The following is a 130,964-nucleotide window of genomic DNA, read 5'->3' as shown; positions in this document are numbered from 1 at the left end:
TAATACTGACAAAATGATTATTTTTGAACAAACAGGTACTTTTGAAGGATATAAATGCCAGTGCCGTGCACATGGGTGGGGGATCGAGGACAAGGCATCCCCTAAGTGCACCCTTAGTGTCCCTCTGGTCATCTTAAATGTCTCTCTGATTAGTTCAGGTCCTGCTCTAGTGTGACCTTTGGGCAAAAATGAAACCATACATCAGTTTCAAACCAAATGATTAAGCAAGCATAGTGTGTGCAAGGTGCAGTGTGAATGTAGGGTAAGCATTATGAAAACCACTACTACATGCTGCAGAGTAATGGAAGTTAAACAATTACAACATTCATTTTCTAGTCAGGAGTAAGCTTCACAAACGCAGCGTGCAGGCGTTGCTTACAAGCAAGAGACTGTCACTTGCAAATTACAAATTCATTTGCGAGAGGGCTCTCACATACTCATTCACAAGTCGCAAGTGCATTATTTGCTTTGGGCAGTGAAGCATGTCAAATTAAACAAGGGGGGAAATTATGTTATGTTGCAAATCGCAGCTTGTCCCGTGTATCTCCATCCTCTCTGAAGTCCTGCTAAAATCAAGTCTTCATATTTGGAGTTAAAGTTCAACTTGGTTTCAAGATGTGGGGGAAAAACGAAGCAGTGAAAGAAAGTGTGATCAGTCAATCCTATTTAAGACCTAAAACTGAGAAAAAGTCCAAATTTAAGTTGTATCATAATATTACAATACCCATAATCCCATCAATGAGGTCCCTTATCCTCCTACACTGACACATGACTCAGCTCTGTACAGCAACAGATACCAGATGAGCAGCCAAATCAGAGCATTGTTAGTATTAAGCCATCCATATAAAGCAACATGGCATAGAATCAGTGCGTATGAATATTGCTTATGTGTTCATAGGCTCTGATGTGACTAAATATAGATCAGTGCAAGATGCAACTATTGTGGCCTTGAAGGACTCCTCATGTGAAATGGTGTATGAACAGCAGCAAACCAGCGTCAGTTTCACTTGTTTTCTATCAGCTCGTGATGAGAGAGGGGCAGCAGCAGTGACAGTGGAGATGCAGCATGTCACCAGTATGACCGCAGCAAAGGGAGGGAGGAGGAGGAAAGGGAAGGAGGGAGGATGGCTGATGAAGAGCAGGGAGGTTTTTCAGCATTCACTTTCAGCACTGCCGGAAACCACAACTTATGTTCCATGCAAATATGTGAAAATATGGAGAGGATAACAGAGCAAGGATGGAGGACAGAGGGTGTAAGAAGAAATTAGAGAGTTACTATGTGTGTCAGGAAAACTACTGCAGGTGAGACAGAGAGGATGAAGAATAGGATTGTTACCTGATAAATGAGACACGAGGGAGGCAGAAGATTTACTGTTGCATCTCAAACTCCTCCAAAGTAAGCCTAATGCATCTGTTTGACACTGCACTTCAGCACGCATGACTGTAATACTTGGGGGGGGGGGGTGATTGAGCACATTTTTACCATATTGTTAAATTAAAGGGTATGTGTGCGTAAGTGCCAACTGTCACAGAAAATAGTAGCATTCTATTTTTAAGATGTCCCTCCTGAAAAAAAGAGAAGAGAAAGCTGAATTACAACAGCACAAAGGAGAACACAAGTGCAGGTTCAAAAATGAGGATAACACGCACAAAAATAACTTTCCTCTAAGCACAAACTGAAAGGTCTTCTGTAAAGGTCAAATGAATCAATCAGAATCCAGACTGTCCTTTGCAGAATAACTTAGGAATTTGTTGAGGCTAGAAAACCTGCAAAAAATGCATTTGAATTTCTGGTGGGAATTGAATCCCTTAACTCGATATTAGTGGCAAGCTCTATAGTGCCTATTCATCTACACCAGATTACATCATTATAACTGGTGTTGTTAAAATAATTAATGTGCAGTACACGCATGTAGACACAAAGTGGCAGCATAATTGTTAATAGATTCCCAGCAACACCATCACGTGAGCTATAAAACCTGCCATTTAAGGGTCAGGCTCATTCAGAGCACTGTAACAGCGAACTGTACAGAGCTGCAGGGCTGCTAAACTGAGCTTCACTCATTTAAAATGCTGACTTGTGTGTTCATCCCCAACATGGGTAGAGTAGTGTGTGTGTATATGTCTGCATTTAAATGTTCAGAGGGTTGGGAGCAATTCCCTTGTGTAGCTAGGGAAACTCGAAATATGGTTGACTGAACAGAAAACCATATGAGGCATGAATATCTGCCAAATGAATGCAACACACACACACACACACACACACACACACAGTTCATATTGTCAGCTGTTTGAGAAAGCATTTGTCTTTTCCCCTTCATTTGACTGTATGAATTATCAGTTTTAATGAACAGGTCATTAAAGAAAGATTTGAAGTTATAAAGTAGTAAATACTTGAGGCGAGAGAGAGAGAGAGAGAGAGAGAGAGAGAGAAAAAAAAAATCACATAATGATAAATGACCATATGACCAGAGTGGGACATTTTATATTCAAAAAATAAACTTGTGCTGTCTGGTGGACAAACAATGTATTGTCCCGGTTTCTGAATGACTTCAAAACATAGCATTTCTGTGCTGCAATTTCACTTTACTTATTGGGAAATATACACAAATATTTATGATAATTTGAAATTGTTGCGCTAATAAATTGGTCACACTCTTATAAAATCAAAGAATATATAAAAACAAAAATGGGTTGTTCGTAGGCATGGGATGATAACCGTGTTAAAGGTATACCGCGATTTGAAAAAGCCACGATAACCGAAACCGCCAAATTTTCTGTCATTCCGTTCCTAAGGTATGAGCTGTTTTTTGTCTGGTCAAAGACAGAAAGTGCTGGTCAGAAATCCCTCAGGTGGTGCAGCTGCAGCGTAGAGTATCACAACCCCTCACACTGTCTTTCCAGTGTATATTCAGTTTAAATTAACATGTCTGTTTTTATTTTTCTTCCTTTTAGGAACATTCTAGAGCTGTAATCGAAATACCGCCATACCGTGAAACCGAGATATTTTTGCTTATGGTTATCATACCGCCAGAATCTCATACCAGCCCATGCCTGTATGTTCGTCATAAATCTGTGACGCCTCGCTTTGCATAGAAGCCTCTGACACAGATTTGTTAGCTCATTAAAAGATGCGTCTTTGCAGAAGGTGATAAGTTTATTCATGCACCTCCCACCAACCTTATATCTGCAACACACAGATCCAATCCAATCCAATGACTGTCTGCAAACAGTGTACAGCAATGTTATGAACACTGTCTATGTGTATCTGAGTGTGTCAATGTGCTTAAATGTTAAAAAAATGTAAATTAAAAATCTCTGTGAGCCTGAGTAGGGAAGAACACAAACTTCAATACAAGTCAAGGTGACCTGCTTCTGGTGAGAGATATAGGAGTTGAAGATTATCACTGATGAGTTAAACAAAAAGGGATTTGGAATTCCTCCCCTGCACCCTTTCCTCCCCACCTGTACCTCTCAATTATTGCCACTCACTAAATCTTCCACATTTCCACTGCTTCAATTAATCCAGGTTAAATACCTGCCTCCATTCTTCCTACTCTGCCTCATGCACTTTCTTGCAGGCCACCACTCTAAATTTACTTTGCCACCCACCCTGACATCACTCTCATTTTCCATCTCTACTTCAATTCAATTTCCCTCCCTCCCCTCCCTCTTTTGGTTAGCCTCATTCAGAAGAAGGCTTTTGTGATTGGCTAGTATTTATATCAACTAGGTCCCAGTGCCACCTGGGACAATGGTCTCCAGTCAGATCCAGGTCACAGCAAGCAGAACCATTCTTCAGCTCTGCACAGATCAGTCCAGTCCAGTTTGGTCCAGTCCATCTGCCACGCAAGCCAGCTTCACAGACAGACTTACTGCACCGACTCACCCACTGGCATCACACACATACACACACACACAGGTAGACCCACACACATACATCAGCAGGTGCTGCATCACTGCTTTCATTACCTCTCTCACACACACACATGCACACACACATGCACACAGGTAGATAGTGGGATATATGGCAGACCACACTAACCTGCATCATGCATACAGGTGAATATTCACACAAAGCCCAGGATAGTCTCTGGCAGGGTGATCAGTTTTCCCAGCAGCCAGCGGTGATGCAGAAAGACAGGTAAAGGTAAGTGGATGTAGCTATAACCTGCATGTTCGATAGAAGCCTAAGATAGCCAAAAATACCAATTATATGTCACTTATAGTGGGTTTTATGATGTCAGAATATTAATTACTGTCCACTATGGGGAAACACAGTAAAAGCAGTATTTGTTACAACAGATGACATTGCTGAGTCTAACACTATAGTTTAGTAAACACTTTATACAAATAGTCACTTCACACAATGGCAGTGCTGTAATGCAGCAGAAGTAATAATTGAAAAGAGGAAATAGTCCTTAATGTAAATTCACAATAGGGCTCATATGTAGCAATTAGCCTTTCATGTAGGCTAGCATGCCCCAGTGTTGGTACTCACTCACCGTCAGTGTTTCAGCTACTGGAGTAGTTTACACAGGATTACCGGAGGCTAATCCATTTACAGTATTTAGAGACATGAGTCGCCATCTGTCTGTATTTATCACAGCGAGAGAGCCGTCAGGACCGGCTGACTCCACACAGACAACACTTCTACGGTAAGACTACTAAACTATCATGCTATGTTTATTAAATACTGTTTAATTATTCAGCTCAGTTGACAATTGGTCGACGCTGGAAGTGACCTAGAGTCTGTCACAACCTTTAAACTGCGCGCGCCCCAACCAAATCGAGGAGATTTGCTACCTTCAAATGCCGTCGTAAACTTCTGCTTCTGCGCACAGTTTCGTGTATTCTACTCAGAATTAGGTACACATCAATTCAGTATGATTTTATAAACTAAGAACGGTTTACAGAGAAGACTAAATACAGAAGGCATCAAATTGAGGTTCAGTAAATTACACTACCAAACTTAACAAGTGGAATAAACAAAACAGAAAACTAATATGTGCCTAATATTGGCTTTCGTTTGTTCCTTCTTACCTGATGTGCACTGTATATAATGCCAAAACATTAAGAGCAGTAGAAACTAAACCACACTCACTCTGATTTCAAATGGGTGGTTAAGAATGAGTATTTTCCATTTTGCGTGTGTTCTCAATGCATTTAATGTCTTACAGCACGTGAAAGCAGCAGAGGAGTTAATTGTAAAATACCTGCGTGGACTCGGTGTGTAACGAAGACGCCAAGTGTCTACGTTTTTTGGGGGAGCCGAAAATCGCTTATCTTCCAATTGATCAGTGAGTACTTAGCCTGAAAATTGTGTTTTAAAGTCATGAGTAACCGACTTGATAGTTTGTCTCAGGCGTTATTGCTTTAATGATGTCCTGGATTGTGCCAGTTTCTCTCAATTAACGTGGCCTAATATTGTACCTTTTTTTCGAAACAGGAGACTTTTACCGTGGGGATGGAGAATGCGTTTTAGAAGGCTAACTGAAGACTGGTTTACAGACCAAGAACCTGCCTTTATCAGTCTCCTGTCACCAACAAATGCAGTAGTAACCTCTTAAAACACCAGCTCTACTTTCCAGCATATCCCTTGCCTTATTTCTGCTACCATTCCACTGTACCAGTAAATCCTCAACATTAAGCCTTGATATATCTACTTGCTCATCACTTGACCAGGTGCTTTCATTACCTGTAATAAGGTTCTCCCTCAGTTCCTCTACAGTTTTTTCTCACTTTGGAGAACTTCCATTCCCAAATGATGCGGACGGACAACAAAGGCAGGAGTGCCTCTCCTCACAGGATAACCTACAAGAGTGATTTCCATGCTATCAAATGCTCATTTGACACCGGGACCAGTCTTCAACCAGGGACTAAATGTGCTGGGGCCCAGTGCTCTGCTGTGAAACATGCCAGGCTGCAATCTAGCTTGTCAGATCCCATGATGTCCCACACCACCACCAGCAGCACAGGCAGCAGAGGGAGAGTCCACAGCACCAGAGGGACCAAAATCAGAGACAACATCTTCCTCCAAATGGACAGCCAGCAGCAGAAACAAGACAGTTGTCCAGTGGTCCAGACTTCTGGATCCACACCCCTGGTTTCTTCTCAACTTCCTAGCCTGCAGCTCCAAACTTCACCTTTCTCTAGATCCAAACATTCGGCCACAAGTTCCTCATCTGTTCTGAACACTGTGGCCAGCATGTCCACCCCAGAATCCTCTCTGCAAGATAAACTGTCCAGATCAGAGGAGATTACAGATATTGACAGAGCTGCACTGGCTCAAAAGTTCTCTGTGACCCGCAGGTTGTTTGAGACCAAGGTGATGGAGGTTGGAGGTGGTGAAGGGCAGGTTTCAAAAGGTATAGCTTGCAAAGGAAGCAAGGAAATAGCAGATGAAAACGAGGAAGAGTTAGGTGGAGAAGGGAGGCACACAGTGGAGGGTGGCTTAGATGAAGACAAATCCATAAACCCACCCCTCATAAATATGTCCTCTCCAAAGCCTCCTGCACAGGCCTCACTGACAAGGCATCCTAAATCTCTTGTATCAGATGGCCCCAGTGGAGCATCCAACAAATCTTCCTATATTGATGAACATGGTCAAACCACAGTATTACGAGGTGAGGAAGTAACACAAACAGAGGAAGAGAGAGCTTCTCCTGGCCCCTGCTTGACCCCTGAGGAACCAGTGAGGGCAGAGCTAGTGGACGTGAAGAACGAGTCATCGGAAAGCGATGAGAATGAAGAAGAAAAGGAGCACAAAGGAGAGCAAAACTGGCCTAAGGATGAGGGGGTGAAGCGCATGGACAAAAACACAGCAGAAAGAATGCCGGACCTTGTGGATGAAGTTTTTGAAGAAGTCAGTGTGGAAACAGTACCAGGATATGAAGTGCCTCTTCATCCTTGCATGGTGGAAAACAACAGAGTGGAGCAAAAAGCAGGAGAAAAAAGACCTGTTGTTCCCCGAGAAGAACACCAGAAGGAGTTAATCAACAGCATGCCATGTGAAGTGGTGAGTAAAGATGACGAGGAAGAAGAAAGAGACAAGTATCAGCAGGTGAATGAACAGTGGGAGCACGAAAGGGAGGAGCAGAAAAGACAGTTCATCACATGGGCTGAGGAGTCAAGAGAGGACGGGGGAAACAGAAAGGATAAGATGGATGAAGTGGTGGAAGAAAGCACTGGAAAGAGAGAGAGAGGTATTACTCAAGAAGAGGATGTTGATAAAGAACTTGAGTCAAACTGTGAGGGGAAAGGTGGGGAAACAGGGTGCAGACAAAGTCAAGAGGGGAAAGAAGCAGGTCCTACATCTGAGTTTCAGACAGAACATGCCAGTGTGGCTAAGGGGAAAGATGATGAAAACGGGAATAAAGAGGGCCAAAATGAATCTGTAGTTATCTCTGGGGATGAGGACGACCAGGAGGCCCGATCTCATCCAGAACATCCAACATCACAAAGACAGGACATGGAAAACAGTCTGCATAGAGGGAATCAGCTTTTCTGCAAATACGAGGAAATTCCCGGTATTCCTGAACTAGCTGATCAGGATGAAGATGAAGATACAGGAAAAGCTCGGAACAGAAAGGTCAGGTTCACCTCGGCACCGATCAAGGTAAGGAAATCTTTAAGAGAAATAACACACAATTTTGAATTTGTGTATCTGTCAGTTCCAGCTGGTGTGTGAATGTATATGTTAGCCCGGGGGCCATGTTTCTGATCCATTAGAGGAGAATAGGCAAGATCCCACATGCTTCATTCTGTCAGCACTCCCTTCAGAGCTGCCTTTTTAAAATACAAACACTCCTGTGGTATGTATAGTATTAATGTGGCTCAAGCCTTAACAAAACTATTCTTGTGGTCAGCGTAGAAACACTAATTGATGTGGATTTTGTGAGTTTACATTCAGATTTTTTTTTTTCCAAGCCTGTGATTATGCTTGCACAGTTTGTTCAAGTGTTGCAAAGCCCCCTCTGCACTTCTTGAATCTCTCCCTCTCTCTCTGACTCTCACACACTGTCACTGACAGATTTGCCAACATAAACAGCATCTTGTTGTGTCAATAGCTGCAGATAGCTCTCTTTACAGTCTGCAATATGGTGAACATATGTACCAATGATCAATAAGAATTAAAACAGTATGAGGCTGTTTAAATGTATGTTGACTGTTGTCTTTCAGGTGTTCAACACCTATTCTAATGCAGAGTACGACAGACACAATGACAGTATTGACCCTGTGTCCGCCTCGGCTGAGTATGAGCTGGAGAAGAGGGTGGACAGGATGAATGTTTTTTCAGTGGAAATAGAAAAGGGTACGTATCTACATCTGTCTGTCTGCTTCTTTTGTGTGTTTGGTATCTATTTGCATGTCAGAGTAAATTTCCTAAAGCCAAAAAGAAAATAAACTATGTAACTGACCTAATAGATTCATAGGAAATCTATTAGGTCAGTTATGTCACCACATCCATTTAATTAAGTTTATAAAATGTATTTGCCAGGGAACATGTACATAATTTAACATTATTTAAAAAAAAACAAGGACAAGAGCTACTAGGTAATTTCCATCTGCAGTCCCTGGTCAGATAGACACAAAACACGAATGCAATTAATACAAATACCATTTTAAAATGCAACAAACACTCAATTGAAACTTGGATATCTTAAAATACTTTGTCTGATAACTGCCTGATACTGTGTCTTTGTCAAATTTGTATTGTTAAGACAGCCTTAAAATCTAAACCAGACAATTCAGTGGGTCTAAATGTCAAGATGTAATACAAGCATGACACATAATAACTTAAAGAACAGCATTATCATCATGTTGTCATTGTTGTTAATGTGAATTTGAATTCCTATTGTTTCTTCCTTTCTAGAGGAGGAAGGTCTGGGCATCAGTATCATAGGAATGGGTGTAGGGGCTGACCAGGGCCTGGAAAAACTGGGAATCTTCGTTAAGACAGTTACTGAAGGAGGAGCAACACAGAAGGATGGAAGGTACATCAGTTCAACATGGACTTTATGTTAAAGAGACTTAGTGTGGTTTCAAAGTCAGAAAGGTCTGTTTTGTCTTTTTGTGTTAGGATTCAGGTGAATGACCAGATCGTGGAGGTAGATGGGGTGAGTTTGGTTGGAGTGTCCCAGCTGTTTGCAGCCACAGTCCTCAAGAATACATCGGGCCTCGTCAAGTAAGTCACCATGTTTCAGTTCTGTTTGGGTGTACTGCTTTGTCTTTCTCACTATGTATGTGTTGCTACGGAGATGGAGGTGTATGTAGTTCTTCACCACTGGTGATTTGGAGGCAAAGTATTATATTGCATTTTTGGCCTGGTATTTGATATTTCAGGTTTGTTTCAAAACTGAAGTTATAAGATGGATTAAGATGTGAAATTAATGTATTTTTCACCCCCAGATGTTGTTTTTGAAAGGACCAAAACTGTGGATTTGCATGTTTTTAGCCTACACATTATGTATGCTTCAAATGACCTTCAGATAGTTATTATATCCCATTTATTTTTCCGTGGTAAATAATTTAACATACGACATTTGAGATTTGGATGTTAATCAGCCACTTTTTAATGCTAGAAATGACAACATATACATCCATTTCATGACATCCACATGAGCTTTTTCTGCCTTGGTAATAGGCATTCTAGCAAATGAATGTGAATGTGATGCTTCTCATCAGCACTTCAAAATTTTTGACTATCAGGAATGTCTGTGGGGAGTTTTCAAAACAGCCCATTCTTGCAACTCCATTGATATGCAATCATTATAATATATTCCAACAACAAAATCTGTGCATATTTCATGGGAGGTGATGATTGCTTTGAGTAGTTTTTAGTGATTTCTCTCCTTTGCCGCAGGTTTTTAGTTGGACGAGAGAAGGAGGGGGTGGAGAGTGAGGTGGCGCGACTAATCAATGAAAGCCTGGAAATGGATAAAACATCCAGAAAGGTGTGTTTTCTAAAACAAGAGTTAGTCCTGTTAAGAATTCTACACGGTTTGATTGCACTGCACTGTTATTGTGTGTATTTCTGAATGTGACAGCGAGAGAGGATGAGTGGAGATGAAGACACTGACTGTAGCATGTCAGAGAGAGGCTCAATAGATGAAATAGATGAAGAAGAGGAAGAAGATGAAGAGGAGGATGTGTCCATACTTTCCAGTCTGGACAACTACCAGATCTGCCTCAGATACCAGCAGGTACTTTACATACAGCACACACGAAAAATACTGTCAAATATCAGGCCAGTATTAAATTAAATGGAGCACTGCATCAGAAAAATATCTCTACATTATGTCTGCTTTTCCATTCTTTCTGTCTTTATAGCTCCAGTCGAAACTACGAAGCAGAGGAGCGCAGCTTCAACGCACTAGAGAAAAGGTAGGTCACTTAGCTGAGATTGAAATCTCACTCACACATATATGCGAACCAATAACTGCGATGCTCACTTTAATACACTGGCTTTGCATCCACATTTGGAACAGTCTGACCCATTTAACTGTGTATGAGATGGCTTGGTGTGGAGTTATTAGGACATGGGCCTTGTTCCAACACTTCTCCACGTCAGCCTTGCTCACTGCCTTTGCCTTGAAGTAATCACCGCTGTGACATAACTGGGTTGGCGAAAGCCTTTCAGTCGACAATCTGGCTTTCTTCTATCCAACTGTGTTGGATCTGTGAATACTTTGTTTGATGTATCAACACTCCTAGAAGAGAGAGGATTTAAGAAGTATATAGTTTCAGCAATGCTAAGAATAGTTTTTACAGTTTCTCCAAATCTAAGAATAGTTTTTGACATCTATGATGTAACAACATGAGAGCATTTCTTCCCCCCTGTGTGTATGACATACCATGTGATTCAGATATGCATCCACACAAGAAACAACATTATATATTGCTCTGTGTTTCACAGTTAAAGGCATGGGAGGAGCATCAAGCATGTTGGGAGACCCTGAAGGTGGAGCTGGAGCAAAGAGTGGAGGATGGAGAAGACAAAGCTGATAAACTTGACAAGTACGATACTATATAGACTGTGTGTTTATCATTTTTCAGCGGCATACATCATAGAACACAATGTACCATGTAGATACAGATCTTGCATAAGGAGTCTAACACTTGCAAATGGATAATAATTCTGACATTTACTCTGAAGATGATAATGCTGGTTAAGACGGTGTTAATGACCCCCCCTCCGTTAATCAGGTATTGGCAGGAGGCCCAGACGCTTTGCAGGGTTGTGAGCCAGCGACTGGCTGATGCCCAGAGCCAATCAGAAAGCCTGGAGATCAAATACAGCAAGGCCAAGAGACTGGTCAGAGAATACCAGAGCAGGTATTTATTGAACCCATCCCAAAACTCTATTAAGAGTGGGGAAAAAAATTACTGAGTCTATTTTGAATGCAGTTAAAGGACTTAAAATTAATTGTGAATTGTGAATGTGCAAGAGTACCTCTTTTCCCCTCAAGGTTTGAATTAAACGTTTCAAATATGTGCTTGGTTTCTTCAGAGAGGAGGAGAGGGTGAAAAGAGAAGCAGAACTGAGGAGAGAAATGGAGGAGAGAGATAAGGAGCACAGAGAGACTGTTGAAAGACTGCAAATCCAGGTGAGACGTCACTTCTCTCAAACCTGCTTGGATGTACTTCAGTGAACCTGCCATTTCTCTGTAGTCACTATTTCACACTATTCATGACAGCTAGCACAGTTTGAGAGAAATGTGCCAGAACCTGAGAGCAAGAACCACTCTGTGGACACTCCGGTCACAGGTAAGCAGCTATGTTACCGTAAAGGATACTGTTGTATGGCATTGTGTCTCTCCTTGAATATGTGTTGCCGCAGGCCAGTTAAAAGTATATTTTTACACCAAATTATATTTTATAGAGCCAGCACTTTCTGTTGTTTTAACTTTTTTCAAACTTCTTGAGCAAAAATATGCTTTTTGACTGAGCAAAATGAATTGCATGTGCACTTGTCCAGAATGGAATATTCCAGTTCCTGATACAGGACGTCTAGACTCCAGTGCTCACATAGCCAGAGCTCAGCTGGCCCAGAAATCCAAGCGCCACCCGCCCTCACGAGACAAACTCAGAGAGAGCTTTAGAAGACAGGTCAGTGGCAGAGAGGAAAATCACAATTTTACTCACAATAGTTAATTTGAGCTGTTTTTGACTGTGCAACCTTACACATACATGTCCTCTGTTGCTTCAGGATGATGAAGTCCAGAAACTACAGGGGAGTCAAACATTTTCTGCCTCTGCAGTGGTAGGGATGTTACGAAGGAGCAGCAAAAGTGACCACTGTAGTAGCTCCTCTATCTCAGCCCTCAGTCCTCATGCTCCCACCTCCTTCATCTTTACACCTCCGAACAACATCACTGACACTGTCACTCCCTCGCCATGCAAGTCGTCAGCATCCAGAAAATCCAGAAGGAAATTTCCAGACTTCAGGTGCAGCGTCTCTGGCTCTTCCTTTTGCTTTGGATTTTGAAACATTTGTCAGTCTTATTCCTTGTGAGCCATAATACTTTGTTGGTTTCCTGCCCAAGTGACTGGTTTAGGGGGGGGGGATGGTCTGACAACTTTACTTGTGGCATCTTTTTTATCCTGATTTGTTTAATGACAATAATCTGTTACTCTTCCAGTGGCCTTCGCAAGTCTCTCAACAAAAGGAGAAGCCAGAAACACAGCAGAAGGTCCACTAATAACAGGTGTGATAAAGTAACATTTACACAAAAACAAAAAACTTAACCTTTCTCCAGTGTTCAGATCAAATCTGACTGATTTACAACTTTCATACATCATAAATATTGTGTCTTTCATCCACACATTTTGAACATATAAAATTACTGATCATCACTTTCATAGAATTTTGAGTGGTTTAATAAACATTGTTAGACCTTTTTTAGGGTTTCCAGTCAAATATTAGGGCCATAAGAAAAGAATGGGTAAGATAATATAAAATGTTCATCCATCAAATGGAAAACATCCCCATAAAGACACCCACACTATGTTATTTCTTATTAGTGCTATATCAATGGAATTCATCAGTTCCCTGAGGTGTTAACTTGCACACTATCACACCTCATAATATTTAATCTCATCGTTTCCCAGGGGATCTTGTGGTGATCTGGTGCATGAGCCAGCTGGAGTTTCTCCATCAGGTTCAATCAACTCCATGCCTTCTTGCTTGCCGTTTCCCTGGTTTGGAGAGCGAAGTAGGGAAAAAGAAGAGGAAGGGGAGAGAGGCAGAGAGAGGCTTCGGTCTGTGTCCAGCAGCAGTTTGCCATACCTGACCACTACAGGTAGACGAGATCAGGTAAAAAAAAAAAGTTTCTGTACTGCAATCATATGCACACATGGCATGTCATCCTTCTCTTCTATCCCCAACCCCCTGATATAATATTCTGTTCTACATATGGCATACAAACAGAAATCATATTTAAAAGTAACACACATGCATGGTTGAGGAACAGATGTGAAGTACATAGGCAGCAAGTTTTATTTCTGTTGGTTCCAGAGTATTGGCTCTCCAATGGAAAGCTCCAGCATGGTGGGTCTTGTCTCTGATCACTCCCTCTCTGGGCATTCCCACAATTTCACCTTTTCTTCCACTGAGGTGAGTCTGTCCTTCCCTTCCTTTTTTCCTGCCTTCCTTTCCCATGGAGCACTTCATGTCCAATATTTTTTTATCCCTAGCCTACTCTCTTCTTTAATCACAGTTTCTTCCCATTTCTTTCCTACTTTTCTCTCCACGCCACTACTCTCCACTGTCTCTGGTGTACTGGTAGACCTTGGATGATGACCCAGTTCCCACTAATAACAACAACCAATGGCAAAGTCGACCTGCCTTGGAGTGGACCAACCAGCAGGTGTGTCTGTGGCTGATTGCCATGAACATGGATCAATACACGGCTGAGTTTGCCGCTAAAGGTGTGGATGGGACACAGCTGCTAAACATGGACAGTGAGAAACTCAAGGTGAGCAAACTTAACTTTTAAAGATGGTTCTTTTAAGGACTGTGACCAATTCTTGAGCAGGACATTTTTCATTTAAACTTGTCAGTGCTCTCTAAACTACAGTTACCAACAGTATTTAATCAAGTGTAATGAAAATGCACAAAAAGAGGGCCATTAACCTGAAACATTACAGCATCCATCTATCCTGTCTTTATATGCATATTCCTCTATTTCTCTTTCCTCTCTGTTGTCAGGCTCTCGGGGTGTGCAATCAAAGTGACCGGTCTGCCCTCAAGAAGAAGCTGAAGGAGATGAAGAAAAGGGAGGAAAAAGAACAGAGGGGGAGAGAGAAGAGACTGAAGGAGGAAAAGGAGAAAGAAAAGAACGCATTTTCGGACAAGGAGAGTGAAGGAAAGGAGAAAGCGAGGATGATGGTGATGATGGAAGAGAAAATGGGAAAGGAGTCCGGGCGTAGTGGCAAAACTGTAAGGACTGAGTCACTCCTATAGAAGTGACGTCAGAGACACAACTTGACATTTCACCTCTGTTAGTCGTCTTATTGCCACCAGCATGACTGTGTGTTTGCAGTCCAACACACACAAAATACACTTGAACCCATTTCTAGTTAGCAAGATATACTGCACACATCCTAAAAACATCCACATCTGGAAAAACGCTGGTCCGTTAAATTGATAGATGGATCCTCAGAGCAGAGCAGAGGTTGACTCCACCACTAAAGTTCACACTCACAGCAATTATGTATCTCTCTCTGTATATTTAAGTTTTAAAGTATGTGACAATTCACTACTGTTTTACAGTGATGTTTTTTTTTATTATGAACTTTAAATTATCTTAAGAATGATTTGCTGATTTAAGCAATCAAGTATTTGCTGTAAATGCTTTTTTTATGTATTAATAAATAATGTTTTAAACTTTCTGCTGTTGCCTTTAACGCTCATTCAACTTGGGATGAAAATGTCACAAACAGAACACATGGAGAACATTTAGAAGTTTTATTAAAGAAACTCTCTGTTCACTTTCACTATTTTACAGCCAGTGAATAACACATAAAATCTGCAGAGGATTCGTATTTACAAACTCAGTGCTCGACAACTGTAATTAAAGTTGCAGTTCCACCATATTATAGAACCAGGAGCACCATGAGCTTGAAAGATACAAACTGATTTAGATTTTTTTAAAAATAAAAAATGAAGGCAGATGCATTTTAGAAATTATGAAAATTTGACTTTCAAATTGGGGAAATTGAATAAATTTTAGTTTAAAAAGTCACCCGTGTCAGCATTGCATGACTCTTTGGCCTGTAGAGCACGTAACAGAAAGTACTCCAAACAATGAATAAATACAAACAGTTCTGCAAAACATTAAAAAAATGTACAAAAACGTAGAAACCCTCCCATACTCCCACCCTCCCTCACCCAATCAACACTGAACGTAGTAAATGTACAAAACAAGCTCCAAACATCTGACAGACAGTAGTTGCGCCGGACCCTCTCCCATACTGCAACTCTCCTTCCAGTGATTCATACAGTCTTTAAAATCAGCCCCTGAAGCAGTATGTCCAATCAAGTATTTAGTATGGCAAAAAAAAATTTTAACAACTGATTTTCTTTGTGTTGTGCATAAAGAGGGCAGTAAAACCAGTGAGGAGTTGGTCAGTGACAGGAATCTGTATGGAGTCAGATTTTGTTGGCTGTTAAGAATAATGTTCATTGTCATGCCAGGTTGTCATCCATGGCTTCTTTTCCAGATTTTCCCATTTACCATTCCCAGGGTTTACAGCTCTCTCTTCACGTTTGATCCGAACAGCATTGTAACTGGGAACCTTCTCTTCATATTTGGCACGCTTAAAAAAGCCACACTGCGAAAGAGACAGGGAAAACAAAATCAATATTTTCTTGCAGAAAGGAGCTATTTAAAGGCACTCAGAGAAAGCAAAGAGGTCGATGAGACATCGAATGCCATCGTCCTCTTTCACAGGCGAGAACCAAGATGCAGTGAATCCATTAAAAGATGTAGAAAGCCATCTGCGTTCCTCTATACAGTAAGGAAACATGTTTTAACACCAGTTTATTAATGTAGAGAAAAAGAAACCTTTAGACTAAGTGACTATATGTGCAATAGCAACAAGAAATGGAAACAAGAGCAGACAGATGCAGAACAGCCCCCATGTTGTAGTTCACAGCATTAAATGACAGTCATTGCTTCATAGGCATCACCTCCCCTTGGCCATGCACTGTAACAATCCACACATAATCATGTGTGAAAATATCTTTGCAAAAAATAACCAGTCAGCTTAAATAACGGCATTCATGTCACAGTGTGAGTTTCCCACTTTGTGCCCAATACCAGAAAGCAGTGCCTCTGTAGCAAAAGAGAGTGAGAGAGAAAAAAGATTTTGCCGCTTTTACACTCGTTCATAGCAGGCCGGGTAAATTTACCCTCTCTCTTTTTTACGCATTTGTTGTCAGCCTCTCTTTTTCTGAAGGGTCCTCTTTATTCTTTTTCCCAAAGACTCCACACTGAGGAGAGGCAATTTGTTAGAAAATGTTTGCAATTGTTTTTTATGTGTAACTGCAGAGTTTGTTTTTTTCTTTTCTTTTCTTTTCTTCAGTTACAATCAGGTGCATTTTTTAACAGTTGGGACAGGGTCATATTCCTTTATTCTTACCTTCCAGAGAAGGAAAGCCAGCAGGCCCAGCAACAGCAGCCCTAACAGGATGGACAACACAATGATCCACCATGGCACTCCTCCATACTGGGCTGCACGCCTCTCTGGGAACACAGTCAGTCTCACCTGGAGAAAATGACAGAGTGGCATTCATTCAGTACTCATAAAACTGCCTGTTCAGTGAGACAAAATCTCAATCAGAGTATCAACTACAATTTTTATATATTATTCATTGTCTCTACGTATATATTAAACACACACAGATTTTTAGTTGTTTGTGACTGATAATCACCTCCTCTTATACTGTGGGTTCCAGTACCATCACAGAGTATTTTGTCTGTTTGTGTTTCATTACCTGTGTCTCAGCATTTTCCAGCACTGTGTTCTTTGATGTGCCATCAACGTGCAAAGAGGCCTTCACTATCACCTCCAAATGATGAAAACTGGAGAAATCCTATTAAAAAAAAAAAATCAGATCAGAAGATGAAATATTTGCTTTTCCTGCTCCTCAAATAAATGCATACCTTCCTGCAATGATCTTTGACATGGTAATTTATGGATGTGATTTTTTTATATATAAAGCTGGTTCAAACTTAAAACCTCTTCAAATTACAGTATATTATCATTTCAGCCTGTCAACAAGTATTGTAAATTGTGTTCTCTTTTCCCATCCAGAATAGTGAAGCTAAATCTCAATCCCAATCCCACACTGTAATCCTATCTCAAATACTGATATAACATTTGAAAAACTAAAGAATTTCCAGCAATCTGCTCTGTTACCTCTATGAAGGTGCTGTTCCAGAGGCGAGAGTTGAGAGTGAAGACTGCATTACTGTCGAGGCCCTGCAGGGGGCACCTTATCTTCACACACTTTGCCCCATTATCACATGACTGTCCACAAAGAAGAGAGCACATAGTCACTACTGGATTCTCTCACATGTGTCAAATGCATATAAAATATAATAAAACAGAATATAATAGAATTTGGTAGAGTGGTGTTACCAGAGTTTTAGATGTCCTCTTGTCAAGTAAACGTGAAATAGAGCCCTCCTCATTTCCCTTGGTGTCTTCTGTGGATCTTCTCGTCCTGGTGTTACTTGCTTCCTGAAAAGAAAAGAAAAAACCCCCATAAAACTATTATATCTCCCCCACAGCTTTCATCTGTCAAAATTAATTTAAAAAAAAAACAGACATAAAATTGGCTTTTTTCCACTTCAAGTCAAAAGGTACACCTGCAGGGAAAGGCACCACTACACCTTAATGTGTTGCATCAATGTTTCATCCCTGACCTTATTGAGAGGGTTGATCTCGGCCTTAGGAGTGCACTCGTTCTGATGCACGCCTGTGGAGCTGATCTTCATCAGGTAGAGCATCCACTTTCCATCCGTTGTCTCCTTTGGCCACTCAATGTCAAGGGTGGCGGTGCCTAAACCTGTCAATTTCCTTCCCAGGTTGATTATCTGTGAATCAAGACAGAGTTGATATGGGTTTGATTATCCACTGTATCTAAAACATTTTCAAGGAACAGGCATAGAGAGATAATTTTCAAACTACTGAAAAGAGCTAGCACTCATGGGGCCTGATTTACTAAAGGTCTGCGTGTGTATAAATGTGTGTAAAGTTGACAATACAGGGAGGAGAAAATGCAAATATGTTATTTAGCCCACGCATTGTGATTTACCAAACCTGAAGGTATTATTTCTGACGCTAACTGCGCTCAGATGACTTCTGTTACTGTGGAGGGGAGGAGAAGGAGGCACAATGACAGAATACGTACAGGACGGAGTTTTTCCACCTGTTTTAATAATTTTGGTTTTACTAACAGCATTGACTTCCTCACAAATAATCTCCCATATATCGTTTTTTCTGGTAATATTTGTTTTTGTTATAACTCAATATATTTGTTAACCTCTTCCACTAGAACCTGATCACATTTCATTTTGCGCTTGCAGCTTTCTGCTCGAAACCCTCATTTAAATACTGCTGTCTCCACCCTGTTGCACCTGTTTTCATTTACAAAGTTATTCTTAGTAGATCACCAACAAAAAGTACGCAAACAAAACATGCAATCTATTGTACCGTACACACAATTTAGTACCCACTATTTGGGATCTTAGTAAATCAGGCCCATGGTAAGAATGTTTTCTGATTGAGTTTTTCTCTACTCACTCTGAACTGGTGTGTAATGGCACTGCCAATGTCACTTTCAGTCTTCATGGCATCCATTCCTTTGACCTTCCCTGTAAAGTAGACCTGAGATGGCTGGGCTATTCTGCAAGGACAGAAATTAACAGTTAGTATTATAAATCTGTGGATAGCTTTTTGTTTTTTGCATGTGTGTCGGTTTGTGTGTGCGTGTGTGTGTGTTAGTGTATGTGTGTGTGTGTGTGTGTGTGTGTGTGCGTTTCGTACCCTGATACAGACAGCTGCAACACAATGGCCACCTTTGCCTTTGCTTTGATAGGGAGTATTTTCTGATCACTGGTCCTGTCAGATGAGATTTTACACACAGGTCAACTCAGATACTGCTAGGAAACTATAAATGTTAATACATAATTAAGATAAGTTCATTATGGTCAAGAGATTATCTGCTGTATCTGTAGTATGCTCAGCTATTAATCAGAAGCAAGAGGAAAGAACACATTAGTCCAGTTTTAGCTGCTTTGCACTGGCTTCATGTAACTTTAAGGTCCTCCTCCTTACTTACAAAGCCATTAACGGGTTAGGACCAAGCTAACTCCTTTGTTAATTATTTGCCTTCAAGAACACACAATAATCTGCCACTGGTTTATTGGAGATTCACAGCAATAGCTGAAAGATGGAACAAACTACCCATAGATATCAGACAGATTGCTTATCAGTCATCTTCACACTGATGCACTACTGCAATTCTTTAAAAAAAAAATCTATAAAATGATTGTTTTGTTCTTATTTACCATTGCTTTATGCTTTTTTAGGCCCTTTTAATGTGAAGCACTTGATGTATGGAATTAATTTTGTTGTAAAGCTCTTTGAGCTGCATTTCCTGTATGAAAGGTGCTTTACAAAGTTATCATTATTGTTATTGCCACCATTCTTCATGTAAACATTGATCACCTAACACCTAAAAGTGTCAATAAATATTAATGAATGAGTAATAGTAAAATGATTCACTTACGTTAATAGCTGAAGATCAATCTCCAGTTCAGTAGTGTTAAGAGAGATACGTGACGTACCCAGAATAATGTAGAAGGTTGCCTATATACACACAAACACACAATGTTTAAATATTATTGATGACACTTGTTATGTGGTGGAGGTAGCCAGAGTCAAACTGTTGTTTTTTTTCCTGACCTCTGAGCCGCGTTTGAAGGGGTTTCCAAGATCACACATGGCAGATGAACCATCTTTATTGGCACTGCAAGTTACCTCCTAGAATAAATAACAAGAATAATAATAAACAATTAGAATAAACATCAGATCCACAAACTGGTATCTGATTGTGAGAGTGAGAGAGAAACTTACTTCTGTTGGACTGCGATACGCGGAGTACGTGAGGGAAGATGGGAAGGAAGCGTTCACTTTTGCTTCATGTGCATCATCTCCAATCAGATTGGTTACTGTCACCTCCAAAGCAATGTCCTTCTGGTCGCTGAGTGAGATCACAGGCACGCCGTTCTCCCTTTAAACAGACAGATGTTATGAGCCTGAGTGCTGATAACCATGTGTATGTTTCTCAGTGAGAGAAGCAATGTAGTAATGGTAACATAAGGAATGAAGAGAAATAAACCATAACAAAAATTATTAACATTTATTTTTTTAAAGGAGTGTTTGTCCTCTTACAATCCTAATGGAGAGAAGACTTTTTCAGGTGATCTGTAGCCGTAGCGATATTTCACCTGCAAGTTACTCTGACAAACATTGTCCTTGCCACAACCCTCCTTCACGAAATTCACCTACGATCATATAAAGACATAAGAAATTACATAGAGACAGTGGGCACAAACGTCAATTGCATGTCTACAAAATATATCCTTTAATGTGTTCATGCATTAGGCTTCATTTGTACGTACTAGCTCTCGTTTTGGCTCAATTTCATCGAGGACAGGTTCCAGTTGAGCAGTTGAACTCTGTCTGCGTTTACGTGTGGCGCCCTGGATTTCCACAGATGCATCGATAGCGATTCCACGCAGCTTGTCTCGAATATTATCCTGTAGAATGACATCATCACATACGGTTAGCTGTGTCCCAATTCTTATAACCACAATGCACTTCAACAAAAATGTGTGTCCTCAAAATCAAGAGAGAAGGGAGAAATATCCCCGAAGGAGTAACTACCTGTACAGCAAGCTTACGGATGACACACTTTTCCGTTCCTTTGGTGTCCAAAGTTATGGTCCCTTTGGACATGTAGCTATTATCTGAGGTGAAGGTCGCCCTGGGATTAAGACCATTCTTCCTGTGATCAGCGTCCACCTCAAGGTTGTACGCCACAGCTGGATGGAACAGAGATAGAGACATTAAAGACCAGAGGATAAAAAAACATTTCACAAGGCTATAACCTCTTCATTACAGTGTTTCATTATTATTATCACATTATTCCTATATTATAAGTATCTCTGTATCAAAAGACAAACCATGATAAAGAACTGAGACATGCACTTTATCTCCAAAAGCACTTTAATGCACTCGGCTGCTAACTGTTCGTTCACGTTTTAATCAACTTTTAATGGAAATTTAGATTATTATCCTTTATGTTGTAATGCACTGCTGTGGGCTGGAAGAAATGAGCAAGTACACAAGAAAATGACAATATATTAAATCTTGAATTCTAAAGAAGTTTTGGTTTATTAAAGAAAAAGATAGCTTGGCTGTAACTTACTCAGTCTGGGAGAGTAGCTCTTGGGGTTGGCAGTGTAGGAAAAGCATGCCTTCACTTCCAAGCTGGGGACACAATGCAGTATATTCACAATCAGACAGTACTGGCATAGTTTTGAATTTGAGTTTTTCAACAAATGAAAAATGCTCAAAAATCGAATAAATGATGGTTCTGCTTAATGATTAAATATTTGAATACCTTTACAGACTGTATCTTTTATCAGCTTGTCCTATAAATAAAATTATCCATATTTAATAAAACCAGTAATACCAAAGACACACTTACCAGAAGTTTTTTCCACAGTTTTTCTTCGTCAGGTCAATCTCTTTTGGTGTGAACTGGATAACCTTCTCGATGCTGATAACTGGACGGGCTCTGGGAGGACAGATTTTGATGAGTATCTCAATAAAAATGTTGATAAATATAGAGTGAGTAAAATGGACCAGTACACTCACCTGTAGACAAAGACAGAGTCGGAGAGGGATCCGACAGCCAGGTCGGGGTAAAGGTTCTTATCCAGGTCCATGTTGCCTGCCAGAGAGTAACCAAACAGCTTCACTCCTAAAGGCTTGCCGGATAATTCCTAAAGGAAAAAAGGAACATATATTTAGTATTTGTAGAAAAGCAATAAGGACTGAAATAATTATAAAAATGATAACCCAAATTGAAAATAAAGACTGATTTAGCTGAAGCTGTTAATAGTTTGAGCACAGCGGTCAAACGTCTTGCTACATTTTTTAATTTTTTTTATTGAAAGGACAAGGTTATTTGAATTTCAGTTTCTTAGATGTACACATTGTTCAGAGAAAAAAACACACTAATTTTCCACACCTTTCTCACCAATTCTACCAGTTTATCCACGTACCTGTGCAGCTTTTGTAGACTTGAGTCCTTCCTGTGATCCATGGTAGATGAACACAGTTCCTGCACCATCCTCGTCATAAGGAGCTCCAACTGCAAAATCTGTCACAAAAAAGAATAGTGACTTCCAGTGTTGTTGTACAATATTGAGAATGACTAGCAGACAGTAATACATTTTGTAACATATATGCACACGTAACAAGTCCTGCAGCCTCACCCTCAAAACCATCCTGATTGATGTCACCCAGGTTTTCCACAGCCTGGCCAAACATGGAGTCCTGAGGTCCTACTAGTTTGATGGGTGCCACTTTCTTCCAGTTTCCAGCTTTGTTAACATAGACGTAGACAGCTCCTCCAATTACTCCATCCTTCTCAAAGTACTGAGGTGCTCCCACCACGATGTCCTGCCATCTAAAAAATAACAACGTGACATGACATTATGACATGACAGTATGACAATCGTGATCATAATAATTTCAATAAATATATCATTTTTCAAAGCAGCAGTTTCAAGTTGTGTGTAACACTCTCTGCCTCACCCACCCATCCGCATTGAGATCCAGAACAGCCACATCATAGCCAAAAGATGATGCAAGTCCCTCCCCTTCCAAGGTGTGCTCTTCCAGTAGAATTTTGCTTGACTCCAGGCCTTTCTTCAGCAGCACCACTGCTCCACTGTGGTTTGCTCTTGGAGCTCCCGCCACCACTGTCAGCTGTCCTTTCTTGGTCAGACTCATCCCTGAGTCCAGAGAGAAGCCTATGAGAAATAAATAAAGGGATCATTCTTCATGTAGTCAGAAGATGGACATGTAGTGGAACATGCCCCTTCATGACAACCAGAGCAAAGCTGAGGAATGAGCTTTATACCCAGGTAGCTGTTGGGAGGAGCAGGAACCAGGTCGGGGTTCTTATCACTTTCATCTCCCACCTCAAAAGGACCGTCATCATAATGTCCCATCTCCACCAAGGTGTCGTTATTTTGTTCCAAGCGTACCACACCTGAAAAGGAGAAGAAAAGCTTAGATGGGAGAAATCTGGCTTGTAATTAAAGAATCCAAAACTCATAACACAATAATCCTAATTGACAAGTAATGTCAAACACATGACTGAAATCACTGGCAAATTACCCAACAATAAAAGATGAGCAACATAAATACCATAGAGTAGATTGATTTCACCAATAACAGGGAACCTGACTCACACAAACACACATATGAACTACCTTTCCAATTGTATGCTCCAGGGGCTCCAAAGATGAAGTAGTGGTAGTCCTTGTCAAATGTGGCTGAGAGGCCTTGCTGGCAGGAGCCAAACATCTCATGGCCTCTGTGCCGCCCCTTACAGAAATGCCAGTTACCACCGTCTTCTTTTACATCGGGATAGATTTTCAAATCCTGACTCAGCACATAGCAACGGCCAATAATGTCACGGGATTCGATGGGTGTGTTCACGTTGGCTCTGTGCTGGTACCGGTGGGCACAGGTCTACCAGGGGAACAGAAACACACAACGGAGGTATTTGAGGTTATGATTTTAGTTGTCTTAATAAATACTGAATGACTTGAACTTCAATGTTCCCTATAAATTTCAACTTTAGTAGCTTAAAAGCAAGATTAATATGTTTCCTTATGTTTGACCTCATATACGGTGTAGTCTACTGTGCTAAAACAATTAAATGAGTACTGATTAACTGAACAACAGAAAGTTAACAATACTTTTGATAATCAATTAATTGTTGCAGTCATTTATCAAGCAAAAAGTCCAACTCTTTTCCCAGTACTAGGATTTTGTGTGTGTGAGAAAATGTTGCTTTTCTGCTTGGATGGGCAAAACAAGCTATCAACATTTTCAACATATTAGAGACTAAACAATTAATTGAAAAATAAAACAGATTAATCAACAATAAACCTATTCATTAGCTGCAGTTCTTATAGTCTGTATTTGCTTGATTGAAGGCTGCATTGTGTAGTTATTTAACTGAACTGTTCACATCTGAGAAACTGGGACATGAACAATTTTCAAATTCTGTTGAACATTCCTCTGTAATCAAGCATGAAATATTCAATATTCTTGGAAACGTTGGGATCTTGACAGAAATTTAATAATACATTTCTGTAGGTTTAAAGGTAGACGGTTAAGTTTGTAATTACGAGTTGAAGTTCACATTCAAGGTCACAGTCAGACACAAAGACACACAGTCTTACCACAATCTTGCCTCCTGGCCCCTGACTGTTGACTGTCACTCCCATCCACTGGTTCTCTTTGCTTTCTCTTGTTAAATCCTCTACATAGAGACAGATGCCAGGGATAGAAATAGACACAATGAGGTTATTGTGACCTAAATTTTGGACAAAAACTGTCTGAAATAGCCAAAAAGAAGGAGGCATATGCGGATATCTCACCGTCATTGTCAAAGTCAATTCTGGTGCACCCAGTGGATGTGGAGCTCATATCACAGCTGTAGAGTCCTCCTGTCACTTTAGCTTTCTGACCGTTCAAGGCCTTTGCTCTCGGGGCACCAACCAGCAGCCTGCAAGAGACACACACATGAATCTATTGAGCCAAACATCATATGCAGCTCAATCAAATGCACATCGCTCAAACTGTAACATTCTTCTGTCATCTAGGACTCCGAATAAGAAGTGTTCTGGCAGTTCCTCTTGCACATTATGTTACACATTCCAGTCTACTGTGTTACACAGCAGCCAAACTCTCTCTCTCTCACTCACACACACACACACACACACACACTCACAAATGCCACCACTAAACTGATGTTCCATGTCCTCACGGTCCAACTGAATCAAAGACCCCTTTCAACCGCCTGCTGTGGTTGATTGAGCCAGGCTTTCTATCTCACATACACAGAAGCTGCCTTTGTGAACAAGGGCAAATGCCACACCCAGTCTTGATGATGGGCATCCAGTTCCCAGAGTTTCCTACATTGTAAATCACACAAGTCAAGGATGTCATCTTTTAAATGGATGCTGTGGAGGTTTCCAGCAGAGATACACACTGTTAATACATCCTTCTCTCTCTCTCAACATGTTCCTTGATCGCTCTCTGGTTTGTTTTGTTCGTTTGATGACCTCCAGAATTAATGTCGTACAGCACACAGTCTTAACCAGATAAGATTAAGCAAAGTCATTTTTAGCTGGAACACAAAGCATTCTTAGATATCCACATCATCTGGGAGGGAATTTACGGAGGCATACTGACAAAGAGAGGAGGCCTAATGTGATCAGCATGTTATACAGTATGTTGGCCTCAACAGTTAACACTGGAAACACTAATTGTACAGAGGAGATGATTTAAGACTTTAAAAGCTGTTGAAACAGTGTAAATCATCATGAATATTGACTTCACATGTGATGAAGATTAGCAAGGAGGAGCATTAAATCAATTTATATGACATACCCAAAATTAAAAAATGTTGCCCATTCATAGTCTTGTAATGATGCTGTTATGGCCTTGTTTCAACAACCAGAGCACTTTAATTTCCTCCGTTATCCCACACATTAAGTGTCCAATCTGGTCTTTCTCCTAATACGAGGGGAGTGAATGACACTTAAGATACTGGAGACTCAAATCAACTCTCCACCTCTACATGCACTGAAGAGAAAATGTATTTCAAGTTGGAGCCTGTACATCCATCAGCAATGAGTCTAAATCAAATGAGTCATCAGTGCATAGGGAGGTTTTTATAACAAACAGCTGATCCCAGATGGGAACATCTCCACTCTCATCATGCTCGGAGACACAGGAAGTCAAAGGAATGGATAGAAAGAGCTCTGCCAAGACACACCAGTTGGCCTTGGGGAAATGGATACATTTGTTTTGGGGTGCATTCATAGAAAATGGATAGTTCCTCCTTCTACATAATCATATTGTGATACTCTGCCTTATTCAGCTGTTAACTTTGGGGTGAATGCAACCAACACTAGTGCTCAAACAGAACAAACACCAACTATATAACAAGGAACACATCTTATTAGGAGTATATTACTTATTATTGATTAAATATGTAACTATTCAGACAGCAGTAAGGTAGACTAGTTGCTTACGTATGATCCAAACAATAACAACTTTTTAAAATGGGAATTGGAAACTAATGTCAATGGACAAGAGTTATCTTTATAGCTACACATCATTATTATTATCATCATTATTATAACACATAAACTGGCAGAGACAGTGGGACAGACAGGCAGAATAACAGAGCAATCAGCGCACACTGACCATTAGGGAATGATCCTATAGAGAGAGGTGTGTTGTGGTTTGTTTTGTTTTTTTTGCAGCAGTGAACCGACTGCCTGCCTGCTAGGGCAGAGCCCGTTGCTTGGCAACAGCCAGTGGCACCCTATCAACTGGAGTTATTCACCTCCAAATGGTTACTTCTCCAGAACTACTGCTGTCATGTGTTACCCAACTTCTCTCTCTCTCTCTCTGACTGTCTGCCAGGATCAAGCCCGCAGAGTCTGACTGATTGAATAATGGCTCATGTTTGGTGCCCAGATGTAAAAATGATTTATGTTTCTCTCAGCATTCTTTCAGCCATCACCTATTTTCTTTTTTCCAGTTCTTTTCTTTGCTCTTTGATGTGGGAAACCTTAAGTAACTGAGGGGAAGAGAGGTAAGAAAGGACTATGTCTGACCAGTTAAACTCAAGCACAAAGCTGACTTCAATGCTAAACTCCACACGCTTCCTATCTCCCCAAGTGTTCCTGGAGAACTTGACGCAGCATGACACTGAAATTTCAATCTAACATGCTCTCTTTCTCTCATAGTTTCTCTATATCTCTATATCTGTTTTCTCCAGAGCCATTTTGTTTCTCAGAAACACAGACTCATGCCTTTACTTTCTCCCACACATTTCTCAAACTCGATCAAAGAGCTTAAACTTCCTAAATTCTCACATGGTCTCCTCCTCTCCTCCCTCGTCTCCCTATTTGTGCATTTTGCACTTTTCCCTTTAGATTTTATTATACAGACAGCTCCATCAGGCAGGGAATGCCACACACAAACACTAATGCAAAAACACACAGGCACACATGCACACACACGTTTCCATCAGCTCCTGCACTCACCTGCCATTACATGTAAAACTCATGCCTTCAGAGCATGAAAGACACAGTAAAGACTGCACACAAACTGGCATGCAATGCTGGCAAAGGACTATGACTCACTGTGAAAATCCAGCTGTGGGGAGACACACAGGGGGTAACACTTACTTCAGTATTTGTGTGTTGTTGCAATGTACGTTAAAAGAAAGTCTGTTCTATTCTATCTACTTTTTGCCTTAGGTTAGGAATATATCAAGTAGTACATTCAGCTGGATGACACTCTTCCAAATGACTGACAACAAGGCAACGCCTCAGTGCTCCACCACAGCATGCATCAGCACCATTAAAACACACCTAACAGACATCCATGAATGCATATGCTTTAATGAGAGACACAGGCAAGTCCATTCCACCTCTGTTACAGCTGTATGTACGAAATCGCTCACAAAACAAACATGGCCTCCTGCTCAAACATGCAAGCACACATTCAAACGTGTATTATAATGGAACACACATATATGCTCCCGATGGTTTGAGTGTTATCTATGATAAATTATAAGATTTAGGAAAAACATTCAACAGATTGATGTTGTTGTTCTGTTATAGAGGACAAAGAAAACCAGTATATTTCACATTTAGAAAGCAGGAAACAGCTGATTTTTGGCGCTTTTGCTCAAAATATTATTCTGACAATGACTCAATTAACAAAATGGCTGCCAATACATTTTGTAATTGCTTTATTCACTAATTGTTTTGACATCTACAGTAACAACTACACTTTATCTACACTGGTATCTCTTTCAGTTAACAGAATCCAACTACCTTCTGTTTGCTTCTATTTAATTTAACAACCTGGAGTAGGGGGAACTTGCGGTGGCTTCAGTCTCGTGCTGATCACCATGTGTCTTTCATTAAGACACAGCCTTAAAGTAGGACACAAACTGACACTGAGTGTGTGTGTGTTTGTGTGTGTTTGTGTGTGTAGCAGCAGTAGGAGTGTGTAAATAAGTTTAAGAGCAATGTTTAACCTCTGTGGGGAACCCAGTGACGCTTACCACTCTGGGCCTTTACGATTCACAGTGTGGTAAACACAATGTGGTGACCTTTAGGTATTAGTTGTATAAATACAAGAGAGAAAAGCTTCTGTATTGATCATTCCTGTGTAGAAAAACTTAGAAGAACTTAACAGCAGCAAAGGTAGGAATTGATTTTTATACCTGCTACACACAACTGGGGTACTGTAGGGTACTTTGAATGAATTAGTCCACAAAGCTGCACTTTATTCTATATTATGCTTTGAAACATAACTATGTACATTTGCTCAAGTACTGTACATCAATATTTGAGGTACTTGTACTTTACTTGTGTATTCCATTTTATTCTACTTTACATTTTCACTACTCTACAGTTCAGAGGGAAATATTGCACTTTTTACCAGAGCCTAACTAATCAATCAGCTGATATTATTAGCCAATGTTTGCCTATCACATATTAGTGTTATATATATATATGTGTGTGTGTGTGTGTGTGTGTGTGTGTGTGTGTGTGTGTGTGTGTGTGTGTGTGTGTTTTTATCTTTTTTTGTTAATAGTTGATAAAATTATAGATAAAATGATTTAATTTTACTGATGTAAATGTATATGATAACGTTTTGTGTTAAATGGTAAAATATCATGCCTTATCATTATTCTAACTTTTACTTGAGAAACATTTTGAATGCATAAAGGGGTATTTTTAGTGTATTTATCCACCACTGACTATGAATCTACACAAGTACATCCAACTTTATAAACCCGAGTGGGCCAAAGTCAGCAAAACAAGAAAAAGAAAAAAGGAATGTGAGCGCGCAGTGGAGCGTGCACGAGTACAAAACCTTTCCAGTAAAAGCTTACAAATAAGTAACCTGGAAGGAAATACTTATTAAACATTAACAAGGAAACAGGCCCTGAGTTTTATTCGCGGCAGGTGTATAAAGACATTGTATTATATTATGAGGTTGAGGGTTTGACTGGCTGAGATTTTGTGAAAGTACCTGCGACATACCTGAGCTCAAATGATTACGTAAGTCTGCACTGTCGTCACTGTGGTCCTCAAAAGTAGCTTTTAAATGTTTTTTTCCTATTCATTCTCATCTCTAACAATCCACTTACAGTCGTCTCTATTGCTGTGACATTTTAATCACATGGTTGGTGAAGTTACTTTAAATACATGAAAACCCATGTTTCCAAGCCAAGGGCGACGCAGAAGTAATTTAACAGTATCCAAACATTATTTTGAGAGAAAAGCTCTTACATTTTTTTATCCACCGGATCAAGCTGCCGGTGCATGGCGAGAGAGAAGCCGAATAAGCTGTCAGGGTCCCCGTTCTTCCGCAGGACATTGTCGGTGTCCAGGTTAAAAGCCGACAGTCGTCCGCATCCACAGAGAAAGACAAGCAGCCACAGTCCACAGGTGATCCTGCCCTCCATGAGGTACAACCTGGTACAAAAGTTCCCTTAAAGTGTTGAAAGGTGAGTCCTCCGTGTAAGAGGAGCTGAGTGCTACTGACTGAATGCTAGAGGGTTGAATGTTGTCCACTTTACTTGGAGCAGCCCCTCCCACCGGCCTCTCTTGACAAACTCACCATCCCACCACCACACCTCACATTATCTGGAATTCCAGTTTATAGAACATATAAATTAACCAAATGAATGCCTTGTTAGTCAGCTGTTTGTTCTCCACAAAACAGTAGTAGTAATCTTTCTGGGCCACTGATGCTTGATGCTGTGTCAAAACACATTTGCAGCCAAAGAAAAAGAGAGCTTCAGGCTACACTGGCAGCTCCTGACAGCAGATCTCTAAGTAAAAACACTATAATAAAGGCTTCAGTTAAACTCCCTTGGAAACAGGCGTAAACAGAACATATTCGAAGTCCCACAAGAGGGAAAATGTTGGCAAAACACCCAATGACATGAGGGTGCAATCTGTACACTTGTCCCATGCTCTCACAGTAAATTGTGTTTGCCGACATCAAACATCCTAGCAGTTAACAAGGGTGAGGGAGAAGAAGAAGGAGACACATGCCTATGTAGTCAATACAGTGACTCTGTAATATTACTTTCTGGAACTGGCTATCCAGTCCAGGCAATAGTAGCTGTGTAATGATGGAAAGTGGGGAAAAAGACATAGATTGAAATGTAAATAAAGGAAATAGACATATGCAGTAACCAGTGTGTTTGATATACAGTAGCTGGCTTTTACAAACCACAGTTATACAAGCCAAAGCTATAAAATTAGTCCCCTTTTTAGGATTATAGCCCTTAAGGCATTCTTGCTCAGATCACCACATGCAATCACCGCAGGGCCAATGTCTTCTGTAATGACTCATTAGATGAGTCACACACAGCCAGGAGGAGCAAGAGACAGGACCGGGCACAGGCCTGCAAATTAACGCAACTCTCTCTCTAGACAGTTTTCAAGGCATTCCATGAGACGCTGACCCAAAGCTTGTCCTCGCAACGCAGCATTTCAGCAGACAACACAGGCTTTGTCTGCGCACAGAGAAAGAGGGCAGACAGAGAGGGGCAGGAAGAAAGAAACTACCCACATACAGTATAAAAGGCACAAATAATGTGCCGAAACAGAGGAAGGGCAGGGGAAGAATGTGGTTCTTACACAGTCTGTTACCTACTCCAAACTTCAGGAATATGCATTTGGAAAGTTCTACCAAAAGGATCAACTGGCAAAAATATGGTGCTTTTTATGTCTTTGAAACCACCTAACTCAATCACACCTCCAAAAACCTTTTTTTCTAATCCTGGTCAGTCACATGTTTGACAGCTGTCTTGATGATATCACTGTATTGGTCAAATCTAAACCTAAATCATGTGACTGTTGACTCTCATTTTTTACCTAATTAGTTGCATTTTTAGGTTTTTTTTTTCTTTCTTTCTTATTTGGGGCGAGTGTTGATTCAATTCCAGGTGAGGCAGTCAGTGGGGAAAACACCAGTAATATATAACTCCATTTGCAGAACGTCAGCAACAGGAATCACAGGCCTTTTATTGCTGATAAGAACAGCAATGTGTAATGTGAGCTGAGGTGTGCTGGCTCGCCCTTGACTTATGTCCTCTATTTCCTCCGCATCAAACTTCAGTGCGCCGTAATGTGTGTATGTTTGTGTAACGTATGTGTGGAGACATATTGACACATTGCCTATAGAGACGGATCCCAATTAATTAACAGACATATAACACTTCCTCTTTCAATCACATCTCTCCTCTATTTTCACCCGAAAAACATTTGTACTCATTCATTTCTCCATTCTCCACCTCTTGTTATCCCCTCCTTTTCTTCTCTCCTCTGTCATTCTCTGGGGAAATAAATGTCACACATCTTGTCTACACACATTTACAGCCAGACCAGTAACAGCTGAGCATGAGTATCAGTTTATTGACACTCAGTCTTGATTTTTTTTCCTGGAAGATTTTATAATGAGACAGACAATGTCTTCCATAGTTACGAAGGAACAAATCAGTCAATAACTGTCAATTAAGAAGTTCCTCTTTCTAAATAAATGGCAACCTGAGAACATACTGTAGTTAACCAGAGTTAAATAGTTAGTTACATGCATATCTTTGACATGGTATACTAATAATTTCTTCATGAATCATTCATGATTAACTCTGAATCAGGAGCTCAATGGCACATACCCAACCCTTAATCATTACATCTATACTGCTTATTTTAAAGTGTTTAAGTGAATTTACTCTTATACTGATTTTATGTGGACCATCTTTAAAATCTCTAAAAATGTTGCATGACATGTGCACACTGACTATTATTTAAATTAATTCTACCCAGCACTGAGAATGGAGTGTATTTTCTCCATATACAACATGTTCAGTATTACAACAGCAGAGGAGCAAAAACCTTGCCTCGGGTACTTATTGGGTGGAATGACAGTGAAAGCAATGTTCTCTGACACACGCATACACGTCAAAAAGGCAGTGCTCAGACTAGCCCAAGCCACAGCCCTGTATTAGCTGTTTAAACTGCACCTCCAGGTTCACTTGGGGAAAGCAAGAGCACACTCACCTATGGGTGTGGCGCAGTGAATTTCAGTGGTAGGGTGTGTATGTCTGTCTTTATGACACTGTATAAACCCATAGCCTCAGGGTAATGATAAACACAACACACACACACACACACACACACACACACACACACACACACACACACACACACACACACACAAACACAAACACCAAACCCGAAGGTCTTTCACAACTGCTGGACACAACTTTCCATCTACATAGATTATGTAAACTCAGGATTAATTTACAACTTCATTCCTGACCGGAGATATTGATGAAACATTTGTCAGCAGCAAATCATGAATACCTTGATCAACAGCACAGGACTGCTTACACAACACTTCTCAAGTAACAGCAGGCCTTCACATGGTGTACAGTAGCCTGAAGAGAAAACTATGTGTCATTGCAGACTCCTGATTTGTCATATGGTGCTTTCTTATTGTTTCTGTTCTCACAGCTGACAGAGAAATGGCTCACCTGATGATAAGAAAACAGAGATTTATTGATCTATTGTCCAATACCTGTAAAAAAAAAATATACTTATAGAAAAGCTGTCTATTACAAAACAATAGGTTCTCAGCTCAGAAGATGTTTCTGACATGAACATTAACAACATATAAGTGTCTTAAGGATAGTATGTGTATGTTCTGTAAATCAGAAAGAATGCAGGGCTATTAGTTAGCAGCCAGTTGACGCTGTGGGGGCATACGTCTAATTTACATTCCCCTCTGTGGTATCTGCTATTCACAGTACTGATCCTATTTCTTAGTAGGCTTTATAGTTTCATGATTAAAACATAAAGAGGCACACACACACACACACACACACACAATGCAGGCTGTAACAGATCCTCTACCCATCTTGATGAGTGTATTGATTACAGTCAATAAGGAGTAATCAATGTCTTCTCTTGTCCAGCAGTGCTGTAACACCCTCGGGATAACTGCAACCCCCCTCTTTTGTACATCTAATGTCTAAATGAGCAGGGGGTGTACATGTACTTGTGTGTGTCCCAGCCCTGCCATCTCATGTAACATGAGATGGCAGTAGTTGTGGGAGGGGCTCCAGGGTCCAGGTGTACTTCAAAATGATGTTAGCTGGCCTGAGGGAGGTGCAGAGTGAGAAAAGTTATTCTGTTCAGTTTTCCCCTGACTGATTTAGGTCGGCTGCTTGTCTCTGCTTAAAAATCAACGTCCTAGTTACTGTCTCTCCAAAGGCATAATGTGTCAGATCCCAGGAAAGTCAATAATACTCTTCTCCCATCTCATTTAACTAGTTAAACAATCCCACCACACATAACTTCTCTCTGACTGTGATGTCGAGCAGAAAATAATAACAAAAAGGCACAATTCCTGGACTGGCTGGGAAAATGTTGATACCTCATGAATATGACTCTCTTCCCACCCTTTTAAAAAAGAAAGAAAAGTCCAAATTACTCCAAAAAACAATAAAAACTGCAACCGTACTGCTGCAAAAACATTGGAACTCCTCAGTGAATACAAGGTTCTCATAATGGCAGGTGATGATTTTTGACACAAATAAAAAACAAACCTGAACCTCGACTTTTATCTGTTCCAGCTGGTCTCAACAACTAGGCTATTTAATGTATTGACAGGAATTTTTTAACAGTGTTTCATAGTGCCCAAATGATGTATCCTAGTAACTTTGGTGGACACCATACATTTCCTGAGGATGACGCATGTGGTTTCAAGGACATTCATCCAACTTCCATATAGGGCCATCATCAGATCAATTATTTTATTTGTCCAATATTTTGGTTTATTACCAAATACCTGCAAAATTAATGACATTTCCATCAGCCTCAGTTATGTTTTGTGTTGAGTGGAAATGATAAAATGCTACCATACTAACATGCTAAACTAAAATGGTGAACATGGTCAAATTCAACTTGCTAAACATCAGCATGTTACCATTGCCACTGTGAGCATGTTTATGATGCTGATAGCATTTAGCTCAAAAGCACTGCTGTGCATGAGTGCAGCCTCACAGAACTGCTAGCAGGGCTACGTCTCTGTCTTATTGATTTAATATTATAAAACTGTATCTTATGTTTCCCACATGGTTTCTACTTTGAGAAATGACTCATTTTGAAAATGCAATAGAAATGAAACATCTTTTTATTACTATTATCAAAGCACAGTTTAAAAGTAAGTGTCAAGTGAAATAATCATATTAAATATACTATTCTGTCTGGTAGCTTGTGTATTTAAAGTAGATGTAAAATATTTTTGTTATGTCATGAAAAAATATAGTGAATGTGATTGTTAAATTAAGAATAATAAATCGTATTATAAATCGTATTATAGTTTCTATTGTGCGACAAGGTGAAAATTCCCAGCGGTAAATCTCCCTGAGGGAATGCACCCCACCCCACCCCCACCCCCCCGACACACACACATACTCACACAACCACACACACACACACAGTGCATGTGAATTGCCCATAACTCAAAGCTAGCAGCACAACAAAACAAATTCTCCCACAATGCCTTGCTGTGGCAGCCGGACAGGACTATACATTCCTGGGTAGAGCTAATTGTTCATTCAAAACACACACATACAAATACAAAAACTCTTTGAGGATTCTGGCATGGACCTTTGAACTTGTGAGGATTGTCTTAGAAATTCCTCCACCACGGAAAGAACTTCCTTCCCTGTGTTTTTGTCTACTGCCCTGTATTATACAGTACTCACACACATACTCACACACAGAAAGAGCTCAGCTGCTAGTATGGAAACTATCTATGTCCTATAAGAAGGAGCATAGTCAAAGCAGGAAAGCTGAATGATCTTCTCTTTCTTTGTCCTCTCATTGAGGTTGGACACTAATATAAATATCACATATATCTTATCATAGTGTTGAATATCACTGACAATGGTATCAGTATTATTGGTGCTGTGTGGGCTCAAGTCTTTATTTCTGTGAAACTTTCTTAAAATAGAAACTCTGGTGATTTGTGCAGGGAATTTTCTGAGGAGTAAAGAAATAAAACACTTGTTCTCCTTGCAGGCTTATCTGATCGTACCCCTGTGTCTGCACACACACACACACACACACACACACACGCACACACACACACACACACACACACACACACAAGGGTATCGCTTTGAGCAGTCTTGTGTGTGTTTTTGTGAATGTGTGCATGAGTGTGAATCTCAAATGACAACAGAAGCAGACAGACATTGACTAGAGACCTTTTAGAATAGCCTCAGGCAATACATACCATCTACGCACACACATAAAGACACAGCAAGGGTGTATAAAGGACAAAATACACAGAATCCAAAGAAACACACCCAGGATTTCAGCCACACACACAGATGCATGAATAGCTACAGTTGCTTATCTGGAAGCATAAGATCACTCCTCTAAAATATTTCCACTGTGTTAAAAAGAAGGTGGAAAAAGCATTCCTGGCAACAAATCAGGCAAGAGAGGCAAGAGGTCAAAAAAAGGCATTTTTCCACCTTGTAAGTGTCAATCAAGAGGGAACCCTCCCTGCACCAGTCTGGTGACTCGAGTTTATAACAGTTGTCTTCTGGCACACGCACATGCATTCTTGCAGATTAAATGTAACTTGTGACACACATATACTCGATCCATGTGGCCTAGTTTGACCCCAAAACATCACTCATAGCAATGTGTTTAGCTTCACAGACTCATTATGGATTCATTCTAGTAATTATTTCTGTTTATCACATTGTCTCATTTTACTATTTGAGGTATAAATTAGAACAAATAAAGTCAATGTATTTAAAAATAGACAACAAAGACATCAAATAACAGTCTCAATACATCGATGTGAGTTGTCAGTGTGAATATAATGAGATGTTGTGCAAGAGAAGGTGTGACTTTATGAATTTAACAATTTCAAGTTGTGTGCAGACAATGATTTCAACTTAACCAAATGAGATTTTGTGTGTTAGTCTACTAGTTAAATGAGCTATTTTCTGTTGTTGCTCATTTCTGCTTTCCTACAGTCTCAATATGCTGAAGATGTCCTCACTCGTCATCAGCTTGTAGCTACATGTCAAGTGAGTGTTCATTTCCAAGTAACAAAACAGTTTTCTGTTTGGTCTTCGGGTGCTTTGACTAAGTCCCTTTAGTGAAGGTTACTGAGTCAGATTCACACGCCATCTGTGCATGTGTTTAAGCCAAATGTGCTCCTACAGGTCTGAAGATGACACTTCACTTTGTCAGTGCCACAGTTACAGAGGTAAACAAGCAAACCAAGAATTCCTGTGATGCTCCTTAGTAAAATCCCAGGTCAGTGTGATATATCACACACTCTCAGACACATGCAGCGATGTAGGTATGTACACCTGGAATGCACATAGCACATGAATCTGCTATAGTTCAACAACATACGCCATAGTAAATAAGTTAACGCACAGGCATCCTCACACATGGCGAGTTTTATTAGAAATGAAGATTGTATCTATGAACTCTCATGTGACCATATCTTCAGCATCAGTGTGTCTGCAAAAATCTATGTGCTGAGATGTTGGAAAGAAAACACCCTCAAGTCACAGTAATGTTCACTGTGTTTCATGGATTAATGGCTGAGCACCATCCACCACATGAGAAAAAAAGCTTTATATAAATCGAGTAGATAAAGCAGTCATGTGTGCTATCAGGTAATAAGTTGAAAAAACAAATTGAAAACACTAAAACAATACAAACTTGTGCCAAGACTGCGAAAAATGTCAACAACAGCAAAGCAGACAACTGCATAAAACTAGATTTGAAGGAGGTGTAAATCAACAGTCTTTCAAGGCCAAAGCAGAAAACATATTAAAAAGGAATAGGAAACACGAGGATTCATACAAGGTTCTAACAACAACACCACTTTTTCCAGTAGAGAGTGTTGTTTAGAAATGGTTCAACTGCATGTGAAGCCACAATGTGCATTAAAAATAGTCAGAATGAGAGACAATCGTAATGATTAACTGATGGTTGCTATTTTTGAGAATGGGCTTTGTATAAGGATGAACTTAGACACATTTGAGAGACTGTCACACCCTTTAATTTATCATGTTGCTGTCTTAATAAGGCCATAATAAGAGGATCAAAATTAAGGTTTAGGGTGTGACATAATATAATATTGTAATATAACACATTTTCTAATTTACACAATTAGGTGAAAACACTGTGTGTTGTTGTAGATGTTTAAATGTTCCAGTTTTTCATACGCTCCTTTACTTGTATTGATGACATCATGAACTGTAGTTCTCAGACAGTTTTTGACCAAGACATTTCATTTTTTATAGTAAACATGCAAAGCTACAGCTGCAACCTAGAGGCCCAAACTCATTAAAGCATGAGTCAATATTTGCATGTTTAATATAAGTTTCATTACAATTGCATTATAGTCATGGCAGTATATGTAAAATAAGCCATTTATGCAAGAACTCTCACAAAAATTAAAGAAAACAATACACTGTGTGAATGAGATAAAACCATTTTCAACAGTTTCAACCAAGCCTAACAACCAAACAGGAACAAAAATCCTCCTTGACATAAGTCATTTTGATCCACCCTCTATTTAGAAATAGCTGCTGTGTTAATCACTTCAAGACTGAATACCAATCCAACAAGGATCTTCTACATAAACAGGCTGAGAGCTGCAGTGTGAAAGCAGAGCACAGGAATGAGTCCCAACATGCAGGAAAAGAATGAGAGGAAAGAGAGAGAGAAAATTCATGACCACAATCCAACACCTCACCCTGCCACTCCCTGCTCCTCCCTCCAGTAAATCCTACCCTTTTATCCCACCTCCACCACTTCTAATATCTACCCTCTGCTCTTTCCTCTGTTGTTCCGCTTCCCTAATTTCACTTTCTCTCATTGTTGCTGACAAATCTTGTTTTTTCAGGTTTGTTTCTATGCTGATGGGAGATAAATCGTAATTGTTTACATCACTTGTGTCCTAATTCACAGGAAGCTCCCACTGATTCAACTACACACACACACACACACACACACACACACACACCACACCCTGCCCTAATATTAAATGAAGGGCTGTATTGTTTCAACAAATAAACCTAACACTCAGAGCTATAATAAAGAAAGTGCACTTAAGTAATATCTTTCTTTACTTTTTTTCATATTATGTCCCTCAAGGCAAATAAATAGACTCCTTATCATCATATTTCATGCATCTAATATAATTATGATATGTGAATCATTTCCTGGCTGGATATGACCAGACTCCAGATTAGCTGACCCACCTTTATTTGTCTAATCCTTCCTGCCCCACCCACAAACTGGCACCAGCATGAGCACAGGAACACATACATGCGCATGCACACACGCACCCACACACACACACACACACCTCAGAGTACATTGGCAGGGAGAGAAAACACACCCTCCAGTGGGCTGAAATCCAATTTCTCCAGTTTTATTTTTCTCTGAAGCATCTTCACTTTACCACAATCTTCTTAATGTCACTTTAAAACATATTATTACAAAGTCATCCAATTTTTATCAACATCCCACTGTCAAATATACTTTTCAGGAAGGGTGTGGGTGAAGTTGTTAATATTTCACATAATGCACACTGCAGTTCTACTTAAATGAACAGATTTGTAATTTGTGCTCTAATCAGGGATAAATGTCCAATGTCAGTTTTTAAATACTGTATAAAAGCTTAAATACAAACATGCAGAGGTGAGGTAAAGAGACTTGTGTGATCTGCTGTGATCTCAAGTATTCATAACTTTCTTTATTAAATCCACCTGTGGTCAAAAGATAAAAGGCAGTAGAGAAGAATTGGAAAAACAGAGCAGAACGATGTTGCTATGCTGGGAATTTACCCCCCCACTAAAATGGATTTTTGGCCTCTTGTGCAGATTTTTTCCTTCACCATGTTTGCTGGTAAAGTGATCGATGCCTTTATATTGTCAACATATTATGAAAACCCACGTCATGATAATCTAGTCTTATGCCCTGGGGGAAGATTTTTAGAAGGAATGAATAACTGACACTTGGTTGAAGCTTGACTTAGTCATGCAAAGACTTAAAGTTGTGTGATTTCTCCTTCTTCTAGTTAAGGGCCACAAAGTAAATACAGGGAGGATGAGAGGCCTTTGCTAGCCACAGCACAACATGAAATTGGTACAATTTAGTACAGTGTGCTGCCATCTAGTGGCTACACTTGCCTAAACAGCATGTCACTTGTCAAAAGGACAGATTTCCACTAAGTTTGTATTTCATGATTCCTCTGTAATATTGTTGGACATTTTCGATTTTAGTGATACAAAGAGACTTATATTTTAAAGCTAATTAAACATCATACAGGTTGGTTTCTTTTTTGGCACAGGCGCCTTTATTTAACAGTAGACAGGAAACAGGAGAGAGAGGGGGGTGTGATATGTAGCAAAGGACCTCCGGCCGGGATTCCAACCGAGATTGGCTGCGTATGAGGCATACACTCTAACCACTCGACCACCTGCGTGCCCAGGTTGATTTCTTAAGGATAGTTTACATATTATTTGGCTAAATATTTTACTGTTTAAGGCAAAAAGGGAGTGCAAATTAAGAGTTACTATTCATTGAAATACCTGGAAGTGAAAAGAGGGCTTTGAAGCGTCCTTTAGATGTGGTTGTGATCAATTTTACAAAAAGATAATGAGTCAAATAAATAAAATGTAAAATATTATGATTTTATTAAATACTCATAGTACAAATAGTTTTAGTGTTACAGTGGTTGAAGTTGTGCAGAGGGATATTGACTCATAACCTCAGTGCATCTAGAATCCTGGCTACAACCCTGCTTGTACGAATGCTATTTAACTGTTTCAAGGGGGGAGGGGTCTTTTATACTGACTTGTACTCAGTATAAACAAAGTGAATATAGATTAGACCCTCTTTGATGTAAACAGATTTGTAAAAGCTTGGTGTAGAAGTCTGCAGGTAGATCACGTCAGGTCACAGATTGCTCTCTTCTGGGAGTTTCGTGAGAATATCCACTCCGTCAGATGTGATGACAACCGTGTGTTCAAACTGAGCCGACCTGCATGAATGCAAGTAAAAAAAACAGAGCTGCATGTTAAATTTTTATGACCTTCTACTCAGGAAAAAGTGTATTTTTGGCTGCCCATCATCATTTCGTACCTTTTATCATCTGCAGATACTGCTGTCCACTTGTCCTTCAGGATTCTAAACTCTGCAGATCCCTCCATCAGTATGGGTTCTGCAAATGAACAGACATCAGCCCCACTCTCACACACTGTGGCAACCTAACATTTACATGAAATTGTAACATGTGACTCACCTATTGTGAAAGCCATTCCTTCATCCATGGTCATGTCATTGTCATTTGCTGAACATAAGAGAATAAGAGTTTTATGGCATACTTATTGTATTTATTTTTATTTTCCCATCTCAGTTTTCGATATCCATGCCCTACAAACTAAACATGTCTTGAGTCTCTTCTCTTCTGATTTCAAGGCTATCAATATTAGTGGTGATTGACATATCTTGACACTGAACTGAAAAAAACTGTTATATTTTTATTTTAGTGTATTTTTCAAGTCAAACAAGTGAGAAACTATCTGAGAAATTAGAAGTATGAAAAAGTTAATGAATGCCACAAATCTGAACATTTTCTTGGAATAAATCTATCAATCAATCAATTTCTTTGAACCTTGGTCATCCGAGTGGTTCTTGCATCACACACAGACTTACCATGGTGCCAGATCTCAGGATGGCAGTGAAAGCGGGAGCCTATTCCATGTCCAATGAAATATGGACACACTTTGAAGCCATTGGCATGGGCTACTTCACTGCCAGTACACATAATCACATATTAGTTATCAAAAAAGAATAATGAATGTGATTAAATGGAATGATGTATTCATTGTGTGTGTGTGTACCTTATAGTGTTCCCTATAACACAGAGCTGTGCGCCCGGCTTGCAGGCAGCAATGGCCTCATCTCGGCAACGCCTGGCAGTTTCCACCAATCGTTGGCCAACCTCATCCACCTGGCCAATCAGGAAGGTTTCCGAGGTGTCACCGTGGTAACCATCTAAATACACCTTTGGTGAATAGGCAAAGGTCAGTGATGGAAGCACTGTTGTTTTAACTGATCATGTTTGCAGTGATGTCTATGAGTTTGCGTGTGTGTGTGTGTGTGTGTGTGTGTGTGTGTGTGTGTGTGTTTCGGCATCAACGTACAGTGACATCAATGTTGATAATATCACCATCTTGGAGTTGCCGACTGTAGAACACAGAAATATTAAAAGATGAACAATGTATACAGTTTATTCCTTACAATATTACTCATAGTTAACTTTGCAATATAATAGTTAATAATGGATTCACCAAAATATCTCAAATATACAGAATTTCTATATGATGTATTTATTACATTTATCTAAGATGAAGTGAAATTTTACAAAAACAAATTCTAACTTTTAACAAAGGTTTGATTTTAAAAAGTTTAAAAAGTTTTCCAGAAGTGCTTTAAATTTGGTTCAAATGGTTCTCTCATTGTTTATTTTTTTTTATTTGTAGAATCTCATTTAGGAGGGAGAAAAATGAGAACAAGGCATAACTAACATTTCTTGTTTCCATGCATGCAAACAAAGAGCGAATGTCCGGCATGTTTACCTGTCAGGTATGCCATGACAGACCACGTTGTTCACAGATGTGCAGACTGATTTGGGGAAACCCCCATATCTCAGAGGGGATGGGTAGGCATCGTTCTTAATTGTCTCCTGATGCACGATGAAGTCTATTTCGTCTGTTGTCATACCAACCTGGAAGCAACAGGTTATGGTAAATAGTAAGTGGACTGCATCTACATAGTTGCCTTTCTAGTTTCCTACCACTCAAAGTGCTTTTACACTACATGCCAACATTCACACATTCATACATTGATGGCACTGCCATTTAGGAGCAATATGAGGTTCAGTTAAACATTCAGACTGGAGGAGATGGGGATCAAACCGCTGATATTCTGATTAGTGCCATCCAACTCTACTTCCTGAGCCACATCTGCCCCAAACTGTGATGTTTTTGTTCTTTTTCATGACATAAGGACATAAAGACATAAACAGTACTTGTAGGTGCTTACCTTCAGATTGCATCCGGCAAGTAGCAGTACATGTCTGGCTAGCTGACATGCTCTGGCAAGACCTTCGATCTGCTCTTGGTCTTTGATCTCTATGTAGTCTGGCCACTCTGGGACCTTTCCAGTACCCACATAGTCAGGTCGCACAATGTGCTACAGTGAAGGAGCAGGAGAAAGACAAGATATGAAGAGTGGGTCATATCAATGTCCCACAATTCCATATAAATATAGAGAAATGATTAAGAAACACAGATGAAACTAGAATATAAAGTGATGAAATTCAAGAAGACTGAGTTTCTGTGTTGTTGTGTTTATCAGTTAATCCACGTGCCTCCCAGCTCAGCTCAGCTCTTGCACATTTGGTTATTATTTTAGATGCTGACTTAACTGAGCAGGGCAACAAAATATGAAAGGCGTAACTCATAATTAAGTGTGATAGTAAAGAAAGGACTAAGGTCTGACTATGTGTAACTTTGAGGTCAATTTAATAATCAAATGTAACTAATACACTGCTGTGTTTAACACTGGAGAAAATGTGTCCTGATAGGTTATCCATTTGAGACTCTATTTTTAACTTTTGTTTAATGGAAAGAGAATCAAGCAATTAATCTATTCTAATGATAGTTTTTAATGCTATTTCATTTCAGTATGATAGTCATCTAACTGAAAAGTACTAATCATTCATTAGTGAATTAGCCTCAAGAAACTAAAAGGTCCTTTGTAAGTAATTTAAGAAGCCATAACTTCTGCATCAGTACTGAGTCTGTTATTGGAGACAATTTACAGCCTAATCTGATCTTTTAAACCTATTTACAAAAGAGAGGAAGATTTGCTTAATTGATTAAATATCTTTCTGGCATACTGAAATAACAAGATTAATTAAAAAAATTCTGTCATCAACTTGCCAATATGATGACTTCCCACTGTCGATGTTTGTTATTTTTACAGCTGAAAGCAATGATAAATGCCAGCTAACAGTTAGAAGATGCAACCTGAAAGTTTTGTACACTGGTACTCTTTACTAATGAGAAAAAGTGTTAAACTTCAGAGAATCTGTGCATATTGCCAACCAAGATATCAGAAACTTGCCTCAATGTGTCCAATCAAGTTTTCTTTTTTTAGGTTTTTCTTGCATTTAGGAACAAAATGCTCATACTGTAGGTTGGTGTAAAGGAAACTGGCAGGCTGAGGTCGATAAAACACGGTGAGGTACAGTAACAAAATGATTGGCATCTAATTGGCTTAATTTTAGTTGATAATGATCCATTAAAATATGCTTGATCAGCCGTGATACAGGTACTTAGGAGTGACCTGGGACATCTCTACCTAGGACGGTGGCATTATGGGAACATAAGCTGCTGTACCTTTGGTACGGCGTAGGCAGGCCTAACAGTAGCTGGGCGAACTACATTGTGAGAGTGAGAATTCTTCCACTTCCTCCAGAAGAAGCGCCGATGTTGCTGACACAGTAAGGCTGCAGGGGGACCACCGCTTCCTAGACAGCAAACTCTCTGCAGGAAACCACAGAGTCCTGGAAAAAAGGACAGAAAAAATGCAACACAATAAAAGAAGAGAGCTCTCTGTTTATGAATAAAAGATTCATGCTCCTATATTTATATTTATATGATTATATTTCCTCTCAGCAGTGCTCTCTTTTCAGACAGTTGTGCAACAATGACTGACAACAAATATATTTGTTTGTCTGCGTATTGTGTGAGCCACTTCAAAAATACATTTTTATTGCTTTCTGATGTTTAATTAAGTTTGAGTCCGACTGTGTAGGAGCACACATATGACAATAAAATAATCTTTCCTAAAAGAGAATGATGGCGCCTCACCACACCCCTCAATATTACAAAAGCTTGAGCTTGGTCACAAAGCTGTGCCCAGGCAGCAGGAATGCAGCTTTTTATCCATGTACAGGCAGGTGTTTGTCACATAGGTAAATATAATATAACAGGCTACAGAGAGAAAACACTGCTGCTCTGCCAGTGATAACTGTGCACCTTCATTAATGCTAGCACAGCGCACATGTGTGCAGACACAAACTCCATCAAAAGTCACTACAGCTGTTGAAGCCGACTGACAGCTGATCCAGCTTAGCTGTGATATCCTGCCGCTGTCATCAGAAACAGATGTCGCTTCATGTGACACTTTGGAAGAAACAATGTTTCATTTCTCTAAAAACATATATCCTCGTCTGCTCTCTTCTCAAGGGGGTTCCTCGTGTCTCTCCCTGCATCCACAGTGGGAGGGAAGCAGGGGAAGAGACGCAAGTGAGGCAAACGTGGGGGTGTGGGATATTCCTATGCAACATTTCCCAGGGACTACTTTATTAGGCACACCTGTACAACTGTATACAGTCTAATATAACTGCTGAGTCTACATTTTATGATTATAATTTGATGTTGGTGATGTTTTAGCATTGAGATGAAGTTGAACTAGACCGCAGTATATTCAGAAATGATGCCTCTCTCATGCACGTCAATAGGGTGGACAATTATACATTATATTGAGAAACACCTCTCAATGTAAATGTAGTCCAGTACATCACAACCTTTCAAGAGTACCTCAAAAATAAACATATGATATGGTTTCTATATTTCAGACTAAGTCAATAACAACTGAGTATTATAATCCTTGTAAAGGCAGAATTCATGGCACATTTTAATTACCTGACCTCCTTGACAGAAGTCCTGCGGAAGAATTGGCAGCCATCAATATATATCGGTCATATGGGGCGGAAGCGTGCTCCTTCTTCTTTTGGCAGATTGCAATACCAGCTTTAAGGAGCATACCGCCACCTACCGTATCGGAGTATGTAGAACTGGATCCATTTATAATCCATTATAATAATTGTTAGGGCGATTTTAGACCCTATTTAGGTGTGCTCTAGCATCCATAAATTTGATCTGAGCACCCCTAAAAATAAATAAATGATCGGTGTTTCCCAATAAATCAATTGTATAGCTGTTTGTGATACTGTTGAACTATATTTCTTTATACAGAGAGGTGTTTAAATAAAATCTGAATATCATCAACTTCATACATGGAGGATATGTTGACAATAAAAGAAAGTTCAAAAGTAAAAGTAGTCAGGGGCAAGTAGTTTAAACTACTTTTCAGCACAGGATTTATTTTTGATTGATCTTCATTGCACTCCTGCTTTGATGATGAAATTTTTTATTAATCTAAATACGAAAAGAAAATCAAACCATTTTAAAATTTCTGCTCATCCCTTTTTGAGTACGAAAAAGAAAAAAAGCATATATTCAAATGTAATCTTTTGTAGCCTACTTTAAAAAGAAAATCAAAAAACCACACATTTTTTGTTCTTCAATACTCATTCATGAAAAGAAAACTGAATGACCTAAAGATACACAGACCAAACCACAAAGACTACTTTGCCCATTATTATAGGACATTTCTGTCATGTAAATCGAATGTTTTTAAATGTTTTATCATTTGTGGAAAATGCACATCATGATTAAGTGTGCGGCCATCTTAATTATCGGTGTGGTCTAGTGTGTTTTAACCCCATATGTTGCAGGGCACTCAAGTAAAAAAAATAAAAATCTGATTTTTAATTTTGTAAAATTAATTTATACTGAAATGCCCCCTAAAAATCATCGTTCTTATTACTGCAGCATGAAGAGAAAAACTTGAAACTCTGCTCTATTGTGTGAGCCATCAAACTTCAGTCAAGCAGCCAAACAGCACACATGCTGTACCTACTTAAAACCATTAGAGGTCAATGTCACACCACAAAACAGCCAATTTCTTCAGTTTGCAGGATCAATTAACTCAACTGAGGTGAATGAAGAAAGTGACTGTCTGAGCACCTGCTATCAGACCACAACTGACCTTGTCAAACCACTGATTCTTTAGACTTCTGATATTTTGTTTATATTCTTCTATTTGAGATCTTTGTCTTTGTTTTCTCTGTAATAGATTTGAATTTTCTCTAAAATCAGCACAGAGATCTGGACAGTTCAAGCACACTGTTGCTTTTGTTTCTTTCTGTGAATCTTCCCACAGTGCTCACACGTGTAATGTCTACTGGGAGTACTGCACTGAAGAATCTTTACATTTTCAGATAGAGTGAAAGTCTTTACACACTGGCCACAGGCGTAAGCTTTTTCTTCAGTGTGAGTAGGCTGATGCATCTATACATTTCCAGATTTGTTGAAACTCCTACCACACTGGTCATAGGTCATTAAAATATCCAGAATGACTGAGACTCTTCCTACAATGGTCACAGAGGTAAGGCTTTTCTGCACTGTGACTGCACTGCTGAAGCTTGAATCATACTGAGGAAGAGAAGCTCCTCTGACACTGGTGGTGTAGTTTCTCCACGTTTTTGTCAATCTTATGCAGATTTATTCATCCTCTCATTGTGAAGTCCAGCTACTTTTGGATGGATAAACACATGGTTATTCATTTGGAGTACCTTGGGAAAATTCAGTTTCTTTAAAATGTCTTTAATTCAATTGAAGTGTTGTAAGGAGGTAACACCAAGTTGTGGCTGAAGATGCGGACATAGAAGCCAACCACACCAACAAATTATTTTAATGTCCGGTTTTGCAGCAATATTAGACTGACATACGTGGAGCTATGGACACCATATTTCAGGCGTTTGGGGTGTTTGCTCTGAAAAATGTGATGTTACTCAATAACATCACAGCTGCTCTCTTACCAAACAGATAATGTCTTTTTAAAATTTTAAGAAGCAGAAAACTGGTTGAAATGTATAAAATGGAGATAATAAATCACACGATTAGGAATCTAGCTAAACTGTTTGATACATAAAACTATTTATTATATCAAAAACTGTATATCTTGAGATACTTCTTGAGCCACACCTATTATCTACCTTTACTGTATTAATGTAATTAGGAAATGAATAAAAAGTATTATCATTATTAATATGCTTTTTACTCATATTTCTGAATCAACTCTATTTGGCTACTAATGAAGCTTAGTGAAAGTTCAGTCTATAGTTTGCATGCTCAAGTCTGTAATTGTATTTCTCAAACCATTGGTTTGGTCTACAAAAACGAATAGGTCTACCATGTTTATTTGTGTGTAACTAATGCATATATGGAGTATTTCATAACTACAAAAGTAAGAATTAAGGCAAACAAAACTTTTTTTTCTTTTTTTTTGTCGGCATCCATGTTACAGTCTTGTTTTTTTTGTTTTTGTTTTTTTGGGGGAGGTCGCCTCTTTAATCACGGGGACGGTGGTTGCTCCCAACTGTACAGTACACTCTCTGGAGCCAAAGCGCGCGACACCACGGCACGTGAATTTACGCGCGCGTCAGCTGAGTCGGGGAGCACTCACACACATTATGACGTTGTAATATGACGTAATACAGGCATTCCTTTATGACGTCATGAGGTCTCATTTTGAATGCACATAGTTTACTGCCACATTCCATTTTTTTGTGTGTCTTGGACATCTGAACTGTAGCTATTCTCATCAAGTGTAGGTTAGTGTGTAGGCTACTCACGTTTTAGTATTGAAAAAAGCAAGATGGTATTTTTTATTGCAGGATTGGCTTTGGGCACCTTGGTCTGTAAAGGTGTGAGGACAATCCTCAAGCCTTACTTAGCCAAGGAAGAAAGCAAGGAACAAGAAACCACTCTAGGTCCTTCTGACCAAGAACTGCATGATTCAACACCCACGATTGAATCAGATCCACTAGAAAACAGAGGTGACGTTACTGCAGCTGTTTCAGACACTGCAGTAAAATTTGAAGAAAGCATTGACACCAAAAGAGAGCTCAGCTGTACATCAAAAACAGAGTATAGAGATCCATGCAAATATATATGCAGGTTTTCAAATGTTTTTAATAACTGCTGGATGAATTCAACTCTACAAGCTGCACTTCATCTGAAAGTGGTGAAGAAGAAATTAATACACCAAACCCCAGAGTCTGTGACACAGTCACTAGCAATCACCCCAAAATTTGGACAACTGTTTCTGGAAGCCCTCCAAAACCCAGGAAGACACTTCAATGCATCAGAAATCCACGGGGTTTTGACAGAGTTATCAAACTATATTCCGTCAATGACTTTGTTTCAAAATAATGACCCTCTGGATTTATTAAATCCTGTATTGTACTGGTTTGACCAATATGGGATTCAAAATTCTATTCAAGTGAAAGTTGTTAGCAGGTGTGAAAAATGTAATTTAACTACATCTTGCACCATAAACCTGGGTAGAATTTACTTTTTGCCACCAGCAGATAAAAGCGAAACCATTTCCTCTCTTTTTAACCGTGCTAGCCGAGAGTGCAAAGCCCAAGGAACATGTACAGCATGCGGTTCTACATTAGAGAGACGACAAGTTTGGACATGCACTGACATCTTAATCCTTTATTTGCCTCGAGTAGATCATAATGGACATGTACTTAGACAACCTGTGACTCCATCTGAAGTGATTGAAATCCCTCTGGGTGAAAACAAAACACAGGCATACAGGCTCTCCTCTGTCATTAGCCACAGAGGTCGTAATTCATACACTGGTCATCTTTGGTCATATTTGTTTTTTGATCATATTACCATCAAGGCTGACGACTACCAAATATCATCCACGACAGGAGGCAGACCAGCTGAAGTACATGAAAATGGAATCATATATATGTATGAAACTCAACTCTAAGAAGATTTACGGAAGCTTTTGTCCCACAAATCAGTCTGAATGAATTAAGAAAAAGACAGATCAAATCATGGACAGAATCATACCAACTTCTTGAATTTCTCAGGCTCACACCATGATACAGAAGACTTCTCTCCTCTAACCCTAACCCTAACCCTAACCCTGTTCTCTCCGTGGTTTACTCCGGGTACTCCGGTTTCCCCCCACAAAGTTATTAACGTGCTGATTAGGTTAATTAATGAAACTAAACCTCTTGTAAATATAAATAAAGTAAATATATCAATAACATTTCAATTAGAACTAATCATTAGATATAATTTGGGGACTCATATCAAGTCAAATGAACCACTTATGTCTCAAAGTGTAACCACCATTTAAAAGGCAATTTTATTAAAATTATGAGGAAGGCCATGTAACAGGAAGTGGTTTTACAGAGATGGACCCCTAAAATCACAAATGCTGCCCGACAAGATTAGAAGCAGTTATTCATAACAACTATTCATAAATTGATATTTTTTTTACTTAGTCAGGTTTGCTCGGCTTACATGTCCAATGGTGCAACCCTAGAAAAAACATTGATAATTCATAAGAATTCATTATAAAATAATATTTACCTTTGAGAATTACATTTTAAATATTGAGACCAAAGCCCTATGCTTCCACAGGTGTCAAATTCTATTTTAAAAATGAAATGTAAAAATCGTATAACTGCTTGCATCATTTGAGTCGTATTAAAAGCCTTTCTGTTAGAGGACAATTTTGTCAAATATCAGTAGTTTATGGTGCTAATTTTGTTAGATATCAGTAGTTTATGGTACTAATTTTGTTAGCTATCAGTAGTTTATGGTGCTAATTTTGTTAGATATCAATAGTTTATGATGCTAATTAAAGATGTGTCATAAAAAACTTACTTTTGAACATGTACATTGGCTTTAAACTTCCTAAAAATCCAATAATTCATTTAAATGAGAAATATGACTCAAACATAACATCTATGAAATATATTTTTTTACATTTCTGCTACTTCATGACTAATATCAAAAAACTAAAACAATCAAACTAAATAAATAAAATTTTCCCCATTAGATGCCATCTTCTAACAAGGAAAACGTGTCTAATATAATAACTGATGGAGGACTGGAACCAGTTCTCCTCTATCTCTCCCTGTCCACACACATCTTTTCAAGATACGTTATCCAAAATTCTTATTGTCAGATTAGATATGTATCAACTGTATTCACAATAGAAGTGAGTTGTTATTGTCAGATCTCTTTTTTCTCACATGAGCTAAATTTTAAAATGAAATTACCATGATTCTTGTGTAAAATGTTTTTTTTGTCAGCACAGAATTTACAGTTGAAGAAACAAGTTCATTTATTAAATGAAATTACAATGATTGGTTCTTGACTGATTTAGAATATAATACCATAATAATTTCTTGTTGTCAGATGTTCCCTCCTAAACTGAAATAAACATAAAAAACAAGTTGACTGAACCGTGTCTCCTCGTCTGATTGTCATATTTGATTTTCAGTCTCCATGTTCTCAACAAACTGTTAGTGTGTTTGACTGGAGAAGGACATGGTCAGGCAGTATATTGGATTTTTATGAAAAATATTGGTTACATACATTAATACAACCCAGTGTCCAGTTGGTGAAAACATTATGTTTTCATAAAAATCTGATTATGTACAGGAAAATGAATGTAAACTAAAATGTGGAATAAATGTAATGCACTTTTCCAATGCAGCAAAACTGGTTTTTAACACATTTTACATCATTGACCCAAACATATTTAGAAAAAATGGATATGTCCTGCTCAATATTAACAAATCGCATTGAAATTTAAATGAAAATACTAACAATTTATTTCTTTTCATTTGATGTTTTAAAATGAAATAATATTTTTTTAAATAAATGGAATCAAATAAACTAGGTGATTAAAAATATTTAAGATGTATTATTCTTTTGTGGTTACACCATGATACACAGCACAAAAAAAAACAACAAAAACACAAAATATACTTATCAATAAACCTGATTTATTTGAAGACATTTTTGAATGTCTTACCTTGCCAACATTTATTTGTTACTGACCAACCATAAAGATAAACCATAAACCATAACCATAAATACCATAAACACGTTAATTTGACATCCATCCTTAATCTGTAGCTACACATAACAAACATATTTTAGGCACAGATTTTTCTCTTATACTTGTCTTAGTTTGAAGACAGACGGAACATAAAATCCCAAGTGAAACCTCTGTATTGTCATATGATTGATCCATAGATATATATCTTCTCCTACTGATAGATTGGTCAGTAACATCTGCTCTGTAAATTCTCTAGTGGTTCATCATTATCTAATATGCTAGCTTTGACAGTAATATTTGGGTTTTTTTAGGTTGTCAATATGATTACGCAAAGCATAACTTGTTCTGTTGGTCTGTAAGTATGTAGTAAGAAATTAATTGGATAGCTTACATTTTTATGGCTTGGCAACTCCTGACTCCAACTACAGCTCCCCCACTCTTCCCTCTGAAAGCAGTCAAACCCTTGAATTCCTCTATAAAAGACATTTTCTCTTACAACAGATGACATTAAATTGAGCTATGTAAAGTTACGTAATACGAACCCTGGCTGGTGCTTTAATGCGGGTAGTGAAGATACCACTGTACAGTCGGTCACCATCTTATCAGTGACAACAAACACTGTTGATATCCCATATAGACACCGTGCCAAGGTTACTGAGATAAACTATGAGTGCTTATCTCTCTTATAAATACAAAGTTAAAACATTTCTGAGAACAAAAATCAAAAATAGACATTTGCAACTCTCAGGCTAGTAAATTGAAACATAGTCAGTATTCACTGAATGGAACATTTTCATTGCAGATGTGTTTACTTGTCAATGCAGGAAAAGTTAATAAGATTAATGATGGATGCATTACATTTATGCATGCTTACTCACTTACTGAAATTAATAATGTTACTGTCTACACTTGCGTCTTCCCTGTTTCAACAAGTCAAAATGTCTCTGTGAAGAGGATCTACTGGAGGATAAAGATAGCCTAAATTGGAAAAGAGGAAGAGGAGTTATAATCATATTATTCTATATTTATATCATAAACTGGTCTACGTATCTGGACAGTTTCATTTCAGTAAAGAACATTTAGCACCATCAAAGCTAACAATGGGCTAACTTATATTTCTTTCTATAAAATGCACTTTTAATCCAATCCATATACGGGGTCAGTAGCAGCAGCAGCCACACTAGTACTAGTAGCAGCAGTAGTACTACCAGTGGTAGACTACCTAGTCACCTGTATTCCTTGTGTATATTTCTGAAGACTGTTATGCTGTTTAAGTACACCAAACCAGAGTCAAATTCCTTGTAGGCTATGTGTAAACATATCACGCCTGCTGATAATGATATTAGTAGTTGTAGCCTAATAGTAGCCTAGTAGAGTGTCAACATGTTCTCTATGTGTTTCCTTGTGTTTGTAGTATCAGTAGTAGATGTAAACTAGTAGTAATGGTACTAGTAATAGTAGCAGGTCTAACTAGGCTAGTCAGTGGAGAAGGTGTGGGTAGACAGAGGTTGTAGGATCCATTAAAAAGTTTGGGAATTGTAATCTCACCCTTGTGCAAGATCAAAAGATTATTACATCAGCTTCAACCCATCACATGATAACACAGGAAACTGGAAAAACTGTGGTGCTCATTGAGTCCAGCGGTGGTGTGTGTGTGTGTGTGTGTGTGTGTGAGGGAGAGAGAGAGGGAGAGGGAGAGAGGGAGACAGAGAGAGAGGGAGATGGAGAGAGAGGGAGAGGGAGACAGAGAGAGAGAGAGAGGGAGAGGGAGAGAGAGAGAGAGAGAGGGAGAGTTTGTACACGTGTGAATTGCTCCATCATAACAAAACCAAACATGTATAAGTGTCACTGTGAAGCACATCGATAAGAATAAAAGATTGAATGGTTGTTGATGATGATGATGATGACATGTGCTGATTATCTGCATTACTCCTCTGTTTCCTGACTCCCACACGTCTGAAGGCGCGTGAGCTGCGCCCTGCTCGCTCACTGTATGTGACGTCAAACCAGCATGGCGGTCAAGGTGACTTCGGCATCGCTCCCGTAGCGATTTTTAAACCTCTACTTTATATATTTTTGCATGTTCTCTGCTCTTTTTCTTGTGTGGGCACTGTCAGAGCTAGTGTTTGCGGTGCTGTGCGGGGAAGGTGTCGGTGGATACGGTGACAGTGAGCTCGTAGCATCACTGCGCCAGTCTGTGTGCTGGCCTTGATGAGACATCTGCAACCTCGGAAGTTAGCGAAATCATGCTAACCAGCTGTCGGACGACTAATACTGCCCTGATAAAACCCTTAACATTTAGCTGAACTTGCGTCTTTTTACAACACTCGACTCTTTGTTAATTTGCTCTCGACCTATCGTATTTTCTTTTGCAGCTTTATAGCTTTCCATGTCATTTGAACGGTGTGTGTCCTCTTCATATGAGTAGTTTGTGCTTGCTAGCAGGTTAGCTGGCTGTAGTTTGAGCTGGAATGCAGGTTAGACTTTCCAGCTGGTCGACTGTCTAGTCCGCTATGTAACTTAATCAAGTGATGATATGTCGGGATGTAGTCTGTTAGCTTTTGACCGTGTGCCTGTCTTAGCGGGTTGAGTTTCTCCTTCACAGCAGTGGACGCTTCAAGGAGACTTCAACCCAGAGCAGCTTGCTAGATGTCCTTAATGTGTCTAGTATATATCGCCCTGCAAAATTAGCTTTACTTAGCAGCTTTCCTTGGAAATAAGAACACAAATTTGAATGGACAAAACAGAGTCATGAATTTCTGAAATTGTGTTTTTTTTTCTTTTAGGTGCAATCTACCAAACGTGGGGACCCAACTGAGCTGAAAGCTATCTTCCAAAAGGTAAAGTTTGCACAGATTTCATCCTAAGAAATCGAATTTAATGCATCTTTAAGTGCCCATATACAATAATCCATCAGTCCATCAGATTGATCAGTGAATTAACTCTGCGTGAGGAAAACAACTCATGTAACTCAGGATTGTTTTCACCTGTAAGCTTGTGTTATAGGGTCTAAATGGCATCATTGGCCGAAGTTTTTTTAAATTGTTGTTTTTTTTCTACAGAAGTTGAAACTTAAACATAAATATGGTGTATTTAATAAGCAGCAGCTGTTGTGACTAGTGTGGTAGTGTTAATTCAGCTCTGCAAGAGAAGTAAGTTCCTAAGTAGTTCCCTAATTTGTCCTTGATCTTGGTCTGCTGTGATCATGATATGTTAAAGGAATGTTTTGGAGTGTTGTATAGGCAGAGATTGATATCTCTCAGAATCTGGGTAGCTCAGTCGGTAGAGCATCAGACTTCTTATCTGAGGGTCCAGGGTTCAAGTCCCTGTTCAGGCAGATGCGTAAGACTTTTTCATTGTATCCAGTACAGTACAGACAGTGACCTGCATGTCCTTGTTGTTTATGGACCAGGGCGTCCTGTCACGCCACAGCTCATGTTATGTATATAAGAGTCACACTATAGGTAATTGCATGACAGGATACAAAGGCAGACTGCTCTGCGAATGACCATGAGATGTCAAGGGGTGACTGCAGCAAGAGGTTAACCTGGTGTGGCGAATATGTGACCCACGGCGTGATATCGGTGTTGACCAGCAGTTGTTTGTATGCTGATAAACGTAGGTCAAATAGCTCAATAACTCAAGCCAAAAACACGAGTGCATGTGTGCATACTCATATGCCACTATAAATCCGTATAATCTGTTACAAAGTGAGAGTAATTATAAAATAGGTTGTGCACCTATAATGTTCACAGATTGTGTTCAACCAGTAATAAAGCGGCTATAGTATCCAATGTAGAACTGCTGAGTTGTTATCATGCTTGACACTCATGCCTCTGAACACTAACCAAACAGATTATTACATAGGCACTGTGAGGATTATTAAAGCTGTCAATAACGTCTAACGTAAAGCCATTCTGTTTGTTAACTATTTGTTATGTAAATGGGGCACATAACTGTAAATTGGATGTAAAAAAAAAAAAAACACCTGATATTTGTGGTTATTTGTGTATGGAGCAATTGTTTATAGTTTATAAAAATAAAGCTACTGAGTCACGGTTGGTAAAGGGAAAAGAAGTAAGCGCTGTGAAGGTATTATCCTGATGTGTTATTGTCCATTTCTCCCCTCAGTATGCCAGTGTAGCGGACAAGGATGGAGATCGGTTCATGACCCCAGGCGACTTTGTCCAGAAGTATCTAGGACTACACACACAGATCCACCACAATCCCAAAACTGTACAGCTCATTGCTGCTGTGGCTGACACAACGAAGGACGGGTACGTACACACAGGCGCACATGGACACACTGCTTATCATCGCTAATTGACAGTTTATTGAGCCATGTCTGATCAGTACTTCATAATCATAATAATCACTGATAGATAAGATAAATTTTACAATGACTCCTAGTTCCCAGTTCTTTTTATGCTTACATCCATAAACTGAAAGAAAGGAAAAATGTTTCAGTCAATCATAGTCTGATTTGCTGAAGGACTTATATATATTATATGTTTGCATATGTCTTTTGAAAATATGTAGGAGAATTGGTCCACTAAATGATCTGATCCTGCCTTCACTCTAAAATCTTTGAAGTGTTTAATAATTGATTTTTTTCTCTCTCTCTCTTGCATAAACACCTACAATGGCAGACTGATCTCATTCCAGGAGTTTCTGGCATTTGAATCAGTGTTGTGTGCACCCGACACTCTCTTCATAGTTGCCTTCCAGCTGTTTGACAAGACTGGAACTGGAACCATTTCCTTTGGTATGTGCCATTCTGTTTTCTTTATGAATGCATTTGTTCGTATGATTTTAGTTGATACAAAAACTCACTATGCTGTATACTGATGGAAAGGTTTTCAGCGTTGCATAGGGACAAGGGTTCGTGTGCTACGTCATCAGACCAATTCACACGTTTTCCTGCAGTGCACTGTAGAGAAAGAATTTCCTGACGCAACCAGATTACTCCCTTGGTTTAAGTCATTACACATGGATGTACTTAACACAATCACTCTCATGCACCGTTCCTTCTTGTGTTCCAACCTCTACCAACTTTCTGAGGTCACACAAAGCTTTAAGTTATGTCATTGGAATGATTTGACCAAATTTAACAAAGTTTGGCCAGTAGATTGATCACTGATTGATCACCATGATGTTGGGCTTCTAATAACATTGTACCGAAATAGAACACACACACATTTGCCTATTTACCTACAAAAATTATAAGTTTTTTTGTAAATGTGTATTTGTTTTGCAGAGAATGTGCGGGACATTTTCAGCCAGACCACAGTGCACCACCACATTCCCTTCAACTGGGACTGTGAGTTCATCCGTCTGCACTTCGGGCATGACCGCAAGAAACAGATCAACTACCTCGAGTTCACGCAGTTCCTGCAGGTACACTGATTACATTGAATACATTGGTTTTGTACGCTCTCTACCTCTTTCACTTTTTCTCTCCTCCCCTTTCTCACATAGAGAGACCCACAAAAAGTTTTACTTTGACTATATTTACACTCGGCCTTTTGGTGTCTTGTTATTTTAGGAGCTGCAGTTGGAGCACGCACGACAGGCGTTCGCCCAGAAGGACAAGGGGAAGAATGGTGTCATCTCGTCTATGGACTTCAGTGACATTATGGCCACCATCAGACACCACATGCTTACACCCTTTGTGGAGGAGAACCTTGTCTCAGTGAGTGTGTGTGTGTGTGTGTGTGTGTGTGTGTAGAAAGCTTAGTGATTCATTTTACATTATGGTCACAGAGTCTTACCAAAAGTTTTTAGTAGCAAATTAATGTTTAATATTTCAAGACTAAAAAGGTTAAGAAAGGTTTTATTTTGTTCTTCAAATATGTTTTGATCACTGGCAATTAGAAGTGTTATCCACTCTTTTATTAAAATCCTCATCCGCTTTGCATCTATGGTTATCAGCCTTAAACGACAATGTTGCTCACTTTCAAGTTGAGCCTGGTGCTTTTCTTGTTTACATTATCTTTAAACCTCTGCTCAGACTCTTCAGTATTTTCTATATTTTTCCATTATAATTTTCGGATTGAAGCCTGATTTCCTTTTTTGATGGGGCCTAATATGGTGGTTAACACTCAGTTACATAAAGAAAAACATTTTGCTAATATTTCTTCTAGTAATGAATAGGTTTTTTTTGTTTAGTGGAATTTTCAAGTAGAGCTAAATAATTGAAGTACAAGCCCAGGCTATAATAAAAATGACAGTACAATATGACAGTTAAAGGAATAAAGTTACTCCTTAACCCATTGGACAAAGGAAAGAAATTTACAGTAGTAACAGTAGTCAGTAGTGTAGTAGTCAGTAGCTAGCTTATTTAACGTCCTTTTATCTGATCTGGCACTTCCTTTCCTCTACCAGGCTGCGGGTGGCAGCACCTCTCACATGGTCAGCTTCTCCTACTTTAATGCCTTCAACTCCCTCCTCAACAACATGGAGCTGATCCGCAAGATCTACAGCACACTGGCTGGCACACGGAAGGACACACTCGTGACCAAAGGTGCACAGATTGTTACATTACAGCCATGTTGCCTTTCAGCTATACTGTGCACATGAGTGTGTAAGGAATATAATCGATTGGATTACACTCACTCTCTTTCTCATCTCTCTCTGCAGAAGAGTTTGTTCATGCTGCCAACAAGTTTGGTCAGATCACTCCCATGGAAATCGACATCCTGTACCAGCTGTCTGGCCTGCACTCCCCCTCTGGGTAAACACCCACTTTGTTGCTTAGTAATATATTATAACAATATATATATATCACAATTAAAGCACATAACAAGCATGATGTTTATAATGTGTATTAGGCGTCTGAACTTTGCTGACATCGAAAGAATAGCTCCATTAGAGGAAGAATGTCTGCCCCACCACCTGGTTGAAACCCAGAAACAGGTAAGAAGTGTGCATTTGGAAAATAAGTAGCAGCACTGACAAAAAGCAGATCAGCAGTAAGCTGTCTATCTCAAAATATCTTTTCGGTCAGAACTGCTTATAATATATTTACAAGAGAATATTCATCTTCTTCAAAAAATTTCATAATGTAAATGCTGCGCATTTATAGTCCAATTTGTGATTCCCTCTCAGGCCCATGGGGATGGTTCCAGACCTGTGTGGCTCCAAGCTGCAGAGTCCGCCTACAGGTTCACTTTGGGCTCCATTGCTGGAGGTGAGTTGAGGGTCTCACCATTATGCTGTGGCTAGAGACTGATCTGCCTCTGGAATGATCTGCCTAGACGCACAGGAGCATCTAATATATCTGTTAGATGGAAAGTATTAAGTCTGAATTTGTGTGTGCTTGCATAGCCACGGGAGCAACGGCAGTGTACCCCATCGACTTGGTGAAGACTCGTATGCAGAACCAGAGGTCCACAGGATCTTTTGTTGGAGAGCTGATGTACAAAAACAGCTTTGACTGTGCTAAGAAGGTACTTCGCTACGAAGGCGTCTTCGGCTTCTACAGAGGTAGGTCTGGTACTTTTCCCCTAACGAAATCACAGTGAAATCACTTTTTTTTTTTCTTAAAGTGATAGTAATAGCAGAATTATACTATTATAATCAATATGTATATGTATGTTCAAGCTCCTCATCTTTAAAACCTTTTGTAGGGCTGCAACTGACAATTATTCTAATGACCAATTAATCGTTTGGTCTATAAAACATCACAAAACTGTGAAAAATGCAAAAAAAAATCATGTTTTCAGGTTGTTTGTTTTGTCTGACCAACCAAAGCCCCTAATATGGTCCAAAATGTCCAAAAAAGATCCAGAAATACAACAAATTCTTACTTTTTGAGTGTTGCTCTTCTTTGACCGCTGTTACTAATGAAATGTTTTCCTCTCACTCAATCCCTCGTAATGCCCTGCAGGTCTGGTTCCTCAGCTTATAGGTGTGGCACCTGAGAAGGCTATCAAACTCACAGTGAGTTCGTCCCTATACACACACATCATTCCACTCAGTGTTACACATGATTATTAAACATAATTTACACAGTAAGACTAATTGATCAAATTGTCTTAAATCTCATACTTGTCTGCGTCTGTGTCCTACAGGTTAATGACCTCATAAGAGACAAGTTCAGTGACAAAGACAACGCCATTCCTTTATATGCTGAGATCATGGCTGGTGGCTGTGTAAGTACCCGGCCCTGCCCCATCTGTGTTCCCCCTTGCTCTCTGTGTGAATGCATGAATTGAGGCGACACACAACTTGTCAAACACGAGATAAGAAAGAATTGCGGATAAGTGTGTGCCCTCTGAGATAATAAAGTAAGCCATGCATGCATGTCATTTGTTATAATTACAAGCTTAATTTACTAGGGTACTGCAGTGCTAAATCACATCCAGAGTCAATGTCCAATGCAACATGTTTTTTTTTTTTTTTCTTTGTTTTCGATAGCATTGTTCATCCATACACACATTGGCCCAGCACACGTTGCCGTCCGAGGAAATAGCAAAGTAAATGATTGATCAGGATTTAATATTTCCTTTTAATACTTTCTGATAATTTTAATGAGCACGACTTGTCTCACATCCCTCAGCTGCGTACATGTGAGATATAGGAGCAGTGATGATTCATATAAAGAGAACAAATTCTTATTCTGCCCATTTATCCAGGCTGGAGGCTCTCAGGTGATCTTTACCAACCCTCTGGAGATTGTAAAGATTCGCCTGCAGGTGGCAGGCGAGATCACCACAGGACCTCGAGTCAGCGCAGTCAGTGTGGTCCGTGACCTGGGTTTCTTTGGACTCTATAAGGTAACACATCCTTGAATGTAACAGTCTCCTTTCAGACAGATCCATGAAGGTTACATGAGTAGTTATGTGATGTGCAAAAGGCTTTTTTTCCTTCAGGGGGAAAAAGATCCCTATTTAATGTATTATTAATTCTGTCCTTGGCATTTATGCACTACATATATTGTCCGTCATAGTCTACTCCCAAGCCCAGTCTCATACATTTGTCTGTTGTTTGTGTGTCTCCTTAGGGTGCTAAAGCATGTTTCCTGAGAGACATCCCCTTCTCAGCCATTTATTTCCCTGCGTATGCACACCTCAAGTCCTGGCTATCTGATGAGCAGGGCAGGGTGGGACCTTTGCAGCTTCTCACTGCTGGAGCAATTGCAGGTAATCTCAGAGTTATGACCCAGAACAGCAGCTACAGTAAAATCAGTCAGTGGTCATGCAGAACAGCTACAAACCTGCATGGGCTAGCTCCGCAGGCTATTAATTTGGGATCATAGCTGTTCAAATTCATAACACTGAACCCTACCCCTAACCCTAACCCTCCTTCCCTTGAATTCTGACATAGTTCTATCTCTGAATTTTCTACAACTCTGTTTACCAGGTATCCCTGCCGCCTCCCTCGTGACACCTGCTGATGTCATCAAGACACGTCTGCAAGTAGCAGCGAGGGCTGGACAGACCACTTATACAGGGGTCATTGATTGCTTCAGGAAGATTATGAGAGAGGAGGGGTTCAAGGCTTTGTGGAAGGGAGCTGGAGGTGCGTATGCACTCCTGAATGTACACAGCTTGATTCTGATTATATTTACATTTAATGCATATTTGATTGTCTCTCTTTCCTCCAGCTCGTATGTGCCGGTCCTCCCCTCAGTTCGGTGTGACTCTGGTGACTTATGAGCTCTTGCAGAGGTGGTTCTATGTCGATTTTGGGGGACAGTAAGTTCATCTTCTTTTTGTTAAAAAAATTACTTGGCAACTATTTTGATAATGGAATAATCATTTAAAGGTCCTCTCCAGACATGTTTTAAGAATTATAGACTTTATTTTCATAATAATTGTCTATATTTTCCACAAAAAGTTAAATAGTTAAAATCCTTAAAATTACATATCCCTGTCCCTGATTTAAAAATTACAGTGTCTATGAATGTGCAAATATATTTAATTTCAGAAGTTCAAGTGATGGGCACAAGATGTCCCTACTTCACTGTGAAGTCCATTCTCAGTGTTTGTGCACTGGAGGCTTCAAGTTTCCACATCACACTTGTGATATTGGACCAAATTTGGCTTTTATCCTATGTCAAACTTTCCAATTTGAGCCGATGAATGTGAAAACAACCTCTACACATAAATAATTTTGCAGTGAAGCACAGACAACTGAAGTAACAAGTGTAAAACACTTTTCTGAGTGGAGATGGGTTAGAGGTTTCAAGCAAATATGCACCAAACATTTGCTGGTTCCGAGTTTTGCAATTTTTGATTTTATTGGTGTTGAATTACTGTACATTTAATATTTGGGGGTTTAGGATCGTTAGTTGGACAAAATAAGACAAGACAGGACCTCGTCAATTTTTCATCACTTTCTGATGTTTTTTGACTAAATGATTCATCCTGAAAATAATCAGAAAATAAATGCATAATAAATATTATCATTAGTTGCAGACCTAAAAGATGACCATATCTCAGCATTGCCAAAAAGTATTTTTAATATGATGAAACCACATCATAAAATATGTAATTGTATCTGAAATGCTCAGAATTATCACTTGAAATGAAAACATACAGTACTGTGCAAAAGTCTCAGGCCACCATTAGATTTGTTGTTTTAGAAATGCTATAATGACCATAAGTAATTATTAAGTGTGACCTACCCTTACACTTGAGCAATAGCAGGAACATCTCCCTGCTACCTTAAACCTTAATGGAACGGAACCTTAAGTAATAATAATATTTCATGTTTTTTTTGTGTACATAATTCCCCTATCGTAGAACAGAAAAATGTAATAGAATATGTATTTTTTAATTAATGAATAATCACCTGAAAATAAGAATCGTGGTTTCATCATGTTTCTAGAGCAGCCCAGAGTGAACAAGTCAAACACTGGCTCTAGAGTCTCCCCGACACACTATTAAGTTGGTTGCAATCTGCAACCTGACCACTAGATGCCACTAAATCCTACACACTACACCTTGAACAATATTTATCTTTTTGTATTTATGTATCAATAAGATTAAGAGCCTACAGCCATGTTAGCAATTATGTGAGGCTGTTGAATTCTAGTATCAGCATGCTAACAGCATTACAGTGACAATGTTAACAAATTGATGATTGGCAGGCATGTTTTACCGCCATTGGTATTTAGTTTAAAAAAAAAAGTTGAACCAAAACTGAAACTTTGGCCTGATGATGGCGCTAGATTAAAAGTAAAGTAGGATTCATCCTCAAGCTATCTGATTTGACAGTCCATTCTGTAGTTGTTTTGATATTTAACGGTCACTCCTGTGCTCACTCTACAGTCGTCCATCAGGATCTGACCCCACACCCAAGTCTCGCATCTCGGAGCTTCCCCCCATTAACGCGGACCACGTCGGAGGCTACCGTCTGGCTGCAGCCACCTTTGCTGGGGTGGAAAACAAGTTTGGCCTCCACCTTCCCAAATTCAAATCCTCCGGTGTGGTTTCCATACATCACCCAGAGTCACCCACCGCCCCACCCACTCAGGCCCCATAGAGGTCTGAACATCCATATCATTTTGCCATCCCCTCTCCTCCTGCACCAGGAGCCAGACACTTAGATAGATACACTAACGAAAAAACACACACGTTTGAAACACACTCCACAAGTAGGGGCCATTAACGTCAGAACAAACACCACCAGCCCATTAACTCTCTGCAGGGTGAAGGTGTACTGCAGTGGTCTGTGGCCAGTCGCGGAGGTGGAGAGCTGGCTGCAGCTGTGGAGGTGAAGGAGCAGACAGCAGCGGGACCAGAGTCTACTGTGTTGTATCTTCAGTGGCTGTATGCTCCTGGCCTCTCCATCCTTCATGTTCTCCTCTCCAACAATTGTGTAAAACGGAGCCTTGAGCACTCCCTTCTCTGTCTCTCATGAGTAGCTGGTTTGATTTTTGTTCTGTTTTCTGTCTGATACTCAGTGTGAGTATGACTTCTCTTATTGGGCGGTGGGGCATAGAAAATATTGTCAGTACGGTGTGTGGGGCTTCACTCTCGATTGGTCCTCATACAGGAGACTAAATACTGTACATATTGTATAACTGCACTGTGACAGCACATTAATAGGAAGCAGTTAAGAAAATGTTACAAGACAAGTGCGGTAACATTCAGTCAGCATCATTATACAGTAACTGTAATGTTATGGCTATGTGGGGCCTTTGGTCCTGGTCTCTGAGAATCACTCTTACTGATGTACAGAACTTTTCAATTAAGTGTTTTCTTGATGAAATAAGAATCATGAGCAGAGAATTAGGTATTAATAAATTAAATGTATCTCAATTCAGTTATTGTATTTTATTGAAATAAATCATCCATACAGTTTTAATTTTACCAATATGACTTGGGTTTTATTTCAATGGGAAAGTGCAACCATCATCTGTATCAACAGTAACAGGGCAGCATACAGTACAATTAGTCTATGCAGAATACTGATCTTTGTCATGTCATATCCAATATGGTTGCTACAGTGCATTTTTAGCTCATCTTAAACATGATAGAGATAAAGTCTGAAGCTTAATCTGAAGCCTGTCGAGGCTGGAATGCTGCATCTGCATGGATGGAATGAAAAGTTGAATGGAAAAGAAAAACCATCGAAATCAATTTTCTGTTGTAAAGATTAACTTCCAACCTCTGCTTTACACTTCCATATAGAAAGTTAATTTAGATCCTCATAGGGCAAGTAAGGAAATTGTTTTCTATTACTCACAACACAGGAACAGAGTGAGAAACAATAACCTTTGGTACAGAGAAAAAACACTTCTAAATTGTACTAGTGTCAACAAATTCAAGGCAAGAAAACAGGTTTTGCCGAGTAAAAAGCTTGTAGTGCGAATTTTAGGACAGTATTACTCAGGTTTTCAGTACAAAGCAGCATTTTCTTAAACAATAATACACAAAATATTTAAATAAGTGCAACCACCAGAATAAATATTAAATATTGTAGTGGTTAAAACGTAAGAATGACACATTTCTGCACAGGCCAGTGTGAATTAGCTGTTTAGCTGTTTTAGTTGTCAAGTGCCACTGTGGATGAAAAGGGTCAGATAGTGGTATGCTAGCATTTTGTTTCTCCACACTGCTCAAACACTTAGCCAGCCATGTGCACAAGCGTGTCCGGGAAAATATTAAAACATGTAAAAACACTCAAATGGTAATAAAAATGTGTGAGTACAAAGGATTGCATATTTAAAAAAAGGGCTGAGTTTGTTTGAGGCCTTAGGAGAAGAGCAGTTTATGAAGCCCTGAGGATGTTATCAAAGAGCTAGAATATCGATAAGATTGACACTATCTATGCTGATCCTCACCTCCTGGTACTTTACTTTCTCAGCTGTGCTGTCTTTACTAGTACTGCTACACCTCACATTCATTGTCCTACAACTGCACTCTAAAATTCTAAAGACACATTTAAAAATACCTCCGAACCTGTCTAAAACTGTCTATTCTATCTATTCTAGCTCTGCACATCTCCTCAGGCCAATTCATGTTCTATTAGGTGGAAAAAGGGAAGCTGTAAGCCAGAGAGAGGAGAGCTCTGCTCCACCGGCAGTGTTGTGTAGTGTGCTAATAGTGTGTAGTGAGAAATTTATGAGATATGGTAAGTGTGGGGTTTATAACATCAAGCGTTGGCGAGCTCCTCAGCCTCGTCTCGGTTCTCATTGATCTCAGCCAGAGTCCTGACGAAGCGTGTCCACTCATCAGCCTTGGGCACGCAGATTTGCTGCAGAAAGATGGACAGCACATCAGACAAAAGGACAACAACACGTCAAACACAGAAGACTGACTTTAATTGTTCTTTTAGTGGCAACGGCTGAAATCACATATGGAAATACCAAAAAGAATCACAGTAAGAAGGAATGATGTCTCACCTCCCCTACATCATAGACCTGCACCTGTCCCTCTGAGTCTCCAGTGGCAATCTCTTTACCAGAGTGAGCCCATCTCACACGGTTCAGCGCTGGGGCCCCCTCCACATACACACTAGCAGTGGGAACCTAAAACAAATAAACATCAGCTTATAAGCAAGCAGATGTGGGTTAAGATTTACAGGGTGAGATTTTAAGTGAATTGTATCTGTGTGCATACTTCAGTATCATTGTTGAGGTTCCACAGGTCCAGGCGTCCAGCTAGGTCCACACAAGCAAACAGGGCTGGGTGTGTTGGAGACCACATTGCATCGTAGACATAGTCACAACTGTCCTCAAACGAGTACAATGGACGGGTACTCTGTACAGAGGCACAGGGAGAGGGAGAGAGTTGTTTAGGCAAGGCATGAATACTGTAATATCTAAGAGTAATGTGTGTGTGTGTGACTGTCAGCGTCTCACCTTTGTGCTCCAGAGTTTGACGGTCCAATCAAAAGAGGAGGAAATGAAGAGATGAGAAAAATCAACAGGTCCTCCAGCACTGTGACAGCTCAGGCCCGTCACCGGACCATGGTGGCCCTCAAACACCTCAGTGATACCCGCCTTACTGTAACACACAAAGATAAATGTGACCTCCTTTCCACCAAAACTCACCCTTGATCACCCCCAAAAAAGTTTTAGAATGCAACAGTCTCCATGTAGACAAAATCTATCATTATGAAGTGTTTCATAAGTTATTCATAGTTATTGATTAGTTATTCATAAGGACTGAGTTCACAGAGTGCTCACCTGCCATGGCGGCAGGCAGTGTAGACAGAACCGTCCTCACTCCCCACTACAAAGTTGTTGACGTCACCCAGAGGAAAGGCCATGGAGGTGACAGCCACCGGCTTGCTCTGTTTGAACACCAGCTCCAGACTGTCCTGCAGAGAAACCACATGCAGCAATACACTGATCAGCCTCCGACTCTCAGACAAACCAGCTGATAGTAACGACATTAATCATCCAGACAAGTGTGACGTACCTGTGGCTGGGAGAGCATGTCAAGGCTCCAGGAACACATTTTACCATCAGTGGAAATGCTTATCAGGTTGTTAGCGTTCTGGGTTCCCACCACATTCACACAGTAGACTGGGTGCTGAACACAACAGAGCACATTTAAGAGTCACTCAAACAATGCATGCAAAAGATACAATGCAAAAGAAACGTTAGCCAGAAGTACAGATACAGACAAAATCATAGACAAAAAAAATATTGAATATTGTATGAGCATTACTGTGTGTGCAGCTGCAGACAGGGGGGTTCTTTGGACAGGGGTGCGCTTGTTGCTCCTGTTGTCCCATAGGACAATCTGTCCAGAGTACGTCCCACCCACCACCAGGTTGGGGTGAAACTTTGCAAAGCCGGCAGACATCACCTCTGACTGGAGAAAGAAAATAATATGGTTTAAATACATCAGCCTTCATATTTAGTCTTACAAAGCTAAAGGATTCATTTTAGATTCAACATAATTGAACAAGTCACACCCTCTGCAAGGGCTACTGCAATTCACTATTAACATGTCTTAATGATGCAACAGTGTTTAGTTAAGACAGTGGAATTACATACAAATTCTTACCTGGCAATGGAAGATGTACTCAGGTGTGCCTTTCTTATACTTCATGTTCCAGACCAGTGCCACTCCATCAGGCTCATGTGGAGCATCCTCATTGTTGTTATACGAAGCCACCAGCAGCTCTGGATACTAAGATAACATAAGTTGTTATTATAGATGCAGAGGATGAGCATCACTCAAGAGTCGTGCATGAGTCAAGGAGGTATTTAAAGCTCATCAGTCACCTGAGGGGACCAGTCGAGACATGTGACCACTCTGTTTTTAGTCCAGCGTTCCTCTGCAAACTGTCTGTTTAGGACCAGCTTAGCACCTGCCTGCAAGTCACTGGAAGTTACAGAAAAAAAGGAAGAATCAATTCTTCCTATTCTAGTTACAGCAATAAGGTTTTTTTTTGTTTGTTTGTTTATATGCCTCACCCCTCCTTATCCTCGAGGTCTCTCCCGCTGTAGTCGAAGCAGACGTCCACCTGCTCAGCCAGAGCTCTCTCTACAATTCTGCTGCCTCGCTCGAAAAATGACAAGAACTCCTCAGAGTGCAAGACCTGCAGCTTCTCTTCTTCAGTCAGCTCTTTGGGAGTGTCTACACACATAAAATTATATATCAGAAGAGGAAGAATATTAAAAAAAAAAAAAGTTTCTGGCAACTTGTCAAGACTGGTAACACGTGACTTGATGGTTATCTTGCTGTGATATTGTAGAACTAAATTATTAGATAGAAATTAACTACTTTTTAATTAACTAACTTTTTCCATCAATCAGCATTGAAAAACAGCCTGTTCACACCTAATGAGCAGTAATTAATATATAATATAATAATATTACATGTTAAACTTCTGTCCTTACCCTCGTCCTGCTGTTCACCCTGATCCTCTTTCTCCTCCTGGTTGTCCTCTGCTGTTGGAGGAGGAGTTATCTCTTCATCCTCTTCCTCTTCTGTAACATACACACACACACATTTATTGTTTAGACTCAAATTTGATTCTGTCATGGTAAAAAATTAGAGAAAATATGTTTGTTCACCTGCTTTTTGATCGGTGTGTGCCAGTGCCTCAGTGGGTGTTTGGGTTTCTTTGGAGTACGACACCATTTCCTTTGGGACAAACTCCACCTGGGTCACTTTAGACATTCCCAGCCTCACAGCTCCACGTCTACACATACACACACCATCATGGAAATAAGCACATGCACAGGTTTGCAGTATGAAGCCGAACTGATGCAAATCTATGGTGTAGAGACATAAATACTGATGTACACACATATCGTTAACATTCAAACACATTTAGACAAGTCTTAAGATGAAACCACAAAAACTAATTAAAGCTGGAAGACAAGCTAAAGGAGAGAGGAGGAGCAGTACCCCATCAGCTCAGAGTCGGAGTGGAGTTGCAGAGTAGAGGGGTCAGGATCCCAATGCAATGTCCTTACACAGCCAAACCACCAGATGGTATTAGCAAAGAGAGAGAGAGAGAGAGAGAGAGAGAGAGAGAGAGAGAGAGGACAGAGAGACAGACAGAGTACGGAGGGAAAAAAACAGGCATGGAAAACAGGAGGATGAACCAAACACAGAAGAAGACGGGTGAAAGGTAAGCCGTACAAGAGAGTCAAAGATGGAGAAGACAGCAAAAAGAGAGGAGAGAAGAAGAACGGAGTGCGTGTTAATTGAGAAGACATCAGCGTGCCGGTGAAAAGGCAAAGAGGAGACAGGTCAGAATTCATCAAGTATATTTACATGTTAATACACACACACACACACACACACACACACACACACACACACACATACACACACACACACACTCAGCATGCAGTTACAACTGTAAATCACATAAAAATGACCTAAACCAACAGATCCCCCCCTGTCTGCCTCTCTCACACACACACACAAACACACACACAAACACACACACACACACACACACACACACACACACACACAGACCTGGGTCCTGCGTTTCCATCCCCAGAATCTTGGCTTCCTGCATCGCTGCCCACTGATTTGTTGGAGGGAGACATGGGGGCAGGGACTAGGTAGTGAAACAGACACGTATCTTCTGTTACTACCCTGAGGGGTTGAGCTGTGAGTCCGTGTGTTTGTGAGTGCGGGAGTTGACGAACAAGTGAGTGAGTGAGTGAGTGAGTGAGTGAGTGAGAGAGTGAGGGAAGTATGGAAGAAGTGTGTGGGTGAGTGCATGAGTATGAGTTTGCATGCAGTAAGGAGGGTAAAAACACAAAAAGGACAGACAGAGGGGGAGAGAAGAGAGAATGAACATAAATGACAGGCAGGTTTAGGTGTCATGCACAAAATGGTCAGGTAAAATGCTCAGATACTGTGCGAGGGGGGGGGGACAGACAGTGACCAATACTAAGCCAGACCACAAAGTTAGAGGAGACATTTGTAAACACTGCAAATCAATTAAGAAAGTAATCAGAAGTGATGAAAGACAAGTGGGGGTGAAAGATAAAAACAGAGGCATGCTGAAGGGGCATGTATACCGTGAGGTATGTCTGGGGTGATGCCGACACTTTGTAGCAGCGCCTCCGCCTCCCTCCTCTTTCTCTCCAGGTCAGAGTCTTCGTGGCCGCCAGAAGACCCACCTCCAGCCTCCACTCCGCGCTTCGAGTCTCCCTACAGAATGCAGGACAAGCTAAAAACAAAGCAGCAGCCTGGCGGTTCTTTACCAATAAAATTACATTTTTGTTCCCGCCACTTACATCCTTCTTTTTCTTCTCTTCTTCTTTTCTCTTCTTTTCCTCTCGAATCTGGGCGATCCGTTGTTTCTTCCTCTCCAGTTCAGCCTTCAGCTCACTCTTGTCAGACATACTGCAGGAAGAAGAGAATTTGTTACAGGACAGTGAGGAGACTCTATATGTCACTAACCCTAACCGTAAAAAGTTTGCTAATTTTCCTACTCTTCCCTCTCCTTCCTGTTTGGATTCCCTATTAAGAGTCAATATGTTGAATAAGAGTAGAGTATCATTTATTTATTCCCATATCATGGATAACTGTAACCTCTCTATTTCACATATTCGCGAACAGTGGGAAACGACTTGGGGGTCCGGCTGTCCCATGAGGAATGGGATATAGCTCTTAATAGAGTCCACTCTTCTTCCATATGTTCCAGACATGCTTTAATACAGTTTAAAGTGTTACATAGGTTACACTTCTCAAAAGCTAAATTAGCAAGAATATATCCGAACGTAGATCCATTATGCGACAGATGTAAACAGACCCCGGCCACCTCCTATCATATGTTCTGGTCTTGTCCGACACTTGTTCCTTTCTGGTCATCCTCTTTTGAAGTCATCTCTAAAGCTTACGCTTATAACATCTCACCTTCCCCCTTGGTTGCAGTTTTTGTAGGGGATCTGTTCCCCCTGTTCATTTAAAGAAGGTCATTGCCTTTTCCTCCTTAATAGCTAGACGCTTCATTTTATTTAAATGGAAGGCTGTTACTACTCCATCACACCACCACTGGATTAGGGACGTTATGCAGAACATTAAACTGGAAAAGATCAGATGTACCCTCAACGGTTCCATCAACAAATTCTACAAAACCCGGGACCCTCTAATAACTTATGTGAACAATTTACCTGGTCTGGAACTGGAACTCTGAAAGCCTACACCTGCCCTTGGACAGTCCTGTGATAAGAAATGTTAGGTGCATCAAAAGTTTGGACACACTTTCCCATTCACATCAATGAGAAAGTATGTCCAAACTTTTGACTGGTACTGTATGATAATAAATGAATATCTTTGGGTTTTGGACTGCTATTTATATAACCAAAGAATTTGAGGATGCCACTTTAGACACTGCCTTTGGGGCATTTTTACTATTATAAACTATTATAAACAAAACCACTGATTTAAAAAAGCATTCAATATATTTTTGCCGAATAAACACAGCAGTCTACTTGTTGCACTTTCATCTGTAGTTGTTTGTAGAAACACTTTAATCGCCTTTTTTAATTGCATTTTCAAGCATGCAAGGAAGCTTTTATTAGCTTGCTTTTTTCCAGGCCAAGCTGCTCAAGCACTTCAACAGGCTGTGTGTCTGAGAGGAAAAATATTTCCAGCAACTACAAGTTTACCGATCAAGTTAAACAACAGAAACAAACATATGATATTGACGTCGTGCTTTGCCTTGCCTGCTTTCTTCAGTATGCAAACTGCATCATTGCAGTGAGATAGAGTAGCCCTGGCCCCTGGGCCTGTCACACTGGGAACATGTGAACAGTGTCACACTGCTGTTGATAACAATGTTCTCTTTATCTGTTTTCTCCATGATTTCAATGATAACCAATGACTGAGATGGTGCACTATTCTAAAAATATCCAAACTGAATATATATAACATAAGCCTTTATGAACTATCTGGCTACTTTGAAATATAAATGTACAAAGAAAATACATATTCTTAGTTTATTAACCTCCCTCATGAGTTAAAAGTAAGAAAAACGTAGCAACGTTTTGAATAAGGTCGTAGTCGTGTCAGCATATAAATTCAACAGCTATTAACTAGTCATATTAAAGTCCTAAACATCGTGTATGACGGTCCTGACCGCAGCCTGCTGACTGTCTGTCAATAATAACAGTAGGGCAGCTCCACTCCACCCAGTCATACCAACCGTGGATAAAAACGGAAATGGCTATTGTGTCAGTTTCCCCACAATGTGAAAATGTACTGCATCTCGACTACTTGTAGCCCACTTTATCCCACCAGGGCCCTCCGCCGGGTCTGGGAACATGTTTTAATCTAATTAACAGAAACGCTGTCAGCACAAGCGGCTACTATAGCCTAGCATGCTAATCTCCATGGCAGCCACTGGGCCTACAGTCATCGTCACCGCAGCGACTAACGGGAGCATCAGCAAACTGCTTTAACTGCAGCCTCCGAACACACGTTTAAAAAGCAACAACAGTCACGAAGGCATGGTCAAATACCTGACGACAGATGTTGAATTCAAACAGGGCGGTGACAGAGGGGTTCAGTTTCCTCCACGTTAAGTCTGAAGAGAAGTGATGGTGGTGAAGACTGATGATGCTGGAAGCTGGAGGCAGGACAGACTCCTCCGTGCTCTTCTTCTTCGCCGGCGTCTCTTCTTTTTATGGATTAAGCAGTCTAGACGCTACAATAGCCTTTTGCTGCCCTCTACTGTTTGTTATTGATGCTACTTTTGACAGTCATTTATATTGAAGTGCAATACTGTGCATAATATTCCAGCTGTTTCTTCATAAGTCCATTTATCTAGGTTGAATAAAGTATGCACAGTAAAAGCTTTTTCTCCAGCTGCTCCAAGAATCTCTGAAACGCTTCTTGAGGTTTTAAAGTGCCGTATTTATACTAGATTACAAACATATTCAATTTCAAGTAGCCCAATAGTACTGTATTCAAGGTTTTAAGTGATACAGTAGAAGTACAGAAGTATTATCAGCAAAATGTATTCAAATATAGGTTCACTTATGGCCATTCTGCATCGTTAAGCAGGATGTGTCTATAATACTGCTGAATGATTGATGTGGTAACATTTATTCAGTGTTTTAATGTTATCATTTGTGAATGTGGAGCCAGTTTTAGCTACACCATATAATGTTATGTTGTTTAGTTAAGAAAATGGCTTCATTTTCAACTTATCATATGTGCATATTTAAAAAAACAAATGTTTTAATCGTCATAGAAATTATGTTGTCAAATAACTATGGGATGACAAATGTTAAAATTCAGCTACATAGACATATTTTTAATATTTAGCTCACTCTTTCATTTGAGACACAAATTCATGTAAAACAACCTGTTCTATCACTTTGGCAAAAACATGTCCCACTAAGAATTGTGCCAATTTCTTTGAAAATGAATTACATTTAAAATAATCAGGGTTAATCATCTGAGGATGTTTTGGACAAATGTTAATTTTTCATGTTTGATTATAATTGTATACATTCTTTTGATTATATGCAAGGCCAGTACCCACAAAAGTACATGTCCTTAGAAAAAATCTTCACATCATCACAGTTATGAATAGATAACTCACTGTGGCACTGTGCCACCCTATAATATCAATGGCATATGTATTTATTTTTGTTAAAAATACAAAATATGCAATATATTTAATTAATTACTGCATATTTGAACAGACTGTATATACTGTACATAACCACCTACTAAAAAATGTCACTTTTTTCCATTGGATAATTTTCAGCTACAGTTTCTTAGTTACTCACCCATACAGCCTTCCAACCATGTAATTATCTGCAACATGAATTCACGCATTATGTTCCTCTTTGTCTCAGGGTTAAGATCCTTTTTGTTCCACAGTTAAATAATAACTTGTTATTATAAGGGGAGAAATCTTTTGCTATTGCTTATTGATGAAATTGGTCAACTTCACAAAATCAAATGGGAACAGCAAATTAGGCTTTTCCTTTTTCTGTTTTCAAACATAATGCAACAGAACAAAACACTAATGAAATGTAAAATCACACATATATCTTTATCTTTATTTGTATAGCGCCAAATCACAACAAAGTTATCTCAAGGCACTTTACACATAGAGCAGACTCTAAACCGAACTCTTCAGGTTTTAACTTTAAAGAGACCCAACATTCCCACATGAGCAACAGTGGCAAGAAAAAACTCCCTTTTAACAGGAAGAAACCTCAGGCAGATATATATATATATATTTTTACCATTTATTCATTTTAATTCTTACAAAAGCATATTGTGCATAGTTTAGCATGAAAACACACATTGTCATTTGATAAAACTATGAGTATAAAAGTGTTGTTTACATTTTGGTCCTATAAAACATTTAAGGATTTGCATGATTTGAATGTTACATGTTTTTTTAATGTGGATGTGCTTTGTTTGGTCTTGTGATTTAATTTTTCCAGCATACACTGCTACAATTTCTTAAGCATTCAGTTTTTACTCTTGCTCAGGAGCTGGATCGGCATAATTGAAGGGATCAAAAAGGTCACGTTTGAAATCATAAGGGTCAAAGTAAGGGTTGAGGGATTTCTCTGTGGCTGCAGTGGCGACACTTTCCTCAACTTTAGCTACTTCCTCTTTCACCTCTTTCTCTTCAGCTGGTGCCTCTGGTGCTGATGTTTCCTGGATAGGGCGGGGAGGGTGGTCGATGAGGCAATCAGGATCCCAGTATGGGTCGCAGTCATACTCCATACCTTTAGCAGTGGCAGCAGGGGGTGGTGGAGGTGGAACAGTCTTTTTAGGAGCAGGAGGGGCTGGTGGTGGTGATGGAGGAGCAGCAGCTTTAATCTCCTCCTCTGTTTTGGGTCTGCAGGCAGGGTTGTGTCGTGGATCGCACAGTACTGGAACAGCCCCTGTTGGCATGTAGACAATCTGAGGTTTGCACAGTGGGTCTTTGGGGTTACACAGATAGATCCTCTGAGCATGCTCTAGAGGGTCTGGTGTAGGAGCAGGGGTGGTGGGAGGTGGAGGGGGCACGGTGGTAGTAGTTAGTGCTGCGGTGGTTGTCTGTACACCAAGCATATTTTGGTAACTGGAGGCATCTGGCCCATAGACCAATTCTAAGTGACGCATCTGCTGATAGAGCATCCTGATTCTGTCAATCTCATAAAGCTGTTGGAAAAAAAACAAAAATATGTGAGAGAGGAAACACAAATATTCTTTTGCCAAATAGTGTCTTACAGTACCAGAAAAAAACTAAAAAGGTGGTGACTCATTTTAAAACTCCTGACACAATATATGCATAAAGCACATACACCATAATGGACTTACTCCTTCAATGTGCCCAATGCTGTTGTAGAAGCGGTAGTAGGACTGAAAATCAGGAGTGCCTCGGTGCCACTTTGGGTCAATGTTCCTCTTGGGTCGAGAATTAGTCAAGAAATCGTGAGCTTGAATTGAATCAATGCTAAGTGGATTCCCTATGAGAGAATGTGGAAGCAGGAGTTATATTGAAAAAATGTCTTTCAGAAATGGCTGCGCTTCAACTTACTACTAGTCAGTCAATAATAATAATGATAATAATTTAATAATAATAATGATAATTTAATATAGATTAATTTATAGCACCACTCAAAAATATTTCCAGCCACAACATACATTTGTTAATTGCTATCTGTTTTTACCTTACAGCTAAATAAGATGACAATAGTTATGAAAGTGGAAGACTACGTACCTCCATGATTCTTCACTTTCATCAGAGATGTTGCATTTAGCAAACCTGTGGGGACGTAGAGAATATATTAGCCACACTCTCAGACTAATACTTCCACTCTGCAAAGCTTCACAGCAGCTAAAATAAGTATTCAAGTATTTACTTTGGATTAATTTTTGTTTTTATGTGATCAATGTTTAAAACAATATTTCACATTCAGTTTCTGATTGTAACAATTTGTTAATGATTAGATGAAAGATGAATCTTTTCATGCATTTTACTTCAAACAGACCTGACATTAACATCAAGCAGCATAGCGCCCTCAGCAAGGACACCTGGGAAATCATCCTTGACATCTGCAATTGCAATATCATCAAACCTCTGTTTATTTTGCCAATCGTCATACATTACCACTGTTATTTACAAAAGCCAGTGAAATGAAAATACATTTTACACAATGATAGCACAAAAACAAACAAAAAGGCTTAAAATACAGGAAAACTAGACAAGATTCACACTCCTTTGGGACCGGCAGTGCCAAACTCAACAGTGAGATTTTTTATTTCCTGTGGTATTAATATTGGACCTTACTACTGGACCATGGCTGTTTCTTCAGTTACAGTAGCTGTCTGATTTATGTAAATGTTTTTTCCCTAGCTCTAGTTATTATACTGTGACATTTGCAGATCATCCTTTAAAGAGTTATGAGAAGATTTTGGCATTTTCTGCATAACTAATCGACAAAAATTAAAATAAAAACAGTGTAACTATATTCCAAAAATTAAATAGACCATCCAAGGTTGTCGTATATCAATAACTCTATTTTAAACTTGATATTCCTAATAGACTGAAAAAGAAAACTGAACTGGCTCACCTGCTGTTGCATCTCCCAAGTCCTGTTCACAACTGTAACACAACATAACTGTTCATAAATACTGCTATCAATACTGTGGCCTCTCCATTGGCCACTGAGCTGCAAGTAGGCCTAACTCCACCCCATACGCATTTTCTGTTGAGACGTGGAAGAGCTCATTAGCCCACTGAGCAAAACCAGCAGTAAAAAAGACCAACTTCAAACAAAATGTGACTCCTTGTTAAGCAACAAGAAACAGCCCAGTAACAGCAGGGCAGCCTCTGGGTGCACAAGCAGTCCACTTTTTTAGTTGCTACTATAGGCTTGCTGTCTTGAAAGCATTGGTGGACATAGGCTTCATGCTCAAATTGAAACTGCATATTGCTAGTTTTTCTAAATCTATAGCTGGCAAACATTGATTTTACAGTCTGTTTTATGGCCCATATATGTAAAATATTGCGACATGCAACGTCCTAGTGTAGACTGATTCTTGACAAAACATGCCTGGCAGGTAAAAATTAACCCTCTGTCCCAAAACAGCTGGTGTTTGCTAGTCAAAAAATAGAGGGGAAGCAGAGTCAACTGCTGTTTAAGTGCCCAGGAAATATGCAGGAATTATGGGCTAGCTTGTCCTAACGCCAAGTCAATATGAAACAGCCTGGGAATTGTTGTTTAGAGTCTTCAAAAAGTCATTGATTTCCGCACTGGTCTTCATGTTTCTTAATGTCTAGAATAGATAGAACAAGGATTATAACGTTACTGTATAAATAAAGGTTTAATCCCCACCAGAACTTTCTTCTTTCCTTTGCATCTCTTAATCTGTGGCCTTTCTATTTAGCTTTTTCTTCTATTTGCCATTGCATGCAACAAACCAGTGTGCATTCAAAGGCAAACTATTGCAATTGATTCACACTATAATGTGGTGATGCCTATGGGCACCTATGTTATATTACCAAACACAGATTTTCCCAAGTGTAAACAGGCTGCATATATGGATTAAAGTAACTGGCCACAAGAGCTTTTGTTCTATAGGCTGATCATTTGGATCCTTCAGGGATCTATGAAATAACCATGTAACCATAATCCCATGTAACCCTTCTGAGTTACATGGGATTTTGTATGAGTGTTTGATTTGTCTGCCCTTGACAAAGAAATATTTTATCAATAACAAGTTTTACATTATCTAAATGAGGCCCAAACCCTTCCTCACCTAGGTTAGGATCTTCTTAAAAATTGATTTATTTTATTTTACATTCTCAGTTCATTTACTGGACAGTTGCTTCATTTTCATTTTTGCCTCTCCACCTGCTTGATGTTTGTCATTTCAACAGTGAAGCAAATTCTATCCTTCAAACCAGCAGGTAAGGCTGCGATCAAAGAGAACAAGAAGGAGACAGGGTGTCTAAAAGGGTTCTGCCAGGTGGCTAATGGTAAACATCATTCTGTAATTTCTCTGTGCAGATGACAAAAATGGAAGGGTAAGAGTACCTGTTACCCTTAAATCATATACATTTATTGTACTTGTATGCTCAGGCAAGTAGCCCTGCAAAATAAACCAATCTGTTTCACAGAAGGTGTAAGTTCAGCGATGAAACATAAACAATGCCCCCAGGAATCAGACATTATTTTTCATCTTGCAGGTTTGTCAGAGTGACACATTTACTGTATGTTACTTTCAAATACTGACAATCCTTAATATGTTACACTACATAAAATCTAGCCATCAGCTAAAGACTTGTTGCAAACTGATAGAGGCAACCAGGATGAGCCTTTTTGCAGCTTGACCATGAGTTGATTAGTTATATTTCTTAAATGGAAGCTATTTGTGACAACATGCAGTACAGAATATACAGAATAAATGTATGGGAATGTCTTTAAAAGCACAATAATGATGAAAATGGATTGCTCTATAATGAAAAAAATATCTCAAGATGATCTGTCTGCATGACATTAGACCCTTCTTTATGGCAGTTAAACATCTTTATCACTCTTTTTGTTTATTTCAAGTCAAACTTACTATTGGAGACCGTGGAATAGTTTTTATTACTCCCATGTACAGCAGCTTTCATTGCATAACTTTACCACCACCTTCAGGGTATCAATTATCCTAACATGTGCCCCTCTGAAGTGAAATTATACCTTGTGCTGAAGTTCTCTGCAGGACACATACTGTAAGGATCAGCACAGGACTAATGTTTCCAGCTCTGTACCTCTCATTTCATAGTTATGTTACATATGACTAAGCATGCACTCAGTATTTTACATGTAAATGAATAGGCTTTTATGGAAATATAAACCATATATTTGCAGGAAGGACAATTTATTTCTTTTTACTTAGTCCACATACTGGTATATAGCATGGGTGGTCAAGATCTGGCTGTCAGAGTAGGACTATGTATGGGACATAGCATTATCTGAGCTGATTGTATTACCACAGTTGGCCCTCTCTCTATATATATAGCTCTGGTACACTCTCCTCTACTTGGCTCAGATTGAAGTTCCTTCAACAAGGTGATATTTAACACACATAGTTTTATATACAATCACTGGCCACTTTATTGCATTCTAATGCAATGAAATACAACAGCACTGCCCTAAATTCTACATTTACAAATGTGAGTGGTGGTGGTGTACTGGAGTGCATCATATTGTAAAGTGTTCTCAATATGTTGCCCCCTTCATGTATGTTTATGGAGTGGAAGAATATTAGGAACACCATTCAATATAAAGCACCCCAGCACATCACCACCCACTATGATTTTAACAATAAATATAAAGTAGACTTATTAACTTTCTAAAAAAATCAACAAATACTGAAAATGTTTTGTACTACTGTAATAGGCTACAACTACTACTACTACTACTAATAATAATAATAATAACAATAATAATACATTTACAAGATGAATACAAAAAAATAAGTGACTAAAAAAATGAAATGAAGTAAATAATGTTTATAAATCACTATCAATCAAAAGGCTGGAGGGGTACTGTAGGTTTTCAGCACTTCCAGCTGCTCTCATATCCTCAGGCAGACTGTTGCAACAGCTCAGAGCATTAAATCTAAACGCTGCCTCATCAAAGGTTTTTCAGTCCTGCTCTTTGGAACAACTAACAGACTCCAGAGAACCTGAGGGGTCATAATGGTTCATACGACCTATAAGCATGTGAGACACATATGTCGGTGCAAGACTATGAAGTGCTTTAAAAACAATTAAGTATTTTAAATTCAATACTGAAACTGACAAATCATAACAGAAATGAGCTAAGTCACTGCCAGGATAAAAAAAAACTATGTCTCAAAGGTGAAACGGCATCGTTGATTCTCAAGAAAACAAAGAGAAAGACAAATCAAACATCGAAACACTCTAAAACTGTTTTACTTGGGACTTAATTTAATTAGGCTATGTCATTTCATAAAGGTTACCTGGCCCTAGCCTGGCCAGTCAGGACTGAAGTTCCAGGTCTCACTGCTCCTTCTTGCTATGTTGAGATACCGACAGAACACTGCTTTCCTGGCTATTGCAGGATCAAGGAGGGACCAGGGTCAGCTGTGATATACACTGCTTCCCTGTCCCCCGGGAAACCCAGATGTCTCCCTCAGGAATAGCCAGGACCAGCCACATCAGGGTGGTCCCTTCCCACCTACCCCAAGTGGAGGAAGGACAGCTGTGATCAAGCACTGCCTCCCCATGGTCACCAAAGACATCCTTTTCTTTCCATTTCTTTTCTTTGTAAAGCATTCTCCTGTGTCCCATACACCACACAAGGAAGGTGGTAGGCACCAGTCTAAAAAATGACTAAAATAAGATTATCTATCTATACAGTACAAGCAGCAATAGATGTATATCACCACAAAGATGAAAAGTACAATTGATTTTGCTTACCTGAGAAAAACCTCACTCACAAAACTTGCAGCAGGCTCTTGTGAAAACATATGCACCAACCTCACTCACCTCTCCCAAATGGCAGACTCCAGCCCCATTATTTAGGCCCTATACACAATTGCACCATCAGTTTAGTCAGAACCATCTCTCTCTCAGGGGTGTCTCAGAAATATAACAAGTAAATGACAAAGTTACTTGTATGAGTTAACACGGTATCTGTACAAACATGATTTTAAATATTCCTCTCCAACTTGCCAAGATATCATAAATATAAAAGTTATAAACAACAAAACATTTATCCTTTATCCCACAATAATAAACCCTAACCCTAACCCTAAGTTTCTCCCTGTGAGTTATATTGTGATGATGTCACTGATTTTAAAATGGCGTTTTTCCCGGTTCGTTGAACGTTTAAGCTTAAATCAGTTTATATTTCTTCTGGTTCAGCATTCACACAATGAAGAAGTGGGAGTTTTATTTTGAAGGAGTAGAACGTGAGTGTCTACAGATGCGCAGCAATTAACGTGTAATCAGAAAAGTGAAGAGAAATAAATGTGGGTCAGTCTTGTTCAAGCAGCAGAGCCTTCGTGTTTATATTTTAAAACCTGTTTAAGTATTTGTGTCTATAACGCTCGGTTACATAAGTTACATATCTCCTTATTGCTGAACCTAACTGAAAAGTACAATTTGATCAATTCTTCCACGGCAGGCATAGGCTAATGCATGACATTTGAAATGGGGTAACTAGTACTCTGTAACCTATTACATTTCCAAAGTAACCTTCCCAGCCCTGCATATTCTACTACATGACCACCTCTGTTGCATGTGTTGATATCATGATGCATGTATTTCCAGCGTCTTCCTGCCACACAACGTTTGTCCGCTGGGTGGCAGCACGGCCATGAAGGAGCCGTCAGACTCGTTATGTCAGTTCCTTTAAGGATGTCCAAGTTTTGTAGTTCCTGTGCTGTTGACCTGTCAGCGTTGTAGTACGGGCTGTCACTGCTCATAATTTGTCTGTCCCCCTTCTGCCTGTCGCAGTTTTCCGCCGGTAGCACAGCAAGTGCCGGGGCTGTCGGACGCTCAGGGCTGTTTGTACTTTCTGTTGTTTGCTCCTGTTTGCTAACCAGCGAGCTAAAGGCTAAAGGCAGCTAACAAACTAGCCAGACTGACAGCTAGCTGCTCAGCTAGGAGTCGACGGACGGCAGCTAGGTTGCAATTAGCTTGCTTGCTAGCCTGCTGGCAGTCAGAGGAGAGGAAGCCGCCCACTCCTGCAAAGCAGCACACCGGACAAAACAGTGAAAGGTAAGAGAGCAGCAACATGAAACAGCTGTCTAACATTAGCTAGCCATCAATTTTAAGGGGATTTCTTTGGCCAGAAGTGAAGAAGTCCAGCAAGCCAGGGTAGGACAGTGAAGTTAAGCTGCAGGGACTAAAACCAGTGTCCCCATTACAACTCCTCTGTCAGCTGGTTTCACTCACTGGTGTCACCTGTGTCTGAAGTCCAGGTTATACACGGTTAGCAAATCAGATTTTATTTGCGCACATGTTAACATGAGAGAGAAAATAGACGCCTAGAACATTATGTAAAAGTCAACTTGAAGCCTGTGGTCTCCAAACTGAGGTCCGGGGACCACTAGGAGGCCGGAACAGCATTCAAGCAAAAGAGAATTTGAAAGCTGTATGTTAACAACATGTTAACACAACAACAGAATACAGTGTCCACACTGTTGTACCCAGTACTTAAATATATAGCATACTCTTGATTAAGTGTCAGTGAAATGATCAGTGAATAATTAATTAGTTGATAAACAGATAATTAATCAGCAAATTGATGCTTGATTAATCCTTTAAGTAATTAAATAAATATTTGCTGGTGTAAATGTGAAGACTTGCTGCTTTTCTTTGTTTTATATGTTAGTAAACTTATTGTTGTTGGTTGCACAAAAGAAACAATCTGAAGATGTCACCTTGGACTATTGATTTTCCATTTTTTTGTGGAATGTTTATTTGCCAAAAGATTTCCTACTTGTTTTAAAGAGGCATTGTCTAAAAAAATGAGAATACATGTCATATCACGGAATGAATCTGGTTAAACCAGATTTGACACTGCTTTTGTTATTTTCTTATTATAGCAACCAACTGGTATGATGGCATGTGCTGTTCATGTAAATCTTCTCTGTCAGCATGTAGGAGCCCTGCAGGGATTCTCACCCTCAGTGCTCAGCTGCTGCCAACAGAAAGAGGCTTGTGTAAGTGCTCGGTGTTGGATCAGGTAGCCATCACCACCGGGCCATGTACTGCCACGTCTGTTGCACATTGTTGTTCTGAGTCACACTTTCACAACTGACACAGCAGTACAATGCAGCCAAGGATTATTGAGATTTAGTGATAAGTTAAAACAGTGTTGAGGATAATGACGAGGATAAGCTAGACATTTCAGTATAACAAGCCCTCCCTTTAATGACCTGTGGCTTAATTTTGGGTGGCGTGGTGGAATGTGAGGAATGGGGCCGAGCCTCAACTCACAACATGGGAACCCTTGTGATAGGATATCAGCGCTAGTTTCTATTGTTGCGCTAAATTCTGAGAGATGGGACAGACATCATTTGATGTGATGTTAAGATTTAAAGCCTATTATAGGTCTTAGTTTTGTTCAATCAGGATCAAAAGAAACCTTACAGACCCCACTAATACACTGATGACTGAACTTAAACATGTCCAAGTTTATTTTTTCTGCTTATTTACTAATAAACAGCATTTGACTATATGATAAAGCCGAAATGATAAGTCAGTTAATCAGTTAGTTACCTCTTAAAGCAAACATTCGCAACACTTGATTGGACAAAACAACATCTGAAGACATTATATTGGCCTCTAGGAAACTTTTTTCTAATGTTTTATACCAAATGATTAATTCAGAGAATAAACAGCAGATGAATCAATGATGAAAATGATTAGTTAGTTGCAGCCTTACTAAATGATTTCAAGTACTGATATCCAGGATTTTAATTTTGTTGAATCCGTCTACATACAATTTTTCATCTCTTGCTGCAAACACTGTCAAGATTTGCCTTTGACATACAGGGTTGCGTTTGTATTGCCGAAGTTCCCTCTGTTAAAAATGCCAGAGTGTGCAGTCACCCGAAAGTCCTCCAGCTGGCTGTTATGTTCATAACAAAGTCAGCTGAAGTCAATCAGCATCTAATATGAAAGTACGCCCACTTGTGGTGGACTGCTGACTCAGGTGTTGCAGGCTGGATCTCATTATGTCAAATGTGACTCGATCTCAGTGACAACAGCGCAGGAATCTTGAGTGAAGGCTGGAATGTGGTTTATTTTTTGTATGTTTAGGAACAAAATGTGTCATGTTGAAACAGGTGTTATTTGATTCATTTTCAGCTGCTGACCTTTATGCTGCATTTGTGACACTGGAGCTATTCAGATGTGCTGATGGTTCACTCAGTTCATACTGTATTCTCCTTCTGTTACTGGGTCAAAGTTGGCTTAAGATGTATCATATGCCGTAACCTCACTGCTCACCTTATTATATAATATATATAATGATATTATAACACAAGTATAGATTGTCTTACAGTGTCTGGATCTGCATCTCCCTTTTTAAATTATACTCGAAAATGGAAAAGTGGTGTATGTTTAATGCAATGTATGTAGTGTTTTAATAGTGTTGGTCATGACTTTTGACCCAGATGGAGGCGCAAAGCACCAGCGGGCTGTTGCTGTCCAGAAAAAGGAGAAGAGACGGCTCCAATGGAGAGACCGAGGAGGGAGAGAGGCTTGGGAAAATCCCCAGGTGCACTGTGGTGAGTCAGAGGGGCAGTTCAACTGTCTTTTGAAATTAATGTTTGGCTAGAAGTTTCTATAGGTGCTTAAATATGCATGTATGAATATAATATGTTTTTAATGTAAAGTATATTCTCTTCAGGGATCTGGAAGTAGTTACAACATACAGAGCATTGAGTAATATAGTCTAGAAATGTTTTGTACAGTGCTTAAAGAAATAGATGTCATCAGCTGTTAAACCACACTAGTGACACCCATGATTTCCACATCAAATTTTTTCTGTTATGGTCCAGGAAATGTTTTTACAAATTGAAAGAGACATCATTTAAATCTTTCCAACCAGAAAAGAGAAAAAGATTTAGATGATGTACGGCAATGCTTTTGTGACTTGATGGAAAAAAAGGTCCTTGTTCATATCTTCATAATATCCTCCGATTCTGTTGGTGTTGGTCTACCAGGGATTGAAGCACCCTGCACCTTTCGCAGATGAGCTCGTGCCAGTTGATGGTCATCCCTATGAAAGGGTCAGCATGGAGGAGGCCAAGAGGGGAACACCACGTGAGTCACATTCTTTCACTCTGTCCTCCTTCCATAATTTCTCAGTCTGTGAGACGCCTCTATAATTTGCCTTTAATTTCTTCTAGTATCAGACCATTAAGGCTGTTCATACCCGTGGAAAAACAATCAGTCCAGAATAAGTCCTCAATCCGTCCATGTCTTGTTTTGTTTTTTTCTCTGTTCAGCTGACAGACCAGTGCGAGTGTACGCGGATGGCATCTTTGACGTTTTCCACTCAGGTCACGCCAGAGCACTTATGCAGGCTAAATGCCTCTTCCCAAATACACACCTCATTGTTGGAGGTAAGTCTGTTTTTGTGTGTCTATGTTGGCAAACGTCGCTGAGCTGCATCTTTTGAAAGATGTGTGTGAAACTCTAGAAACAGGAAGACAGTTGAGATGGATCCAGTGCAAACTCTAAGTGAGGGAAGGCTTAAGATAAATTCTGACATCTTGGAAAATTAGAGAGAGTTCTTATAATATTGTTAGAAAGCAGCGCACTGAAATAATATTAAATCCTGGCAACACAAGAATCCTGATTGTTGGTCACATGATTGACAGCTGAAGTAACAATAACATAAACCTGAACAATAGCATAACTTAAAAAGTGATTTCAGTGTCCACAGCTTTCCATCAGTTAAACGTGTTTCAGTATTAACGAATACTTTATGCTTGATTTCTCTTTCTTTATTAAAATAATTAATAGCTTAGAGATTTTATATAATAATCTCTGAGTATTTCTTACCATTCAAAGTGTGCAGTGACGACCTGACCCACAAGTACAAGGGCTTCACGGTGATGAACGAGGACGAGCGCTATGACGCCATCAGACATTGCCGCTACGTGGATGAAGTGGTGCGAAATGCTCCCTGGACATTAACACCAGAGTTCCTGGCAAGACATCGTGTGAGTAAATGAGACGTGTAACATAGAGAGAGAAAAGGAAAGCAACCACAATTAGAGACATGAAGTCTGTTTATTTATTGAAATCCTGGTGTAGGGAGCTGAAGACTTTTTTTTTAAGATTGAGCCACAATCCCTGATCCTCTGTAACTTTTTCCTTGCTGTTCTTGTGTGTTTTTTGTTTTTGTATAATTTGTAGATGTGAATCTACTTTGTTGATGTATGTTGTAATGACCTCTCCAGATTGACTTTGTGGCCCATGACGACATCCCATACTCCTCAGCGGGCAGTGATGACGTGTATAAGCACATCAAGGAAGCCGGTGAGTGCTAAAGCGACCAAGAGTGGTAGTGCTGTACGCAAGTAATTACAGGATGCAATTCAGTATTTACCACTGCTTCCCATGCACAGATGATACTATGTAGCATACTGGAATGACACATTTAAATGTATGTTATTGTAATTCAGTGTTCTCAAATGTATCTGGAAAGAAACTATCTGGATTTGACATAAGATTACATTTTAATGACCCCAGGAGGGAATTTTAGTGTTGCAGGAGCACAAGAGACCAGAGCTGGAGACAGGTACAGGATCTAGATAAATAGAGAGAGATAAAAAAAAAGAAAAGAAAAGAAAAATGCTATAAAGCTTATATATTTTCTCATCTCTGATGTAGCTAAGCTTTTGTCGCCTTTTTTCTTGACTTCTACTATTGACTTTTATAAATGAACTGATATAAATATGGCCAACGTGGCTCCACTTCATACCTCTATGCAAAAGTGAAGCCAAAAAAAGAAGCTGTATCTGTCAGCTGCCATCTTGCTTGCATGATGTCATTTGGAGCCAGTCTGCAAAGTAGAGTCGGAGCCTAACTGTCACCATGGGGCGATTGAAATGTTTTGCTTCACTTTTGGGGAGCTGCCATGTTGTCCATCTTTATATAAAGTCTACAGTGGACACCAGTAGTTTGGTCAAAAATAAGGGTATGAACTAGGAAATGGAATCTGAAATATTGATGTCTACTGTATTTTTAATGCATCAGACAAGAACAACACTTTTAACACTAGAACCAGTTGTGTGAAGTCTGTAATAATTTGTGCCATTATAGCACCTCTGACCTGTGTCCTCTTGTCTTTACCCCCTGCTGTGTTTGACAGGTATGTTTGCTCCCACCCAGCGGACAGAGGGCATCTCCACTTCTGACATCATCACACGCATAGTCCGTGACTACGATGTGTACGTCAGACGCAACCTGCAGAGAGGATACACAGCCAAGGAGCTCAACGTCAGCTTCATCAATGTATGGAACTCTCCGCTCTGGTTGATTGAATTAAAAGTAGAGAGGGAGCTTGTTGTATGAAGGCACTTGTTAGTGTGTGAGGTAATTCATGTTGAATATGCGGGTAATTAGAAACCCCCAAGCATAATTTCTCCTTACCTTTTGCCATGTCCGCTCTCATCAGGAGAAGAAGTACCACCTGCAGGAGCGTGTGGACAAGGTGAAGAGGAAGGTCCGTGACGTGGAGGAGAAGAGCAAGGAGTTCGTCCAGAAGGTGGAGGAGAAGAGCATTGACCTCATTCAGAAATGGGAGGAGAAATCCAGGGAGTTCATTGGCAACTTCCTGCAGATGTTTGGTCCTGAGGGAGCTCTGGTGAGGATCTTGGTTTTGTTTGGTTTTACATCTGTACTTAATTAGACAGGAAGACTAAGAAAACATTCAGTATTTAACAGGAGACATGTTGTGGTGAGGAAGGGTTAGACCATCTTTACTGGTGATTAGACGTTCTAAGTAACAGACATAACAAATCTTCAAAACAAGGAAAACTAAAATGAAACCACTCTGTGTTTGTTAACTGCAGATTTAGCATCTTCTACATTACTGCTGATCATTTTTAAAAACATACTGAAGGCTTTTAGGTTGATGTGTTTTCCCAACATTTAATTTGTTTTTGTTTTTTTGAGTCAGCTCATATCATTTTTCAGAGACATAACATTCTCTCGAGATGGGTAATCTAATCAAAATTATATTTCATTATTTAAAATAGCAAATCCAGTGATTTTAGTGCAGCTCTTTCACAAAATTGGAGGAAGTTCAAAGACACACATGTTAAAATTAGCAAGATCTGTGCAGCAGGCTATGAGATATACTAAACACAGATCCAAAAAACGTTGGAGACTATATTTTTCATAATTCAACTGACAGCATGTTTTTGTCCCAATAAATGCCCAACTTTTTTAAACTGACCCTGCTGTCATACATGTGTAATTGTAAAGCCCAGAGATAACCCTAATGACGTCATCAAACTTTATCAGACTTGAGAAAGCTCCTCTACTTTCATGATTGGTAGATGTATAAAATCTGTGTTAGGCCCCATTTATTATATATTTATATTAAATAATTCTATTTTTATTCAGTATTTTTACATCAAAGTTACATTAATTTTGTCTGTTAATCCAGCATTTTGATAGCAATCCCTGCTGTCTTCTGTTTCTGTGGTGCATTTAAGTGCTTTTTAAGAATGTCCAGCATCTTAAAATTGAGGCTGCCAAGTCACACACAGAGTAATGTCAATTTAATTGTTCCCTGAAGCAGAGAATCACACCAAGTAGCAAGCGGCATTTTAAGGTTACAAATACAACATGCGGTTAAAAAAAAAAAAGGTGCGGGGGGGAGCTAACTGCATTCTGCTTTAGGCATCTTAACCAAGTTGTAAGCCTGTAAGCTTTTTCTGTAAAGTAGGAGAACATTCATCCTCTTGGTTGTATCATCAATCAGTTGATGTAACAGATGTCATCTCCGCTCCACAGAAGCACATGCTGAAGGAAGGGAAGGGCCGCATGCTGCAGGCCATCAGCCCCAGGCAGAGCCCTGACAGCAGCCCCACCCGTGAGGAGCGCTCCCCCTCCCCTACTTTCCGTCTCCCCTTCTTCACCAAGACCTCTCCGCCTCCTTCGCCACCACCCCACCACAGCGGGGCCCGCGGATACCTCATCAGCGAGGATGACGACGAAGACGACGACGAAAACTAGAGCGCGTTTGAATCCTCGGTTCAAATGGGCTGCAGTCAGTGCTACCAGTTAACTGAGCTGTCAAGTAGCGTGGTTTTCATCGAGCTCCTGCTTCCATTACATGCCCCCCCCCCCCTCTCCCCTCCCTTTTTTTTGATGAAGATTTTAACTTGACATTTAGCACTTCGGTGTCATGTTAACTGTAACATTCAGTTTCCTCACAGCTCTTGTTTTAACAGCCAATTTGTCCTTTTTTCTTCTTGTGTAACGGTCAGTAAAAGTTACCATTAGCCACCCTGAGTTCTTTGAAAGTTAGCCTGATTTATCTGAGACACGTTAAATTGTTGAGTTTATTAGTCACTCACTGTCACTCACTCTTAGGAATATTTGCAGGTGTTACACTCGGTGCACTCTTCCATCTATGGTGGTATTCTTGAGGTTAGCGTTGTGGTGCAATAGGAGTTTGTTTCTATTTTTTTGTTTTGTTTTTTTGTCACAGCTTTAGCGGGAGGACTCGCAGGTTTTTGGATCACACATTTGGTGTTTGGCGTCGGAGACATGAGCTGAAACCTCGTGGAGACGCTGTCGAATATCTCCAGGCAAAGTTTTTCAGAGCGGGGTCAGAAAACTGGAGGAAATGATGCACTCATGTGGTGGAGCAGTTTATATTCTGCTCATGCTAACATGATGTCAACCTGGCTTTTTTTTTCCTGCTCTCAAGAGAATTCCAGATGTGCTTGATTTTTAAATAACAGGGAAACAAATAACATCAAACCTATCTGGGAGTAATAGTGTTAAATGTCTACTAAACAGCTTTCCTCCCCAAACCCAAAGTCTGTCTGCCTGCATTGGGGCTATGCGCGTCTGTGTCTATGTGCATGTGAAGTTAGTGTGTGCGAAGCTCATACGTCGGCATGTTTGAAATGTCTCCTGTCAACATTCTTCATCTATTGACAGATCTGGGTTCAGCTTGACTTTGTGCACATAATAAATTAGCTTTTAAAATTTTTCGGTCTTTGGAAGACTAATTTCAAACTGGACGCCTTTTGGTGGCGTAAAAAGGAAGTCTTGCAAAAATGACCCGTTTAAATGTTACAGTAATGTAGAAATACTTATTTTTTTAGATCTTATTTGTCCTTTCTTTATTGTCCGTCTGCACAGAGACTGATCTTAGTCATCCCTGTTTAAAAGTGCTTTGAGTCTGAGCGGAGACTCAACATAAGCAAGACTGCACTGTTTTAGTTTTTCTGTTTCTTTGTGATGGAGATCTGGGCCTGTGGAGGACTTAAAACTGAAATCTGAAAACAAAATATCAGTCTCTCATATATCTAACACCTGAGAACTAATTGCGTGACTTTATGTAAGAAATTACATTTTTGGGGAGTCACAAGCACAAACAGGAGCCTGAATAAGGCCCTTGCATCTCACTGGTGGCAAACATACAGGCAAGAATACACATAAGTTTAGGGTTTTTACCAAATCCTGCAGAAATCTACAAGGACTTTCACTTAAGTGAACAGTCTGCATCTGCTTAGAGATGTATTTGGGTGGACTCCGCTTTAACATTAATGTAGCTACCTCCTGCTTGCTTAAACTGATTCTGTTCCCTAAGATGGGCACAAAGTACGAGCATTACTTTTTCTTTCTGAACAGAGCCATTGTCCAAGCACTGAAGCGACATCACATGGTCAAATATCTGAGATTTTCCGGCCTCAGTTTGTGTCCTGCATCTCCAGTTGAAAGAAGCATGTGTTGCGTTCTCCTATATAACCAACAATGAAACACCACAGGTGGTCTGAAGATGTAATGCAATACTGTTAAATGACTCTAATCTGAATGTTGACAGATATGTGTGATCTGTTCTAGGCTTGGTTTCCCAAAAGCACTTGTGGTATCTAGCAGTGACAAAACTGCTTTTTATTCTTAGGAGTATATATATCAGATTTGAACATTAGGAAATAACTGGAAACACTGAGGATTCCCCCAGTTAAAAAAATCCCACTTTCGATATTAAAACTTCAAGACCAGTTAAATTTGAGCCTCATTCAGCCTGGCCTGGATTTTTGGTGCTAAGCTACTTTTGGGAAGCCTTGCCTTGATTCTTGTGGAATCTGTTCCTTAAATCAGTGTGAACTTCTCAGCAAGAGCACGACCACATTTAGAACTCAAGTGGCAAGCCAATAACCGCCACTACTAAGATACAAATGTAAATGTTTTTAACAAGTGTTTTAATTAATCATGTATTATTTTACTGTTTGGGGTCATTTTTAAGTCCTGGATGTAGAGGTCAGTAAGAGCAAGACAGGAAAAATGTATTAAACATGTTGGCCAAAGCATTTCTTGACCTTGTCTATTGTGTGGGAGGGGTGGAAATTGTGCTGAAATCTGACCCCGCTATTATCACCCAGAGAACCTCATTGTTCCTACATGAACCCCACCCTTGTTTCAGACCATATCAAGAGGAAACACATACAAAAGAATTTAAACAACCTAAAATATCAGTCAAATGAAAACACGCAACACAGAGACAGCAGAGGGTGTGTTTGGTTACATAGTCAGATTTTATTGGACAGAACGGTCACCAGGGCTACAAACATGAAGAAGCAGACAGTGACGAGGCAAACACCAGGGGGAGACCTCACCTCACTGCAAATATACATTTCCCAGGGCCTGATCTCCCAAAAGGGTCTTTGTAATAAAGTAAATGCTACACTGAGAGACAGTGTGGTAAAAGTTGATCCAAGTGCTTCAGATGCTTCCAGGAAATGTTTAAAAAAAAAAAAAAAAGGTTACCACTAGCTTATCAGGATGATGGTCAAACCTTAAGACTGTCTGGGATGATCTCTGATGTTTAACTCTGACCTAACTGAACGCTGGTAGAACTAAGTAGTGGAAAATTGGCAGGGGGGGGAAAGTAAACGGTACAAAAACAGTTCAGTCATCGTATAGTAATTCTATTCTCTTTGAATTTGAAAGCAAATGTACTTTCTCATCCTGCTGAGTGAGAAAGCATTTCTGAAAACAGATCAAATATCAATCAGTCGACAAAACACAATCAGACAATTTGAAGGGTAGACTCTACTGAGATGGAGGTCCATAAACGAAAAGAACTAGATTTATCATCTACTAATCATTTTACTAGGGATCATTTTAGGACTATGGGTAACTGGAGAGTCAATAGTGGAACAATAACACTGAATAAACACAACAGAGACCCAATTAAAGACACAAAAGGTGTCTCTGCCTGGTCCTCTCTCTCTCTCTCCTGGTCCCCCCCCCCTTGCATCGCTCGTCTCTTTCTTTTTGGACACCAGTTGGTTTACAGGTTTACTCATCACTACGAGATATATACGATACAATGGTTCACATTTTTTTGCATATATCTGTGCATTATACCATATTTACTTTTTTTATGATGTAAATTCAAATCTCCAACACCTAGTTAGGAAGGGGGGTGGGTGGGAGGGGTGAGGGTGGGGGTGTAGTATGAGAGAAGCTAATAGGATCGAGGGGAGGAGAGACAGAAGGAACGGGAAGAAGAAGAAGAAAAAAAAAAATCTTAACGGGATAGATGGATAAAGAAGGGAGGAAAAGTGGTCAGGTCGCTGCCTGGCGGGGTTAATTTTAGCAGCGCGTTTCGTAGATGCCAGAGCGCCCGATGTACCGCACCCATTTGATGACGTCGTGGTCACTGTAATTGAGCTTGGACTCAAACACCTTCAAGTAGCGCACCTTGAGACCAGAGGGAGCGAAAGGGACCTGTAGAGCAGAGCAGAGATGAGACAGGTTAAGACGTGTGTGGGCATGCTGGGAGCTGTAGGCTGCACAGGTCGCTGAGCAGGAAGTTAGTGGGTGTGGACCAGGTATTCCTCATGTTATGGGGACTTGTCACTCTTATGAGGACAAAAAGCAAGTCTACTTAACATAAAGCTTTAATTTTAGAGTGAAGATTTGGTTTTAAAGTTAAGGTTAGTTCAAGGTTATGGTTAAGGTTTAAGGTTAGGATAAGTCTCCAGGAAATGAATGTTTGTGAATGTTATGTCCTCTGAAGTGATCGAAACGTAACTGTGTGCGTGAGTGTTTATGTGTGCGCATGTCTTTCTATCTTGTGAAGACATTTTAGGAGTTCCTCACAACTTCACAGGGAAATATGAAGGTTAAGACTTGGTTTTAAGGTTAAGGTTAGAATTGGGTTTAGATTCAGTTCAAGGTGAGGGTTGGGTTTAGGGTTAGGGTTAGGGGCTAGGGAAAGTATTATGTCTTACTGTCTTCACAAGGATATAAATGTGTTTGTGTGTGTGTGTCTATGTGAGGCAACAGTAAGCGGATTGTGATTTGCATGACTGATATGGGATCGCATTTAATCTATAGTTCATTTATATGGCTGCCAACTCTGTACAAAGTTCCCATCAGCTGCTCACTTCCCTAACAGATGGGTCTCATAATTGAATTGGGCAGAAACGTCATCAGGAAACCTTCTGGCAACTCATTACCTCACAGAATTGGAAATGAGTTTCAGATTGTGTTACACCAGCCTGTAAGTGTGAACGTGTGTGTGTGTGTGTGTGTGTGTGTGTGTGTGTGTGTGTGCGCGTGTGTATGTGAGAGAGCATGAACTGTGCATTCTGACCTCAAAGTTCATAGAGATGGGAGGCCTGGCCCATTTTTTCTTGTCGTTGGTCGGCAGCAGCTCAATCTCAGCACTGATCTGAGACTCCTTCATCCCAGCCATACGTTTGATCCTTAACACACAAAAACAGAAACAACTTATGTTATATTGTACTTTGAGTCAAAAAGAAAATTACTAGGAGGAATATTGCCTCACAACAAGTAAGAAAATGGTTTGTAATAGAGAGGAGTGTGTTTGAATGTGTGTGTGTGTGAGGTCAAAAACCAAAGAGAAGAGGGTTAATCATTAACCTGATAGAGAGCATAAAAGGAGGAATTTGGTTGTACGGCACTCATACTCACTTCCAGACAATGGCGTTCTCACTGGCCTTGTACTTGGCTTTTCCCTTCATACAAATCACCTGCACACCGCTTGTGTTGAGGGGCGTTGGGATACGCACCTAAAGAGTTGATAATGAAGATGTGAAAAACCTTGAATGTGTCAGTAGAAGTAGAACACAGACCCACACAGGCTGTTTGGATTCATCACCAGCTTGACTTTAATAAGGGCTCACCTCGATCTTCTGGGCTAGCAGTGATGGCTTGAAGTTGGACTTGATGACCACCTTTACCTCCAGTTTAGTGCGTCCGACCTCCCTGACAAGAGGAATAACCCGGAATGGCAGGATGATGTCCTTAGTGGTGCGATACCTGCGAGCAGTGAGAGGAGAAAAATAGTTAACATCATTAAGAAGATGATTAAAAACAAAATCAACTTTCAAATATCCACAAACTGACCTCATGAGCTCGTACTCTCCATCAGGGGGGATGAAGCTGATGCTACGCTCCGAGTCGAACTTACTCAGGCGCACGCACTGGTGGAAGGTGCAGTCGTCAATGGCTATCGACTGCTTCCCACTGACAGGAGAGAATTTAACAGACACAGACGAGAAAGATGAAATATTATTATTCATTTATTATCAACACATCTATCTAATAACTATGATGCTAAGTTTACTACTACTCTCCCTCAATTAAGAACAATACGACTACCAAAAAAGGGACGTGACTGCTAGTTTGGGGACATAAAGACCTTGTGTTGAGGTTAATGACACTATTCTGTAATAAACATATCACAGTCCCTGTCACAGGTGTTTGGGTAAAGGGTTAAAAGTCAAGCAGGTAGGTGTGGGGTAATAAAACAAACCAACCTATCTAACAAAGAGGGAAACAACCACCAGGCAGAAGAAGAATTAACAAGATGTATTTGGTCTGTATTGAGTGTGAGGGGGGAGCAACAATGCATGAGATGTACACACTTTGACTACTGAATGTGCTACAGGGCTCAGACAAGGTGTGTTTACGTATGTATGTGTATGTGTGTGTGTGTGTGTGTGTGTGTGTGTGTGTGTGTATGTGTGTGTGTGTGGAGGAATAGCAGAGGGTGAGGATACTTGTCAGTACAGTACCTTCCTCCCCCTAAATCACTGAGGTACAGCACATAGAAAAGAAAGAGAGGGAAAGAAAGGAGAAATGCATCCGAAGGAAAGAAAAATTAAAAAAATAAATTGTAAAGCCGGTCTTGTTTGTAAATAACAAGACAACAGTCATCACACAGACACGGGGCTAACGGACATGGTGGTCTCTTCAAATTTAACTACAAACTCAACGACTTTTTTTTCTTTTTAAGTTGCAAATATGAAAACAATCAAGAAAGTGAAATACAAAATCAGCTAAATGATATTCAGTCTCAATCATCAAGATATGATTGCTTTTCACATATATTGATGGCTACTAGTTGAATCACACTCTCACCTCTTCCCAGCATCATCAGTTCCTCCACCCTTGCCCTGCTTGTCGATGACAATCTTGTCGTTCATGCCAAATTTGCACTCGGGCATCCCGCTCAGGTAGCTCTTCATCACTACTCGGCCCGACACGTGAGCGCTCAGCACCTGGCCTGGTTCCAGAGACAAGAACAAACATGTTCATAGGTTGTGGGTCAAAAAACTGGCCTGGCTAATGTTACAGTTTAATTCTGCTGAACACGCTTCATGTTTTCAATTTCAATGATGATCCCAACGCAAATAGAAGAGTGTTGATGTTGCCTTTTTTGTTTTAGAAACTATTTTTTCATACAATTAAATTAATTCAACAGCGTTAAAAGAGGCAAAAATTGGAATTATTATTAACTGAATTTGCAGACTATTATGAGTCATTTCCTACAACTGAAACTAAGCTCTCTACACAAGAACAGCTATTTATTAGACTTAAAGGTGATATTTAAAAACTGTTTCCAAGATAAAGGATTAACTTTCAGTCTCAAACTTTAAGCCAATATGAACAGGTCCTTGAAGTCCTCAACAAAAAAACAAGAAAGAAGAAGAAGAAGAAGAAAACTAATCTCCCTGAGCAACTCAGTCTACTCTGGGAGATTGTTTCATGTGACTGAAAGCTCCTTGTAATTAGACTAGTGTGTTAATCCCTGGCTATTAATTACAAGACATTCATTGGTGGAGAAGGCATCAGACTGCTAGTGCTAAGAATCAATGAGTCCAGCTCAACTTCTGACAAATAAATTAGGAAATAAATGAAATCAGGGAACATCTAACTCTGAAACCACTGAAATTATTACTAGACGATTCCAGATGAGAAAAATTGAAACAAATCATCCATGTTTTGTTGTAGTGAGGCTACATGAACAGACCCTGTGGTGACATGAGCAGGTTGACGCTCTCCAGTACATCCAGGAAGAGTTCATTGCGGCGATACTTGATGCCCTCACGACGCCAGCCGATCTGCCCCGTCACCTGGCTGGTGATCTGAGACTGTTCCTCTTTTGTCTGCGGGACAGAGAGAGAGAGAGAAACCTTATAACAACCCGACAGAAAGGAGAGGGCTGACACACTGAGAAAACAAAAACTGCATTGAAAGGAGATCTTTAGCACTACATGGGAAGATAAATGGTTCCACATGAGCGTAAAATGACTGTTGTTTATTACCTGGTGCTGAATTAGGAAGAGTCCAAGACCACAGATGTTGGAACATTCAGAGAAAAAAAAACAGAAAAATAAAAAGGAATCATCACAAAATCAGCAAATACTATACATACAAAAACCAGAGCTAGAACAACTGAGTTACATATTTATATTTTCCTACACAATCCAATTAATTCCTAAATTGAACTAAAATCTATATTCTTATCAGCTGAACACCTCTGCATTAGCAAAACATAGCCTGCACCACAGCTTTGCTTTGATGGCTTCTATTATATTTATTATTTATATATATCTCCATATTTTGCTGTATAACAGTGATTTGCAGAATATCCATGAGGAGACAAGTGTGGCTGTTTGTGCTGCCCCAGTACAATAGAGCAATCTCCAGTGTAATGTTGAGTGTATATCTAACAGCTGGTGCTCACAGTGTAACGTGTTGCAATGAACAAAGGAATGGAAATTGATCATGTCATGTATTATTGATGCCATCCTATAAAAATGTCTTGATCCACCTAAAACAGATCAAGCTAAACTTATTTTTTTACATGAGTGAAGTGTTAGTAATATATAGATTGACTTTGTTCCTGTACAGTGAGCAGTATGAAAAAACTATTAAATACAACTCTCAGTATAACAGGATACAGTTCAACAGCACCATAAACCGCAGAAGTTGAGTCAGCACTTTTCTAACAGTTTCAGCAAAAACTGAACATGATAAGCTTCATGGACAAAAGGATTTATTGCAGGGCTGCTGTACTGGTGCATTAGTTTTGGCTAATAAAAATGGCAACAGATGGTTAAACATTTTCTTCTTTAAAAACACAATTGAACGTAATTACTAGATAAGAGGCTGCACTGGTGTGTCACTGACCTGTCCCTTAATGCCCTGCTGGGTGATGAAGGTCTTCAGAGCTCCAGTCTCTGAGTTCTGGGGATAACCAAAGTCCAGGATCTCTGTATGAACAAACACAAACAGATAACGGTCAGTAAGAGATAAGATGAGTAAGAGGGAAAACTAGGAAATGTAGCAATGGAAAGAACAAATGTTGACTGGGTGACATTACATTAACAAACAAAGCTTGTGTTTGATGTGGGATGATGCAGCCATGTTCGGTCTGTTTTGGACCCATTCAGACCACAATGTTGACACATATTAATCCATGGTCACCACTGCTAGCATACTTCCATAATCATCACAGCTTGAACAAGGAATAGCAGCTCATGCAGTACTGATTAAGAGATCATTTTGCTCCCTTATGAAACGTTAATGCAACAACTTACAATCAATGCCTTGTATTTGGCTTTAAAGGGGCAGGATGTCAGTAACAACATCAGCAACACTTATAACAATTCTTAATATCTGGATTTTCAGAAGAGCAAATCTGACTTTATTATACCATCCAAATGTGCCCAGTTCTCTGCTGGACAATCCGATTGATTTCACACTCACACACACACACACGCACACACTCTCTCTTCCTACCATCGAGCAGCTCGTAGATGAGCACAAAGTTGTTCTTGATGTTCTCCTCGCTGATCTTGCCAAAGTAGGCAGTCATGACGTCACACATCTTGTAAAGGAACTCGAACACCATCGCGGCGTTGACATTCTGCTTGGTAACGGCCGCCAACCAGATGTTGGAGCGCTTGACATGAAAGAAGCTGGTGCGGGCAATGTTAGTCACCGGGGACCGGACCTGCTGCCGTGCATGGATCACATTTACGCGGAACGCATCGACTGCGTTGCGCCTAGAGCGTGAGAGAGGAGGACGAGACGGAGGGAGAAAAAGAAAAAAAAAAGAGACACATTTATGTCAAGAGAATTGTTCCAGTTTTTAACATGACAAAAGGGGCTGCTGCTGAGACTGTTTTATCCAAACACTTTGATATCCAGTTCTGCAAATACATAACATCTTCCGACCCTCAACAATGTCTTCACCCATCTCACAGGAATCAGTAATGATCTAAACCAAATGAAAAAGGACACCTTGAATTGGTGCACTTTAGTTGGTGAGAAAAAAAAAGAAGAGTGTTGCTTTGTGTAAATGCTGATAATTACCAGGATGTAGGGACAAGCCTCTGAGATTAGCATCAGAATGGACTGGACTCCATGGGAACTGTTTTAGTCATGCATGATCCAAACCTGATCTTTAGTTGGACCATTTTTTTTGATTTGAGACTGTTAAAGTCAGTGAGACAAAGTATACTTTAGCCTAGCACCAAGATCATTTGGCCTTGTTAATGTGGCTTTATAAATAACAGGGCTTAGTGCAGAGGATGCAGCTTGTTCTGACAAGAACACCAAATCCTACTGAGAAACACCTACAGCTCTGTTTCCACACAAACTGAAGCCCTAAATGATATTTAGATTAACGTCTACCTTGTTACGACATATGACTTTTAAACTAAAAGCCAACACAATATGAGCTGCCTTAAAAGTGTCTACCTTAAAAATGTAATGTCTCCTATTTTTGGACAGTACCATGCAGATAAATGAACCAGAGATGCACAGTACACCTGACAGCCTCCTTGATATTACCACATGTTGTGAGACACAATGTCTGCACAACAACAAAATCTATGTTTGTGTCTAGGTTTTGTTTGTTTGGAAATTTAGTGCGTTGGATCAACTATCGCTGAGGGCAAAGGGAAGTCACTCCAGGAGGCTGTCATGATGCACGTCTTATCCATTAAAGGATGGTTTCACGTTTTTTAAAAGTCTGTCTAAGTCAGGTGCCTGAATGAACATTTTTCTTGCTGTAATTATTCCTCCTGTTTGCACTGACCATTAAAGGATCCCTTCATAAAGCATTTACAATATAAGTAATGGGGGCCACAATTAATGAGCCTTACTTTTATGTGAAAAACGTATTTAAAAGTTTATCATCCGTTCAAATGAGTCATCTTTCAACATTACAGTCTTTTTAGTCCCTCTTTGTATTACTATACTTCTACTGCAGCTCAACGGGGAAACACAAAGAGAATCTGATGTTGAAAGACTTGAAATGTGTCATATATCCATTGGATATGCCTAACTCAGACTGCTTAGGCCTCATATAAGCTTCAGATCAACTTTTAAATACATTTTTGCACAGAACACACAGTGGATTTTTTCCCTTCTCATTTACATTGAAGGCACATTTAAAGAGGGTATTTCAATAGTCAGTATGAACAGGAGGAATGATTACAACAAGGAAAACATCTTTCACTGTTCATAGGGACACCTGAGACCTGACCAACTTGTAAAATTGTGAACCTATACTTTAAGATGCTGCCTTATCACAACTATCACTAATCTTGAAAAGTATTTGGACCTTAATCAAGAAATTTTAATCACTGTTTTTTCAGACCCTCGTCCAAAATCATAGTTAACACAAGTGTATGCAACTTCATTCAAGGCCCAGTTCTACAAATGAGATCCTATGAAAAATGACTTAAACCATCTCTCAAAAGCAATCAGGGTAGAAACAAAGGATGCGAGGGCTGACTTAACCATCATATCCCATGCTCAGACTACATGCTTAGGCGCTGGTAGAGCTGTTTGTGAGCAACAATATTCACTAAAAAAGGCCTCTGGTAAAGACAGACCAATTGGTTTACGGCTTTTTGGTTGAATCCTGCACTTCAGTATCCGTTTGGCTTATTTACCGGTATAATATGACAGGTGACTTCATGCTTATAGGAAGTTTACCGTGGAATCGATGGGCATGCAGTTTAGGATACGGGGGGGGTTAACTGATCGGTGGCCATGAGAGGAGAAGGGTCATGCTTGTTAGTTTGGAGCATCTCTTACCTATTCCTACAGGGGCCAAGATGGACATATGGAGGGAAATGGTGATACAGAGGATAGAGAGGAAAAGAGGATGAAGTAAAAGGAGAGGAGAGAGACAAAAATGCAAGAGAGACATTTTCGTGCATCATGTACACAGACAGAGTGAGTAACATGGTGTTTAATATGACGCCATCATTGTAACTGAATCGGGAACAGTTTAGCATCATTATATTGCTCTTTAAAATCTATGTTGTGCGCTATAGTTACAGCAGCATAGCAAATGCATATTCATTATTTTGTAAATACAGTCAATAACAGGTTCATTATTTCAAGTGGACCATGCTCTGTTTCAGATGAGGCTAAAAGCTCTCTGTTGCATTTTAAAACGATTGCTGTCAACACGGCATTATGATACATACACGGCCGGCATGAGAGCAACATAATGTGGTTTACTTTGCACTGAGACAGCAATAAGGAGGATCACCAAAAAAGTAACTGATGCTGGTGGTGACGTCAACAAAAAAACACAGAGTCACAGTGGAGATGAGTGGGTCACAACAAAACATATGGACTTCTGTAAAGGGGGTTTGACTTTCTGCTCAACATAAAATGAAAACTGTGGTTGCAGTCTGAAAGACGGTCACCGTTTTCCTTTATTGACGATGTTTAAATAGGAAAAATGGAAGGTAGCTTTGAATTCAGTTCCTGTTTCACCACATGGGATTGTTTTCTGTACATTTTCAGATGCTTTGTTGAACCTGGCTGCTGTGCGGTGGTGTCTGAGAAGGCGAGCAGCTGTAGTATCCGTGATACTGTGAGACAATAGAGGAGCAATGACTGAAAATAAAGCCACAATTACTTTACTGACTGTTGCCTTTGAACAGCACAAAAAGGAGGGAGGGATATTTTAACATTTATGTTTCTCATTCCAACAAAACATACTCAACCTGTAGACCTTCTGCATTTATTTATTTTAAAGCAGATTATTCAATGATAAAACTGAACAGCTCTAAAATCTTGCACATGTTATTCTGTTTCTGTCCTTTCCTATTGTCTTGCTAAACAAATATTTAAAAATGTTTTAAGCGTGCACAAAAAAACAATCTACTGACCCAGCATGTTGCTGTGTACCCACAAAACCAACACAATGAGAGCACAAGCAGATCACTTATCGCTTTCTGTTCAGCCAAACCCATCTGTGAAAACCTACAATTCACTGGGCTGCTGTCACTTGTAGCAGGATATCTACTGTCACCACAACCCAATCACACAATGTGACTTGGTTTACACACAACAGAATATGATAATTGGGTGTAATCAGGCAGACTAAAATCTCAATCTCAACTGAATCCCATAAACAGTGTGTCAGACACAAACACACTAAGAAGGAAGACAAAGAGCAAATACAATCCAGTTCATAGAGAATATGCTTCTGGCTGTGTGCATGAGTTACCGTGGGTTACATACTCATTGAAAAGGCCCTGGCACATATGAACATTGACCCACATCTTGTGTAAATTTAAAAAAAAGTTTAGTATATTGCTCCTCACCTACCCTGGAAATTACTCATCTATGTCTTTGGTCATTGATCTCAGGCAGCTGGAACAATTTTCCAAACAGGCAATTATCCGTGCGGCAGTATTTGACTGAATAAATGAATCCAGTATGGTGATGATGGGTTCCTGTCTAAACTAAGGTTAAACTAAGCCATGCTTCTTTTCCAACCAGACAAAAACAACAAAATAACACAGGAGCAGGTTACAGTGGTGGACATTTCACTTCAACATATGACAAGAGCATGATAAATTGTTAAAATGTTATGTTAGAAATCGACCAGCTATGAATGTGCAAAGCTGGCTGCCTCATGTACTTTATGAGCTTGGTTTACATGATTACTGTGTTGTGTGCTTGTAAAGCTGCATGTACTGTTTGCTTTTGAATGTACCGTCTTGTCTATTGTTCTAAAGTTATGATCATAATATGCCACCTTTATAGACTTGCTTTATCATGTATGATTTTTAATGTTTCAGTGTTGTTGTCTGCCTATAGTGTCCTTCTTTACCTCATTTATTTTAACTTTTAAAAATCAACCTACACAGAGTCTGCTGATGAGAATTAGCCATTTAGCTAAATCTGGCACATTTATATCATAATGACGTCATCCAGTGTGCACTGTCCCCATTAAATGATTACAGATGTTAACACATGTGCATAAAATAGGCAGTTCCGTCATGTCAGATGAAGGCATCTAATCACCTGCAATATCATAGTCCTAAAATGTGGTTGCCAATGGAAAGGACATCAGTGCTTGTTATCAGTATGCTTGTTATGAGAACCTCTTTTAAATGTGGTATTAATTACTAACTTGAGAATTGTGTCAACATCCACACAGCTACACATAGCCTTTTAAAAAGAAGGTGTGGTTTGATAAGCACAAGAGAACTGCATCATTACCTCACACAACAGGGAGAACACTGATTAATAAGGTTATTGCATTTGTGCATAGGTGATTCAATGTTGTCCTTTGTTTATTGGGAGAATCACTGCATATCTGTGTGTTTTCATATTTCTTATAACTCAAATGTACATCTTTTGTATAAAGGGACAGTAACCTGAGAGTAAGCAACACGTTCTGAGTGTAATCCTTTTTTTCCACACATTTTACGAGGCTACTACAGACAAGTGTGAACTTCTTAGCAAGGCAAAGGGACATAATCCATAATCCTCAAGGATCAACACCAGTTTGACCTTGCCACCACTCAATCGGGACCTTGTCACTTACATGTCCCCCCCCAAAAAAAATTATGAAGCTAAATGTGAGACGTACCCTATGTCATCTCGGTAGACCCGGGAGATGAGGACCTCCCCCTTGTGGTTGTAGATAAACAGTCCTCCAATCATTGTGGCTGCTTCTCAGACCCAACCGGCCATGGTGAATCCAAACCCCGCCTGAGAAGAGACAGGAATGGAGCGAGAGAGAGAGAGAGAGGGGGAGAAAGAGATTGCAGGAAGGAAACAGGGAAAGTAGAGTGGGGTGATAGAGAAGTGAAAGCAGTGAGAAGTGAGGGAGTCACCACCAGTACAGGGAGACGTTTGTCCCTCACATCCGCCTTTTTTTTTGTATCTCTGTCACTCACACACACACACACACACACACACACACACAAACAGATACCACTCCATTGCCAGTTGGATCTATCTTGCAGCTGCCCCACTGTGGTGACTCATTCTTGTTACATGCAAATGCACACATACATTAATTACCACTCCAATACAGGTTAAACATATACAGCCCACTGTTGCCAGTCATACCACAGTCAATTCCTTGTTTTCTTTCCAAACTAAGATTAACAGATTAGCAGCCACCAGTTTGGAGCAGGATGCCACTAGGTAGCCAGCTTCAAAGCTGTTGTCTTTTACTTCCAGTCTGGATATGATCACACTAAACATTGAATGCAACGTTGAATGAAATCTAAACGACACCACACTTCATCTAGAGGCAGGTGATAGATAACTGAATGGCTTATTGTTACTGAGGAAATCATAGTCTTTCTTTACTCATGAATGAAGCTTCTGGAAACCAAGGGATGAAGGACATGCTTGACATTACTCTAATTTCAAGCTAAGACAAGAGGCCAGACATCTAAAAGACACGGTGGTCAGAGGAAGCGTGCGACACAATCACACGCTTGTTCTACTAGAAATATATCTCCATCGAGACACTACCGTGTTTGTGACCGAATAAACCGAGACATGAGCGGGTTTAATCGCCCTTTTATTGGCCCAAGTCAAGATGTCTGCTCACTCAGGCCGTTTTCCTAACGTTCATCAATTTTTCATATTTTCTCAGTAGTTCCTCGACACGTACTCTTGACACGTCTTGTTTACGATATTCTTAAGTGGCCACCGCATAAATGTGATGATTGACCTTCAGATAGGATCAAAGTGATGGAGGAGAATAGACCAAGAGATGTAGCTAGCTACTTTAGCTTACGATAGCAGGCTAGCTTGCGGTGTAAAGTTGGAACGAAGCAGCGTCAAGCCGTACAGGATTTTAAATGGACTTCCGGTGAAGAGGACATCAAACCCTGAAGACGTCCAGTGTTGATAAGCATAATCAATGTACGATCTAACGATTTTAAATTACAGCGTCAACAGTGTCTCCAACAACGCTTAATCGTTTATATTCTGCAAAAAATAGCACGATGCATGCTTTTATTTCAAATATATAAAACGCCTCATTTCCGTTATCGCACTGGCTACCGCTGGGTGTTTGACGCCAGTTAGCGGAGCAGCAGCTAGAAGTGCTAACATTAGCATCGCTCACGAATGAAATAGTTTTACCGGCTATCCGAAATGGTTACCGGGGCTACACTGAACAACAATTAGCCATGTCGACTGAGGTGAACTCACCCTATTTCTCTCACGGACGCCACCAGACTTTCGCTCCCCCGCTTCAGTCTCGGATTTACGTTTGTGAATCCAGCAGGTTCCCACTTCTCACCCCTCGCACAGCCGCTAATTCAGCTCCTTCCTCCCGGTCCTCTGATAGCTGTCAGCTGACCCGCCGTCCTTACGCACAACTGTGACAGGAAAAGGCGCGGCTGCAGCGATGTGTAAACCGCACCCAGGCCTTGTTATGATAAGCGACATAGACCACTGGTCAATTATTATTTGTTTAATGGTAGTATTAATGGCTACAGGCGCGGAGGATATATGTAGGATATATAAGGCAGCGCGTTGACCTAGTTTTCCTTCTTAAAAATGGACTTGGGACCATGTTGGCAAGTGTCCAACTTGCTCAACACAATTTTCTTGAGTAATACACAGTATGAGGATGGGTAGCTGATCTGCACAAACAGCTTCAATGAATGAGAGAAAGCAAACACATTTCCCTGTTGTGTTTCCTTCGAACATAGTGGTTATGTGGGTGGCCTTGTTTTATTCTATCCTGCAGAGTCTCTCTTATTCAACTCTACTTTTTTTTTTGTCCAACCTGAATCAAATCGCCTCTCTGCAGGAATTTTTCTCTCATCCCAACCACAGGAGTCATTTTGCATAGGGTCATTCAGTTCTGAGGCGAATGTAAGTGTACACAGGCTGATCTCTTGCACACACCCACAGACCACACACACACACACACACACACACACACATACATCTGTCCACCAGACTGCCTAACCTTCGCATTCCTCCTCTTGGACTCTTAAAATGCAAATATGACCTCGGGTACCATGAAAAAAAAAAACAACTACTCTGGGTTGCAAATTTCTTCCATGCAAACATATGCACACACACACACACACACACACACACACACACACACACACACAAAAAAAACATCACACAGAGCAGTAGAGTTAAGTCATAAAACTATATTTATAAATAAAAAGACATTTTTCCTTGATAAAAGAGTAGTGTGAAAGACATGGTAAGATTTTTTTTCCACTATACAATATCACAAGACAGAGACTGAAAATGCTCTGGTTAACAGATGAAAATGCAGTTATGTAGTGTAAAAATGACTCTTGAAGCTGGATGTTTAGCATTGTAAAATGAAACTAGTTGTGACCACCTACATATATAATAAAACAAATGTATTCTTACAGTAAAAAGGACTGTGATTCTCTTGCACTACATACAATTTTTTCCATTTCTTTCTCTCATAAGTCAAGCAAACGTTTAAAAAGTCTGAATAAGGTTAACAGTTAGTGTTCATTTCAGCTTTCTTTCAGGGTTTTTTTTTTCTTGTTAGAGGTCAGCAAGTAGGGATTGTAAGAAACGAAGGAGGGAAGAGGCTTTTTCTTGCTCAGTTTTGACGTGGACAGGGGTGGGGGAGGACAGAGAATGTTAGATAAGGAGGGCAGAGAAGAGGGAAGAGTGAAGAGAAAAACAAATGAAAAACATCCATGTAGAAAAGCGCTGAGTCATCTCCCACAGCTGTGTTGTTTCCACCTTCTCCCTCCCCTCTCTTGCTCTTTTTGTCCTTACACAAACTCTTCCCCACCGAGGAGCGGAAACTGAGAAAGGCGCTTTGGTTCCATCTTGAGCGAAGGGGTTTCTTCACTGAAGAAAGTATGGCCACTACTACTAGGAAGAAAAGCACAAGAGAGGAGGAACATTTTCTCTCAGCAAACACAACAGGATTGGTTCCATTTCTGCTTTTAGGAGGTCGAGGCCTTAGGTTACAGCTTTTGCAATCTTCACTTCCTCCTGTCCCAGCATACCGTCCTTCTCAGCCCTGTAACGACATGAGAAAGCCCAATCTGCTACTCTTTGATCGGCCTGTAACCTGTGTCACATCACATCAACGAAGAACTCTCCGGCGTTGCCAACTGCCATTCGCAGGGACTGCCGTGAAGCAGTGAGCTCAGGTGGCACAGTGGCAAGCTCCCTGCCTGGTGGGGCGCCAGGGGCAGCTGTAGACAGATGTGGGGGCTGGGGAGGCAGGCCAGGGGGGCCATAGACAAGGCCGGGCCCATAGGCTATTAACTGGGAGTTGATGCTTCGGTGGCTGACAGAGCTGCGGACGCTTCGCTCACTAGGTGGAGCCACCGAGCGCTCACTTGGAGCTCGGTGGCTTCTGATCTCTGCATCGCTGCCACTACCGCCAGATTTCCGGCCCTCGTTCTTGCTGCAGTTTGAACCACTGCTTCCTGTGGACAGAGAAGAACACAAAGTGATAATTATCCATGTATCATGTTCAAACATTTTACATATACCATTTAAGTCAATATGAGTCACCAACATGAGCCGCTCACTCTCATCCTAGTGAAGGGAGGCAGGCAGTGCTGACCCAGTTTGTGGAAGACTCAGGAGAGCTGCATGACTAATGTAGGCATGGTCACGGAGCATTCACTGTCTCTCACAAGCCAAACAGCTTAACTGTTACCGAAAGCAATTACACATTTTAATTTTATCACCGCAAAAAGCCCTCTTGTTTCTTCAGACTGATGACTTTAAAACTTTAAAAGTTTATATGATTAAATGAAACTTCCTGAAATTCTGGCAAATGTCCTTATTGCCATCAAACCCACACACAGATAAAAAGAGGACACAATTTAACACATTTGTGTCTATTAGAGAGAAAGATCTTAGCACAAAACTTGAAAGCTTGAGAAAACCTCATCACAAGTGAATCACATCTTACGACAGCCCCAACACTGTGTTCATATGTTGTATCTTGCTGACATGTAAATCATTCAATCATACATTCACGGTATGGTAGTGTGCAACAGCAGTGTGCTAATCAGGACAGTATGTCTGAGATGTTGTGTGCAGTCAGTGGGCTCAGCTGTTCTCCATTGCGTAAGCAAACTGCTCTGAAACCACAATGTCTGTTTTTCTATTTCTACATGTTAAATAACATGTAAATGAGACAGCTTTGGAGTGGCTGGAAGAAACTTTTTTTTCAGTTTTGACAGAGCCACGGTATTTCCTTCAAGACTTTGAGGAAAGCTAAAGTCAACATGTAGCGGACCCTTTTCTATATTGAAAGAGCAGACATGAACTGATTAACCTTCTCATGTAACTCTGGATCAAGACAGCAACAGGAAACTAAATCTACATCTAAGAACAAGTATTACATAAGGAGTTCAAGATTTTGTTTTTGTACTCCCTCTGTGCAAAGTGCTTTTAAAGTGATACTTTAAGTCAAACTCTGTTACTGCCGGACTGAGAAGTGGTTTGTAAACAGTGTGTAGTTTGATCCCCCATAAAGAAACAGCTGTTGCTTACATTGACTCAGGTTAGTTACAATGACTGTCGTGGTGACAACTTTCCACTATTTTAATGTCACTATCACACTCTTTGCTTTTTTTTTGCAAAGCGACAAGTGTTTCAATGTATTGAGCTTACATATGAACAGAGAAGTGGAATATGTAGCAGTTTGAGTTTTCAAGGACATTTTGATACTTTCCATCCAATTCATTATAACTGAATTAAACCTGATCCAATTCCTCATGAGAACTGTATAAGGCCAAATTTCAAGTCTGTAGAGTTGGTTGTTTCATACTCTTAAGACAGATCTTATGTGCGATATATGGAATTGGTAATACTCAATATGGTATAAAATACAACCCTACTGACTTGTCTTCAACATGTGTTACATACTCTGATGAGAAATGCATGAAGCATATTCAGGCTGGACTCACCACTATGCTGGCTTCCTGCACTGCCAGCGCCTGGTCCACCGGGGAAGGGCTGTGACAGGTCGTAAGGGTGAGGAATGGGGAACTGGTAGGGCAGAGCCATGGGCCAGGGGGCCGACCCTGGGTGTGGCAGAGGGGGCAGAGTGTCGTGATCTGAGGCTCCCCCACTGGAACCATCATGGTCATGGAGAGACAGGTGGGTCATGTCTGAAGGAGACAGATAAAGAAACTGATTTAGGCATCCACATTAGCAGCCAGTGTAGGATTGATAAAGTTCGTCCTGTTTTACTCTACAGTAGTTGCATAAAACATATATTCAACTACACCAAGACACTTTAGAGACACTTGTGTTCACTGCCACCGACACTCCAAACAGATTTGAGCTCATTCAAAACTTCAGTGTCCACTTACTGCCGCAGAGGTCTCCAAAAACGTAGTAGCACTGCTCAGAGAAGGTGATCTTGTTGACGGTATGTCGGATGTAGCCGGCCTTCAAAAGGTTGCTGGCGTATTTTCGGGCTTCACGGCGATCTGAGAAGCCTTCAACATGATGGAAGAGCCAGTCCACCACATCAGAACCTGAGGACCCAAAGACGTGTTTTATTGTGAATTTTACAATTTTACTTTGACATTTTATGACTAATTCATGACACAGAATAATACTGAAAATTTAGATTTGAATAATCTATATCTAGATGTGACATTTACTTGTTTTCAGTTAAAAAAAAATACTACTACTAGTAAATAAAGGAAAAATACTTGGATTATTTGACTACCACCCAATAATTAAAATTAGTAATGACGTTTGATTTAGCCAAAAATGTACAATTCTGAATGGATCTAACAGGGATCATTTCATCACTTTAGTGACATTGTGGAAACACTGAAAGTCCCAATCTAAAACTGAACAGAACAAATGAAGAAAAGAGATTAATGTGTGTGCATATTGATGAAGGAAATAATAATATATGCTGCATCATGAGGTCTGCTGTGATAGACTGACCGATAAATGCATTAGCAATGGTGATCTTGAGCCACATCCTGTCCCGCACCTCCAGACCTGACTCTGGGCAGGCCATGGCCTTAGCAACTGTTGCCATGTCGCTGTGTATGGAGAGGTGGAAGTCATCGAATCCTGGGAGAGACCAGAGAACACGTTTCAAGTTAACATGTCTGTCTGAGATATTTGACACACACATATATATGTAAAAAATGTAGAATATTTGTTTCCTACACTATTAAAAATGTGCAGCACACTGTACCGTTAACTGGACAACTAGAAAAATAAATGTTAGTCTGTTTTAGGAATTTGCCTCAAATAACATTTGCTTTTCTGTGGTCAGAACTGTAATTTGACCCGTGCTATGTCTTGATCTTTGATTTGGTCTTGATCTTTGTTTGACTTGGACTAAAAGTGAGTCGTTCTTGACAAAAATCCCAACAAAAGTCTGAGCATAATGAATTTAACTTCCTCCCTAGAACACAATTACAGACTCAGATATTATCTAACTTTGATTTTTTTGCATTCCAAGATGAGAAGTGGTTAAGTGTTGTAATTTTCTTTCTGGTGTACCCACTTCTCCTTCGACGTGCCTCGTCAACTTCCACTTCAGTCAGTGATTTCGTACATTTCACATAGTGCCTCAAGACCGTGCCCAATAAAACGGTGTACATCCTCTGTTAGGAACACTGTGTATGTGACAGCTTGATTTGGTTTTAAAACATCCAAAAACATTTTTCAGTATTCAAATAATTGTTTCTCATACGTCCTCTAGTTAAGAACACTTTGCACAAACATATCAATACTGTTGCTTTTTTTGCTTCACAATCTCTTGATGGGTATAAATATCCACATAAAGCGGACCCCCCCCTCTGGTCACACCCTTTGTTTGGTTGCATTCACTGCATTATGTATTGTTTGAGGCTATTATCAGTGGATTAGGTGTTGAATCTATGTTGTGTTCAACAGATTTCTCTCCCTATGGTTAATGAAGTCTAGTGCAAAATAGTGAGAATAGAAAGAAGCACTTATTCTGGTTTTTAGGGGCCGACACAAACTGAACTCGGCAACGCAGAATGTTTTCTTATTTTTTAAACTTGCTGTAGTTCTTTTGAAAATAACTTCTGGCATCAACACAGTAGGCCAATTCTCTGAAGCATTTAAATAAATTACCATTAAACTGACCCAAAAAAGCAAGGTACACCAGAATTAACTTTTTTTTTCTCCTACCAGTGTTTAACTGATTTAGATTTCAGAAGCATGTGATGAAGTGAAATTTATGTTCTGTATGAAAAAGGAAAATCTCAAAATACGCGAATCACCATCGATGTTGGCCAAGAAAGTGTTTCGAGAGGGAAGATTCCTCCACAGAAAGAAAGAAAAATACTTCGCAGTCCTTCCAAAGATTACAGGGAAGATGAAAGTGGTGAGTTATGGCTCCGTTTTGACAAGTGTTATTGAGCAGATGGAAGCGAGATGTGAGGCTGAACACAGTAAAAGCTGGAACACAGACTAGTCGCTGGAATGCAGCAAGAGGGCAAGGCAACTCTTAACACAAAGATTTACTAACACATCTGAGAAGGATACTGATATTACTGCATTTTTGGAGGGTAAGGGGGGTTTCCATGTTGAAAAAAGTTAAACTTAGAGATATCACAGTACATTGTACATTCAAAAAGCACCATGAATGTAGGTTGAAGGCTGCAGTACATAAAAATTGCCTCCAGATTTTGATAAAACCATAAGCCATGACAAGCAGCTGCAGAGTGTGACAGGACTCACGTTCAGTCTCGGGGATAGAGCTGCTGATGGAGGAGCTGGTGGAGGTGACGGTACTCATGGAAGGGCTCATGCCATATGCAGGGTATACCCCAGTCATAGCCGCAGTATGTGACACCCACGCAGCTGGATCAATGGGTCGGATTGGCTCACCTGCATAATGAAACATAGAGTAGGAAGTTAGTGTTTGTGATCTTACAGTAAAATTCAAAGTCAGAGACACATCCATGAAAACAGAAATCCCAGTAAATCATTGTTGAAATAATACAAATCACAACAACAACAACAAAAAAAACACTCACTCCTCGGCAGAGCAAAGCAGCTCCGTGGGTTCGGGTCCCAGCACTTGGCCACAGTCAGAGTAATGGGACTGGTAAAAAAAAAAACAGAGACAAAGTTTACACACAGACCTAAAACACACAGGATGTCTCAGCTTCAAGTTTACTAGGATTCTGTTATGTCTTTGCTTTGCAACCTGTGTTTTATGGAGGGATATTTCTATTTACTGCTGTTAAAGATGCTTCAGTGTATCGGTGCGTGCCTGTTTGCAACTCACCCTGGCTTGTGCACTATGTCCCTCAATACTCGAACTGCATCATCATTGCTCATGTTCTCAAAGTTGATGTCGTTCACCTACGGGGATTAAGAAAAAAAAACCAATTCAAATGATGACAATCAGGAATGGACCTAAAGCTAAATTGTTTCCTGTAATTTCCTCAAAGTCACTCCAATAAATCCCACTACACTAATGGAGCTGGCAGTGTTTCAACATAGCGTGCAATATTAGATTTTAGGAGTGGGTATTTAAGAAAGAATGAAAATGGAAATCACATTAGAGCCACAAATACAGCTGACTGTCCTATAAACTAGTCACCTTGTAACACCATGTGACACAAGAAGGTTATAATGTGATTGAGATAACACAGTGAGAGGTGGGAATCAGATTCAAAGAAAGTGTTTCATGGTAATCTTAAATCACCTGTTGAATAATTATATACTGCAACATGCAATCGTGCCATTTCAGAAACACTTCTCCCAATTTTTACACATGGTCTTTTGTAACACCTCTGATTGCTCTCACATTACCAAGTCCTTTCACACACATACACACACACACAAACACACACACACTTTCCTGGTCCAAGTCCCAGGTATGCAGACACACATTTTTTTTATCCTCTGTGTGTGTGTGTCTCTCTCTCTCTCTCTCTCTCTCACACAGACTTATACAGACACACACCTGCAACAGCATGTCTCCAGGCTCTATGCGTCCATCTGCAGCCACAGCTCCTCCCTTCATGATGGAGCCAATGTAGATTCCTCCATCTCCCCTCTCATTACTTTGACCCACGATACTGATGCCCAGGAAGTTGTACTTCTCTGTGAGGTGAATAGGAACACACAATATGTATTCAAGAAAGTATTACTGGTTGAGTGAGTTAAGACAGGAAAGACTGTAATGGCCTGCACCAATAAGCAATGAATCATTTACATTTGTGTATCTTCCCATCTTATGAGAGGATATTTTAAACTCCAACATTATTTAGTTATGTGGCTCAGTAAATGACTGTATAGAGACTTTATTCAGAAAATCAGGAGGCTCTGTTTAACCAAATCAAATTTCATTCACCGTGTAATTTCCACAAGGCTGAGTTACTTACCCATGTTGAGGGTGACAGTGATGATGTTCAGAGACATGGTGGAGTCTGTGATGCTGCTGAATGATGACGACTGGATGGAAGAGTGATGAAAAGTGGGATTAAACAAAGAACTATGATCAGAAGAATCTCAGACTATAAGTCACAAACTGGTAAGATATTTTAATAAAAGAAGTCTGTGGCTGATTTCCAGTCCTGTGCGTTTGTGGTCTCACCCTGTCCATATTGGAGGCCTTGGGTTTCCGTCGACGACGGCGGTGTCGTCTCATTAGACGAGATGAACTCTGTTCAGTGGAACTACTAAACCTGAGAAAAAAACGTAGCTTTTTAGAAATGATGCATGGTACATTGGCATATCCATGCAATATGAGTTACTAAAGAAATAACACCACACTGTACATAACTTTGGTTGTGAATCAGGTTAACAAACCATGACAAATTATAAAGTGGATAAAAATACCTGGGCAGAGACAGAAGCTATTTGTCCCTGAGTAACTTATCCAAACATCAAATTTAAACCTCTCTGTTACCTACTTAATAAGAAAGCACTTTAACCACTGAAACCGTAATGAGGGGGATGCCTGCCAGGAGTCAGGACCAACTGTTTATAAAACAGCATCCACTTAATTTTGAAGCTATGACCTGAGTAACAAATCATCAGCTGGCACCAGTATGTAGACATTTTGCCGAAGATGAAGCTTGATGAAGCTTTGATCTAAAATTATTGGGGCTGCAAACACTGTGGAAAAAAAAACATCCTGAAAGATGCTTAAAGACTGAGAACAGCAGTGTCTGTTAAGCGGGTTGCAGATAGTTCTATGACTCCTGGAGGGAAACCAAGGGGGTAACCGCAAAAACCGCCAGACAATTAGACTGTACTAATCTCTGCCAAACTCCCATCAACTGTGATTCAAGATACATTCCTCAAGCCTTTTCTCACTGGGAACTGCAATTATGAACAAGCTAAACAGCTATGCAGAGCATCTGACCTGCTGGTTGCGTCGTCATCCTCTGAATCGAAGCAAGAGGTGGACTCCAGCTCACTGCTCATGAAGGATGAGCAGCTGTCGTACTCGGCGCCTCCGCGTCCCATTCCCCTTGATGAGTACCCATTCTGCCTTCCACCTGCAGCAGCAGACAGCATCAGAATGAGACATGTATACACAAAAAGTAAGAATTTACACAGACATCCACAAATTAGAATTGGCCACTTTAGGTTTTCAGATGCAAACAATAGCACATATTTATATCAAACTAGAAATGTAGGTGTAAAAAATGTTTCAAATCATGTCTGTTCCTCATTTATCTGTGTCTAAAAATTATATATTAGAATACTATACCAACTAAAACAAAAACACTTTGTTAACTGTAGAGCAACTACATGTTTTTCTGAGTGTGTCATGATGTTTCTTTCCACTGCAACACTTTTAATTGTTGCACAAGCCTGTGCACACTTAGCTTTGCTTACAAATTCATACTAAGGAGGGCTGCATCACTTTAGTCTTAGTGTACAAACCACCAAGTCAGATTTATGCCATTTCGAGACACTCATTGCATTGAGACATGCATGAAAAACACTAGAGTTTTAGCTGCCAGATGAATGGAATTTAAGCTGTGAAAATGATGGAAATACAGCTGATATGCTCACTATCATAAAACAAAAACATCATGAGTCAAACAACTTTCTGACCGTGGTCGTTAGTGTGTTTCCGTCGTGGCTTCTCCCTCTCTCTCCTCTGCGACACCATGGAGCCGGTCTCTGTGTCGTTGTCCAAACTGTCCCGACCGCTTGCTGCTTTCCCACTTCAGATAGCGACAGTGCATAGAGTTACCAGTCAGGACGAGATAGACAGTCTGGTTTTACCATTAATTACACTGCATCATTATCCGGGCACTTAAGCTCATTTAACAGCCACTAACACAAATGTTTATGCTAAGTGCTTCTTACTAATCACATTACAAACTGTGTTAAGTAGACTAGCAAACTGCAGCTGAGGTCAGTTGAATGCTTGGCAAGAATAGTAATTGTTGTGTTGGTCGACTTATTTCTGTCTGGTGAGAATTCATCTTCATTACTATCATGTGTCTTCTACATACTTTGCAGATTGAACATATTGCACTTAAAAATATGAAAACTGACAAAACTGCAACTAAAGTATTTAACATCTAAAAGGATGATGACAGGAAGTGTGAGTCATAGAAGTTAACCATCCAAAAAAGGTAGATGTTTTTCCTCCTAGACCTAGACGGTCACAAGGTGTCATTCTTTTTCCATTCAGTTTGCTGTTTCCCATGTTACTACGCTTATTAGGAAACACAGAGGGACTCATTCAACACAGACACTGAGCCAAACACAAAGTACGCATGGCATCTCTGTCTCTTCACGCACACCCTCAGAGTCAAACATTGCGCAAAACCTTTCTCCTGCACACTGAAAATACAGAACACATGCACAAGCACATATACTGACTGGTAGGAAGGTGGTCTGGAGTCTCCGATACCCCCGGTCCTTTCCAAAGGGGGTGCCTGCTCTAAACTGTCTGCCACTGAGCCTGCGTCTGTATGGGCTCCATCTCCAGAGACCAACTGTGGACAGACGGAGTTAGGTCAGTCAGAGGGCTGAGACAAACACTCACACAGAAAAATACACAGAGACACAGAGGAAGTGGGCTGCAGACCACGGTCAGAGCAGAGCTCTGTCTACTGGGTTTACACTACACACTCAAGAGTTGTGTGGTATATTCTGTTATAATGTCACTGCCATACAGACTTAACAGAATATGACAAATTGTAATGTCAGTATACAAATGGGTTGCCAGCATTTGCACATAGTAAATAAAGCTACGGCAACAGGAATAAGCAAACCAGCTAATTTATCCAAAAATAAGAAAAATTAGCTGCTGTTTGGACTCCCTCAATTTAAAAATTATTTCCACTAATTTCCTGCTGACAAAAGCAGAGCTGTCCAAAGGCAGCTGATTCAAAGAGTTGAGAAACACAGACCCTGTGCCAGGACTTGTGGTTTGTCTACCTAACGGCTTTAGTTGCCAAAGTTACAAAAGTGTGGGAAAAACTGGCATCTGATGGACTCTAACTGTGTTTTCAGTTTATATGACTAAGGTCATTTTTAACATTGGCCCATTCTTCCATTTAATTTTCCATCATTTGTTTTTTTTTTTTAAATTCCAACACATTCAAAGTAGCATGTGTCCTGTCTGCCCAAGATCTTATGTATTACATTATGCTGTGTATCTCGAGTTGTACCACATCTTAGAAGTTGTCTGCATTAAAAATGAAGCATGTGTTTGCATGATTTGCATAAAAGAACAAGTTTAAAACAACATGAAATCAGTGTGAAACTGTCTCCACTATTAGCAGGCAATGGTTGGTTAAGCAGTTAAACTATGCTAGCTGTTTATGTCATAGCTGGGCTATTAATGACTACTATTCAACCCCATATCACCATCCATATCAAGTGTACTGTATCTGTTAGTCAGTACAGAAATACAACTGTTTGAAATTGAGCACAGAGTAAAGAATCTTCTTTTTTCACTTCATGTTTGCAGCACATATATATTAACATTTTACATCAGCATCACCACATTCATCAAGTTAATTGGCATTTTTGCAGTAATGATTTAAAGGATTTTTTTCTGTCATATGATTAATGGGATAAAATAGAGCTCAAACATACCATAGAAAAGCTGAACTTTACAGACTTATTTACTTGCACCTGTCCAGATATGCTGCTAAAACCATATGCTGTGAGGGTTGGACAAGTGAAAAGAGTAATGGCATAACAATGCTGCTTGTTGCAATGCTTATTTTGTTTACCCTTTTACCCAGTTTATACCATATATATTGTGTATGTTTTATTTGCAGTTTACAGGAAGTCTGTCCAGTGTGCACAAATCAGAAACATGTATTTGATTTTGACAGCAGACCAGCTGAAGTTCACTAAAAAAATAATTACATAGACAGATTTGTTATCTGACTATAAAACATAGCGGGCCAGACCGGGCCAGACTAAGTGAGCTGGCCTGTTGTGATGATGTGATATGGTGATAACAGCCAGGCCCTTGGACCCCAGAGATCAATCAGTCAGGTCATTGAAACAACAGATGAAAAGTGGAGACAAACAAATGGACACACTGCAACAAAAATAACATTTCATTGTACATGGAACATTTCAGCAAGCCCCGAGAGATAACAAACACTCACACACACACACACGCATACATGAATAGAGGAACTGGCTCTGAACCACTGCCAACCAAACCTCCACACAGTCTAATGAAAATGACCACAACAGAGAGACATATCAGGACGAGCACTGTGGGTGATACACTCAAACATCTAGTGATAACACTGTGTTGATGACTCTCAAATAAAACCTATAATCATAACCATGCTGTGTGAAATTAACCAGAAGCATCAGCTCTTCACATCAAGACACAGAACACACTCTCTCTCAACTTTATTCTCCTCTCCATGTGAGATTCAATCTTCTTGTTAGATGCCATGCAGTGAGGCTCTTTGTTATGGAGTATTTTCCTCCTATCCTGTGATTTCACTTGCTCTTAATCCAATTTCAATGTAGAGAAGAGAGGAAGGGAGGCTGTGCACCGGCACCAGATGTCTCTTGTGTTGTGGAGACGGGAGAATTTCTGCTTAGAGACTCTTCGTGATATACTGCATGCAAGTACCTATTATGTACAGACAGTGACAAATTGAAGGAAAAACCAGCATAAAGTGTCTTAAGTAAGCTGTTGGGCCACCACGTGCTGCCAGAACAGCTTCAATGTGCCTTGGAATTGATTCTACATGTCTCTGAGCTGGACGGATGAACAACATTCTTCTAAAAGATATTCACTCAGTTGGTGCTTTAATCATGGTGGTGGAAAGTGCTGTTGGTCCAAAACCTCCCAAATGGATTGAGATCTGATGACTGTTAAGGCCATAACATATGATTCACATCAGTTTCATAGTCATCAGTCTATTGGTGACCCCCTCATGCTCTATAGATGGGGCATTGTCATCCTAAAAGACACCACTCTCATCAGTATAGAAATGTTTCATCATAGGATAAAGGTGATCACAAGTAAACCCAAACCATGCCAGCAAAATGCCCCCCACAACATAACAGAGCCACCATATCCTGTCACTATAGGGGTCAAGCATTCCGGTCATGAATAAGGTGATGGACGACTCATCTGACCATATCACTTTTTTCCACATCGCTTGAGACCAGTGTCTATGGTTTACACGCCATTGAACTTTCAAATGTGCATTCATCTTTCTAATAAAAGGTTTTGGCACCCCAACCTCATTATAATATCCCTCTGTATGTAATTGTCAATGGTTCTTACTAACACAGTGGAATCACTTCTTGCATTGACATTCTCAGTCACCTGAGGAAGAGTTGCTGTTTCTTCTCACGTGTGGGCTGTTGAGCACAATTTCTAACCTTATTTACTGATGTCTTTCCCATAAATCTAAACGCAGATGTCACTTTAGTCGTTGTTCTTTCCCACTTCAGGAGGCCACATTTAAAAGTGTAATATGAACAGCCAAACAAAAAATCAGCTTTGAGCAATAAATCAGAATTGAGCATTTGGACCTGCGGTGTGAACGTAGCCTAACACACAGATGCATAGCACATCTTTGTGACATAGTTGTGGTCACTGGCCAACAGATGGTAATCATTGTCATACATGCATGAACACAATTGCAACACAGACACAGACAAGCCAATGGTGACAAATAAATACATAAAACAAACAAACAAAGCAAAAAGATTTCACTCATGGATGTATTTTGAGCCTACCCATGACACCACACGTCCATTAAAGCAGGGCAGCTTTGCGTTGTCGTCAGATATTTCCTCCTTTACTACCCTGTAAAGAGAACAAAGCTTTGTTTCAGTAAACCTGCACCGACACAAAAGCACTCTCAGGGCAATAAAACAAGGGCAACAAAAAATGGGCAATATTTCCATCAACAAGGACAGACACTGACAAATGGGACAAGACAACCAATGCTGATTTAATAGTGCCCTGTCTACACTATGGTTACACACTGCCAGCCACAGATTTACAGCCTTAAAACACTGTGTATAGAAAACATCTGTGCCGATTATCATCTAACGAGAGCACACACATCAACAAATCCCTAAGTGTTCCTCCAAAGACACAACACATCCTTCATGACCTCTAGGCAATTTCAGCATTAAACAGATGGCTAATCTAAAATGTAGCTATGGTAGAGAAACAACTAATTTAACAGTGAAATTGACCTTTTTTAAATTATAGGTCAGTCAGTGAGTCAAGTTTTTACAGTGTTACACTTTTAGACCTAATGACATTATTCCCCAAAATCTTAAAAAACAGAATATTGATTATTTTGTAATCATTGTCCAGTATTGTCAGTTATCTTGTATTGTTTTAATGCTATGTGGTGAAGGCAAAGATGATTTTCCACAAAGTGATCACTTAAGTTCTTAACTAACTGTATATCAGGGGATATCAGCACAGACCTGGAAATCCACTCAGAAGACAACAACCTTGAAGTTAGCCCCTGCGTCATAAGCAATCACTGGTGTCTGTAAATCCGTCCAAATCATCCAAGAACCAAGAATTTCCAAAAGGAAGTTCTTAGTTGTTGGGAAGTTCATGTGAGGATTTCCTACGCCAACAAAGCTCTGCCAATTCAATTTACCCATTTCAACCAAGTGGATTTAAAACAGTTTTCCTGTCAACCAATCAAGTAACAGATTACTCCATGGCAAGAATCAGATGTCAGATGATACCTCAACCTTGTCAAACAGACAAGAGGACAAGTCAGTCCCCACATGCATTTAGCAAGTGCCCCAGACTGCTGCTGCTGCTACAGGATTAGTTGTGTCTTTGAGAGGAGGAATAGTGGTGGCCACTGAGACTTTCTTTGAGACTCTTGATAAACACAGACACCAGTTTCTATTCCTGTATGACAGGTTGCTCAATCTACAGCAACACAGTTTTGAGTAAAAGTGTCAATGGTTTATTTACAGACTATCCCTCCACTCCTCACAACATGAATAGCTGTCCCACTTGCAAATGTGCAGAAGTTGTTGCCCCACCCTGGTTTGAGTTTAGCCAAAAACAACTAGGGAAACCTGGCTGAAGTGTTTAAAAATAGTACATTTCTCCCCTTTTACTCTGCAGAAGAGACTCTGTCCGGAGGAACGTAAAATGTCTACTTTTCCAGCCATGTTTTAACACAAAAGGACCATAAAGCTGCCAGAGTGATGAACAGGGCATTCCTGTGTCCAACTCTGCATTCCTCAGGCTAATAGACAACAACAGCAGGGGCCTGCTGGACTCACTGACTTCAACTCTAACTGTCCCTTTACTTTCTGCTGTTATCCTGTTAGCACAAGCTTTCAATATATCTGGCAGCTACTGACAGTTCACAAGTGCTTATTAGCGGTGTTGTCGACCAGTCATGTTTATCTAAAACAAGTTAAATTGCCACTCAGGACTTTCGCTAGTCTTCACGAAACAGCCAAACACCAAACTTGGTCATACAAAATCAAGGTACAGGAGGCATAAGCTAGCCACACCAGCAATGTAAACAAACGGGGTCGGGACGCTGAACAGACCTGCTAACGCCGCTAGCAGCTAACAAAGGAACTGCAATGCAAGAAGCTAGCTGCTGACCGAGAGCCAGGTAGCGTTAAAAACTGATGACAAGCCAGCTGGCGGAGGTAGCAACTAAGTTAGCGTGAATCTAGCTGCTCTAACGCTGAGAAAACACAGGAGTAATACGCTGAATCAGTGTCAAACGCGATAAACCCGTCAACAGTTACCCGAAGTCATCGTCCATAGATTTGAAGAAGAATTTGTAATTTGGTTTCTTGAGGACGCTTTTGAAGTCTGCTAGAGTGACTTTGTCCGCCGGCACAGACAGTTTAACCAGATACGGTGTCTCCTGGTCGTCGAGGTGGTAGATAATTTTGGTCTCCCCCATCTCGGACTGCGGCTAAGGCGAGGCAGGCAGGGTGCATCAAGCCGAGGGCCTGGCAGGCTCCCTCTCGGGCCCCGACTCCCCGTGGCGCTGGCGGCGGCTGTGCCGTGGTCCTCCCGGCTCTCCCTGGCTGACCGACTCGCTGCGTAGCCCTGGTTCTCGTCTCTACGCCAGCTCGCTAACCTTGCGCCTGCCTTTCAATACAAAACAGCACCTTGCTCCTGTGCGAAGGGTCCGAACACTGAACCGCGATAGTTCCCGTTTGTATTAAACTTCCGATATGCTTTAAAATGACTGAAAAACAGTTTGAATATGCAGGAAAGATCAGCAATCTTGGAAGCGTCGGTTTTCCCTTCTCGCAAGCTGCCAAGCTCGGTAGTTGCACACGAAACTGCACAAAATCGTCCAAGCCTGTCTCGAAGGGGCCCCATCTACAGGAGAGGAGGAGAGCTGCAGCTTTGCTCTTCTGCTGCAGTGCATGAGTCAACAGAGGCGGTCATACGCAGAAGGGCAGAAAGCCCCTGCAGGCCAGAGGGGCCACCTTCATTTGGCACACAATATTGAATTATGTTTCATTGACGGCTGCAGAAACCCTAATTATAAATATGAAAACAGATGTGAGAGTTCATTGGCGCATAAACCATAGACACTGGTCTACAGAGATGTGGAAAAAAGTGATATGGTCAGATGAGTCATCCTTCACCTCATTCTCAGCCAGGCCTGATTGCTTAACCCCTACAGTTAAGGGTTTTGGATGACCAAAGAAGAAGGAAGACAACCGCACACTGTATTATGCGCTCCCGTGATTTAATTAAATACCAACATGTTTCAACCCTGGTTTTTGGGTCTACTTGTCCCTTTAGAAGAAAGACTCACTGCAGGTCAATGCAAAGCTGCTCTGAGTGATCACCTTCATCCTATGAAGAAACATTTTTATCCTGATGGGAGTGGTCTCTTTCAGGACGACAAAGCCTCCATTCATAGGGCGGGGGGGGGGGGTCACTGAATGGTTTGATGAGTATGAGAATGATATGAATCATATGCTGCGGCCTTCACAGTCATCAGATCTCAACCCAGTCGGGAGATGAACCAACATGGTAGACAGCATTCTCCAACACCATAATCAAAACACCAAATGAAAGAATATCTTTTAGAAGAATGGTATTCCTCCCTCCAGTAGAGTTCAGAGCTGTGTCGAATCAATGAAAAAGCACATTGAAGCTGTTCTGGCAGCACATGATGGACCAGCAGTTTACTAAGACACTTAATATTGATTTTTCCTTTAATTTGTCAACCATCTGTGATAAACAAGTAGCAGTTAATTGCTTATTTGAAAATTAAAACATTACTCTGGTGGTGAAACATATATTTTTGATTTTCTTCAGAAAACATCTTAGCAGTAACAAACAAGCTACATGTAAATATCCTTATTATGCATTTCAAGCAGCACCATAATAAAACCAAGCCCTCCCCCAGTCAGTCTAGATCTTCTTGGTTCAGTGCGTGTACAGACTGTCCTTAATTGACTTAATCTTCCTCACTCCTCTGTTGTTGTGCACCTATTGGGAGGTGGACAAATTAAACCATTACTAATTAAACCATTGTATGTATGATCTGTACATATACATATACTGTTAATGATATTAATTTCTCCTGTGCGTTTTCCTGCTTTAGGTCAACCATGTCTGCCATGAAAAAGACTCCTTTGTGTCAATGATAGGTATGTTTAAAAATGTTTAGTTGAAGTAATAATTACTTGCTAAATAGTCATTTTGGTTGCTTAAATCGTACTCTTGAAAAAGTGCATTTGATCCAATTATGCTTTTTCTGGCAACTAGAAAACATACAATCTTGTTTTATGCAGTTTTTTAATACATTAACAATATTTATATTTCATCATGTTCTGTCCTAGAATGCTTTTAAAGATTCTGGATATGCTTGTAATTGTAAAACTTGGTTAAATCTTCAGTAAGGAATGCTCTTAAGTCAAATTGGAATATGTACAGCAACCGCAATTTATTGGACTTCATTAATTTTGATTTGCCATTACAGACAACACAAAGCAAACAGTACATATAACATATTGCTCAATGCACAGTTAGTGAAAGGCTCTCAAAGATCAATAAATGGTGTAGAAAATGGAGAGTCGGAAACAGACATGATCTGTCTCCTTTTCTTCTGAGAGTAAAACATTACTGATAGAATCATCATCATCATCTACTCGAATCCTGCCACTGCAGTGGGAGGACATGACAATATAATATTTTTACGTACAAATACAAAAAAAGGAAGGGAAGGGGTGTTTGGTCTCTCTCTCTGTTTTTAAATAAGCTCTGACGAGTGCTGAGGAGCAGAGTGGTAGAAGGTTTCAATCATCTAGAAAGTCGTCATCGAGGTTAACGTCTGTGGTGTCGATGTCATCTAGCTCCATGTTGTCCAGGTCCACTTCCAGCTCGTCCAAACACTACACACATGGAGACACACAAAGGAGTGAACATAATTATTGGTTTGAATAATATTTATTAGTACTTATTATATGCAAACCACTTGAATTGGTATTGTATGAAATGTGATACAAAAAAAACCTCTCCATTAGAGCACAATCTCCAGTTCAAGTACTTGATTAATTGTTAATTCATTCTGAGAAACAGAGTCCAGTGTGTGTTATGATCAGTAAGAATCTCATCATGTATAAAAAGCTGAAGACAAATCCCACCTTATCTTTTTGTGACTCCGTCTCCTCCTCTTCCTCTACCTCCTCCTCTTCCTCTACTTCCTCCTCCTCCTCTTTCCCCAGTGGAGTAGGAGCTGCAGGTTCAGACTGTGAAGGCATGAAGGCTGCTGTTGGAGCTTCAGGAGCTGCTGCCACTGAGGTGAACTCCTCACTATCCTGTGTCTGTCAGACAGAATCAGACAGGTAATGAATATTTGAATACAACTTTTATATTGCTTCATCCAGCATTTATTGACTCCTTTTCTATATTAAAAAAAAACAATATCTACAAATGATATGTAATCAAGTTATTATTGAATGTCAACAGAAAATGTTGGATACTGTAGACAAACCTTGGTGACAGGAGGAAGGAAAGTTCCTTTGGGCTCATATCCCTGAGCCTCCTCAAGAATATTCCTGTCTTCATTGAGCTAAAAAAAAAAATGAAATACAGGAGAAAAGATGATAACACAGCTTTAGACATTTTTATTTTTAGGCTGACCTTCTAGCATTTTACCCAAAAAGTGATTAAGTTGTAGAATTATTCTCTATTGACAACAGAACTGTCCAATTCGTCCATTTCAAACACACAAAACTCACCGTGACCAGAGGATAATCTTTGGCTGGCCTGGTGGTGCCCAAGCAGCTCTCTCTGAGGTAATGCTCAGCTGCAAAGGCTTCCTTCAGCCCAGGGAACAGATTTTCATACTCTGTAGGGTCTGCTAAGGACTCAGCCGCCTACAATGAAAATAGGTCACGTTCAAGAACAACAGTAACACATCCACACTGCAATAAAATAAATCTTCAGATCAAAAGATTTTTATTCTCTTTTTAAAAAGGTAAAATCTACAGTCGAACTTTCTGTCCAAACCATTTGAGTTGGGGGACACTCTGATTCTATTAATCTAAATAATATCTTTAATCGCAAACATAGATTGTTTTTCCAAAAGTGGCCAAAAACTAGAATTCATACTGAGGTCAAATAATTTCCTGTAGCAATGTTGTTTCTATAATAAATAAACAACCCCAGGAGCAGGACTGACCTTCTGATTGACTTTGGCCAGGTTTTCCCTCCACAGTTTGACCACACGGGATACCTGACTGGGCAGGTAGGTGCGAGCCAGGAAAGCAGCTTCAGGTAGTCTGTTAGTTCTGATCAGCAGCTCCAGACATTGGTCCAGTCTGCAGACAAAAGACGATACAGTTACACTAGCAACCACATATTCAGTTTACCCACCATTGTCACCCCTTTTCAGTCTCATACACTTGGTACTTACTTCCCCTGCAGGAAGTAGGTCATGAAGGCCACATTGTTCTTTCCATCTCTCTCTGCCCCCTCAGCCAGCTTGCCCACCATGGTGGCGTTGCCAGAGGCTGTGGCAAGGAGAAGCAGGCCGCCGTAATCCTGCGCGTGGTGCAAGCACTCCTGGGCCAACCCAAATTGGCACTTACTGATAGCTAGCTCTGCTAACTGCTTCCACTTCTGCTCCGACTGTAAGGGTGAGAAAGACAGCATTGAGAAAAGGGGAGTACTGTGTTTGTGTTCATTTTTAGTGTAAAAATGAAAACTATAGTGGATAAGAGGGAAATTAAGGGGTAGAGAGCACAAACAACATCTTACCTCTGCCTCCACAGCCAGCTGGTAGGCGATCTTCAATTCTCCCAGCTGCAACGCCAGCTCAAACCTGTGTTCAGGGTCTGTGGACACAGCAAGTGCCTGCTGCTTGAAACCCTGAGGAGACAAAGATACAAAACATGACATTAACACAGAATGTATGTTATGTCCTTTTGGCTTTTTTTAACTCTGAATATCTTAACAAAAATGAATTGAAAATATGCCCTTTAATTTTTTTACAGTCCATTTAGTGCCATTTCCTGACCTGTTTCTCCAGGAAATGGGCCACTCTGGTCCGCTGCTCTTTTGGAATTGTGGGAAGCACCTTGTCGGCCATTCCAAAGTCCCTTCTCATTACAGCAGTCTGGTACTCCAAGACAGAGACCAGCAGGGAGTAGCTGACAATATTGAGCTCCTTGTCTCCCAGGTACAGACGGTCATCTTTGGGTATGTAACCCAGCAGATACATTGTTCTGCATGGAGAGATGGCAGTAAATTGTTAGGATGCTGCACACTTCACAGCAAACAAAAACACTTTTAAAGCGTAGCATCCGTATTTTAAACTTTATATACAACTGTAAACTGATACTTTTTTCCTTTTTTTTTTTTTTACAAGAATAGTTTTGCTTTAGATACATGCATTGTACAACCTTAAGAGGGTTAGAGATAACAATTTATCTGAACAACAAAGTCACCATTAAAATCAAGCCAAAACTCTGTATTCTTACCTGTCCAGGTGAGCAATAGTGACAATCTCTCCTCCTACATAGTAGTTGAGTCTGTTGACAGAGCTGGTGTAGATGAAGCAGTCTCCAACCCAGAGTCCAGTCTTCACAATCTCCTGGATCTCTCCTTGGACCTGAACAACATTAAATCAACAGTAAGGGTATATATATATACATATGAGATATTGGTTTATAGCACTATGTTCGAGTTATGTTGTACTATGATGATTGCCAGAATTTTGAAACCTAACCTGAAGACTGAGTATTTTTATGCCTGCATGTAGGGGTGTGACGATACACTCAGCTCACGAGACAAGACGAGACTTGATATTGGGTTCACGAGATAGAGACGAGATTTTAACTATATTTAAGAAAACTTCAATGAGGAAATACATGAATGAATGAATATATATATATATATATATATATATTCACAAAATGGAAATAATGCAGGTGCATTTTGAAATGTTTTTTTTTTCATCTTGTAATGAATCACTTCAGTTCTACTTTCTAAATATATAATTATCATATGCAGCATGCATACATACTGTAAAAGGTTTACCCATATAGATATTTTATAGATGGAGAATTTTGGTATTAATGGAAATAACATAAATACCAAAAAGTAAATTATAAAGAGTAGAAAAAATTCTAATATGTAAATATAAATTAAATAAAGAATCCAATTATCACAAATGATAACATATTGCTAATAAAAAAACACAGAAATAAAAGTAAATTGCACAAATCCTGTATCACATAAATACACAAGTAGAACAACATATAAATTGTGTTATAATTTAGTAGTGTGACTAATTTGACTTTTTCCATCATTAGGCTTCCATAGCTGTGCTAGATTCCCCCGCTCCTCCTACTTCAGGCTCTCAGTGTAGAGACCTGAGGTCAACTTACCACTGCTCCTCTCCTCATCTCCTACTTCTGACTGAGATCTTCTTCTCGTCACACCCCTACCTGTATGGTTACTGTATCATATACGCAAAAAGGAAGGGACGTATAGACATCCATATCCAGACACTCACCTCAAAGGCATCCTCAATACCATCCTCTGTCACTCCTTCATTGTTCTCTTGGGAGGCGGCTACTTTTTCTGCCATGTAACGCAGAATGAAGAAGGACTCCTCTGTAGCGATACAGACCAGCTCACCAGAGTCTGACCAGAAGATCTGCAGGTTGAGGTGAAGGTAAGAATCAGACAAAAAGAAGTGAGGTACTAGTTAGAAAACCTACTAAATGATTTACACATAATACTGCTAACACCCAGGTTACAGTAGCAAAAGAACTGGCAAGATTAATCACACACACTATGTTCAAAATGTGTGGATTGAAATACCTAAATATGAAAAGGAAGTCAATCTTACGTGTTTGGGCTGGATCTCAATGCGGCGGATCAGTTCTGTGTTCTCCCAGTCATAAAATGCCAAGCCATTCACTGACCTCACCCCGAGCAAGAAACCTCCATTAATCCCTGCAGGGACAACAGGAACACATCCAGTGAGAAAAACAGTGAGAACAGCTTCCAAAACCAGTAATCAGCTATAAAACAATCTTCTTATTACCTTCGGCTCCAAAGTCAGGCTTAAAAGATTTCTTTTCTTTGAAATTCTTGAAGATTTTGACAATACTGTTGCTTTCTCTGATGGCATATCTGTTACAAACATGAAAGTGTAGCAGTTATTTAATTAGTAGGAGTTAAACACAAAGTGGTTTCACCCATTTATAGGAAAATCCCTTGGCACTGTGAGAACTATAATTGAATGTGTGGTCTCTAATGTTCAGTGTGAAGATTAATAGTTTTTTTTTTTTGCATTAATACAGATTTTGCTCATGTATTTAGTGCATAAACTTTGCTAAACTCAGAACAGATTTTGTGAGCTACTACAAAACTAAACCTCTGTTTTCAAAATGAATACTTACTCAGAAGAGTCATGTGCCCAAACAAACTCCTGTGCTGAGCCAAAGCTCTTATTCCTCAGAGCCATTGCAGTGTAGATGATATACTCTCCATCTCCACACACCACAACAAACCTAATGAGCACAAACACATACAAATGAAACAGAGCTCCTCTAAAGTAAAAAATAATAGTGTGGTAACGAGTCAAACATGTGTGTTGAGTGTATGCATACCTTCCGTTCGGGTTGTGCTGGATGGTTTGGGGGTAAATCTCACAGCTTCCCATGTCTTTTACAGCCAGCGGGAGTCTCTCTCCGTCCTTGATCTCGGCATCACCCATTGCCTTTAAGTTGGCCTGCTGAATTTCGCTGTGTTTGGCCCAAATGATTTTGCCGTTGGTGTCCATAGACATGGCCGGCTCCTCACGACCCACCTATAGAGCAGAGGGAAGCAGGAAAGAGAAGTGAGGGGGAGTGTCTGATTTGTCATGCTATGTCTTATATTTATCATCTTTACAACTTCACACTTTTTGTAGTGAGGGTGAAGTATGAATTTTATCCTCTCAATCAAATTTGCAGAATTACTCGTCCTTGTACTCACTTTGATGATGATGCTGCCTTCATCATAGCCCAATGCCACATTGTTGGAGCCCCTGAGACCGCATACACACCACACTCTCTCCATGCCATAGTTCAGTGTGCTTTCCAGGCGGTAAGTGCTAGAGTGCCAAATACGCACAGTACCTACAGAGGGAAGATGTATTGTTTCAAAAACCAAATATTAGTGAGGCTTTGTGAGAGAACTAGTGTAGGATGTAGGGTAGTGGGATTTTTTGTTTGGGGAGGAAAGGATTAGTAATATTCCTGCTCACCATCCTCGGATCCAGTGATAATGATAGGAAGCTCGGGGTGGAAGCTGACACAGGAGACGTTTTGAGCGTGGCCTTCCAGAGTCTGAACACAGGTCTTGTTCTACAATGCAGAGAGGAACTAAGTTGGAGCAGGTTTATTATGTGGACTTTTAAATGTTTGCTAAAGGATGCCCACAGCTAAGAAGAGGCGGAGCAATGAGGAACAAACATTCATATTAGCGCTGTCAGTACTCTGTGACTGACCCTGATCTCCCTGTAAAGGATGTGGATGGAAATAACAGAGTAAGAAATGCAACAATAAGGTTTCTAACCTGATAGTCCCAGATTTTAACTTGGCGGTCATCAGCCCCTGATATAAGGTAGGGCTTGTCTCCTCCACTGTAGTAGTCGATACAATTGACTCCTTTCTCGTGACCCTCCAAAGTGAAATTGGGAGACGAAGAGCCAAGCTGCCAAACCTGAAACAACACAAAAATATGATATAAAATTACTTTCTTTCATTATAAATGTGTAAGGAATACACAAGATTAATCTATAGACTTTGACAAAGCTACAGTACAGAAGCTGAGTATCTGGTAAAGTTAGTAGCAGTAAGGGTGACAGCAGTAACACCAAGTGGTTCCCACCTTGATTGTTCTGTCCAGGGAGGCGCTGGCAAACTGATTATTGTCCTTCGGGTTGATGACAATCTGCATGACATAGTGAGTGTGACCCTCAAACACCTGACTGCACGACCACTTCTTGTCCCAGTCCCATAGCTTGATCAACATGTCATCTGCACAGACACAGAAACATATTCATACATATGTACATACAGAAATACAGGTGGATTTGAGGAGAAATTTGAGTGTTTTGTGATAAGTGAATCAGGAGAGCCTAGAGTGAACTAGGTGAAGTCAAGACTTTACTAGCGTACCACTGCTGGTGAGGATGTATGGCTGGGTTGGGTGAACAGCGATGCAGCGGATGTAATCAGAGTGGGCCTCAAACATGTGGACCCGCTCCAAGGTGTTGTAGTTGAACACACGGATCTGCATATCATCCTGTGCAAAAGGAGAAAAGAAATGTTCAGTAATTTGTATAATTTACACCGTAATCTTTTGGAAAGTTACACAACTGAATAAGTAAATAAAGAGAAAAATTCAAAAGCATTATAAAATATGTTGGTATCAGTTATTTGAGTCAAACATATGGAGAACACTTAAAGCAAACAGTGTAATGTGACATCACGTGATTTTATAGCACATGGCCAGAAAATAGTAAAACTACAAGCGAAACTTCTTTAAGCTTATAATCTCTTTATATTACCAGTTTTGATGTCACTGGTATAATAGGTGATTACTGTCAGAGTCCTGGTCCCAACACAAACACTTAAATGTTACTCACCGCTCCTGTGATGACCCAGTTCTTCCTGGCCACAAATTTAGAGGCTCTGACAGGAAGATCACACACCTCAAAAGTCTTCACTAGGGTCTGGAAAAAAGAACATTATTGACCAGGTTAAAGTTGATCTATTTTATGCATTGTCACTGCTTCACTTTGCTGATTTTATTTAATGCACTGGCCAAGTCATTGTCATTCAAACATGCTTAGTAATGTGCAAAAGTTTTGGGCACTTTAGATGTTGTGATATGTATAATAATGTAATACCATCAGGGAGACATTTGATCTGTCCCAAATTTATTCTGCAGCATGACAACAACCCCAAACATAGCCAGAGTCATAAATAGCTACCATAAACAACACGAAAAACCACAAATCCAGCAACATATAATATATAATGACTCACAATATTGAGAACACCATTAAGTCTGTCTAGGATTACATGAAGAGACAGAAACAAGTGTGAAGCCTAAATCCACATAACAACTGTGGCAAATTATCCAAGATGCTTGAAACAACTGTGCAGGTCATTGATAAATAAAACTATTCATGACATTGATTTTGACAGCATCTTCAATTTTAGTGCCTATAGCCTTTTGCACAGTAACGTTACTCCTGTATAGTGTCACCTAGAGTGATTGGACCAGTAATTAGTGATCATACCTGTGTTTCGTGGTTCCACACACAGACACTGCCGTTGTACAGACTGGCCAGCATCCATGGTTCAGTGGGATGAAGGTCCACACTCTTGACTCGGTCAGATCTGGCTGTCAGCCTCCGCTTAATGTCCAGCCTCAGAGGCTGAAAAGACGGGGGATATTAATGTCATTTCTCATGCTGTTGCATAGTACCAGTGAGCAGCTTCTACATGGAAGTTCAACATTAATGATGTGGCAAAAGTCTCTGTCATATTAGCAGACACGTAAACGAGATGGTATTTAAACCTCTTCGTAAAGACAAAGTAACCATTATCATATTGACACTGACTGAGGAACAGAGTTTCAATAATCAGTTACTTCTATATCCTACAGTAATTCATTCGACAACATAAACCAAACAACCAAAGTTAGAAATGTTAATATCGGTTAGCTAGCTTACTCAAGCTAGTTAGCCGCTAAGCTATTTACAAGAATGGAGTATTATTTAGACCTTCACTGCGCATTATATCATAAATTAAGAGACTCGGAGGACATATACGTAAACAAAACATGTTCCGAAGTATTTAAAATGTTTCTTACCATGTTTTATCACCGTGTTGTCGCAATAAGATCAGATAAATGTGTTTTAAGCAGGGGCAATCGGGTTCCAAATGTTGCGATTTCAGTGAACAGTGCACTGGATACTGACGTGGAACTTCCTGAATCACGGTATCGCGAGAGTTGAGCTGGAACTGGTGACGTGACATGAAGGTCAGCTGTGACTGCCACCGTGACATCGCCTCACTATATTATAGGGCAAATTGTTATGCTAGATACTTTTATATACAGTTTATATGGGGAAAATGGAAAAAGTTAAAGCTAAAAGAAAAAATGTATAGATAGTCTGGAGTAACTGTGAGTGGCTGTAAAAACTTTTTATTCAGGAAGGCTTTTTTAAAATCGTAACTTGTTATTTTCTTTAGGTTATATCTTCTTATATCTTATTTTGTATTATTATTATTATTATTATTATTATTATTATTATTATTATTATTATTATTAGTAGTAGTAGTAGTAGTAGTAGTAGTAGTAGTAGTAGAAGTAATAAGAGTAGTAGTAGGCAGATGCTTATTCATCTAGGCTATTTC

The 130,964-nt window shown here is 40.0% G+C and overlaps 10 protein-coding genes and 1 non-coding gene across 12 annotated transcripts; 4 read left to right on the top strand and 7 right to left on the bottom strand.

Annotated features, from left to right (window-relative positions):
- The first annotated feature begins 5,764 nt into the window (after positions 1-5,764).
- On the top strand, positions 5,765-14,467 carry LOC128369612 (neurabin-1-like). Its single transcript, XM_053330690.1, has 18 exons — positions 5,765-7,618; positions 8,182-8,314; positions 8,876-8,996; positions 9,083-9,187; positions 9,866-9,956; positions 10,050-10,205; positions 10,333-10,386; positions 10,919-11,019; positions 11,209-11,337; positions 11,513-11,609; positions 11,700-11,769; positions 11,981-12,111; positions 12,212-12,450; positions 12,645-12,710; positions 13,114-13,318; positions 13,520-13,618; positions 13,791-13,979; positions 14,213-14,467. The coding sequence occupies exons 1-18, from the start codon at positions 5,765-5,767 to the stop codon at positions 14,465-14,467; spliced, it is 4,095 nt and encodes a 1,364-aa protein (XP_053186665.1).
- A 1,162-nt stretch (positions 14,468-15,629) lies between these two features.
- LOC128368587 (integrin alpha-6-like) lies at positions 15,630-29,963 on the bottom strand. Its single transcript, XM_053329434.1, has 25 exons — positions 29,721-29,963; positions 24,768-24,895; positions 24,570-24,649; positions 23,589-23,850; positions 23,234-23,365; positions 22,910-23,123; positions 22,584-22,777; positions 22,371-22,468; positions 21,961-22,088; positions 21,791-21,880; positions 21,509-21,570; positions 20,965-21,122; positions 20,700-20,837; positions 20,470-20,582; positions 20,152-20,308; positions 19,981-20,058; positions 19,805-19,884; positions 19,060-19,134; positions 18,817-18,919; positions 17,937-18,107; positions 17,650-17,751; positions 17,428-17,538; positions 17,003-17,101; positions 16,648-16,773; positions 15,630-15,837 (listed from the first exon to the last, which is right to left on the bottom strand). The coding sequence occupies exons 1-25, from the start codon at positions 29,894-29,896 to the stop codon at positions 15,673-15,675; spliced, it is 3,240 nt and encodes a 1,079-aa protein (XP_053185409.1). The 5' UTR covers positions 29,897-29,963; the 3' UTR covers positions 15,630-15,672.
- A 10,230-nt stretch (positions 29,964-40,193) lies between these two features.
- Positions 40,194-45,351, bottom strand: metap1d (methionyl aminopeptidase type 1D (mitochondrial)). Its single transcript, XM_053329946.1, has 10 exons — positions 45,287-45,351; positions 43,976-44,142; positions 42,615-42,764; positions 42,149-42,297; positions 41,714-41,756; positions 41,411-41,574; positions 41,223-41,320; positions 40,810-40,857; positions 40,650-40,728; positions 40,194-40,548 (listed from the first exon to the last, which is right to left on the bottom strand). Exons 1-10 carry the CDS (start codon positions 45,327-45,329, stop codon positions 40,464-40,466), a joined length of 1,026 nt encoding a protein of 341 aa, XP_053185921.1. The 5' UTR covers positions 45,330-45,351; the 3' UTR covers positions 40,194-40,463.
- An 8,025-nt stretch (positions 45,352-53,376) lies between these two features.
- On the top strand, positions 53,377-63,691 carry LOC128368825 (electrogenic aspartate/glutamate antiporter SLC25A12, mitochondrial-like). Its single transcript, XM_053329709.1, has 18 exons — positions 53,377-53,394; positions 54,158-54,211; positions 55,503-55,648; positions 56,021-56,136; positions 56,629-56,768; positions 56,917-57,063; positions 57,756-57,894; positions 58,011-58,104; positions 58,202-58,286; positions 58,479-58,560; positions 58,698-58,856; positions 59,260-59,312; positions 59,444-59,524; positions 60,008-60,148; positions 60,376-60,514; positions 60,735-60,893; positions 60,979-61,069; positions 62,648-63,691. The coding sequence occupies exons 1-18, from the start codon at positions 53,383-53,385 to the stop codon at positions 62,859-62,861; spliced, it is 2,052 nt and encodes a 683-aa protein (XP_053185684.1). The 5' UTR covers positions 53,377-53,382; the 3' UTR covers positions 62,862-63,691.
- Positions 54,636-54,708, top strand: trnar-ucu (transfer RNA arginine (anticodon UCU)). The gene has a single exon. It is a non-coding gene; the product is annotated as a tRNA-Arg (tRNA).
- Positions 63,687-71,890, bottom strand: LOC128368826 (cytoplasmic dynein 1 intermediate chain 2-like). Its single transcript, XM_053329710.1, has 16 exons — positions 71,779-71,890; positions 69,550-69,658; positions 69,331-69,463; positions 68,777-68,861; positions 67,858-67,985; positions 67,681-67,770; positions 67,255-67,417; positions 67,063-67,162; positions 66,842-66,967; positions 66,500-66,646; positions 66,248-66,361; positions 66,013-66,146; positions 65,686-65,830; positions 65,444-65,584; positions 65,227-65,352; positions 63,687-65,078 (listed from the first exon to the last, which is right to left on the bottom strand). The coding sequence occupies exons 2-16, from the start codon at positions 69,655-69,657 to the stop codon at positions 64,977-64,979; spliced, it is 1,842 nt and encodes a 613-aa protein (XP_053185685.1). The 5' UTR covers position 69,658; positions 71,779-71,890; the 3' UTR covers positions 63,687-64,976.
- Positions 71,891-73,759: 1,869 nt separating this feature from the next.
- LOC128369611 (uncharacterized) lies at positions 73,760-82,035 on the bottom strand. Its single transcript, XM_053330688.1, has 5 exons — positions 81,930-82,035; positions 80,876-80,986; positions 74,997-75,041; positions 74,594-74,742; positions 73,760-74,434 (listed from the first exon to the last, which is right to left on the bottom strand). Exons 1-5 carry the CDS (start codon positions 82,033-82,035, stop codon positions 73,760-73,762), a joined length of 1,086 nt encoding a protein of 361 aa, XP_053186663.1.
- pcyt1aa (phosphate cytidylyltransferase 1A, choline a) lies at positions 80,699-90,316 on the top strand. The gene is made up of 9 exons (XM_053329323.1): positions 80,699-81,020; positions 83,426-83,539; positions 83,978-84,077; positions 84,263-84,379; positions 84,831-84,982; positions 85,223-85,301; positions 86,137-86,279; positions 86,443-86,631; positions 87,789-90,316. The coding sequence occupies exons 2-9, from the start codon at positions 83,426-83,428 to the stop codon at positions 88,008-88,010; spliced, it is 1,116 nt and encodes a 371-aa protein (XP_053185298.1). The 5' UTR covers positions 80,699-81,020; the 3' UTR covers positions 88,011-90,316.
- A 215-nt stretch (positions 90,317-90,531) lies between these two features.
- Positions 90,532-104,091, bottom strand: LOC128368496 (AP-2 complex subunit mu-A-like). The gene is made up of 13 exons (XM_053329324.1): positions 103,782-104,091; positions 102,196-102,317; positions 97,080-97,345; positions 96,468-96,550; positions 95,600-95,605; positions 95,305-95,440; positions 94,413-94,557; positions 94,067-94,084; positions 93,396-93,515; positions 93,173-93,308; positions 92,961-93,058; positions 92,620-92,731; positions 90,532-91,748 (listed from the first exon to the last, which is right to left on the bottom strand). The coding sequence occupies exons 2-13, from the start codon at positions 102,267-102,269 to the stop codon at positions 91,614-91,616; spliced, it is 1,329 nt and encodes a 442-aa protein (XP_053185299.1). The 5' UTR covers positions 102,270-102,317; positions 103,782-104,091; the 3' UTR covers positions 90,532-91,613.
- Positions 104,092-105,181: 1,090 nt separating this feature from the next.
- Positions 105,182-120,375, bottom strand: LOC128368884 (segment polarity protein dishevelled homolog DVL-3-like). Of its 2 annotated transcripts, XM_053329789.1 has the most exons (15): positions 119,802-120,375; positions 117,783-117,852; positions 114,426-114,541; positions 113,646-113,758; positions 112,945-113,080; positions 112,171-112,261; positions 111,959-112,028; positions 111,538-111,677; positions 110,854-110,930; positions 110,600-110,667; positions 110,301-110,450; positions 108,522-108,653; positions 107,930-108,097; positions 107,522-107,725; positions 105,182-106,024 (listed from the first exon to the last, which is right to left on the bottom strand). In XM_053329789.1, exons 1-15 carry the CDS (start codon positions 119,960-119,962, stop codon positions 105,666-105,668), a joined length of 2,055 nt encoding a protein of 684 aa, XP_053185764.1. In that variant the 5' UTR covers positions 119,963-120,375; the 3' UTR covers positions 105,182-105,665. The 2 variants fall into 2 exon arrangements, with proteins under 2 accessions (XP_053185764.1, XP_053185763.1); XM_053329788.1 differs by lacking the exon at positions 119,802-120,375 and having other exon boundaries at positions 117,783-118,250.
- A 1,575-nt stretch (positions 120,376-121,950) lies between these two features.
- Positions 121,951-130,519, bottom strand: copb2 (COPI coat complex subunit beta 2). Its single transcript, XM_053329346.1, has 22 exons — positions 130,417-130,519; positions 129,842-129,979; positions 129,182-129,268; positions 128,712-128,838; positions 128,422-128,570; positions 128,107-128,253; positions 127,796-127,895; positions 127,525-127,667; positions 127,158-127,357; positions 126,948-127,058; positions 126,590-126,678; positions 126,392-126,498; positions 126,053-126,196; positions 125,016-125,146; positions 124,553-124,760; positions 124,294-124,404; positions 123,950-124,164; positions 123,716-123,854; positions 123,273-123,410; positions 123,026-123,103; positions 122,676-122,855; positions 121,951-122,423 (listed from the first exon to the last, which is right to left on the bottom strand). The coding sequence occupies exons 1-22, from the start codon at positions 130,417-130,419 to the stop codon at positions 122,328-122,330; spliced, it is 2,841 nt and encodes a 946-aa protein (XP_053185321.1). The 5' UTR covers positions 130,420-130,519; the 3' UTR covers positions 121,951-122,327.
- Positions 130,520-130,964: the final 445 nt, after the last annotated feature.

This window comes from Scomber japonicus, chromosome 12 (genome assembly GCF_027409825.1).
Source record: "Scomber japonicus isolate fScoJap1 chromosome 12, fScoJap1.pri, whole genome shotgun sequence".
Classification (NCBI taxonomy): domain Eukaryota; kingdom Metazoa; phylum Chordata; class Actinopteri; order Scombriformes; family Scombridae; genus Scomber; species Scomber japonicus.
Note: the sequence above shows the minus strand (reverse complement) of the source record. Positions and strands in the feature narration are given on the sequence as shown.

Excerpts from the sequence above, each read along its gene's own strand:
- metap1d (XM_053329946.1), bottom strand. The coding sequence starts at position 45,329 with ATGGCTGCCAATTCTTCCGCAGGACTTCTGTCAAGGAGGTCAG. Across the intron at positions 41,757-42,148 it reads TGTCATGGCATACCTGACAG|TCGGCAACTCCAAGATGGTG; the intron begins GTAAACATGCCG and ends TGTGTTCTACAG. Across the intron at positions 40,549-40,649 it reads GTATCTGCAGATGATAAAAG|GTCGGCTCAGTTTGAACACA; the intron begins GTACGAAATGAT and ends GCATTCATGCAG.
- LOC128368825 (XM_053329709.1), top strand. Across the intron at positions 57,895-58,010 it reads GGACACACTCGTGACCAAAG|AAGAGTTTGTTCATGCTGCC; the intron begins GTGCACAGATTG and ends CTCTCTCTGCAG. Across the intron at positions 60,515-60,734 it reads CACTGCTGGAGCAATTGCAG|GTATCCCTGCCGCCTCCCTC; the intron begins GTAATCTCAGAG and ends TCTGTTTACCAG.
- copb2 (XM_053329346.1), bottom strand. Across the intron at positions 127,059-127,157 it reads CAGCACAACCCGAACGGAAG|GTTTGTTGTGGTGTGTGGAG; the intron begins GTATGCATACAC and ends TGTGCTCATTAG. Across the intron at positions 122,424-122,675 it reads CGGAGTCACAAAAAGATAAG|TGTTTGGACGAGCTGGAAGT; the intron begins GTGGGATTTGTC and ends CCATGTGTGTAG.
- LOC128368826 (XM_053329710.1), bottom strand. The coding sequence starts at position 69,657 with ATGTCTGACAAGAGTGAGCTGAAGGCTGAACTGGAGAGGAAGAAACAA. Across the intron at positions 68,862-69,330 it reads CACCCCAGACATACCTCACG|TCCCTGCCCCCATGTCTCCC; the intron begins GTATACATGCCC and ends TTCACTACCTAG. Across the intron at positions 66,147-66,247 it reads ACATGCTCTCCCAGCCACAG|GACAGTCTGGAGCTGGTGTT; the intron begins GTACGTCACACT and ends GTTTCTCTGCAG.
- LOC128368884 (XM_053329788.1), bottom strand. The coding sequence starts at position 118,097 with ATGATAATCGGCACAGATGTTTTCTATACACAGTGTTTTAAGGCTGTA. Across the intron at positions 111,678-111,958 it reads CACTGTCACCCTCAACATGG|AGAAGTACAACTTCCTGGGC; the intron begins GTAAGTAACTCA and ends TTCACCTCACAG. Across the intron at positions 110,451-110,599 it reads CTGCTTTGCTCTGCCGAGGA|GTGAGCCAATCCGACCCATT; the intron begins GTGAGTGTTTTT and ends TTCATTATGCAG.
- LOC128369612 (XM_053330690.1), top strand. The coding sequence starts at position 5,765 with ATGATGCGGACGGACAACAAAGGCAGGAGTGCCTCTCCTCACAGGATA. Across the intron at positions 8,315-8,875 it reads TTCAGTGGAAATAGAAAAGG|AGGAGGAAGGTCTGGGCATC; the intron begins GTACGTATCTAC and ends CTTCCTTTCTAG. Across the intron at positions 9,957-10,049 it reads TGGATAAAACATCCAGAAAG|CGAGAGAGGATGAGTGGAGA; the intron begins GTGTGTTTTCTA and ends TGAATGTGACAG.
- LOC128369611 (XM_053330688.1), bottom strand. The coding sequence starts at position 82,035 with ATGTGCAACAGACGTGGCAGTACATGGCCCGGTGGTGATGGCTACCTG. Across the intron at positions 75,042-80,875 it reads GCTAGCTGTCAGTCTGGCTA|GTTTGCTAAATGCAACATCT; the intron begins GTTTGTTAGCTG and ends ACGTCCCCACAG. Across the intron at positions 74,743-74,996 it reads GAAAGTGAAGAATCATGGAG|GGAATCCACTTAGCATTGAT; the intron begins GTACGTAGTCTT and ends ATTCTCTCATAG.
- LOC128368587 (XM_053329434.1), bottom strand. The coding sequence starts at position 29,896 with ATGGAGGGCAGGATCACCTGTGGACTGTGGCTGCTTGTCTTTCTCTGT. Across the intron at positions 24,650-24,767 it reads AATTGACTTTGACAATGACG|AGGATTTAACAAGAGAAAGC; the intron begins GTGAGATATCCG and ends GTCTCTATGTAG. Across the intron at positions 20,583-20,699 it reads TTGAGCCAAAACGAGAGCTA|GTGAATTTCGTGAAGGAGGG; the intron begins GTACGTACAAAT and ends ATATGATCGTAG.
- LOC128368496 (XM_053329324.1), bottom strand. The coding sequence starts at position 102,269 with ATGATTGGAGGACTGTTTATCTACAACCACAAGGGGGAGGTCCTCATC. Across the intron at positions 93,059-93,172 it reads TGCTAGCCCAGAAGATCGAG|GTGCGTATCCCAACGCCCCT; the intron begins GTGAGCCCTTAT and ends TCAACTCTTTAG. Across the intron at positions 92,732-92,960 it reads GAGAACGCCATTGTCTGGAA|GATCAAACGTATGGCTGGGA; the intron begins GTGAGTATGAGT and ends TTGTGTGTTAAG.
- pcyt1aa (XM_053329323.1), top strand. The coding sequence starts at position 83,426 with ATGGAGGCGCAAAGCACCAGCGGGCTGTTGCTGTCCAGAAAAAGGAGA. Across the intron at positions 83,540-83,977 it reads AAATCCCCAGGTGCACTGTG|GGATTGAAGCACCCTGCACC; the intron begins GTGAGTCAGAGG and ends TTGGTCTACCAG. Across the intron at positions 84,983-85,222 it reads AGTTCCTGGCAAGACATCGT|ATTGACTTTGTGGCCCATGA; the intron begins GTGAGTAAATGA and ends TGACCTCTCCAG.